Source organism: Cibotium barometz, chromosome 46 (genome assembly GCF_041138505.1).
Source record: "Cibotium barometz isolate CiBa-2024 chromosome 46, ASM4113850v1, whole genome shotgun sequence".
Lineage (NCBI taxonomy): Eukaryota > Viridiplantae > Streptophyta > Polypodiopsida > Cyatheales > Cibotiaceae > Cibotium > Cibotium barometz.
The window spans coordinates 33,011,599-33,155,777 of record NC_141091.1 but is presented as its reverse complement, the minus strand read 5'-3'; the positions used below and the strand labels follow the sequence as shown (position 1 = coordinate 33,155,777).

At 43.6% G+C, this 144,179-nt stretch overlaps 3 protein-coding genes across 4 annotated transcripts; 1 reads left to right on the top strand and 2 right to left on the bottom strand.

Moving 5' to 3' along the window:
• Positions 1–12,428: 12,428 nt before the first annotated feature.
• Positions 12,429–13,565, bottom strand: LOC147612141 (GDSL esterase/lipase At1g28570-like). The gene has a single exon (XM_086784176.1). It carries the CDS (start codon positions 13,563–13,565, stop codon positions 12,429–12,431), a length of 1,137 nt encoding a protein of 378 aa, XP_086640302.1.
• Positions 13,566–20,195: 6,630 nt separating this feature from the next.
• On the top strand, positions 20,196–21,367 carry LOC147612140 (GDSL esterase/lipase At1g28570-like). The gene has a single exon (XM_086784175.1). The coding sequence runs from the start codon at positions 20,196–20,198 to the stop codon at positions 21,330–21,332; it is 1,137 nt and encodes a 378-aa protein (XP_086640301.1). The 3' UTR covers positions 21,333–21,367.
• A 47,659-nt stretch (positions 21,368–69,026) lies between these two features.
• LOC147612139 (uncharacterized) lies at positions 69,027–135,435 on the bottom strand. Of its 2 annotated transcripts, none has more exons than XM_086784006.1 (13): positions 134,929–135,435; positions 86,225–86,344; positions 84,426–84,504; positions 83,683–83,786; positions 81,870–81,932; positions 81,456–81,588; positions 73,334–73,459; positions 72,864–73,012; positions 71,039–71,116; positions 70,878–70,934; positions 70,709–70,789; positions 69,571–69,722; positions 69,027–69,482 (listed from the first exon to the last, which is right to left on the bottom strand). In XM_086784006.1, exons 1-12 carry the CDS (start codon positions 135,370–135,372, stop codon positions 69,627–69,629), a joined length of 1,530 nt encoding a protein of 509 aa, XP_086640132.1. In that variant the 5' UTR covers positions 135,373–135,435; the 3' UTR covers positions 69,027–69,482; positions 69,571–69,626. The 2 variants fall into 2 exon arrangements, with proteins under 2 accessions (XP_086640132.1, XP_086640133.1); XM_086784007.1 differs by having other exon boundaries at positions 69,027–69,475.
• Positions 135,436–144,179: the final 8,744 nt, after the last annotated feature.

Genomic DNA, 144,179 nt, shown 5'->3' with positions numbered 1-144,179 from the left:
CCGCACATGTTGAATACTCCATGCTGTAAATTGATGTAGCAACCTTCTAACATCAGCCAAACATTCTTTTAATCTCGGATTCTTTGCTCGCCAACTACCCAAGACCTGCTTTACTACTAATAGAGAATCTCCCTTTATGATTAGCTTTTGAATTTTTTGTTTTAAAGCAGCCTGCAGCCCTTGAAACAATGCTGTGTATTCAGCCTCATTGTTACTTTCAGCTTCCAGATGTATCCCATTCTTTAGAATCAGCCCGCCTTCTGAATCCTGGATTATATAACCCCCGGTGGCCTGATGTATACTCCTCTTATACGAACCATCAAAGAATAAAATATGAGCTCCAGGAATGATAATTTGTTCCTCTTTTTCTATCTTTAAATCCACTTCCTTCACCAGTATCGGACCGTCCTTGTATGTTAGAAGATCTACCAGAGTTGCCTTGCAAGTATCTTCAATAAAAAATGAGAAATCATATTCTTGAAGCTCCACTAACCATCGCATCATACCTTTTGAGAGTGAAGTACCATTCACCAGCTGAGGGAGTAAGGTATACTTTGTTAGAACCACAAATGGTTTCATCAGAAGATATGACCTGAACTTTCTGCATGCATACACCAGACTTAACAAAACTAATTCAGCCTTGGTATATTTCCTCTCTGCTTCTGTCTTCACTCTACTTGCATAATACACAGGCTTCATATATCTGGATTCATCTCCTCTCTGCAGCATTAAGATTGCTCTAACTACATCCGGACCAAAAGATGGATTCACATAAAAGACCTGAGAGAAATCCGGAGCTTTTACACTGGAAATACCTCCCAATACCTCTTTTACTTTCTCAAACACTTCCTCGCATTCTTCATTCCATTGCAATGGTTCCTTCTTCATAGCCTACTGAAGAGGGTAAAGCAGTTGAGACATTAAAGGAACAAATCTTGCCATATATTTTACCTTTTGGACAAAAGACAGCTGCCTGGATGTTGATGGTGCAGATAATAAGACAAGAGCTTTTATCTTCTCTGGATGAGGTTCAATTCCATTCTGAGATATCATATGTCCCAACAGCTTCACCTTTGAATATCTTAAATGACACTTCTTTGGATTCAGTTGTCCACTTGCATCATCCATTTTAGAAAATACTTGCTCCAATTTATTACCATGCTCCTTTTGAGAACTATATACACATATATCATCCAAAAAAGCTCTCACAAAATGATCTGTAAGAGGTGCAAGTACTCTGTCAGTGTTTCTCTGATACCACGAGGGTGCATTTTTCAAACCAAATGGTACTACTACTTGGTAACAGAAGCAACCCCACGGTGTAATGATAGTGGTTTTAGCCTGGTCTTCCTCAGCAATTGAGATCTAAAAATACCCAGAGAAGCCATCACATACACTATATCTCTCATATCCAGCTACCCTGTCCAAAATATCATCAATGAATGGCAGAGGATAGTGATTGCTTTTTGTTGCGGCATTCAGAGGCTTGTAATCAATACAGACTCTCCACCCACCTGTATGCTTTGGAGTAAAGACCACTGGATTTGCCCAATCTGAGTGATCTACTAGATAAATTAACCCTGCTTTTAACAACTTACTCAACTCCTCTCTTAATACAGGCAATAGCTCTCTATTTATCCTTCTCAGTTTCTGAAACACTGGCTTCACACCCTCTTTCAATACTATAGGCATTGGTTCACATTTGAATCCTCGGATCTCTATATATGAAGTAATGAACAAATAAGGGAATTTATGTATTACCTTCATATACTCTTCTTTTTCCACTGGCTGCAATTTAGGATTCAGCATGCCCTATAACATCTTCTCTTTCTCTGTACTGGGTGATGGAGGCTGCATCAGACTGTCCATATCTTCAAGTCTGCTCTCTTCTTCCTTCTTTAACTCCTCTTCAGCTTGCATCACATACTCATTTTCTTCCTTCATTATAAATGATACCTGGCTCTCATCATCAGAAGTAGAACTCTCTTCTTCAGTTTCACTATCTGTATACTCATCAGCACTTGTTTCTTCAGGCTCACTCTTTATTTCCCGCTTACTACTCATATTGAACTTCCTGGCTCTTCCTCTCTTATTATGTACTGTTATAGTTCCCCTTCTCCAATTTTGGATGGCACCCACCTGTCTGAGCCAAGGTCTGCCCAAAATCAGTGGATAAGCTCCCAAACCAGCTGGCATAATATGGCAATTTATGTTGCAAACCACACCAAAAGCAGTCACACTGGCACTTCTGTACATATACCCAGACACTTCACTTTTGCATGATTTGCCAAACGGAGTCTAAAATCGGAACTAGCATTCAGCTTTAACCCCAATCTCTCGATACAGGACTGAGTCATTACACTGATTTGTGCACCGCCACCATCAACATATGCTTCTCCAACACTCACACTTCCACACCAAGCATCAACTGATGGACAAATATCAGGAAGGTCTTCCACAGACATCAGCTCCATTTCGCCTTGTGTGGGCTCCTGCTCATTTACTTTCCTCGGATTTGCCAACTTCTTCCAATCTCTCTTAAGCTTCGGACACAATCCAAGCAATTGGGCAAAAGTTATATTGGCTACCCTCCCCTTTAAATATCCCATCAATGTATACTCCTCCTGATCTTGACCAATATGCAAATCTGAAGTTTTATAATGTCTTCTTGGCTTCCTCTTCTTCTTCTCTGGTTGAGGGCTTATATCAAATTGGACATGTTTACCTTTCTTAGAAGATGGTTTAGGTTCTGCCATTGTACTTCTCGTCCTCTTTGCCGCCGCCGCAGGCATAATCTCTGGAATGGCCTCTACTCCTATCAGGCTGAGAGCCGGTCCCTTTCCTTTATCCTCTCATTTAACTCCACTGGTAGAGGGTTGATTTGGATCTTTTACTTCAACACTATGATCCCCCGATCTATCATTAGTCCTCGGCATTACAGGATACATTCCACCACCTGCTCTGGGCGGTTTGTCACATTGAGGGCTGATATGTCCCCGCTCCCCATAGTTCCAGTATTGGACATTGCTTAAATAATAGCCCCGTCCTCTCCCTGTTCCTCCCATATTCCCTTCACCTGTTGACATATTGTCTCTTTTATTATTTGGTGCACCTCGGCTTCTTCCCTTTCCACCTGCTTCCATCCAATTCAAACTTAGAGACTTCATGAGCTCCACTACATCATGTATGTCCCTCTTCAAAGTGTCCTCCTATTCAGGAACAACAGCAGCTTCCCTTTCAGGATGTATACTCTCAATCTCTGGCATCTTCACAAACTTCTTCGGCTCTTCCTGTATTCCCATCAGCCTCAGACGCTTCACCTTCCACTCCTTCTCTCGAGCTACTCTGACAGCCTCCTCAAAGCTATCCAGGTTCTTCAGCTCCACCTTCAGACGGAGGGTTGGCTCCAGACCAGCCACAAACCGGTCTCTCTTTATCATCTGCGGGGGTACTTCAGGAATCAAAGCTTCACACCATAGACTCCACAGTCTACCAAACTCTATCAGATACTGATCCACATCCTGACCGTCCTTCTGCTGAATGTTACACAACTCCTTCCACACTTCATTCGGACTCCTCACACGGGCAAACTGTGCCAAAAATGCAGCTCTGACTACACGGTACTCAAGATCCTGTTGATGAATATTCCTGTGTGTAGTCACAAACATCTGTAGCCATGTTTTTGCATCACCCTACAAGCAATAAGCCAAAATCTGAGAAAGGATCTCTGGGGTTGCCTTGTCTTTCATCAAAGCTGTAAACTCCATCTTCTTCAGAAACCTGACTACACTCTCCTGTGCAATCCCCAATACTCCGAAAAATCCTGAGCCATTTCCAAAATTTTCTTCACACAAACCCTTGTTTTCTTTCACAAACCAGAGAAGATTTTCTTCCTCTGTGTGGAGGCACCAAAAAGTGATGGCACAGAAGCAGTAAAGCTGTTTACGCCCTTATAGGGTGCCACACTTCCACACACACATATAAACACACCAGAAAACCAGGCCCAAGAGCATGAACAAGATTAATATTCCACATCTGGCTGTCACAAGTTGTACCCAAACAAACAAAGAAACAAAAAGAACTCTCTGGTATCACCAGACACCAGCCACAGCTAATCAAGAGAATTTACAACTCTGGCTTGAGTCTCCAGAAGAGGTAGAAATCACCAGAGAAACCACTCTCTCCTACACCACCAGCACACTGCCAGTTCTCAAAACAAAAACCCAAAGCAACCTCTTTGTCCTCACCAGCCACCAGCCGTGTCCAATACAAAGCAAGGCACTCTCTGTCGCCACCAGCACAACAGCCAGCCCAAAACACAACACCAAGGCAGCTCACCTTGCCACAGTAGCCATTTCCGGCGGCCAGAAACAAACCAAGGCCCCACTCCCAAACTCTCCCTCTTTTACCTTCATGCCCCCCACGCCAGGCACCATAGGCAACCTCCTTAGTTGACGCATCCAGTCACCAGCCGCCGCTAGCATGTCAACGTCCTAGGCGGCTCTCTGCAGGTCCCTCAGTTGCCGCCAACCTTCGAAGTAGCAAAAAATATGCAAAACCTCTCCTACGCTAGCCGCTCAGCCAGCTCTGCATGCTAACAAAGAAGTACCTACTGCTGCAAGGCAGCAACTCCCACATGTCGACACCTCTGCAGCCTCCCTTCTTGCTGTGGGTGCCCCCCCCACACTTCTTCAGCCCCCAAGCGGCCAGCAACAAAAACCAAAGCAACACTTTAAAAATCTCCGCATATCAAAGACGGCAACCTCTCCTCCCTCGTCACCAGCATACTGTCAGCTCCAAAAAAACAAAACTCAGCCACACCTCTGAACCTCCCTGCCTCTCTGAGACGGCAACCACAACACTAGAACCCAAACTCTCTGTCGTCGACCAGCCTCCCCAACAGCCCGCCTTGCTCTATTCAGTCAGTCGGTGCCCTCCACCTCGACGTTGCCTTCTGAGGTCTTCGACACCAGCATCCCCTAGCCAATCAGCTACAGCACCAAGCGGCTCCCCCACGGTCGCTAGTCGCCAGCTGCAGCCCCACACACTGTAGCCATCCTCTAAAATATCCGCTGCAATGAACTCAACTCCAGGTAATTGTCCCTTGCGCTCCAAGCCACTGCGCCTTGGAGGTCTTCTGGAAGAACCCGCCAATCTCTTCAAACACCGTCCACCACTGAGAGCAGCACCCTCCAGTCGCCAAAGTACCTCCTCCTCTCTCAGTCGCCACCAGCCACACACATTGTAGGCGACCCAGACAAAAAAAAGCAACCGGCCTCCTCCTGCGCACCCCCCAGAGGCTGCCATCTTTTCGAAAAAAATCTCCTCCTCGCCAGCAATTGCACTGGCCCCGTCTGTAGCAAGCTCAATGTGCTCTTTTTCCTTCCCTTCACTGCCAGGTCTTCTGCAGCAAGCAGCATGCTCTCTCTCTTCCTACGACCCTCCTCCCCTTTTTTTTTCTTTGCTCTCCATCGTTTCCCTTTGCCTAACCGCCGTCAGAATTGTGGGCGGCCAGGTGGATATGGTCTTCGCCAGCCACCTTAGTGTGTCGAAATCTCTGGAAGATGGCCACGATGCCAAGAGGGCCATTCCACAACTCCTAAAGGTCTGCTACATATTCTCAATCAGCTATATTATAATTACCAAACTCGTGAATTTCCATATGCTACCAACCTCCTTACTATTTACTCTCTATGGCCATATGCAGTGCTGCAAAAAAAAAACTTCAAGTTTCAAGCACCTGCATCCGTTAATACTGATGGTTATGCCTCCACTTCTTTTACTCAGTAGATTTTATCTCAAATAAAACTCAAGCTGTCCCAAACTAGTTACATATTTCGTGACACTCTCAGTACTATGTACAGTATGTACACATTATCAGCCTCTGTTTTTGTCCACACAGCGTGGAACCACATATCTTTGAGAATTGATGAGATTTTGTACCATAGTGCCAAGGGCTTGTGTTGTCTTGATTGAGATAATGAAGGTTGAATCCTTGAGGGTGTCAGTCTGATGATTGGGAATTTGTTTCTGAGTCAGTTTTTAGTAAGCATCAATTGAGTGAGTATAGTCGGTTTTCAGTTTGAGTTGTCAGCAGGAGTTAGAAGGACTAGTGATCTAGAGGTGTTTCTGTGGCATCTGTGAGTTAGCTTCTTTCAGCTTATGGTTGGTTATGATGAATCCTGGTTGGGTTTGTGTGTTTTGAGAGTATAGAGTTTTCAAAGGACACTAGTGGAAGAATTTTGAGCCTACTGAATTAGTTTACTCTATTTCTATCAGAAAGCTAGGTTTGGATCAGTCAAGTCTAGTGCATTGTGCTCCTGTTCTTCTTGTACCTTAGACTTCATCCTTGCACGTTGTTCTTACTTCCTCTCTGCATAATAATCCTTGATTGCATGGGCAGAAAACTTTATGCATGACTCGCAACCCTCTACACAAGTTGAACTTTGACATTTGCCTCTAAATGCTTGGGAATATATGATGGGTGAAAGGTTCATACGTATGTGTGTGTGTTAGTGAAACAACAGTAAGGGGCCTACAATAGGCAGAGAAAGAGAGAGAAAGAGAGAGAGAGAGAGAGAGAGAGAGAGAGAGAGATGTGGGAGAGGTGATGAAATGAGTGCACCACGAGCTACTTGTAACTATTTTTTATTTTCAGGCTTCTTAAACGTACAAAATGTGGGAAAAATGACTTTTTCAAATGTTTAAAAACCAGTTTTAAAGCCATGTTTAGGACATAGGTTTCGAGTCCACCTTACCATGCATCCATCTTTATGTTATTATTTAAGAGTTGCTTCTTCCATAACCTTTCATCCTTATGATATCTCAATTGGCAGTTCCTATCTTGGTATGCTTTCCTCTTTTGATGAGATTGGCATTTTCCTTTGGCTGGTGCCCACATGTATGTTTGGGTAGCCACACCCTTTGCATTCCATGTCCATGGGCAGCCTACACTGGCTATAAGTGGAAAACTTGCATTGGCTGTATATTGTCCACATGCTCTCTTCCACTGTGCTAGAGAATAGTTTTTGTGTGTTTTATCACCTGGTCTTTGACAAGTCTTGCTTGATTAACCAAGTTTGATTAATGCATGGAATGCCCTACGATTTCACATTTCGCTTTTTTGGCTGTTGTAGTGGTCATACCCTCTTCAGTAGTGTGTAGGATCTTTAATTTGAATATTGTCTAGTAGATAGTGTCAAAAGTCTCATAGGACTTTCAAAAATTAAGGGGGTATTCTGATTTCCTGACTTGGGCTCCAAAGAAATAGTGGAGTTGTACTTATTTCGCTTATGGGGTTGGAAACAGATGCCTAAAACAAGCTTGGGATGCCTAAAATGGGAAGTTTTGATCACCATGGATCTACCTATGTTTTTAGGCTATAGAAAGATGCCAACACGAGCAGTGTTTTCACTATTACATTACAGGGTATATTCAAAAGCTTGAAAAAGAAGTTTGCACTATAATCTTTAATTTAGCGACCATTCCATGTCATACATGAGACATATGGTAGAGAAGAAAATAGGGAGAGATCTGGTCTATGGAAATTGGAGAGAACTTTGAGATATTGGAAGATGGGGAGGAAAGAAAGGAGTGAAAAGAGAAGGTACTAAAGTCAAAAATATATTAAGAAACAATTTTTTTCATGTTTTGGGCTCATTTTCTACCTCATGATTTTCGCATCCCCCCCTTTAAAAAAAACAATTTATCTCATACCCATCATAATGGCCAATTTACGAGGTAGTGTCTCGTGGAGAAAAAACTGAGTGGGATCTTAGACCATGTCTGTTTTTGAATTCTGGTTTTCATAGAGTTGGTCATCACCAACAATCTTGAAATAGAATGAGATTGTTGGTTGTCACCACAATCTTGAAATAGAATGAGATCATTGTAGCAACCATAGTTTTTTGACTCTCTTCTGTCGTTTCAAAGTTTTTCCTTCAAGAGCTAGCTTTTTGATTTAAAATCTGAATTGGATCCTAACAATTTCTGGCAGGTAAAGCCAACACTTCTTGTAGGCACTTTTAGCTACACCATTGGTAATAGAGTTGGGTGCCTTATTGGACTGGCCCTGCTTGCGACATCTCTTGTAATCGAGCTGGCAACCATATGCTGTTTTGTTTGCTAAAGAGATATCGGTTACTCCATGGTAAGCAACAAAGTTCAGTATCCTCATAAGGATATATGTCCACTTTCTTTATTGAATGTGAAGATATAATGCTCTTTTCTTGGGATAGGATGGAGAAGTAAGGTTCCAACTTGTGCAAGAGCTTATATATAGATACTAGGTAGAGCTACAGGATAAGGCTAACATTACCTTCTTCTACACTGTTTGGAAGTCCAGGCTAGGAATTTCTCAAGGCCACTAAACAGGTTCTTGTATTCTGATCAATTTAGCGTCACTATGGTGTTAATTATGCCCTTATGATCTTAGCCCTAGCCCTCAAGTTATGTGTAACATAGAGAGTACATTTTGAAGGTGCTACATTATAATATTCATATATTCAGATGGATTTACAAAGAAGGGGAAGATATGGATTACTGGTAAGAGGACTCTGCATGAAATTTTTGATCAATAGAGCATGTACATGGTATTAACAGATCATGCATAGGGTATCAATAGAGCATGTACAGGGTATGAACAGATCATGCATAGGGTATGAACATGAAAGTGTGTGACAAGATGATTTAAAGTTGTGAAAGACAATCTCTAGCTCACATTTTCAGTACATTGATTTAATAACAGTTCAATGAATTTTAAAGTTCACAAAAGGTTTTTAATCTTCAACATCAAAATTCTCTCTGTTATTTTGTTTTATATGAAGAGATAAAGCACACCAATTTGCATGTGGAACTAGTTAGAGAGGAACATCAAAATTTTTAAAAATGTTTTCAATGGGGAAGATCTTCTATGGCTAAGGCATACCTAGGCAGCGTGCATTGGAAGCTTCTAGTGTATGCCCATAGCACTCGACATGCATTAGGAGATATTGGTACAGATTAGTAACTATCGGTATGCCTAGGTAGCTACTAGCCTGCATTGGAAGCTACCGCCAAAAGGTAGCACCCAACATGCATTGCTGTCACACACGTTCGCTCACATCACATACACAAGTTCTCTCTAAATCGAATGTCCTAGTGCTACTGGTATGCTTAGGTAGCTACCATCATGCATTGAAAGCTCTTAGGTAACACTCGGCATGCATTGGAAGCTCCTATTTCATTATTCCAGTAGCACCCGCCGACATACATTAGGAGCTACTAATGCATATCGATAGCTACCGACATGCCTAGGTAGCCATTGGCAAGCATTAAAAGCTCCTAGGTAGCACCACACCCAACATGCATTGGAAGCTCCTAGTGCATGTCGGTAGCACCTCCTATGTATTAGGAGCTACCGGTGTATAACGGTAGCTATTGGCATGCCTAGGTAGCACTCAGTACATGCATTGGAAGCTATAAACATGCCTAGGTAGCACCCGGCATGCATTGGAAGCTATCAGCATGCCTAGGTAGCTACCAACATGCATTGGAATCTCCTAGTGTATACCGATAGCACCCGCCCGACGTGCACCCAACATGCATCAAGTAGCTATTGGCATGCATTGGGTAGCACATGTGGGGCATGCATTAGGAGCTATCGATATGCATTGGAAGCTCCTAGTGTATGCCAGTAGCACTCAACATGCAATAGGAGCTACCAGTGCATATAAGTAACTTTCGGCATGCCTAGGTAATTACAACAATATGCCTTGGAAGCTACCTAGGCATGTAGGTAGCACCTGTGTAATGCATAAGCCTTATGCATGCGAGGTATATTGCGTATGGCTAATGCATAAGCCTCATGCATGAGGCTTTTACATAAGCCTTATATGTATAAAACTTATGCATAAGCTACATACATGAGGCTTATGCATATGGCTAATATGTATAGGCCTCATGCATGAGGCCCCATTTATATGAGGCTTATGCATTATCCTCATGCATGAGGCTTATGCTTGCATATGGCTAATGCATAAGCCTCATGCACGAGGTTATGTATATGGCTAATGCATTAACCTCATATAAATGTAAATGCATGAGGCATATGGCCATCTCTTGAGAAATGCATAGCTCTCTAAAGGCTATGCATAGAGGCTTTGGCAAATGCATAGAGGCTTATGGCTAATGCATAAGATTTATACATGAGGTTTATGCATGAGGCTTTGTGCACAAGTCTCATGCATGTGGCTTATTCATAAGCCTCATGCATAAACCTTATGTATAAGCCTCATGAGGCTTATATATATGGCCTTATATATATAGATAATGCATAAGTCTCATGCATGAGGCGTATACACTAGCTTCATGCATAAGCTTTATGCCCTACTCTCATGCATGAGGCTAAGGCATATGGCCAACTCTTGATAGAAGCATAGGTCTCAAAATACTATCCATAGAGGGAAGAAAAATTAACAAACCCTCATTTTAAAAGTCATAAAACTTACAAACTCTATAATATGTAAAAGCATAAGAAAGCCTAAACATAAAAAAAAGAGATCTCTTACTTTATGAGGCTTGTATGTGTCGATAACCTACAAAATCAAACCAAATAAAGAAAAAAAAAGTATTAGTAACGCCAATCCTAGCCCTAATAGAAAGCATATACAAACCCTAATCTTAATAGAAATCTTAATGAGAGCTTTTGCATAACATAGAAAACTTATTAAATCTTTTTTTCCCTTCTTATTGAAGCTTAACCCCAGCCCTAGATTCTACATAGAAACCCTAGTAAAGAGCTTTGATGGAGAGCTTTCCATCAAAGCTCTTTATTAGGGTTTCTATGTAGAATCTAGGGTTAGGGTTAAGCTTCAATGAGAAGGGAAAAAGAAGAAAAGAAAAACTTAAAGGAGAGGGAAGAGAAGGGAAATACTCACAAGAAAGCTTTCATAGAAAGCTTGTTTGCATAGGAGATGAAAGAAAAGAGAAAACATATCATGCTTGAGCTTGACGAGGATAGGGTAGGAGAGGTAGAGGTCATAAACCTGCAAATAACTAAAAGTATCAAGTTTAGGACATTCAAAAGTTAAAATCGGCTCGACGGCAAAAGAAATGATATTACTTTTTGTTGGCGAGGCTACTAAGCAACATTTTTCTAAAGTGTAGCAGTGTTTTTTTGCTGCTAGAAACGCTGTTGAGTAGCGTTTCTAGCAGCAAAAAAAACACTGCTACACTTTAGAAAAATGATATTAACTTTTTGTCGGCGAGGCTACTAAGCAACATTTTTCTAAAGTGTAGCAGTGTTTTTTTGCTGCTAGAAACGCTGTTGAGCAGCTGCTGAACAATGTTTTTTGGCTGCTAAAAAAGTTGCTTAGCAGCAAAAAAGCGCTGCTGAGGAGCATTAAAAGCCTTGACATTTTCCTTTCCAAAATGTTGTAGAAACGTTGCTAAAAAATGCTGCGGTGCCCCCAATGTGTTGTAGTGGAGATGGATGTTTTGCTATACATAATCATACCTTGCTTTGTATATGCAAAGCTTCTCTCTCTCTCTCTCTCTCTCTCTCTCTCTCTCTCTCTCTCTCTCTCTCTTACTTGCTCTCATAAACACCTTCTTTTTGTGCATAACTAGCGTAATCACTTGATTAAACTCAAGTTTATGTATGGTTTAATTATAGGCATTTTCTGACCTATGGAGTTTTCTTTGCATCTTTAGAGAGAAAATTTGCAATTGTTTAAATACGTTGGTCGTATTGTAGCTTAAAAATAGGTTCAAACCTTGGCATCCACGCGTGTGTGTGAGGCCAGCTCCCAAACTACCCTTCTCAAACGTTAGGAGCTAGGTTCAGACCTTGGCATCCGCACGTGTGTGTATGGCTACGAGGGAAGGACCCACACTTCAGATAAAGATCTATAAGGTTTCCAGGAACATTTGAAACCTTGTTTATACTAGGAGAGATTCATCAACTCAACAAAATTTATCAACCCACTACAAGTCTTTCACTTATCATGTACAAATGCTAATTTTGTCCAAATCGAGATGCATACAAAGATGCAACAATATACCACATTATTACTTCAATCTGTTGAGATGCTGTGCAGAACAAGCTCAATGCCAAGATAAACATACATCTTTGACTTCAAGTATGTATTGTACCTGTCTGTCATCCTGTGCGTAAGCGACGTGTGTGTGTGTGTGTGTGTGTGAGAGAGAGAGAGAGAGAGAGAGAGAGAGAGAGAGAGAGAGATTTCGCATGTATCAACACTGATTTCACTAGTAGTAAGGAGCATTCAATTTTACAACATCTAACATATAAGTAGCCCTTACAAGATTCGGGCAGCTCCGGGCTTTTACCCATAATCTCAGCTTTTGCTAAACCTCAAGTAGCCATCACGCAGCTTCCCCTAGTTTTACATATGATCTGAGCTACTGCTAGACCTCATATTTAAGTTTCATGAGCTACAAGCTAAAGCAGAGCTGGTGACGAAGTTGGGAGAGGGCGAGGCAAACTGTGCGTCGGTGAGGAAGAGGTTCATCATGGCGGCGTACATGGCTTCGGTGAGGTGGATGCCGTCCCAGCTCATGTAGTTTTCCGGATTGGAACAGGCAGCGTCGTTGGGATTATCGGTTGGAAGACCGAGAAGCAAGGCAAGCCCTCCTACGTAGCAGGGGTCTTGCACATTGGTGAAGTTGTAGGCGGCAGCGTTGTCGAGGATGTGGAGGTACGCCGCGGAGGTGTCGAAGAAGACGATGTCGGCATCAGGATGCTTCTTGGCCGCATCGGCGACGGCCTCCTTGAGCACCTGGTTATGTTGGTCGCTGAGCGCTGTCACCGCCGCCACGCACCCGTGCTCGTCATGTTGCGAATTGTTGAGCACCTTGAGGTAGAGTGCGATGCAGCCCATGGGGAACTGTCCTTGCACCACCACTTTTTTCACGCCTCTGTCCAGTATCTCCTCCAGAGAGGCTGCGACCTTCTCGATGACGGTCGGGACGAGAGAGACGACCTCTTCTGGACTCTTTCTGGCACCCAGGGCGTAATTGTAGTCGTTGCCGCCGATCTCACCTAAGTACAGTAGTGCATTGCTGAGATCAATGCCGGCTGTATCAGCCTGAAACCAGTCGATCTGCACTCCCAAGGAGTCGCTGGTGGTGGAAGTCACGTTGGCGAGCTGCTGAAGCGTCGCGACATCAAGAGCCGTCGCACCGGCGACGGCATAATTCTCGCTACCTCCGATGACGGTTGTGGGGTCGAGATGAGGGGGCAACAAGGGTAATTTCAAGGCCGTGACGAGATCATCCACCATGATCCTACCGTCGCTGAAACGGCCGGTAGGCATGTTGAAGAAGGTGTTACCGTAGGGAGGCTTGGTGGCCTCGGCATAGAGATTCGCAGTGGTGCTGCGTATGGCGTTGCCCGTGTCGGTGGTGGAATCTCCGAAGGCGAAGACAGGGTTGAAGGTGGGGCAACGAGGGGACGGCGCAGCTTCTCGCAGCTTTCGACCTGCCAGAGCTGCTGTTGGAAACATACCCCACATGATCAAAGCCAAAAGGAATAGCTTGAGAGATTGACGAAGTAGAGAAGCCATCACAACGCTTAAGTGCTTCAACTGACGATGCACGACTGTATTTATAAGCGGCGCAAAAGCAAAAGCAAACAAGGAAAAGCTTACGCGCTGCTTACATTTGTGTCTTGCTTTTTCTACTAAAGCTCTGCGACTTTTTACAGCGTAATTCGACTTTTTACGGCTTACGCTGTATGCTTTTCACCACTTCCCCTCCCTAAGCCCTAAATTATAAATGACCAATGTAAGAATATATTACGATATAAATATATATGAATGATGTAGTACCAAATACAAATAAAAAGGAAAAGTCTCTTGCGAGTTGGTCTAGTGGTAGCTCGCAATCGGAAGTTTGTGGGTTCAACTATGGCCTCTTCGGGAGGGACACCTATGCTTTGTGGTTGTCCTTTCGTCAAGAGTACTCCTCTGAAGTAACTCCGCACGCCCCGTGCAAGGTTACTGTCATGGCGGGTTTTTGCTCGAGTATCATAGGTGCCTAGATCTACATGACTCTTACTCGAATGGATCTAGTGCCTGCAAATTGGCCAATATTTGGAAGGTGTGATACTCCCTTGTGGTATTTCGGTGTGTTTGTAATGGTTGGAAGGACCCACACTCTCGAAAAAAAAGAAAAAAAACGCATTAACTTCTACTTCTAAGATCTCCCACCCCTTTACAACCCACAAAATTCAATGGCTCTATCACGAGCAAGACAAAACTTATTGTCCAATGTCTAGAAATCCATCAAAAACCCTCATTAGGGGAAATTCGGGCTCCAAATGGGCCCTTTTAGAGCCCATTAAAATAATATAAGGCCATCCAATGAGAGTGCTTGGATTCTAGATCTGTGTAACATGGATCTTTTTTGTCAGAGTGGTCTCCACAATTTCGAGCTCAAAAAAGAGGAATGAAATATATTGGCATAAAACTCAAAAATAGAAGAATGTCAGTCCCGAATACCACTTACCAAAACACATGTCAGAAGGAATATCAGGAAAAGAGGCCAAACTGATCGAAAGCTAGTTTGATTGAAGACTTTCTCCATAATTTGAACTTAGTTCTCTTCGTTTTCCGCCTCTCTTACATCGTCACTTATTTCCACCATATCTGCTTCATCTCTTCTTCTTCTTCTTCTTCTTCTTCTTCTTCTTCTTCTTTCAGCCTCTTTTTTATTTCATCTTAATAGTCTGGTAAACTTCGTTAAGCTATGCTTGCTAATCATGATTTCTTTGCGATTTTATTTTTTTTGTTACATTCGTTAATCTTCTTGACCATGTTGTCATTTGTGAAACCTTACAAGGTTATTTGTCAACTCAACTACAAGGAAAATGGAGTGCAAGGTTAACAACATTTCTTTGAATTTTATTTTCGTAATGATGTTCTGTTTTCCATTTGTAGATGAGCTCTAGGAGAAAACACATATATAGCATTGAAAGTGTGGAGTTTTTCAACAGGTAGGATGTTGATGGCAGCTGGACAATGGATTTACCAAGTAGTCAAGTGCTAATCGAGGATGATGTAGTTGAAGAAGAGGTGGCTATCGATCCAGTAGAGGCCAAAAAGAAAACATTTCCCACTAGTACATCCCTTGTCAGTGTCGATGCAACAACACCCATGAGTATAATCCCATTGGAAGCCAGTACACCTAATGAGAACGAACAGGGGGAATTGTCACTTCCTTCTTTGCCTAGCTTGACTATGGAAGACCAATGTGCTTATGTATTATTAGGAGACATTATGCATCATTTTAATATTCATGAAGACTATTGCTTGGTTGCTTTAGCAAATTATAGTGATGCAGACATAGGGTGGGTAGAGCAAGGAGTTGACAAACACCTACTAGTTGATTCTGTAGTCCAGGACTCCGAGTATCTGCCTGGCAAGGATATATTAAGAGACATGTTCAATGAAGCTAGGGTATATGACAGCCAATTGCCTTCCGAGGAGGAGGCTATAGTGATTGGAGACCGTCTTGGTTTGGCAGATATGGGCAAATATATAGCAGCTACCATACATGAAGATAGTAAGTCTATGATCCCTTTGTGGAGAAGCAAAATGCTTGAAGGTGATGAAAACCAATAGGTAACAGTACCAAAAATTTCTTAAGCTATTAGTATTCATTTTATGTGTATTTTGTCGATTAAACATATTACATTAAGAGAGCACGAGGCTCAAGATCATCCAATGCTAGCAGTTCAAAATCAACAGGTCATCGAAAGGATACTGGTCTCGCTGAATATATAAGACATTTGAATCATCAAAAGGTGCGTATATATTTTATGACACTTGCTTATAATTGATAGTACTAAGTTGACTTGAATCATGATGCTTACAATTTTGATGCGCAGATCATTATATTTCATAAAGAGTTCTCAAAAGACAATGCAAAATTTCCTTTATTTGCATTGAAAGTACTCTCCAGGTTTTGTGGTGGATATGATGTGCCATTGAATGTTGAGAAAGTGGTGTTGGTAGAGAAATAGTTTGCATTGCGGGTGTTTGGTCAGGGAGATGGATATTAAGCGCTAAAATACCCCTACTACCTGTCATACACAGCCCAAGCTCTTGCGGGGCAAGAATAAATGAACCAGACTCATTGCCTCTTTATGGTAAAAGATATCTGATGAGGACAAGAAAGAGCCAGTGTGTTCCTCCAGGTTGTCTCTAGAGGTGCAACTGCCAAGAATATATCTCCCAGCAGATGAAGTTCAAGAAGAAGATGAAGAAGAAGGAAGACCACCGAAGAAGATGAAGCCCACCTCCTCATCAAGCCCACTTCCTCCCAACGCACTGCATCAATTGTAAAGTATGCTGTATGATTATACAGTATATGCTGCAACAATCATAAACAGAACAAAACCAGATGTATGTATAAATTAAACTTGAAGAATTGAGATTCTTTTAAGTCTTCTTCTTCTTCTTGTTCTTTGTGCGTCATTTCTACTACTGTTATTGAGTATTTGAGTGTCTCCATGTGTCGATGTTGTATTAATTGGAATCCCCAATTTAGGATTAATTTTGTCATTTGTAAAGCAAGTGTCAAAGGACAGATGGGGGAATGCCATTGCACAAGGCTGTTTTACTGTGAAAGGTTCTTCTATGCACCTAAAGACGAGCAAACCTACGAGTTGTAGGATTACAAGTCGGCGGAGGCCCTTATATATAGCGATGCATCTTGTACAAGCAATGAAATTTCCAATGGACCCACACCTAGTTAACAAAAATCTATTTGTTCTATCCCCTAAGGTACATGATGCTATGTACAATAGTATGCCATTCAATTTTTAGCATACTTGTTAGATACAAAGCTGTATAAAATAGTACGCCATCCAATGGTGTGCATACTTGACATGTTTCTATCTGTGCTCATAAAATTTAGTGCTCGAGGACTATGTATTATGTAGCTTCGATGATTCAATTCTCGTGAATACTTTATTAGATACACGTAAACCTTGTCAGAATGAAGATTTTGATGATTTGAGGTAGTTATGTATAGAAGCTTTAATGATCCATCTACCAAAAAAGAATTTCACACCTGTGGGGGTTTGTTCAAAAAAATGTCCTTATACTGATCGTGCGTTGATTCCCTTTTCAACTCGCTATTCAAATGCAAAGAACACTTGCTTTGCAAATGACAAAATTAATCCTAAATTAGGGATTCCAATTAATACAACATTAACACATGGAGACACTCAAATACTCAATAACAGTAGTAGAAATGACGCACAAAGAACAAGAAGAAGAAGAAGACTTAAAAGAATCTCAATTCTTCAAGTTTAATTTATATATACATCTGGTTTTGTTCTGTTTATGACTGTTGCAGCATATACTGTATAATCATACAGCATACTTTACAATTGATGCAGTGCGTTGGGAGAGGAAGTGGGCTTGATAAGGAGGTGGGCTTCATCTTCTTCGATGGTCTTCCTTCTTCTTCGTCTTCTTCTTGAACTTCATCTGCTAGGAGATATATTCTTGGGAGTTGCACCTCTAGAGACAACAGTTCTGGAGGAACACACCGGCTCTTTCTTGTCCTCATTAGATATCTTTTACCATAAAGAGGCAATGAGTCTGGTTCATTTATTCTTGCCCCGCAAGAGCTTGGGTTGTGTATGACAGGTAGTAGGGGCATCTTAGCGCTTAACATCCATGCCCCTAACCAAACACCCGCAATGCAAACTATTTCTCCACCAGCACCACTTTCTCAACATTCAATGGCACATCATATCCACCACAAAACCTGGAGAGTACTTTTAATGCAAATAAATAAAGGAAATTTTGCAGTCTTTTGATGAAATATAATGATCTGCGCATCAAAATTGTAAGCATCATGATTCAAGTCAACTTAGTACTATCAATTATAAGCAAGTGTCATAAAATATATACGCACCTTTTGATGATTCAAATGTCTACATCCTTTCGATGACCTGTTGATTTTGAACTGCTAGCACCGGATGATCTTGAGCCTCATGCTCTCTTAAGGAAATCTTCATACAAAAACTTGCAAGTAATGTAATATGTTTAATCGACAAAATACACGTAAAATGAATACTAATAGCTTAAGAAATTCTCAGTACTGTTACCTATTGGTTTTCATCACCTTCAAGCATTTTGCTTCTCCACAAAGGGATCGTAGACTTACTATCTTCATGTATGGTAGCTGCTATATATTTGCCCATATCTGCCAAACCAAGACGGTCTCCAATTACTACAGCCTCCTCCTCGGAAGGCAATTGGCTTTCATATGCCCTAGCTTCATTGAACATGTCTCCTAATATATCCTTGCTAGGCAGATACTCGGAGTCCTGGACTGCAGAATCAACTAGTAGGTGTTTGTCAACTCCTTGCTCTACCCACCCCATGTCTGCTTCACTATCATTTGCTAAAGCAGCCAAGCAATAGTCTTCATGAATATTAAAATGATGCATAATGTCTCCTAATAATACATAAGCACATTGGTCTTCCATCATAGTCAAGCTGTAGTCAAGCTAGGCAAAGAAGGAAGTACAAGTCCCCCTGTTCGTTCTCATTAGGTGTACTGGCTTCCAATGGGATTATACTCATGGGTGTTGTTGCATCGACACTGACAAGGGATGTACTAGTGGGAAATGTTTCCTTTTTGGCCTCTACTGGATCGATAGCCACCTCTTCTTCAACTACATCATCCTCGATTGGCACTTGACTACTTGGTAAATCCATTGTCCAGCTGCCATCAACATCCTACCTGTTGAAAAACTCCACACTTTCAATGCTACATATGTGTTTTCTCCTAGAGCTCATCTACAAATGGAAAACAGAACATCATTACGAAAATAAAATTCAAAGAAATGTTGTTAACCTTGCACTCCATTTTCCTTGTAGTTGAGTTGACAAATAACCTTGTAAGGTTTCACAAATGACAACATGGTCAAGAAGATTAACGAATGTAACAAAAAAAATAAAATCGCAAAGAAATCATGATTAGCAAGCATAGCTTAACGAAGTTTACCAGACTATTAAGATGAAATAAAAAAGAGGCTGAAAGAAGAAGAAGAAGAAGAAGAAGAAGAAGAAGAAGAAGAGATGAAGCAGATATGGTGGAAATAAGTGACGATGTAAGAGAGGCGGAAAACGAAGAGAACTAAGTTCAAATTATGGAGAAAGTCTTCAATCAAACTAGCTTTCGATCAGTTTGGCCTCTTTTCCTGATATTCCTTCTGACATGTGTTTTGGTAAGTGGTATTCGGGACTGACATTCTTCTATTTTTGAGTTTTATGCCAATATATTTCATTCCTCTTTTTTGAGCTCGAAATTGTGGAGACCACTCTGACAAAAAAGATCCATGTTACACAGATCTAGAATCCAAGCACTCTCATTGGATGGCCTTATATTATTTTAATGGGCTCTAAAAGGGCCCATTTGGAGCCCGAATTTCCCCTAATGAGGGTTTTTGATGGATTTCTAGACATTGGACAATAAGTTTTGTCTTGCTCGTGATAGAGCCATTGAATTTTGTGGGTTGTAAAGGGGTGGGAGATCTTAGAAGTAGAAGTTAATGCGTTTTTTTTCTTTTTTTTCGAGAGTGTGGGTCCTTCCAACCATTACAAACACACCGAAATACCACAAGGGAGTATCACACCTTCCAAATATTGGCCAATTTGCAGGCACTAGATCCATTCGAGTAAGAGTCATGTAGATCTAGGCACCTATGATACTCGAGCAAAAACCCGCCATGACAGTAACCTTGCACGGGGCGTGCGGAGTTACTTCAGAGGAGTACTCTTGACGAAAGGACAACCACAAAGCATAGGTGTCCCTCCCGAAGAGGCCATAGTTGAACCCACAAACTTCCGATTGCGAGCTACCACTAGACCAACTCGCAAGAGACTTTTCCTTTTTATTTGTATTTGGTACTACATCATTCATATATATTTATATCGTAATATATTCTTACATTGGTCATTTATAATTTAGGGCTTAGGGAGGGGAAGTGGTGAAAAGCATACAGCGTAAGCCGTAAAAAGTCGAATTACGCTGTAAAAAGTCGCAGAGCTTTAGTAGAAAAAGCAAGACACAAATGTAAGCAGCGCGTAAGCTTTTCCTTGTTTGCTTTTGCTTTTGCGCCGCTTATAAATACAGTCGTGCATCGTCAGTTGAAGCACTTAAGCGTTGTGATGGCTTCTCTACTTCGTCAATCTCTCAAGCTATTCCTTTTGGCTTTGATCATGTGGGGTATGTTTCCAACAGCAGCTCTGGCAGGTCGAAAGCTGCGAGAAGCTGCGCCGTCCCCTCGTTGCCCCACCTTCAACCCTGTCTTCGCCTTCGGAGATTCCACCACCGACACGGGCAACGCCATACGCAGCACCACTGCGAATCTCTATGCCGAGGCCACCAAGCCTCCCTACGGTAACACCTTCTTCAACATGCCTACCGGCCGTTTCAGCGACGGTAGGATCATGGTGGATGATCTCGTCACGGCCTTGAAGCTACCCTTGTTGCCCCCTCATCTCGACCCCACAACCGTCATCGGAGGTAGCGAGAATTATGCCGTCGCCGGTGCGACGGCTCTTGATGTCGCGACGCTTCAGCAGCTCGCCAACGTGACTTCCACCACCAGCGACTCCTTGGGAGTGCAGATCGACTGGTTTCAGGCTGATACAGCCGGCATTGATCTCAGCAATGCACTAGTGTACTTAGGTGAGATCGGCGGCAACGACTACAATTACGCCCTGGGTGCCAGAAAGAGTCCAGAAGAGGTCGTCTCTCTCGTCCCGACCGTCATCGAGAAGGTCGCAGCCTCTCTGGAGGAGATACTGGACAGAGGCGTGAAAAAAGTGGTGGTGCAAGGACAGTTCCCCATGGGCTGCATCGCACTCTACCTCAAGGTGCTCAACAATTCGCAACATGACGAGCACGGGTGCGTGGCGGCGGTGACAGCGCTCAGCGACCAACATAACCAGGTGCTCAAGGAGGCCGTCGCCGATGCGGCCAAGAAGCATCCTGATGCCGACATCGTCTTCTTCGACACCTCCGCGGCGTACCTCCACATCCTCGACAACGCTGCCGCCTACAACTTCACCAATGTGCAAGACCCCTGCTACGTAGGAGGGCTTGCCTTGCTTCTCGGTCTTCCAACCGATAATCCCAACGACGCTGCCTGTTCCAATCCGGAAAACTACATGAGCTGGGACGGCATCCACCTCACCGAAGCCATGTACGCCGCCATGATGAACCTCTTCCTCACCGACGCACAGTTTGCCTCGCCCTCTCCCAACTTCGTCACCAGCTCTGCTTTAGCTTGTAGCTCATGAAACTTAAATATGAGGTCTAGCAGTAGCTCAGATCATATGTAAAACTAGGGGAAGCTGCGTGATGGCTACTTGAGGTTTAGCAAAAGCTGAGATTATAGGTAAAAGCCCGGAGCTGCCCGAATCTTGTAAGGGCTACTTATATGTTAGATGTTGTAAAATTGAATGCTCCTTACTACTAGTGAAATCAGTGTTGATACATGCGAAATCTCTCTCTCTCTCTCTCTCTTGAAATTCATACTTGGCAAATGTCATAATTCTATTACAATACTTGCCAATTGAAGTGAGAGACTTTATAAGTCGATTGAAGCATCTAAATTCTCGCTGCACTCCCGATGAGCGCTTCAGTTAATAACCAACTGCTCGATAGATTCATCCGAGGATTACGCCACGAGGACATATACAATGGCCTAGTCATTAGAGGTCTTACAACGTGGGAAGCAGTCACTGCCAATGCAATCCAGTTAGAAGACAACTTGATGATTGCAGGTAAAAAGGTGTCTTCGGAGATAAAATCCGTTAGTTTGCAAGTATCTGGGCACGAGCTAATGACGGTAAAACCTATTGCCAAGGAGCCCAAGATATCCGAAATGTCTGTGAGTGATCGACCTTACTAAGGCTCTCCAAGAATACTTTAGGGGTAATCGAGCTCCTCAAAATAGCCATATGTACCCAAGAAGAGAGCAACAATGGTGTTCGGTTTGCTTAGGACCACATAGCACGAGTGAATGTCCCACATTCAGAGTCAAATTCAATGGGAATTGCAATGCATGTGGTAAGTATGGCCATCAATCTAAAGATTGCCTAGTACTTAAGCGAATGTTGGCAAATCAGGCACCACTAGCCTGGTCAAACACACCTCAAGTACCCGCATTGATGCCTACACCACCTGTTGAGCAACCGTCACAGCACATAGTTCCAAGGAACCCGAATGTAGTCTAGTCTATGCCGTTACCACCGCCAGTGCTAGGACCACAACCTCCACATCCAAGGACTACCCCTATAAACCAGATGGGTTGTGAGTCACATAGTGCGTGTGGGGATTATGAAGAGGAGATAGACCCCACTGCTCCATATTGGGATTGATATGTTTGAAATGATTCCCCAGTACTACATGGAGGATCATTTCGGGCAAGTCAAGCCTGTATATCAAGCGGCTGCACTCGCCACAAGAGGGCAAAACCTTAATACCTTGGCAAGGAGACCACCTCTTCAATGCTACGATTGTGGTGGACCACATCGTGTAGCGGAGTGCCCTAATAGGCTACAGAAGATCGCTAACTCAGATGCAACCAAATCAAGGGAGCACATCGGGAATGCCGGTACTTACATGTAATCGTTGTGGCATAGATCATTTGATTGCTCAATGTCCACATAATCGTAATGCACCCAAGATTACACCATTGAATTTGGTTGAGGTCACCAACCAGGCACAAGGAACCACACCTGTTGTACCCGCGAATGTAGTTACACGGTCAATGCTTCAAAATCAAAACTACATTCTTGAAGAGAGGGATACTGCATCAATTTGCTCGAGTAAAGAAAAAGAAAACGCGGCGGAAGAGATCGCTTAATGCCACGAGCTCCAAGCCTAGTTCAAAGACTAACATAGGAACAGGAGACGACCCCGTGTATATGAATGATCCTGAAGATGATTCTGATTCAATAGAAACCATGGGGACCAAAGCCACTACCTTAAGGGAGGAACCCACTCGGGAGCTCAACGAAGGAGAATCAAGCGAACACATAAATCAGGGGAAATAGAAGGAAACTTCCTCGGCCCCACAACCAAGTCAGTTAATGCCCTCTCGACCACCCAAACTGACTGAGACTCCCGAAGACAAGCCACGTGGGACAAAGACATTTGCCAAGTATTGTAATTTTGCCAAGTATTGTAATAGAATTATGACATTTGCCAAGTATGAATTGCAATTGTCTTCTTTTTTTGTATTTGTAAAGTTTTACATTATATCTATTGATGACAATGAGTATGACTTAAACTTGATGTATTGAAGAAGTTTTACTGTATGTGTATCAAAAACAAAAAATCTAGGGCAAACTAGGGAGTCCTGTGAATGACTCCCAAGTATACCCCAGCATTTTTTTAACAAGTTACTAGATCGATGCTGAGCAACGAAATTTTGCTACTATTTTTCGATCGTGTTGCAGTGAAAATAGCAGTGTTTCTACCAACAACAGATTAGCTGGCATCTCTATGCCCTTATAGTTATAAAAGTGCTGTTATTTTCGTTGTTAGACTCTCATTCCGTTGTAGTGCTCAAATAGAAAGATTGATTGATTGGATTGGATTGGATTTTTAGGGGTTGTGTGTGTGTGCATTCGCATGCGTGCGTGTGTGTGTTGGGGTGGGGTTAAGTTTGGACAATAGGCATTCCACTAACCATTTTACAAATGCAGAGACACTTGCACTATAATCTGAAAGTTACTTGCAATTAGAATTCCCAAACCACGCACTTTGCTCTATGAAGAATAAACCCTTTGTGAACTGCATATACCTGAAATGTGCACTCTAAAAATAGCCAATAGTTGGCATGCTCTGTCCTCAAAACTGGAACTACTCTCCCCCCTTAGCCCTCCTTTTGTTTCATGATATTGTACATCATAATGCTAGTTGTCGTTGTCCTTATTTCAAACTCGTGCATTTATTATTCTTGCTTGTACATTATCTTAATGTAAAATTGTCAATTTTGCAAACAAAAGTATGTCCACATTTATTTAAAAAATTTTACTTTTTCAACAAGTCGTAACCCGCGAAGAGTGTTAAATTGTAAGTTGTGAGCTCAATAATCACTCGCACCATGTTCGACGTCATTTGTAATCATCTCCCATTGTGATTAGCCATATAATATCTTCCCCATTGAAAACATTAAAAAATTTCATGTTGCTCTAACTAGTTCCACATGCAGACTGGTGTGCTTTCTCTCTTCATATAAAACAAAATAATAGAGAAAATTTTGATGTTAAAGATTAACAACCTTTTGTGAATATCAAAGATACTGGACTGAAGAGGGGTATGTATGACCACTACAACAGCCAAAAAAGAGAAATGTGCAATCGTAGGGCATTCCATGCATTAATCAAAGGGTAATCAAACAAGACTTGTCAAAGACTAGGTGATAAATCACACAAAAACTATTCTCCAGCACAGTGGAAGAGAGCATGTGGACAATATACAGCCAGTGCAAGTTTTCCACTTAGAGCCAGTGTAGACATAGGACTCAAAGGGTGTGGCTGCCCAGCCATACATGTGGGCACCAACCAAAATCCCAATGAAGAGCTACTAATAAGAGCCTCAACAGTGACCTCTAAAGAGTCAATGTTGTCTAAAGAAAACCTTGCTCAAGAGTAGAATATCCTGATAATGTTGTGCAGCATAGTAAATGCGTGCGGTTACAAGGAGATAGTTTCAAGCCTTAGAGCAAGAAGGATGAGAAAATTATATATTTTTACAATAACAATGTGTTTTTCTTCTTGACATCAATGTCCACCATAAGAGTGGCTAGCTCATCTTTTTTAAAAGTGGTTGTTCTCTTGGTCCCTAGAAATGAAGATTAGTTGTCAAGTATGGACCAAATCAAAGGTGTGAAGGCCAACTCAATTACAAAGTATGAGTGCACCCTTCAATAGTGCCTTAACTTAAGCACAAACCAACCTTAATTCAATGAGGTCTTTGATTAAGCAGGGGGCAAGGCTTGCATAGTAAAATGAGCGCAGACAGCCTAGCTTCGTAAATGAAGCCAACCCTCTTAGAATATGTGAATATAAAGCGGAAGCAAATATAGATCACATAAACGAGAGTAAACAGCCAAGAGAGATCCAACACTTGAGCCAAGAACTAAAAAGTATTGAATGAATTATGAAGGTACAATAGCCATGCTTATATACATCTCATGGAGAGCAGTCGGCCCCAGTAGTAAAATGCACACGGCTATAGTAGAAGTGATAAATGCCTAAAAATAAGCTATAAAATAGTGGAAAATATGGAACAAATCCCTAATGACATGAGATAAATTTTTCAATAAAAAGGAGCATAAAATGGAGTAAAAGAGAGTTGGAGATGATATGTCCAACACCTCATCTTAGCTCCAGCATGGGGGTCTGACTCCCATACACAGCAAGGTAAGGAGTTTATCATAGTATCTTGAGGAAGAGGTTTGGTGAAGAGATCAGCAAGGTTGTCCTAAAAAGGAAAATACTCAAGGGTAATAATGTGATCGGTGATGACTAGCTCATGAACAAAAAGAAAGTGGACCTCAATATATTTGGTCCTTCTATGGAAGGATGAAGTTCTAGCCAATGCCAAGGCACTCTAGATATTTGTTAAGAATACGGATCGAAGAATTCGAGAACATATCAAGATTGCTCAACATCTAGAACAACCATAATAGCTCACAGTAGTAGGTATCCAGATAAGCACAATACTCAACCTCAGTAAAAGATAATGAAACTGTATTCTACTTCTTGGATCTCCATGAAATAAGACCAGAACCAAGAGTGAAACAATATCCAGAAGTGGATCATCAAGTGTCCTGATCACCTGCCCAATCAGCGCATCAGTGTATCCAACAAGCTCACTACCTCCTTTGAAAGAGAGACATAGTCGAAGGTACTGAATAAGTATCGAAGAACCCTCAGAGCAGCTTGCCAATGAGAATGTCGAGGAGAGAAGGAAAATTGACTAAGAACATTAACACTGTAAGAAATGTCGGCGGGAGCGGACCTGATGCAACTCACTTTAGAAGCAAAAGTTTTCTCATAATCCACACCCTCAATCACTACAACACGTCAGGGGCATAGCAGCATTTTCTAGTAGCGCTTTTTTTGTTTGGATGTCGAGGATTCCGTTTGCTGCTCCGCAGTAAAATTTCGTTGCTTCCATAACGTTTATAGCCGTGAAATTTTGCTATTGGGTAGCACCTTTCTCTATACTATGATTTTGTTTACTGAACAATGAAGATAGCAACGAAATTACGTTGCTATTTTCGCTGCATGAAATTCCAAAGAGTTGTTGAATGCTGAATTCTGAAAATACATGTCACATGCACACAAAAAATGATATATAGTTTTAAAAAATCATCCATTAAAACCCGTAGAGCCATGTTTTGAGCCAAAAAAAAAAAGATAGTTGAAAACTTTTGAGAAGCGAAACAATGTTAAGATCATGAATCTATCCCATCTTGTAATAAATCCATATGTGTTGCTTCATCAATGTCTATATCTAATGAAAGCTCGATGAAAACATGGGGTTCTATATCAATATAAATATCACTATCATGATCCAATGAAGCATTGTCATGATTGATAGGTGACTCATCATCTTCATGCTCTTCATTAGCCCCGTCCAAAATGTTTTCTTCATCGTCTTCTTCCAATGAGCCGATTTGAGGTAGTACTTGCACCTCATCCAGATATTTGGCCTCCACATCTTGATCTTGAAAGATATATTTTGAATGTAGGGAAACTTGTATAACATACCACCATTTTGGATCAATTCAATCGGCATGAAATACAACCTAATATCACAAAGCAAAGGAGTTACACTTTTATTATACTACATCAAGATTTAATTTGGGATTGGTTGGTTACTAACCTATTGATAGTGTTGAGGTAGTACGAAGGTATCTTTCTCATCATTCCAAAACTTGGTGGAATCAATTTGGAAGAACTCATTTGGATGTTTCTTCATAGTTACTTGAGCATCTCTATATATCACCTTGAACCATTTGACATCAAAGATGAATAGACTAAATGCTCTAAATCCAACCTCAAGAATATCTTGAATAGTTCCACAATACTCAAGATTGTTCTCTATGACATTGGTATCATGTCTTTTGGCTTAACTTTCTTGCTCAAAAGTTGCCACATCACACCACAATCAAATGTGTTTCTTTTAGAATCCACACGCTCCGTGAAAGTGCCTTCCCTTTGACCATATCACATTATATAGTTTGTACTAACATTAAACAAAAGCAGACATTTAGTATACATAGTGCATTAAACAAGGTATATATATAGCGGATTAACAAGGTATATACGTGAGATAGAGATGAAGAATATACTTACTTGAGGGACACATCCTCTTGTATACTCATACTCTTCTCTTGTGATCATCTCTCCATTTTCTCTCCTTTATTTTTGGTCTTTTTGAAGGCACCCTTCAATGAATGCATTACTCCCATTGGTGTACGAAAAGAGGCCATCACACTTTTTACCTTATTGTGCTCCCTCTTCGTTAAATACCCATGGTGCCTTTGGTAGGACTACTTTGCCACTCTCACTTTCAATTAGCCATGCACAATGTTTTGTAAGTCATCTCTTGCACCCTTTGTATCTCTTTTACCAATTAAATGGTCCCAAATATTTGTTGCCACATTCTTGAAGATATGCATGGGATCTAAGAGATGATTGATCTTCATGTCACACCAATATGGAAGTCGAAAAAGAAGATTGAGTATCTAAACATCCCATTTGGTGGTGGATTGGGAGTGCTTCTCCATGCCTCAAACCAATCTCTACCTCTCATCACAAGTGGTGAGACATCATGTGGCACATACTTGGGAGGAAGGAGGGAGAAATCGATGATGTTTATCATACACCACCTTCTTAAGTGTAGACGGTCTTTCCGAGGTCTACAAATCAGACATGCATGATGCCCGGAGGTTGCCAAACCTATTTTAATTGAGATGATTGAGATAGCGATATAAACTTAAAGTTTAAAGGCTAAACTCTTATGCATATAAGGTCCAAGTAGGTACCTCAGCACTCCGAGAACCTGGGATAGTCATGCATCATCCAAAGCAAAACTTGTTTCACCTCTGCCTCACACCTATTTATTGGCCTTGAAATGTCATGTACTTTGATATGTCACCATAGTGTCTCAAGCTCCTCAATCAAAGGCTCTAAGTACACATCCATGTTTGCCACCTTATACTTGCTTGGTACAAAGAGAGCAAGCATGATATGACCTTTCTTGATTGCCACCCATGGAGGGAGGTTGTAATTCACCAATACAATAGGTCAAGTAGACCATGATGTGGAATTGAAGCCAAATGGATTAACACCATCCATGCCCAAGCAAAGATGTAAGTGACGAGGCTCATCTTTAAACTCTGGCCATTGATGCTCCACATGTTGCCATGTCGGTGAATTAGCTACGATCCTCATGATGCCATCGGTCGAGAGATAAGTAGCATGCCATGTCATGAGTTCTATAATCCCCTTACATTTAAACATGTGTTGGATGTGAGGAATGATAGGGAAGTGTCTCAAAACCTTTCGGGGAACTTTATCACCTTGCAAATCATCCCTATAGTGACTCTTCCCACATTGTAGACATTGTGTTGCATCTTTACTAACTCCTCTAAATCATTAGGAATTTTTTGGACCCAAAAAGGACCTCCTAAGGATTCTTAATTTTAAGAGATTAGAGCTTAAAAAGTTGGGCTTAAGGGAGACAAAGGCCATGATGACCCCTATTTTTTGCCTTGCCACATTAGCCATACTCCCTAGTTTCACTTTTTAAAGGGAATATTCTCATACTCTCTCTCTCTTACTTTTTGACTTTTCTCATACTTTCTCTCTTACTTTTTGAATTTTTTATCTTCACTCTCTACAAAGGCTATGATGACCCTTATTTTTTGCCTTGCCACATTAGCCATACCCCCTAGTTTCACTTTTTAAAGGAAATATTCTCTTACTTTTTTAATTTTTTATCTTCACTCTCTACAAATTGAATCTTTCTTGTCAGTTTGAAATCTCCTTTCTCATCATTAACTCCCACCATATCTCCCTTCCACATCATCAAAACATTCTCGTATTAAGGTGGGCCCCAAAAAGTGAAAATTTTTTATTTTTTTGTATTTTACATTTTGAGGTGAAAAAAACACCACCCAACCAATATGTATGATGAAAATAATTTTTTTCCTCCAAAAAGCTTGTAATTCAAGGGTCACGTCAGAAGTCTGTCAGGAAAGCCAGTACATCCATAACTAACTGTCAGGTCCCCACAACCCCATAAACATAACTAACTGTCAAGAACCACTACATCCATGAGATCCCTAAATTGTGGAGACTCCAAAATATATATATATATATATATATATATATATATATATATATATATATATATTTCTCATAAATATAATTTATTGATGAAAAACTCCATGTTAGTATATTTGTATATCAAAAATATCATTTTCTACTTAGAAAAATAGATTTGTGTTAAACCTGCAGCAAAGTTTTAACAGTCTCTCTCACTCACTCTCTCTCTCTCTCTCTCTCTCTCTCTCTCTCTCTCTCTCTCCCCCAATGAGGATCTCTCTGCTTTAGCTTCTTCCTCTGCTTATAGCTATGGAGCCTTTGCAAGCTGTGTGTGTAGCCCCTTGTGAAGCTAGAAAACGGAAGGTTGATTTACACATTCATATTCCTTGCGCAAGAGGCATGCAAGGCTGCAAAAAGTCATGCTCGGCTTGAATGGTTTGCAGACCAATGCTCCCCCCATAGTAGGCATGGTGCTTGAATGAGGAGACAAGAGAGGGGTTGGGTTGTGCACGCACCAGCATAAATCTAGATGTAATAAGGCTAAGAAAATAATTTTAGTTAGGTTTTTTTCCCCCTTAAAAAAAACTATTAATAGTTCCTTCTCTCACTTCATTTTCATTTCACTTTTTTAGAGAGCTTGAGCTCAAGATCTATGTAGACACCCACGTAAGGACACCAGCACATCACCACGTTAGCATAGTTGTACATGGATATGGCGCACGCACCAAGAACACCGCACGTGTTACCATGCCTTCACAAAACACAGTGTGAGGCACCCAACGACCATATACTGGCGACACCACAGAAGAGAGTGACCCCTTGGATTCTAGGACACTCCCAATGGGATTACCAGAGTCCCAACCCTCCTCCCACACACAACAACACTAGTGCACACACATGCAGGCCCTTCTAGTGGGAGCAAGCGTGTGAAGAAGACCCCACAATGCAGCCACCCCCCAGAGATCAAGACAGAGAGACCGATGATGAGCAGTTCGACTGGGTTGGTGAAAACATTCCTACATTGCGCAGCACCATAGGTGGCAAGACCCTACTCTACCAGGACAGGGTCCCCTACCTACCTGGTGGGAGGAACTTGATACACAGCTACCACAGCAACAGGAGGAGGACGATTCAGACTATGAGAGAGACCAAGAGGAGGTTCCTGCAAGTGCGTGCAAGCGTAGAAAGGTCAAGCACTTCAAGCCAAGGAAGTCCCAACCTCACCAACGCACTAACACAACACAAAAGAGCTCTAAGGAGAAGGATGCGCCAAGGGCATAGGACTCTACAAGAAATCAAGTTTTATCAGAGGAACATTGAGTTGCTGATAAGAAGAGCTCCTTTCACTCGCACAGTGAAGGAGATTCTCCAACGATATAGAACAGAGTTTCGTGTGGTGCAGGGGATTGCACTTGAAGCATTGCAAGAAGCCTCCGAGGCTTACCTTGTTGAAGACACCAACCTCCTTGCAATATATGCAAAGAGGATTACCATATCTGCCAAGGACATGCAACTAGCTTGGTGCATTCAAGGGGCGAGTGAGACACGATCTAGAGATCTTAGATGTTAACCTTTTTTTTTAAGCAACTCTTTTGTTTCAAACCCCCCTTTGTAACAAGCCTATCTGGCTTTCATTTGTAACCTACTGACAATTAAAATTTTAAGTTTCTCTTACAATGTCTCGGTGTTATCATGTTTGTTTAACAAGGAGTGTCTATCATGTGCCAGTTTGTCACCCAAGGCATCATAAATGCTCCTGGAGGACTGAGGAAGCTGTGCCAAAATAGTGCGAATTTGGCCTCTGCAAAACGGCGATGTAGGCTCAAAATTTGCACTGTTCTGGCACTTCTCCCCTAACCACTCGGGATCATTTTTGATGCATTTATAATGAAGTTGAGTACACTAATTGTGAGAAACAGTAGTTTATAAGATAAAAATACCTTTAATCATGTGTAAAAATATAGTGTTTATCATCCAATGCATCAGAACTGCTCTTGTGGAGGACTGGGGAAGCTATGCCAGAACAGTGCGAATTTAGGCTCTACCAGTGGGGTGGCGGCGACGGTGGAAGCTCAAAATTTGCACTGTTCTGGCATTGCTCCCCCAGCCACTCAGGATCATTTTTGATGCATTTATAATGAAGTTGAGTACACTAATTGTGAGAAACAATAGTTTATAAGATAAAAACAGCTTTAATCATGTGTAAAATTACGTTGTTTGTCATCCAATGCATCAGAATTGCTCCTGGAGGACTAAGGAAGTTATGCCAGAATAGTACAAATTTAGGCTCTTTAGAGCGACGATGCAGGCTCAAAATTCGCACTATTCTAGCACTACTCCCCCAGCCACTCAGGATCATTTCTGATGCATTTAATGAAGTTGAGTACATTAATTATAAAAATAGTAATTTATAAAATAAATATACCTTTAAACATATGTATAAAAATACATTATTTATCATCCAATGCATCAGAATTGCTCCTGGAGGGCTGGGGAAGCTATGGCAGAACAGTGCGAATTTGGGCTCTACAGTAGTGGTGCAGGCTCAAAATTTGCACTATTCTGGCACTGCTCCCCCAGCCACTCAGAATCATTTTTGATGCATTTATAATCAAGTTGAGTACATTGATTATGAGAAACAGTAATTTATAAGATAAAAATACCTTTAATCATGTGTAAAAATACATTATTTGTCATCCAATGCATCAGAATTGCTCCTGAAGGGCTGGGGAAGCTGTGCCAAAACAATGCGAATTTGGGCTCTACAGCAGCGGTGCAGGCTTGCACTGCTCCCCCAGGCCCAAGGTCATTTCTAATGCATTCACAAAAACATTGATGGTACAAACTAGAAAAAACAATAATATACTTGATGAAAATAAGTTTGCAAAAATTGTATTATATTCATAAGAAGTGATACATCATCTTTACACAAAAGCTTTCTTACAATATTGAGCTTCCTTCTCTTGTTATTGGGCAGAGTGTGCTCAAGGAGTGATTGGGCTATTTCTTGAGGATCCTCTATGCCTATGATTTTGGCTATACCTATACGAGCAAGAAGCTTATCCCTAAATCCAGAACCAAAAACATTGAGAAGGCAAGGGATTTTTTAATCAGAACTATACATTTGGTGCTCTGTGCCATAGAGGCTACACAGAGCACCTTAGAGAGGGCTTTCAAAAAGAAGAGAGTGAAGGCAGATTAAGGGGTGTAGTCCCTGTGGATAATGGCGATGCCATCCATAAGAAGTCGACCAAGATAGTGCGCCAACACAGCATCATGTCCATGGACCTTGGCCTGGTCTCTCTGCTGTGCCGTCGCCTCTCCCAGCAAATGTGTCAATTTCAACCACCCTCTGCAATCAAAGGAAAATTTAAAATATTTTCCTATACATAATTACAAATGTTTCTAGGTTGTAAAAGGTCGATTATTACCTCTTGCTCAATGTCTTCTTTTGCCAAAGTGCTAGTGGGGGCGGAGAGGTCAATCGAGGACTTAGCCTCATCCTTTTTTGGTGCTTTGGTCTCCATCACTCCAGCAAGGGTATCCTTTTCAGCCTCTAGCTTGTCTTGTAAGGTTGTGAATTTCTCCTCTGGAACTAGGGGTTGCTCCGCGGTCTCAACCACAGTTTCCCTAACCAAAGCAACTGTCTCTGCGATGATAGATTCTCCAAGGGGTAATATAGCACTATCTAGGTGAGGACCAAGATTGGACGTATCAAGGTCCACCTCACATCGCGTGCATATAATGCCCAAGCATTCATCCATTCTCAAGCTAGCTGCCTTTTCAAGGTCATGAAGAAATAAGTATTTTTCACCTTCCACCACAATGGTGCTCAAGAGATTGATCTCAAGCTCTGGCAGCACCTTGCTCTCCTCGTGTGGGGAAGATGGCCCCGCATCTTCTACTATAGTGGGCTATTCAGCTGCTACAGATTGTGCACCCTCTGGAAAGTGCTCTGATGCAATCTGCTCTTCTACACCAGCACTCGTTCTTCCTACCGCCTTCACTTCCTTGTCATCCCTCAAATACCATGCCAACTGCAATGCATGCATCTCTACCTCCTCATCCGAACCTCAAATACCCTGCCAACTGCAATGCAAGCATCTCTACCTCCTCATCCGAATCCTCATCGTGCTGATGAGGAACGCAAAAGTGGCAAGCCACGACAAGAACCTAGTTCCTAAATTGCCCTTCCCCAACCTCTTCACCTCCTGCTTATTGAAGGTACAGTAAGCTCCTACGGGGATGCAGATGTTCGATGAAGCATTCAAGGCGCTGGATGTAGGGGCGGGCATATTGTTGAATGTACTTAAGCAGCTCAACAGGCACCCATCGATCATTGGGGCAATGGGGAAAGGAGATGGAGCGGGGAGAATCACTGTCATACATCTTTAACTTGGCCAAAACTGATTTAAGGTTCATACAAAACACACAACAACATCCTGCAAACAAATATTTACCCAGACTGCAGGGCAACGAGAATACACTGCCCAGCAAAAGCAAAATTTCTCTGCTCACCAGCGAAGCTAGTAGCAAAATTTTGTTGCTCAGCAAAGTGACCTGCAAAACTGTGACTCTCGCCTAAATCGCCGCACCGCAACGGGTGTCAATACCTACCTACTTCCCTATTGCTACACATGCACAGCTATGCCTATGCAGCTCAAGTTTTCCTCCCACCTCAACTCATGCCTCAAGGGTGTTGAATCAATCAAGTCTCACTCTCCAAGGTAAGCACTTCTTGCTTTCTTCCCTCTTTCTCATGGTTTCATGTCTTCTTCCAAGCTTTCATGGAAACCTTGGAAATAGTTATATGTGAGCTTCTCTCCCTTCTCCTCTCTTCTTTTCTCCCTTCCCCTCTCTTTCCTCTCCCTTTCCCTAACTCTAGCCTAATGCATAGAGCTCTAATAGAGAGCTTTGATGGAGAGCTCTCCATCAAATCTTTCTATAAGCATTCTATGCATTATGCTATGGTTTATGCTTAACATAAACTAGTTTTTCCATTCACTTATGCATTAAGAGTAGGGCTTAGGGCACTCACCTCTTTTTTCTCTTATTCTTCTTGCTTACTAATGTGTTAATGAGGACTAAATTTTTTATTTATTATGTTTCTTTTTTGTAGGATTATTCAAGTGAGCAAGGTTTTGGGCATAGCCTTATGCATAGGGTTTATGCATAGCCTTATGCATAGGGCTTATGCATGGGGCTATATAGGCATAGCGCTTATACATAGGACTTATGCATATCCCTCCTAGATTATGCATAGCCCTCTTATGCATAGCCTTATGCAATAGCCCTCTTTATGCAATAGCTTGCTTATGCAATAGCCCTCTTATGCAATAGCCCTCTTTATGCAATAGCTTGCTTATGCAATAGGGCTTATGCATAGACCTATGCATAGGGCTTATGCATAGCCTTATGCAATAGGGCTTATGCATAGGCCATATGAACTAAGCCCTATACATAGGCCGTATGAACTAATGAACTAATGTTTTGATTTATTATGAGATAATCTTTTGTAGGCCTATTCAAGCGAACGACCTCCAAGGGCATAGGCCACGCATATGATGGTTCATACGGATTCGGCTAGTAGAGGTAAGCCCTCTTTGTCCCACTTGCTCAGTCAGGGTAGATAACTCCTTTGATAGGCGCAGGGCCGAGTGGTGCAGGCCCATCACGATATGGTTATGATGAGCCTACACCACCTTCGTCTATTAGGCCCACCCCCGCTCCCTCAGTCCATCTTCACTATGATGACGACATAGTAGGGAGTCTGGGGAGGGTAATAGACATGCCAACGCGGGGGGGAGGGAGGTGCCGGTTGCTTTTGCTTTGGCAAAAGCAACACTAGGTCTCCCAATGCGTCTCCCCAACAGGGGGGCTCTTCATCTACACATTATGAGCCAGCCCCCAGGAGACCCATTCCACCGTTCGATCCACGCCTCCTACCATAAACCATGGATACGGATGGTGCCCTCGTAATGGATGCATGAGAAAAGCAAGTCATGAATCATATGCATGTACTTATGAACCTGGAGTTCATGAACTCCTTCAAAAAGTGGAAGGTACAAGATGAAATTTCTAAGAAATATGTTATCGATGTGCTTAAGTCATACCTCCATGTACCACATGTGGGTCTGTGCTTCTCCGAGGAGTGGATGAAGCAGCATATCAAGCTTTTGCTCTCTAATAGGAGAGAAAATATCAAAAGAGCAACTATAAATAATTTGGAGAAGCCTAGCGTGTGTACGATCGAGGAGTGGAGGCACGCACGCAATTTCGTGAAAGCAGCACCACCCAAGTGCCTTTCAAAACAACAAGCGGTAGCGAGTGCTTCCTAACTACGGAAGCGAGGGGCTTCGCACTTCGGCTCCGGCCTCCTTTCTTGCTCATTTCATAAGTATCATTTCTTCTCTCTTTTCATTTTGTTTTGTACTATATTATTTTCTTGAAATAATTATATATTTGATTAATTATTGTTTGTAGAGGAAGGTTTTTGGGTGTGACTCAACAAAGGAGGAATTTGACTATGGGTATAGAACCCCCCATCCACAATTGTGGGCGTGGATGCGTACATGAGGTGTATGCTTGGATGAGTTCGTTTTGGGGACTCAAGCTGATGAGGTAATGTGTTGCCTAAACCATTCTCTTTTCTATGTCTAATTGTATTTTAATGCTCTTGCTGACCTTACGCTTGATGGCATGTATTTTAATACTCTTGCTTACCTTATGCTTGATGGCATGTATGCAAGATGAAGGGGAAGAAGAAGAGGTGGATCCAGATTATCAGTGTGAAGCAAGTGAATAGGACGAGGAATCACATGATGAAGATCACTTGGAATCTGATGAGGATTCCAGTTAGACATCTCTTCATTGTAAAAACTTTATGTATATATAGCCAAAGGCCCAACAATTTCTGAAATATAATAACTTTTTGGGCTCAAAAGTTTGCATTCTCTACAATGTATGTGTTTCTTATATTTGTGTTTGTGTTACAAATCTGAAACTGTGACTCTGTTTTGCCTAGGTGAACTAACCCTAATTAAGTAGAATACTGAACGAGATGCTGACCCTACAATAATAATGGGAATTTTATGGGAGTTAACTAATCCACAAGACGTCTTCTTTTACCCTTTACATCCTCTTGTGTTAAACCTTTGTAGTTGGTGTCGGGTACTCCAAAATTTTAAAATTTTGGACAACAGTGTCAAAAAATTAGACCTGTTTGTTCCATATAACATTCCCAAGACACCGGCCAACTATGAGGTGGTAGCACATAGCTATCAGTGGATTATGAGTCAGTGTGGATTATAAGTCATGGGTGGCTCGAAGTATATAATCCTCACCAACATCTTAACTTATGTGAGTCTACTTTGTATCATCCTTTTGGAATTCTAAAGCTATACTCTAATATCTACAAACACTTAGAAGCCATGCTAACAAATGTATAGTACAATTTTGATGCTACCCACATTGAATATCCTACTATAAATCCCGAGGAAATCCCTGACTTACAAGAAGTTATAAAATCTCACAAGCCTAGCCACCCACCCCCTAGCATAGGTTAGGGTCAAGAAGAATCCTTGTCCTCATCTTCAAAGTCCACTTACCCCATCTATTCTAATGTCGCTATAGTAAGCTACTTAATCCCTATTCTAATAAACCATCTACTTAACCCCTATTCTAATGTCGCTATAGTAAGCTAATTAACCCCTATTCTAATAAACCATCTACTAACACATCTCAAGCCGACTGCATATTCTCTACATCATTCACTCCTTCGTAGATAGATTTTCCCACTAACCCTCTCGCCCCCGAGGAGATATTGGCACCCCACCCGTCTCCCCAACGGCACCCTCAAGAGGTACGCTATCCTATTCCCCAAGATAATATTGAAGCCTTCATTGACGACACAATTTTGGAATCATTGTCTAGTGCAGAGTATGAGGGCTTCATTCACGCTAGCAATCCTCTCTTAAAGCCAAAGTTGATGTTCAAGGTCCTCATGAAAGTCACTCCATTTGAGCCAACTTGACGGATTATGCCAAAAGCCTACTCCAAGGTCACACCAACAAAGTAGCACAATGTGCCAAACCCTCTATGAGTACCTTGACTTGATTTAGAAGAATTACTTCCCTTGGCTAGGCAAATGTGGCAAAGCACACAAAGTTGGCCAATCCCCAATTAGCTGCCTGACCTGCTGGAAATCAGGATCATCACCTTCATGATTAGCTCTATTGCTTCCGAAGAGAAAGGTAGTGGAAGGCGCACCCTGTGTACACACAAGAGGCGGCTATGCCACCATTGTCACAGATGAGGTACAACCCAAATTAGAGGATTTTGAAATACAACCAGACTGGCAAAAAAGAGTACTTAATAATTTTAGAGTACAGCCAGGTCTATATGTGTGCACCACCAACACAGCGGGTTGACCCATTATACATGCCAATTAAGAGAAGATGGACGTCACTGGAGTTTCAGAAAGCCAAACGGTGCGACTCTCATGTCTGATGCTACAACATTTAGATCTTCATGCCAGCAAAATTTCTAGACATACGGGAGTTAAGGAAACAAATGCCTACATGGATACAAGCATGGCAAAGAATTTTGGACCCAACAATCATGGTGGCAAGTGTTAGATTTTTGAAATTGCTACCCTATGATGGCTATGAAGTTGAGCAAATGAAGTTCGCCATGAATCAAGGGCCATCTGATAGGGGCATGATGCTCTACTACCATTGTCTAAGATGTCTTCTGGGTTCCATGCATGTCACGTTCGAAGACATGGTGGACACATGATTTTGGTGCTCCCACTCAGCGTTCAAATGCACACTCAGAAAGCTTCAATCAGGAAGAAATTTCTATCAACGTGAGTTTGGTGACCATGTCTTTAGACCTCATTAACAAGTTCTGAGGATAGAACCTACATTAGGAATGGGGGGATGTTAATCCTATCTTGGATTAACAAACATGCTCCTCCAATTGAGAACATTAATAAGTGTCATGAAACGGCACTATAAAAGTTGTACATTATGAGATATTGGCCACCCAAGGCCTAGTTAAGTAAGTTTTGGGTGCCCGTGTGAATAAGGGCCAAATGTATATAAGGTATTTTCTCATAATAATGAAAAGACACAATCCCCCTTTTGTGCCATAGAGAGCTCTTCCTTGTATCTTGAGAGAGATTGAGAGAGGGAGCATTCTAGCATTGTGCCTCTTCTATGCTTGTATGATTCATGATTGTGTGGGAGAGTGAGAGAGAGTGATTGCCTTATGCGAGGGTGTGCGAGCGACTCTACGACGGTGACAGCATGGAGGTTGAGCTTGGAGGTCTAGAGCTTAACAAGTGAGCTTGGAGGCCTCAAGGGACTCAAGCTCGAAGCATTGGTAAGTGCCCTATGATGGTTGTGATCTATTATTGCTCATCCTTTAGGTGAATGCATTGAGTTCCCTCTCTTGGAGGTGTGGTAGCCCATAACACTAGCATGCATAGGTTGCTACCGGCATCCACCCCCATAGGTTGCTACCAGCATAGGTTGCTACCAGCATCCACCCCCATAGGTTGTTACGCTGTTAGTGTTGGTTGCTCTGGCAGCAGTGCCAGTTGTAGGTGCTTCGCTGGTTCGGGCTTTGGGAGAGGCTTTTTTGCCACATGATTAAGAACTTGGGGAGTAGGTACGGGTTGCAAATCTTGGACTAGTGAGCCTTCAGATAGTTCGCCATCTCTCTATGAATATAGTAGGCCCAATCCTCCTCCTTCTCTTCATGCACCTTAGCGATTCTGTTCAAAGTCACCCTGTTGAATCTATCCACCTTCGTGATAGTGCCTCGTTTGGTGCCTTTGTCATAATTCTTTATGTATTCAATGTAGAGCTCTGTGTCGATGCTTCTTAAGAGTATTTGCATCATTCTTCCCAAGCCTACCTTTTCCAGCTTTGCCTTAACTTCTGCCTCTTCCAGAACTTGGAGGCACTCTGGCAAGTGGTAATGTAGTGCGACCTTTCCATGGGCCGTAAGGGCTTCTTTGCTGATGATGCCCCCATGGAAGGCTTGGGCATATGGGCCCAAAACATTCAGCTTAGGGACCCGCACTAGTTTCTTTTTCTGACTTGCTTGGCGGAGCCTGCAGAGCAGCTGGGGTCTCTACAGCTTTTGATTCCGAGACCGACATCAGTCTCCTGACTAGTGGGGTAGGTACCATTTCTTTCTTTTTTTTTCCTTCTTTTTTTTGGTTAATGGGTAACCGGTTAGTTGAAATGAGAAGTGTGTTAGTGTAGGAGTAATCACAAGGTGCATTAATGGATAGGTGAAAGTTGTGGCGTGAAGATGTAAGGTCTAAGTAGTTTCATGAACATACAGGTCGTGATAATTTGTCCCGTGAAAAGTGGTAACGTGAACTCAGGTTTCATGAAGTTAGGTTCTGTGCGTTTTTGCCGCACAGGTCGTAGCTGGGGACTTGCCGAACACCGTATGCGAGCCACGAATGGCTACAAGTATACAACCAGGAAAGCAAGCTCAACAGAATGCAAAGGTGTGTCACTCACCGCTCTAACCGCCGTCGCCGTGAAGGATTCCCGCGTCGCAGCAGCAATGAAGGAGGAGCCGCCGTCGCCACTCTACCGCCTCTCCGTCGCCGTGCCGCTACACACTGCTCGATCGCTCTCTCACTCTCTCTTTCTCTCTCTCACACACGTAGGAGAAGGAAACCAAGGAGATAAGGCAAGAGCACTCTTGTATTCAACACATGAGAATGAGGGTTTTAGGGTTACATTTGACTCTTATAGGTGACTTGGCCGTTCACACATGGGCGCCCATACATGGCCGGTCGATCCTAACCCTTATCCTATTGATATTCAAGGTGCACCTCTCATCGGCGATCACCCAATCCCTTTATCCTTTGCATATGGTGCCGACAAGCCCGGCCCATGACTCAGAATAGTTAAACTAATTACATGACGTAAAACATAGTACATCTCAATGTCTGTCATAGGTTAACATGCCCCCCTTCTTGATGTAGATTCCATCCTCGAAAGCTATGGTATGGTAAGCTCGATAGGGTTGTTGTGGTAGACCGTCTGCAAAACAGGGAAGGAGAGTGAAAGTATGCTGGAATTCAAAAGATATAAAGTGTATAAATTCAAGCATGTTAGACCACAATGGATGTTGCTATGAGAACTTATTTTAAGGGTCACACGAATGAGCTAGTGTAGTAAATTAATAGGAGTTTAAAATTACTGAAAGTAAATCAAGAGTTAGCAAGGTGTCAAAGGTTAATCAAGGTTTATAAAACTAGCCTAAGTCAAGGAAAATAACCAAGCTTAATAAATAAACAGATGACCACACTGTGTCTACTCTAAGAACAAGTTAATACCACGAGCCTAGGGACACAAGAAACATCAGAGTTACAGGAGCCTTTTGCCTTTATTTCTTTATGCACGTGACAATTTTTAAACACAATGGCAACCTTCCTAAGGCAAAACTAACATCGATCTTGGTACCATGTTTAACACAAGGCATTATCCAGGAATCTATTAGTTCACCTTAGGTAAGGCTACCCCCTACCAACCAAGGCATCGGTCTAGAGTAGAATACTCCTTGCCTACCAAGTATCAATAAGGCGATAGGCCAACATTAGAGCACATAATAGACTTGTATTGCCATTTATTGTAGGCTTTTTTTTTAATATATTTATTTCTTTTGATCTTCGCTCCTGAACTGTAATGTGTTCTTGTATTCTTTCGACAAGGGGTAAAAGCTATGTCCTAGAGGTCAACACACACATGGCCAGGTGTCAAACATTAAGATGGTTTGACCCTAGACCTAAGACAATCGTATTCCAAGGTTAACTAAAGACTGCATGCATTCTCAAGAATATATCCAATAAGGTTAAACTCATTAATGATTCACACTAGCACGTCAGGCAACTTCAAAACTAAGTAGTACATTGACAATTTCCATGTGGTCATGCATTATAGTTCATGCAATTAATTGAACAGTAAAAACGAAAGAGAGTGGGTATGGAAGAATTACACCTGTATTTTGGAGATCTCGTTGATTCGATGAGAAAAATGCCTGCAATTTGATGAGATATTTATGTATGAGCGTTGTGGCTATCTCAGGACTTGAAAGCGAACCCACCTCAAACTTTTCCACCTGTACAACCAACTAACAAGCACTATACCTCGAGAGGCACATCAGTGTGAAAAATCATTAGGAACTCAATGGAGTCTTCTTGGGCCCTTTTATTTGGCAGTTTAAGGGAGTCAAACCTTTTCTCTTAAGAAGAAACGTTTTCTAATTAGAAGCTTCAAAACGGCTACTTTATTCGAATTTGAATTTTGGGGGAAAAATGGAATTTAAAATCTAGCGGATAAAACCATATCATGTAACATATCTATGGAAAGCTCTTGATGCGTAGATCACGGATCTGTAATCTCCGCTCAAATCGGAGCTTGTATGTAGAAGTTATGGAGGTCCGAAAATTGTAAAATTGCCCCCTCCCCTTTTTGGGGAAAAAAGTGCACCCTTTGACCACTCTTACACCTCTCTTACAAACCATTGGTTTTTGCTTACATGGCGGGCTCCTATTTGTCAAAAAGTTAAACGTTTCCATAACCTCATGGCAAATTAAAGGGCCCAAAAAGACTCCATTGAGTTCCTAATGTAAAGACTCGTTTAAGGAATCCAAACTTGAAAACACTAACCTATCACCAGTCACCACAGTACTACTGAGGATACGGTAAGAGGATGTTGTAGAGTCCTGGTTCTAGCCCTAAGGCTAAGCCTCTATCCGCATCATCCAAATAAATAAAAACAACGTCAGTAGTGCCATGAGTTTCATCCGTCCATTCATCATTGTCAGATATTTCCTTTTCATTTTCCCATCCATATAAACTCATCAAGAATGTAACCATGCGAGGATAGTCATCTTGTGGAAAAGGAAAGCATTGGGCTATCGGGGATATGTCCTCTACTACGGAGTAGGGGTCAGTCATGGTCAATAGGCAAATAAGCCATTCTAATTCCTCAACATTTTTCTCTTTGGCTAGTACATCTATATGATCCCATTCAGTTTCAATTACAGGATAGCACATGTGAAATATCTGAGAAAGGTACAGATGATACCTCTCACCAAAGGTGGGAGTGGATGAAGTGTATGATAATCGTGCATCTGCCATATCTGCAAACACAGATATAGTATCAATAGGTTTATGACAGGTCAATGTAGTTCTTGATTGTATACGGATATTTCTTTTCTTTTTGTGCTCTTGCTCTTTTTACTATTTTTTGTTTTTCTTTTCTTTGTTTTTTTTTTATGTATGAAGCTATATATATACATCCCCTTGAATTTGGCAATTACATGGTCAGGGGAGAAGGTTAGGGAGGAAGCAATAGAATGTTGAGCGTGAGTACATGCTCCCCCTTTCCTTGGGTAGATCATATTTTCTGCAATGATGTTGCAGAAAATATGTTGAGCGTGAGTACATGGTCAGGGGAGAAGGTTAGGGAGGAAGCAATAGAATGTTGAGCGTGAGTACATGCTCCCCCTTTCCTTGGGTAGATCATATTTTCTGCAATGATGTTGCAGCCTCTTGGAACCAATTTGTCCAGCGGGTCATAGGTTGTGATGAGGGCAGATAGCTTTTTATGACCCTTGTGGCCACATCCAATTGCAGAGATGTTAGTGTATGCTCCCATTGACGAATGGAGAAAATGGTTTTCGACGATACTTTTACAAAGGGAGACGTAGACTCATTGGTCTCTTGTTGGGTGTTGACAAGAGTAGGTGTAGAGCATGAAGAAACTTCTATATCAACGTGTGTTTGGCATGAGGAGCTAGAAGCTTCATGTGGCTCCCCCCTTCCTGAGCTAGGTGGTATTGATCGATGTTGCTTGGGAATCCAAACTAACTCTGGAAGAAGTGGTGCGGAGCACTCTGTTACCTTTCCCTTACCACGGTCTTGAATTGTCGTTTTGGGGTGGCAACATTTGGTTTGCAAGGTTTTACAGGTGATGTAGGGGGATTCAGCTTATGTTTAGGGACCCAAATCTGGTCATTCCCCTTGTAGTACCCTTGGGCTACTAATAATTTTTTAGGGATCCATCGTGATGTTACTTTGCCCTTTCTCGGGTGGGTAGCTGCTTTTCTTCTACGAGGCTTCTTGTCTGAACGAGATTGAGTAGGGGAAGTAGCTGTTAACGAAGCTTTTGGGACCCATTTGTATATACTCTTTGGCATAGTAAGTGGAACCTTAGAGACCACCTTGCCTGTTTCCACTCTTGGCGGCGTTGAAGCGTTAGAGGGGTGGCAAACAATCAAGGATGGTTTTGCCACTGGACTTTGTGATTTTTCATTATCTAATATTTGAGTGGATGACTTAGGTGCGGGATTTTGAGCGGTCAGACCTAGTGTTAGTTCTTGCGTTGTGACTCGTCTGGTTGTGGTCCCCTTGTCATAGGCAACCGGAGTGTGCAGAATTCCTGAGACAGGGGGTTTCTTCTTGTTGATACCTTTAATTTGGATAGCACTCTTGGATAAAGGTGGTTTTCTAAGTTGACACCACACGCCATATGATAGCAAATTATGTTGAGCTCCTGTATCCAATAATGCATTATACAGCACCTCCCCGTAAGGACTCTGTAACTCAATTGGGTATCTTAGAGGTGGGTCAGATTCTAGTGAATCCTCCTCTGCCTCCTCAAAAAATACTTGCGTAATTCCCAAATTGGCTTCTCGTTGGCGCCTAGCACGCTATTGACGTTCTTTGGCTTCAACTCTCGCTTGTATCTTCTTAAGCTCCGCTTGTTCTTTAGCTGCCTTCTTTTGATGGATTGCATGTAACTCCTCTTGGCTCAGGGGGTCATAGTATCTTTTGAATTTACCCCCATTAAGGAATCCAATGGTTTCAACTCCATCGAGAGTCTCCACTCTGATGGTACCTTGCGGGGTAATTTCACATACTCTATACGGTCCCTTACCAGCATATTTAAGCTTCTTCTTTTCGTTTCACACTCCATACATCAAGACTTTATCCCCAACCTTGATGTCCTTGTCCTTTAGGTGGCGATCAAACCATTTTTTCCTTCTATCCTTCTCCACAAGGGCATTGTACACAGCCAATTGTCTTTCTTCGTTTAGTCGCTCAAGGATATACAGTCACTCTACTAAGGGATTACCATCCCAACCCTCTTGAGTAGCAACACGAAGACTAGGAATGACAAATTCCCATGGCATGACTGCTTCTTGGTGGCCATATACCATTTTGAATGGTGTGCAATTAATAGCCACTTTGTACGCAGTACGATAGGCCCATAAAGTTGTCGTAAGCTTTAGATCCCTGATGCATCTTGGAACATAGTGGGCCACCAATACCCTAATTGTAAGATCTTTTGCGCAGTTAAGTCTCCTGAGAAGTGACCACCGGCTACGCCCATATGCGCCTCTTACAAAATGTATAGATACTCATCCTCTCGGGCACAACGCCTAAGAACGTCATCCTTTCCTCTTTTATAAAGAGTCCCGGCTATCAAGCAATAGGGTTCGCATTCTTTGATCAGCTTTCGAGCTAGATCTTTACGAAGCTCCTTGGGTGGAAAGCCATTAACCAAAAAGTTAACAATCTTCTCACTCCATTCAGGCATTGTCTTCACCATGAACAGGGAAGTGTCAGGTAAGTCATCATCAACTCCTGTAGGAACCTCACCATTAGGTATGCGAGACAAAAAATCAGCCATAACATGTTTTTTGCCAGGTCTCACAACAACAGTGAAATCAAACTCAAGAAGAATCAATAGCCATCGTGTGATTCTTCCTGTGGAGCATGGTTTGTTTACCAGATACAACAATGCTTGATGATCCACATAGAAAACAAACTTAGTGGCAAGGAGGTAATAACGAAATTTGCTTACTGCATATATCATTGCCAACCCTTCTCGCTCCGTAGTGGTGTAGTTCATCTCAGCATCGTTCAACTGGCGCGACTGGCAAAGCTAATGGGGTAGTCTAATTTATGTTCTCTAGGTTGAGTTAACAGACACCCAATAGCAAAGTTTGATGCATCAATATGCACATGGAATATTAAATCCCAGTTAGGCATTCGCAAGATTGGAGCACTCGCTAAGGCCTTCTTTAATAGCTCATAGGCACGGTCACATTCTTCGGTCCAAATAAACTCGATGAGAAGCTTATACAATGGTCGAGCTATCTCGGCGAAGAATAGAATAAACCTTCAATAATAACCCACGTGGCCCATAAAGCGTTGGACTCCCTTATAGTTGGTGGGTGGGGGCAATTCCATAATGACCTTGATTTTACTCTCGTCAGTGGAAATCCCATTTTTGGACACTATATGCCCTAAGATAACTCCGTGTTTAACCCAGAATTGGCATTTGAAAGGATTCAATGAGATGCGATATAATCTACACCTTTCAAATATTTTTCGTAAACACATCAAAGTGCTCATCCCAAGAGGAATGAACACAAAGATTATCTAAGAAAGCTTCACAAAAGTCCCTTAGATATTCCTTAAAGGCTATGTTTATCAATCGTTGGAATGTTGCAGGTGCATTGGTCAAGCCAAAGGCCATGATGCGAAAGGCAAACACTCCAAACTCCGTGATAAATGCTGTTTTAGCTTGGTCCTCGACTGTAATTGTGATCTGATTGTAACCCGAGTACCCATCTAAAAAGTTATATGCCTCCTTGCCTGCCACTCTTTCAAGCACATGTTCAGAATACGGCAAGGGGTAATGATCCCTTCTGGTGGCTGCATTAACCTTTTTGAGATCAACACACACTCTGAGTTTCCCATTCTTCTTTGGTACGATGACTATCGGAGAAACCCATTCTGAGTACTCAATAGGGTATGTGAATCCACATTTTACAAGCTTTTCAATTTCCTCTTGTACAATCTTTGCGTACTTAGGATTCATTGGGTAGGGACATTGCTGGACTGGTTTAGCAGTGCTAATCATTGGAATCGTGTGTTGCACCACTGAGGGTGGAACACCCTTTATATCATGATATGTCCAAGAAAATATGTCCTTGAATTCTTTAAGAAGCTTCTTAAGTGCAGCTTCTTCCGTCTTGGTGAGGTCTTGAGCAATAAAAACTGGTTTAGACTCCTCACCCGGATCTGCTAAGTCTATCTCCTTAACTACCGCAGGGCCATCGTAGACACCGCTACTCCCATTGGTAGGCGTTCGTTGGGCTTTTGTGTAGACCACTTTACGTTCCCCTGTGGTAAAACGATTTGAAATGCTCGGGTGCGGGGTGTAAGTCTACTCGTTCTTGTTGTGCCAGGTTTTTTTCTTTTAATTCCACCTCCTTTTGTTGCTGAGCTAACTCTTGGTTTTGTCGCCTTCTCGCAGTACGACTTAGTTTCGGTTTCTCTTCGATTTCTAATTGGGCGACATCATGAGGTTGCGGAATACTCCACATGACACTTTGGAGGTATTGTCCCCAATTATCCGCTATCTTCCAATGAGCGTCAATGGCTCCTACATAACTAAGCCATTCTGCAGTGGATCTCTCTTTGTTTATTGCAGTTCGTACATTAGCTCGATAGCGTTGGCGCTTATGTCTTGTTTTCTTCTTACCAAGTTTTTGATTTTTGTTTCTATCAGATTCGAACTCACTTGGTTGATTTTCACTTGTGTCCCCCTCACTTTCGGATGAACTGCAGGAGGTCACCGTCCTAGGCCTTGAGCACTTTGCTTCCACATTTGGGTGAATATTTGATTCATCCCTCCCATCACGCTCAGAGTCAGTTTGTTCTTGAGATTCATACTCAGAGTTACATTGGTCAGAGTCTTCGCTACTGTCAGTTGAGTTTGCCACTTTCTTGCCATCAGGAGTCAAGTGCATAACACCTATCATGTTTATTGGCACTAACGGTGGCATATCTTGCCCCTCAGGTGTTACCCAACTTGTGCCTCTATTTTCCCATGTGTCTATGGTTGCCGGTAAGTGTACCCAATCCACATTATCCAACTCAGTCATACCTAGTAGGACATCCATATAAGGAGAATCTTTCCCATCATCCATATAAGGAGAATCTTTCCCATCATCCATATAAGGAGAATCTTTCCCATCATCAGTCTCTTTTTTGCATGTATAGCAATACCTTAATGGGGCGGAGTGAATAGTGGTATCCGATCGATTATCAATGATAACCTTGCTTCCTAAAGGATGTGCACGACCATTCTCAAGATCAACTCGAATGACAAAGTCTTGGAATTGTAGGTAGACATGGTTTTTCGACCAATCATGCACCATTTGTGCTTCCCTCATGAAAGGACGTCCTAAAATCATTTGATATGACATAGGATGCTTGGAGAAATCCATTACAATGAAGGTATGTTTTACCTTGTATCCCAGGGCTTTGATCTTAAGGTCCCTTAACATTCCAATAGATTTAGCGCAATAGTCTCGTTTGCCATCTTAACCACTATGTTTGTGACTTCGAGGTGAGGTCTTCCCATAGATTCCCAACAGTTTTTAGTCACAATGCTCACTCCAGCACCACCATCAAGGATTCCCTTTAGAGTTAATCCCTTGGTAGTAATGGGGAGGGTTGCATTAGATTCGTCTCCTTCAAAGTACTGTCCCAACTTGTTAACAGGTATTTCCACGATCGAGTTTTCATCTAGGTTGGGTTGTAGATCCCAATGTTCCTCCTCATCTTGAAGCGTGTCGGGTCTATCCATATTTGCAAATTATGGTAACCCCGCCTTTAGTTCTCCATTGAGAAATGCCCGAAGAGCTAAGTAGCCCCGCCTTTAGTTCTCCATTGAGAAATGCCCGAAGAGCTAAGAATAGCTCAGGATCTCTGTATAATTTGGATATGATCGTGGTTCTGATTTCAGAGGACATGAAATCCATTAGCTTAGACACATTCAACGGTACTTTTTGAGACATCACCCCTTGACTAGGGACTGTGGTGAAGATGGAATCACTTCCTCTTCGATGGGGTCAGGCATTCCCTCACTAAACATTCTTTCCAGCAAGAAGGGTGTTTGCCCACTTCTGGATGTCCTATCCTCACTTTCTTCCCGAATGATACTCAGTATAGCTAACGGTTTATGGTTCCTGGGAGGCTGAACTTGCGTAGGAAACACTGTGTCTGGAATTTTGATTCTTCTAGGGTCTACTGGCTCCAGTTCTCTTTGTGTTTCTTCCACCAAACCCCTTAAGTGTTGCACTTGTTCAATCTCCTCAACTGGGTTTGGGTAAGTTCGAATCTTTTTCTTGAGGGTCTTTGTCCCACGTGGCTTGTCTTCGGGAGTCTCAGTCAGTTTGGGTGGTCGAGAGGGCATTAACTGACTTGGTTGTGGGGCCGAGGAAGTTTCCTTCTATTTCCCCTGATTTATGTGTTCGCTTGATTCTCCTTCGTTGAGCTCCCGAGTGGGTTCCTCCCTTAAGGTAGTGGCTTTGGTCCCCATGGTTTCTATTGAATCAGAATCATCTTCAGGATCATTCATATACACGGGGTCGTCTCCTGTTCCTATGTTAGTCTTTGAACTAGGCTTGGAGCTCGTGGCATTAAGCGATCTCTTCCGCCGCGTTTTCTTTTTCTTTACTCGAGCAAATTGATGCAGTATCCCTCTCTTCAAGAATGTAGTTTTGATTTTGAAGCATTGACCGTGTAACTACATTCGCGGGTACAACAGGTGTGGTTCCTTATGCCTGGTTGGTGACCTCAACCAAATTCAATGGTGTAATCTTGGGTGCATTACGATTATGTGGACATTGAGCAATCAAATGATCTATGCCACAACGATTACATGTAAGTACCGGCATTCCCGATGTGCTCCCTTGATTTGGTTGCATCTGAGTTAGCGATCTTCTGTAGCCTATTAGGGCACTCCGCTACACGATGTGGTCCACCACAATCGTAGCATTGAAGAGGTGGTCTCCTTGCCAAGGTATTAAGGTTTTGCCCTCTTGTGGCGAGTGCAGCCGCTTGATATACAGGCTTGACTTGCCCGAAATGATCCTCCATGTAGTACTGGGGAATCATTTCAAACATATCAATCCCAATATGGAGCAGTGGGGTCTATCTCCTCTTCATAATCCCCACACGCACTATGTGACTCACAACCCATCTGGTTTATAGGGGTAGTCCTTGGATGTGGAGGTTGTGGTCCTAGCACTGGCGGTGGTAACGGCATAGACTAGACTACATTCGGGTTCCTTGGAACTATGTGCTGTGACGGTTGCTCAACAGGTGGTGTAGGCATCAATGCGGGTACTTGAGGTGTGTTTGACCAGGCTAGTGGTGCCTGATTTGCCAACATTCGCTTAAGTACTAGGCAATCTTTAGATTGATGGCCATACTTACCACATGCATTGCAATTCCCATTGAATTTGACTCTGAATGTGGGACATTCACTCGTGCTATGTGGTCCTAAGCAAACCGAACACCATTGTTGCTCTCTTCTTGGGTACATATGGCTATTTTGAGGAGCTCGATTACCCCTAAAGTATTCTTGGAGAGCCTTAGTAAGGTCGATCACTCACAGACATTTCGGATATCTTGGGCTCCTTGGCAATAGGTTTTACCGTCATTAGCTCGTGCCCAGATACTTGCAAACTAACGGATTTTATCTCCGAAGACACCTTTTTACCTGCAATCATCAAGTTGTCTTCTAACTGGATTGCATTGGCAGTGACTGCTTCCCACATTGTAAGACCTCTAATGACTAGGCCATTGTATATGTCCTCGTGGCGTAATCCTCGGATGAATCTATCGAGCAGTTGGTTATTAACTGAAGCGCTCATCGGGAGTGCAGCGAGAATTTAGATGCTTCAATCGACTTATAAAGTCTCTCACTGACTCCCCTTCCTCGCGTTCAGCTTTTTGGAGTTGAGATGCTACTCCCCAAAGCACACCCTCACGTATGTATTCTTTCAAGAACAATCTCTTGAGAGTGGGATAGTGAGTGCGCTCTTCAACCCTTAAGGTTCGATACCAATCTCCGGCCTTCCCACTCAAGGTTACGCCTAAGGCTTTGCATTTATGTAGCTCATTGTGCTCTTCCAAGCAATCACACACGTGTTCAAAAACTTCAATGTGCTTCCTGACATCTTCGTTACCACCACTGAAGTTTTGAGTGAGCTTGGCCACTTGTACAGCCTTGCTTCTAGGTTCTCTCTCAGGCGTGCCCCGCATGTTTTCCGCAATAGATCGTCCGATCGTCTGAGCAAACGCTGCGAGATCACCTAGGTGAGCAAGCATAGCTGGTGGAGGCACTTCTGGGATAGCCTGGCTGATAGGAGTTGGCGTTGGTCTGGGTATGTTGGCAAATGACATAGGATATGATATGTGACTAGGCCTAGCTCCTCTTGGAAAGGATTGTGATAAGGCGGTCGTGGAGCATACGCCATTGGCATACTAAGAGGCGTAGGAGCTACATGAGCATGAATAGCGATAGGTACATATGGTCGATAGGCACTGGCACGCACTGTTGTAGGTACTGTTCCACTAGGTAGCGGTGTCGTACTAACTACAGTGGTAACAGGTGCGCCTTCCATCATGCTCATCATTGGGGTAGGCATTGTGGATTCCCTAATGGAAAGTTGAGCCAAGGTTGGAAAGCTAAAGTTACTGCTCGTGGGCTCAACCTGCATTGAGACTCGAGGCGAAATGACATACGAAAGGTCTATGGGACTCACCGAGGCCAATTGTGATAGGGTTGGTTGTTTGGCCTTACCTGTATCCAAAAACCTCATAGGGCCAGTGGAAACTAGGTTCACTCTCCTATTTTGCCTCTCAATTTGGATAATTCTATGAATAACCTCACATATCATTTGTTGTTTTTGCTCCTCTAGATTAGTGGCGCTAGATGTAGATCGTATGACTTCTAACCAACCTACATGGTATGTGTAACCCGTGTATAGGTCAGTTAGAGTCTCCGTGTGTAGATCATATTCCCAATTTTTATTGAGAAATATCCCATCCAGACTTGGTGTGCCAAACAGTTCTCTTGAAGTGGACGCAATGTCACTTCTTATGGATTGGCTTCTAGGGACCTCTACTTTAGGAAACACGTCAGAAGGTGGTAGCTCAGTAGGGCCTTCATTAAACGAAGTGGGTAGAATATCCACATGGACACTCTTTGGGAGGGTAGGGTCTACAGGAGATGTGAATGGTTTCATGAACGAGTGAGGTTCCATGAAGTTACAGTTACGTGAAGTGAGGTTTCGTGAAGCGGTGAGGTTCCATGAAGTGAGGTTCCATGAAGTGAGGTTTCGTGAAGTGAGGTTCCATGAACCTATGAGGTTTCATGAAACTATAGTTTCACGAAACTGAGGCTCCATGAAGTGAGGTTCCATGAACCTATGAGGTTCCGTGAAGTGAGGTTTTGTGAAACTGAGGCTCCGTGAAGTTAGGTTTCGTAAAGTGAGGCTTCGTGAAACTTAGGTTCCTTGAAACTACAGTTTCATGAAACTGAGGTTCCGTGAAACTACAAGTGTGGTAGTCCCGTGAAACCTTATTGAAGGTGCAGATTGTTATTGTATTGGTTTTTCATTTTTTTTCCATTATTAAAGATTGTTCTTTATGCAAGTGATGATACCGTAAAGAAATTTTCAAAATGACTACGATTCGGGTGTTATTTATGTACAACAATTATCATCGAGAAGATATTGATCATAACATGAAGATCAAAAAATTAAAAAATTAAAAAGAAAAAAGAATACAAAAAGGGAATGGACCAAGCTCCCACCTAAATAGATGACAGTCGATTATAGCACAAAAATCCAGGATGGATGATACACAACCATCAGAAGTGGGAGCGCAAGCGAGAAAGTGATAGTCACATGTTGCTGCAAAATGATGAGAAAGGAAAGAAATTTAATTTCATAAAACGTAGCCGTCGGACAAGGCAGCTGCCTTAATGAAGAAAACCACGAGGTGTCTTTTGATTGGCTCGTGAGAAATGACCATTTTCACGGTGTGAACCTTTGTGAACTAGTTCACAACGTGAACTTTTTGGTTGACTGAGGACATGAACTTTTTTGAACCAGTTCACGATGTGCAAGGTTGATACCTTTTATTTTTTCTTCATGCTCAAGCATTCAAACATGCACATAATGAGTGAATGATACCCTTCTTACCTTGTACCTATTGTGCAACAATTGGATACCTTCATTTTTTATTACCACGAAAACCAAGGTGACACCTTGGCACTTTTGGGTATTTGTTGATGCAGCCGTTTTAGTTCTATGTGGGAATTTTTAATTCTTCCTTCCACCCAACTGAACAATGTTGTTATTGGGACTTGTGCTTGAGGGCTTTTATCCATGTCCTTTTGCTGAACTTCTTTGTTTTTACCTTCAGATTCCCTGTTCAGTTCTGTGATCGAAGTGGCTACTATCATTGCGTTGGCAATTCCCAACCCATTTTGTTGAGTTGTCTTTTTCCTCCACACCAAGCTTCGCAAGGTTCTCGCATGGGTTGGGAGTTGATGCTGTATGCTTTTGCTACTCTTTCCTTTGTTACTGGAAACTGCTTGTGGTGGTGGCAACTGAGTGGGGTTTGGGTACCCATATTGCCGTATTGCCTTGGTAGTATCCTTGTGCTTGTAGTAAGTCTTTTCGGACCCATTGCTGATGGAAACCTTGTGGACTATTGGTATGCCTGGAGTCCTGCCAATCTGTTTGTGTAAGCCAGGTCTGACTTTTGATTTCTTTATGGATTTTTCTTGTTGTCCCCATATTATTCATCTTCTCCTTCTTGTGGGTTGGTTTTTTGAGTTGAACCTTAGGCGCCCACTTCTGTGTACCCTGAGACTTTGGGTATTGTTTGTGTAAGTTTTGTGGGACTGATGCTTGTTCTGTTTTATGAGTTGATGTTACTATATTCGGTGTCATTTTTTTATCAATCATGATCTCTTTTCCTCGGTTTGTTAGGCTCCATAAGAGTATGGACATGACCTTGTCACCCTCGTTCAACAACACTGTCCTCTTTTCCCATTGGATATTGACTGGGGCAGATCCAAGATCATCCTGGAATCATTTCCTCTTCCATGGAACCTACAGGCATGACAAACACCTTCCCAACCAAGGAATTATTTCTGATGGAAATGTTCAAACTTAAAAATTCCTCAGCTCTCGTAGTTATCAAGTGCACACTGCGTACTTGTGAATCAATGGGTTAAAGGCATGGTCTGTCTAATGCATCGAGGTTTCATACGAGATCAAGTTATGACTTGATCCCGTATTATCTATTAGTGCAATGCTCGTTGCATGGCCTTTAGCTGTAGTAAGTCCCACCTTAAGTTCGTGCTGGCTCAATGTTCAGTTCCTCTTTGTCCGAGAGAGTCAAGAAAGCCATTTGACATGTAACAGTCTCTTCTGGAGTAATTGTTTAGCTTTGGCCTCCCTTGCCTTAGCCTCTTCTTGAGCTTGCTAGATTTTTTCCTTTGTGAGCTGTTTTTGTTGTTTTTAAGAGATGTTCTTGCAAGAGCATCTCTTGGGTCAGTGGTCCAAAATATTTTTTGAGTTTGCTTCCATTGACGTAACCCTCCATCTGTATGTCGCCAATCATCTCAATTTGAACTGACCCCCCTGAGGTGTGATCTCAAACACTCGGAATGGTCTTAGGCCTCTGTATTTGAGTTTCTTTTTCCTGGTGCTTCCTACACCATACATGAGGACAAGGTCCCTCATTTCAAGTTCTTTTTGTTTCAAAATGTTGTCTCCAATGTTTCTTACACGTATTTTCTCGACCATGACTCCATGCAATGCTATTAGCCTGGCCTCATCAAGCTTCTCTAAGTCAATTAGCCTTTCAGTTAATGCATTCTCCGTCAAACGTTCTTGCACACTGCAATCGTTAAGCTCGAAACTAGGTATTCCATAGGCATTACTACCTCAACACCATAAGCTAGATGGAAGGGAGTGTATCTCGTCGCTACCTTATATGATGTTCGATATGCCCATAGGGCTGCTATCAGCTTATGTTCCTAGTCTATTCGACTTGTTTCCAAGGTTTTTTTTATCAACATAGTACACAAAATTTTGTTTATACTCTCTACTTGACCATTAGCCTGTGGTGGTGATGATTTCTGATGGACCACTGCATTGGTGAGACCAAAGGGCATAACCTTGTATACAAATGTTCCCCCCACATTATGTTGAAAGTTATCTTATGCTGGCCTTCTGGTGCTATGGACACCTGATTGTAGCCGGCGAATCCATCCAAGAAGTTGTAAGCTTCTTCACCAACCACTCTCTCAGAAACATGTTCCAATAGGGTAGTGGATAATGGTCTTTCCTAGTAGCTGCGTTGACCTTTTCAAGATCAACACATACCCTAAGTTTTCCATTCTTTTTTGGCACTATTACGTGGTGAGACAACCAATCCGTATGTTCGATCTCATAGATGAAATCCATAGTAGCAACAATGAGCTTATCTATTTCCTCCTTTACAATTGTCGCATACTTAGGATTCATCTAGTTTTCACTGAAGTCCGGAGGAGAAAGTGATGCATACATTTCCATTTCCTCTTCTTCCTTGGAATTTTCCACGGAGGGTTGGCATATTTGTATAGATGTGGTCCGTTTCGTTGTGACCGAATCATTACCGAACAATTGTCCTTCCATGGGATGTGCTTTCCATGTTCTCATATCTATCTTTAAAATTTGCAAATCCCTATGCACATACACGTGATCTAATGCCTAATCATGCACCAATTTGGATTCCCTCATGAAGGGTCTCCCCAATATTATGTCATATGAGTCCGGTTAGCACAGGAAGTCCATTACCACAAATGTATGATGGTAGTGAAACGTAAAGAGCTTAAGTTTCACATTCTCTAGAAGTCCACCAATGGACCTTGAAGATGTTCCGTCAGCCACTTTAACGATTAGGTTTGCCTTTTTTAGATCGTGTTTTTCCCAGTTCTCCCAGCAATGTTTTGTGATGATGCTAACCCCCACCCCACCATCCAGGATAGCCAATGTTTTGTGATGATGCTAACCCCCACCCCACCAAGATAGCCAATGCCTGGTACCCACTATGATGAATCGAGATTGTAGCATTTGTGTCGTTGTTTCGTAATAACGCCCCAGTTGATTAACTAGTATCTTAACAACTCGTGTTTTCCTTGTGTGTCTTAAGGTTCTTTCTACCATAGGTGGTAGAACCTCCTCTATAGTATCGGTTGGCTTTAGTCCTCCCCACCTTCTACCCATTCTTTTATGTCCGTCCATAGGGTTGGTGAATTGTGTAATAGTTGCCCTAATGGCATTTGTATAAGCGTGGACAGTACAACCGCCGCCGTGAGACTTCCTATGTCTCTGGGTTCTTTGGAGATTAAGGGTTTCCCCAGGTGTGTTCTCGCATTCATCCATAGGGAAGGAATGGATGGACTCACCCAGCGCATTTTCGTCAAGCATTTTGGACATTGTGTTTGCTTGGGATCCCTCTTCTGTTTCTTCTGGAATTAGAGTAGGTATGTCTAATTCCCTTTCCATTGTTGGCTCGTTTTGTAGGATACATTGCATCCCTGACCCAATTAGTCCTTAGCTTGGCTTCATGAAGCCATTAGCATTCTTCGACTAAGGCCCTAGTGTCTTCGAGCTTTCTTATTTCCATATCGGCATTGGGGTACTCACCGACTCCTTTAGGAGTTGTTGGTTGCTCCCTTTGCTCCTCTAGGTTTGGCCCTTTGTGGTTAATCCTTTGATCCCCCTCTTCTCTCGATTTGGTGGATCCGGTGTCGATCGTATCTCCTTCGGATCCATCTTAGATTGTGACCCTTGTGTCACCCTTACCCACTTTTTTCACTCTTCTCTTGCAGCCAATTCTGGAAATAGTCACATCTAATCAGATCTTTCCCTTGTCTCCTAATTGAGCTTGGGTTCATGTCAGGACATTGAGTGGTGTGATATTTTCAAGCTACACACTAATGGTTTCAGATGGTGGCCTGATTAGCAATAGAAGTCGAACCACTTATGCGGTATGGACAATCAAATGATCAATACTATATTTAGTACAAGTGAGTACTCGCATGTCATTAGGCATAGCAATCACTTGTTGGGGTTAGTGTGCGTATGAACCATATTCTTATTTGGGCACTCAGCAATTCGATGCGGCCCTCTGCAGCCAAAACATTGTAGCGGTCCTCTCCTCATGTTTGAGTTCATGTCCTTGCCCTTCCACTGTACTGTGGTTTGAAACACATGTACTGATGTGTTATTCTGTATAGGGGATGTAGAAGTTAGGTGTGACCTCCATAGTTTCCTCATAGTACTCTGCTAAGTTCTACTTCACGTACTACCTCAACATCTTCTGATGGCTCTTCAATCAATACTTGGTTGATTTTAGCCTGCGAGACGATGGTTGTGGTGGTAGAAGTGGTGGTGGCAGAGGTGAAGCGTCTTGTACTCGGAACATCCCCCTAGGTCAATAGGAAGAGTTGGGTTGTTTTTTGGACGAGTTTGGAAATGATATGTGTCTTCATCTGGGAGGGTCGAGATTCTAGAACAGTGCCTAGTTCTCTGACCATTCCTCGACCCATCTCTGCTACAAAATTTAGCAGATCTATCCTTGTGGCTACATTGAGGTCAATGGTTGGAACCATCCTTGGTCTTTGAGGAATTGCTCCCCCCCTTCCTAGCCCTCATCCTCTTCTTGTGTTGGCTCTTCTAGGTACCTCCGGTCCATGGGATGGTCCTACCTTTGTACCTTGGAGTGGCTCATCATTAGCTGCCTCTATACGCTGTGAGGCGAAAAAAAGAAAGAAAGACCTGCCTCTATAGCCCTTCCACCTCGCAAACTTGGAAACACACACATGAAAACGGGGGCACCACCAGCCACCGACTGGAACTCTTCTCACACTTCACCACCCAACCCACGCCAACAAGACAACATAAAACAGGGGCACCATAGACCAAAGCAAACACCCAGCAATATATTCCAGTTACAACACTTCATACAAGCTTCTACCCGACAGAAGCCTTACTCACACCACTTACAAACACACACTCAGGCCAGTCTCTGCCGAGGATACACCACATCCCCAATCACCGCATGATCCACTCGCCTGCCTGCTGTACCAATCACATCAGAATGAACCCGGCCACTCACTCTTCAGAGGGCGCCCCACCAGCTAACCCTCAAGTCTCTGCAGCCCATCACTTCTGCATGTGTCGCCAGCAGTAGAGATACACATCATCTCTCTCTCACTCTCTCTGTCTCTGTGCTGATCCTCTGCCAGCCTCACAACAAACCCAAGCAGCTTATCTGCCCTGCTACCGGCCCACCACCAAGCAGCAACACCAACCTTTCTCTCCTCTTCACTCGGCACCCACTCTGTCCACTGTCGGCTTCACCTATGCGGCCCACACCAGCCCTCTGTCACCTGCAGCTTATCTGCTCCCCTTTTGTCCCTCGCTAGCAGCTCCCTTTGATGCCAGCACCCGCCGGTGCTTCCACAATCGGCTTCGTTTACAACTGCACCCAAGCGGTTCTATCCTCATATGTTGGTCAGCCACACGACCTCTGTCTCACCTCTGTGACGTCGCTACACCAGTCAGCGGACGGCCATCACTTCCTCAGTTCCTACCTGACGGCCTTCTTTGCTCTCGCCTGCAGCCTTCGATCGATCACTCCAGGGGCTGCCCCAGCCAACACTCTACGCTTCCTCACCAGGCCTCGAACCCAAGGCAGCCTTCTTTTTGTCCTTCGCAGCTGCAGCACTTCCCAGTAGCACCACTCCAGAGCCCTGTCGCCAGCCCAAACGGCTTCCACGTCGTTGCAGACCTGCAGCTACGCCCTCCTTGCGCTAGTCTGCTCATGCCCCAGAGTCCCTCTGGTCGACCCAAGCTGGCCACACCTTCTCCGCTGACCCTCCACGATCACTCTAGGACAACTCCTTGTGCCTATCTCTGCTGAATCACCAGTAACGAGCACTTCGTCATAGAGGGGAACCCCTTTTCAAGTGGAGAGATGTGGAAGTAGCTGCTGCTCTGCAGGCTTGGCTTCGCGCACCAGGCAGCCTCGCTTCTTTTTTTTCTTTTCTGCAGCTACGCCAGCTTACCCCAAGGCGGCTTACCAGTCCTTCATGGCTTCGCCCTACCTCCAGAACCCGGGGGCCACCCCCTCTAGGCGGCCTATTCTTCCTTTACCACCTCTCCTCGCACTTTCCATGCCTTCGCCACCTTTCCAGAAGATCTGCTGGCTACGAATAAGGCCTCCACATGGCTATCCTAATCATTGGCCACATAATATTATATTATTTTTTATTTTACCTAAGAGATGGCCACCAAATGCTTTTCACACTAAAGCTCAAGGCAACATTGGCCACATACACATTCAAATGCAACATTGCTTTGCCCTACCTCCAGAACCCGGCGGGGGCCACCCCCTCTAGGCGGCCTATTCTTCCTTTACCACCTCTCCTCGCACTTTCCATGCCTTCGCCACCTTTCCAGAAGATCTGCTCGCTGCGAATAAGGCCTCCACATGGCTATTCTAATCATTGGCCACATAATATTATATTATTTTTCATTTTACCTAAGAGATGGCCACCAAATGCTTTTCACACTAAAGCTCAAGGCAACATTGTCCAATCAACCTTAAATGCCCATGCTTCCATACACATTCAAATGCAACCCACGATGCCATTGTATTTCTAGGATGCCCACACACTTCAAGACGGCCGAACAGCTGATATCATCTACAGTTGATCACATTCCGGACAAGCCTGCAAGAGCCTCAAAATGAAATGCATCCACCCTGTACATTTGGCAACGCATTCCACGGCCAAGTTTTCATTCACACCATGCACACATATGTACACAAGCCAAAAGGACCACTCAGAAAAACGCCTGACATACTTTGCCAACCCCCCCATCTGCTAGAGCATTCATGCTCAGCAGCAAAAAACATCTACACTCATCGCAGAGTATGTACAACCTTATGTACAAAACTCCAAATCGCTGTCAAAAAACTCAGCCACCTGGATCAAAAGGAAACTGCTTCAATCCATCATCCACCTTCATAACATTCTTCCAAAAAAGTGGCATCAAAGCACACCACACGTCAACCACATGTGCTCCAAAATCACTTTCATCCATCTCTTCATAAGCGTCCATAGTCTCTCTCCATACATCCTCATCCATAGGTGCTTGCTCTCGAGACAGACCTTGATATAGCATTTCTCCTACAATATACATTTTAGTTCTCAACACTTGCGGCATCATAACAGCTAACATCCAATTCAACAACATTTGAGAGGCCCAAGTCTCAACCTTTACATTTTCACACACAAGCATATCATCATTCTCCACCACCGGAGCATCCAAAGGTGCCCCAGTACTCTCCAACACAGGCATCACAACATCATCCTCCAATTCAATCTTTTCAGCATCTTTTTCAACCATGGCCTTTGTCTTCAACATCTCAGCCACATGCATAGAAGCCTTTGATACACTCACAACCATGTCTGCATCCATACAGGGAATTCCAAGCTCGCAAGCTAATTGCTCCACAGTTTCATCAACCTTCAAACTCCTAGAACACCCACTCATTTGCTTAGCTTCTAATTCCCCCAAGCATACCAGGTCTTGGAGTACACCATCTAGGACAGCATCGAGCTTCGCATCATTATCGATCGAACTCTCATCTTCACGCTCTTCTAGCTAATAGCCTTCTACGGCATTGCCAACCCCCCAGGTGTCACTGCTGTCTAAAGACTCCTCTTCACATGAAGCATCCCATGACAGAACATCCACCTTTTCTATCACAGGTACTGGATCATCATCCAAATGCCCAAGAAAATCAATGATAACAAGGTCGCCCTCCCTGTTTTGAACATCCACATCACCAACATTCTCAATAACAATCTCACTAGCAATCTCTACCCCATCCTCCTCCCTGCTAGAGTTATCTTCAGGACTTTTTGTGTCCGGCTCATCTTCCCGCTCATCATCTGCAAATTCCAAAGTATCATCCAAGTCTTCACTTTCATGTACTTGCATACTATCACTCTCAACACTTGAAGGATCGTCAACCAAGCTTTCCACATTGCTACCTTTCGTAGCCATGACATCCATTACCAAAGGAGAGTCCCTTAACAACTCTTCACCTGCAAAAGACTCAGCCTGTGATCCTAAATCTTCATTTGGCTTCCCAACATGCATATCTTTCCTTTCAATAAACCTATCAACATGCGAAACCTGGACTACATCCACATCATGCCCCAAGCATACGTTCTCACTTGGCTTTTCAACTGGCTTCTCATCCACCTGCACATGCTTCAAAAAAGGCATCGCTCTCTCTAATTGGCATGGATCCAAGGAATATACACAAGTGAGGGTGAGCAGCACTGATGTAAGTGGCATCTTTGGTAGATATATCATTACAAAATGCATCGCTTTGTCTAATTAGCATGGCTCCAAACGGGAACCCATGAGTTGTCCTTAGCTCCAAATGGAAACCCATTTGACTTAGTACCCTTCCCATGAGAACATTATATGCCTAAAATCTCTATTTGTGGTTGTCTCTCTTGGAAGTCGTTCCCACAAAGGTTGATCTACCACTACACACATGCCCATTGGTGTTGCTACAAATTTCCCACCACTAATCAACTCACCATCCTTAGTGAGTATAAGAGGAAGAACCACATTAAACTACATAAGTTGAAAGAGCAAATGTGGATACTAAAATCTTAAATTGTAAATTATATGCTAAAACTTGTAAACAACTTAAATGTATATATAACAAGGTACGAGAAAAGCTCATGTGGAAGGGAGATGAGGGGTTGCCTCAAAGGATGTGACAATGGAGAGGCTAGTAGGAGAAACAGAGGTAGGAGAAAAAACCTAAGGGTGAGGGAGGGTAGAGTGGTGCACTCAGCATGAATGATAGTGTCTTTGGCAATGTAAAGGTTAGAGTGGCAAGAAGATAAAGCTCAAGGGTGAACAATGGGTGGAGTGGTATCTGGCATAGAAGGAGCAACAAATGGAAGAGGAACATCTACAAAGTGGATAACACCAAGTGGGGTGATAGGGGTGGAATGGAGAGAAGATGGGTGGGAACATCCCTTGAAGAAGGAAGGAAAACCTCTAAGATCTGTAAACCACCAAAAGCATAAGAAAGCACTAAAGTGAGGGAATGAAGAGGGTGCACAAGGACTAGGTCCAACAACCATAGTTGGTGAAGCCAAAGGGGGTAGGGAGAAACAAATGCACTTTGTGAAGGGAGAAACATGTGTAGTAAGTGAGGAGGATCACTAACCACACGTGCTCACTTTGGAAAATGAGGGGGAGAGGGAAGAAATGCCGAGCTTGCTAGAAAAGTCGGTGACGATGACATGCAAGTGCACCGGAGATTACCCTAAGGAGAAGACGCTAACAGTTGTTGAAGCAAGAGGTTCATAAAGCTACTAGAGTGACAAGTAAAAGAAGTGGATGTGTGGGCCTTTGATATTGCTATCAAAAGCATTTTCTTTTGTTGTGCAGAGAGGTGTAGATGAAGTTGTAGAATGGGTAGAGAAGGGTGTGGCACAAGCAATAGAATGCGCCTGAGGAAGACATAGATTGCAAAGGTAAAGGAAAATGTGGTGTTAGGAGTTAACTAAGGAGGAAGAAGTATGAAGAAGGTTGAAGATATGGCAATGACAGGTGAAGGAAGGGTGACCAAGATCAAGTAGGGAGGAGAGACATTCTTGGGCTAAGGATTCCTTACTAAGATCACAATATGTATGATTAGGATGGGTATAAGAAAGAAAAACAAAGCCTAAAGGAGAGGAAATGATGGTAGGCCTAAGAAATCCAAATCTAAGGAAGGGGAAATTTTGAAAAAAAATGGAAAATGAGATTATGGTTTAGGGGGGAATAAACACAAAGGTTGGTTAGATGGGAAAGGCCTAGGGTGTGCATTGTAGCTTACTATTGCCTTTGGAGGTGTAGGCACAATAAACGCTTATTCTCTCACTCCATGAAGCATCTCCAACACAAGCTCATAATGGCCATCAAGCACCTACAAATGGTTGGATTGCTCCACCATTTCAGCTCACCAAAAAAAAATCAAATGGCATGTCAACTTTGGGTATGCTACATCATTGTCAATACCACAAAGAAGAGTCAAGAAATATCCACCCACTTCTGCAAACTAGCAGCATAACTTTTTCCATCTTTATGTCCTAATCGTTCAAGATCATAGCCAAGCAATGTTAATGTTGTTTTTGCATTTGAAAGCATTTGCAAAAGCTTGATTTGGTGCATATCCACCTCCCCTTTAGGTTGCACCGATTGACTCAATTCTTCTTACATTGAATGCAATTGTTCTGTGAAGGCTTTTGCAGCTTTGCTCATTTTCTCGCACTTCTCTCCTCGATCTTTGCTCTCTTGTGACATCATGTAGATCACCTTGGGCTTTGTGTAACTTCCTCTCTATGTGATCCAAAAGTTTTTCCACTTCAAATGTGCTAGAAATTAGGAGATGTCTCCTTTTAGGGGGTTCAAAGTGCATAAATGTGGGAGCCCCTTCATTCTCTACAAAGGTAGGTGTCGTGTCAATTGGCCTTTTACAATAATCATGGCCCACCTTGTCTTTAGTATTTCTTTTGAAAAACTTAAAGTCTGAGTTATTTACCTTGGAGAAGTTTCGCTGCTCAGCTGTGTTTTTTCGTTGCTAAAAATGTTGCTCAGCAGTGTTTTTCTAGCAGTGAAAAAAATGCTACTACACTGTAAAAAAATGAAACGCTGCTCAGCAGTATACCCTGGAAAAAGTAATCCCACTTCTTTTGCCGTCGCGTCGATTTTATCATTTGAATGTCCTAACCTTGATACCTTGGATTTTTTTGTAGGTTTACGTCTAAATAACTTCTACCTCTTCTACCATAACCTCCTCAAGCTCAAGCAAGGTATGTCTTCTCTTTTCCTTCATCTGCTATGCAAAAACAAGCTTTCCATGAAAGCTTTCTTGTGAGTATTTCCCTTCTCTTTCCTCTCTTTTAAGTTTTTTTTTCTTTTTTTTTCCCTTCTCATTAAAGCTTAACCATAACCCTAGCTTCTATATAGAAACCCTACTATAAAGAGCTTTGATGGAGAGTTGTCCATCAAAGCTCTCTACTAGGGTTTCTATGTAGAAGCTAAGATTACGGTTAATCTTTAATGATGAGAAGGAAAAAAAAGATTCAATAAGTTCTCTATGTTATGCAAAATCTTTCATTATTATTTCTATTAAGATTAAGATTTTGTATACACTTTCTACTATTAGAGTTAAGATTCGGGTTACTAATACTTTTTTATTTATTTGGTGTGATTTTGTGGGTTATCCACACATACAAGCCTCATAAGGTAAGCTCTCTCTTTTATGTGTCCTCTTTTATGCTTTACATGTTATAGGGTTTATAAGTTTGAGGGTTTTTAAGATTAGGGTTTGTTTTATTTTCTGCCCTCTATGGATAGCCTTTTGAGAGCTAGGCTTCTCTCAAGAGGTGGCCATATGCCTTAGCCTCATGCATGAGGCTAGTGCATAAAGATTATGCATTACTACCCATATATGTATAAGCCTCATACATAAGGCTAGCACATAAACCTCATGCATGAGACTTATGCATTAGCCATATGCGTAAGCCTCATGCATGAGACTTATACATAAGGTTTATGCATTAGCCATATGCGTAAGCCTCATGCATGAGGCTTATTTATAAGATGAGACTTATGAATAAGCCACATGTATAAAGTTTATGCATTAGCGATAAACCTCTATGCATAGCCTTTAGAGAGCTCTCCATCTCTCAAGAGGTGGCCATATGCCTCATGCATTTACATTTACATGAGGCTAATGCCTAAAGCTTATGAGTGTATAAAGCTTATGAGTGTATAAAGCTTATGCATTAGTCATATGAATAAGCCTCATGCATGAGGCTAGTGCACACGCCTTATATGCATGAGGCCTATACATACTAAGCCTCATGTATATGGTTTATGCAGGAGGCTCATGCATAAGACTCATGCATGAGGCTTATGCATTAGCCATATGCATAAGCCTCATGTATAAAGCTTATTCATTAGCCATATGCATAAGCCGGGTACATATAAGATTTATGCATGAGGTTTTATGCATGTCACATACATGAGGCTTATGTATAAGCTAATGCATAAACCTTATGCATAAGCCACATACATGAGGCTTATGCATATGGCTAATACATAAGGCTCATGTGTGCGGAGGCTTATGTATAAGATTAATGCACGAGGCTTATGCACATGGCTTATACATAAGGCTCATGTGTGCAGTGACTTATGTATAAGGTTTATGCATAGTTTTATGCAGGCTAAGAATGCATAGTCTCGTGTAGGCTATGAATGCTATGCATAAGCTTCATGCATAGTATGTATAAGGCCTATGCATTAGCCTTATGGATAAGTCTTATGCATTAGCTGAGTGCTTATGTATTAGGCTTATGCATATGGCTAATATATAAGGCTCATGTATGTGGCAGCTTATGTATAAGGTTTATGCATGAGGCTTGTGTATAGTTTTATGTAGGCTAGGAGTGCATAGTCTCATGCATGCCGGGTGCTACCTAGGCATGCTAGTAGCTTCTAGTGCATATTAGGTGCTACATAGTCATGCCAGTAGTTTCTAATGCATGCTGGGTGCTCTACCTAGGCATGCTGGTGGCTACCAACGTGCACTGGGAGCTCCTAATACATGTCAGGTGCTACATAAGTATGTCGGTAGCTACCCGCATGCACTGGGAGCACCCAATGCATGCTAGGTGCTACCTAAGCATGCGAGTAGCTTCCAATGCATGCCTCTAACTACTGAGATGTCGATAGCTTCCAATGCATGCTGGTAATAAGTACTAAGATGCTCGTAGCTCCCAATGTATGTCAGGAGTGTCTATAGCAGCGAAATGAACTTGACATTTGCCAAGGCTTGTAGTTATAATAACGTTGCTATATTGTCATTCAATTGTAGTGATAATTAGTGCTAGAGCTAGCAAATGGCCTCTAAAATTAAAGCTCACTAGTACTCATAGTTGCCTTATAACTTTGACAAAAAACTACAACCTGTAACTTTGAGTGCTAATTAGCAGTTGCAGCTTACAAGCACTAGCAACTTCCATTGCTTACATATTGCACTCATTATTGCATTAACCCAACTGAAAATAGTACCAGCATATGTAATCCACACGCACACTAATTAATTGAATTGTATTTCTCTTTATCTCTCTCCTAAAGTTATGTTTGTCTACTCCATTTTTGTGTATCCTCTAAAGTTATTTCATTTATGCATGCATATATATGTGTGAGAGAGAGAAAGCAAATAGATTGGCACTAGTAGAGTGGGCCAATGACCCTCTTCTCTTTCTTGGGCAAGAAATCTCAGAACTTCGTCTGTCATTTGTTGGTGGAGAAATGATGCACTCCATTCAAGCTTTAAATTCTCTTCTTCCTTATATCTATACATGAGTTTCTCTTGTTGTCTATTTTAGGCTCCTTTTTAGCAAGGTTTTTCCTTAGTTTAGCTCTTGTCCGAGGTTGTGTCATGTGATCTCCCCTACCCTTCACTATGGTGGACCTTGTTCTCTTCTTTATGGTCCCTTATCGTTCGAATTTCAAGCACCTTTAAAAGAAGCTGGGCCTATTAAAAGGCTGAAGTGTTCACCCCAAACCGGTTTGAATTCAAGAAACAAGTAACAAATGCCGGCAATAAAGTACAAGAAAATAGTGTAAAAACCCTTAAAAGTAAGGTGTTTTTTCTTCTTCTTCTTAATTTCCATTTGGAGAGTACGCAAAAAGGAAAGGGTTATGTTTAAGATATTTACCCCCCACAATAGTTACCAATCATAATGGTTTGGTAAGCATAAGTTGGGTGGACCAAGCATGAATAGCCCAGGCCTGCATGGTAACATGCCATGTGGTGGAACTGGCTAGCCACTCCTATGTTAGGATACATCATTATTTCACCACCTCCTTGTAGATGGGCAAAGACTCCTCCTAGATGGCTTAGTGATGAAGTACCTTGTAAGGCAGCATGGAGAGCACAATTTTGTACCTTGAGACCCCTTTAATCTTTTTTTTTAATAATGCGAGAATGTTTCATTGTTTTGGGTATGTTCATTTGGGCACAAGGCTTGTGTGGTAGTGATTGTGATTTGGTTGTACGTGACGAAGACCACCTTTTTTTTGGGTAAAAGATACATCGTAATCTTTCGTTGTACATTTAGTGCACATATTTTCAGAGTACAAAAACTCGAGTGTAGTTTTTTTAATCATGAGCATGCATTCCTATGGATATAGAGAGGCCATACCAAATAACAATTGCATGATTTCATTTCGAAAACACTAAATATGTTAAGCCTTTACCTTAGAAAAGGAGCATATTCTCATTCGGTATGCTTCATGTAAAGTACTTGACTCATATAAATTGATTGACATGGAGCTAGATATGAGCTCTACATTTTTAATTTATGTGATTAGGACAAAAAGTTGGATACATATACATGTATGTCGATATTGCCATAGTGTAATGCTAGACAAAATAAACGCCCTTCCAATCTAGCATCTCTGCATCTAGATGGCATGTACAATATCAAGTAGCTCTACGTATAGGCCACCTTTGAACTTATGAGATATTGGTCCCCCCTTCATGCATGAGCACAACTTCATTGGAGTACATATTGGTATTCATGACTAATTCCAAAATGTTGGTATGATTGGGCAATGACAAGCTTGGAGCATGTACTCAATTGAGTGATCAAGCCGCTAGCAATATTAAGTTTCAAAAATAGCATTTGTACATGATGAGTTCGTTTATATGTGATCAATGAAAGACTTGTAGTGGGCTGATGGATTTGTTGAGTTGATGAATCTCTCCTAATATAATTAAGGTTTCGGATCTTCAAAATTTAAATAAGCAATAAACTATATTTTAAACCAAAAAAAAATCCATTTGCTATCTTCCAAACACAAACAAACACTGTTTCAATCAAAATAATTATTTTCCTTAAAGAAACACTCCCACAACCTACAAAAGAAATCTACATGTCACAATTGTCAATTTATTCTTTGAACTCTCTATTTTGCAATATAGATAATGTGCAAATTGAAGGAATGTTAAGCTTATGTAGATATCACGGAGACTGTTAAAAATATAATAATTTAGCCTTTAAGGCCTATCCTATTGAGAGATTATTTTATGAAAAGTAAATAGATAAAGAAAATAAAGAGAGAAAGTAGGCTTTAAAAAAGACCATTTTCCATCAAAAAGTGAATTTTCAATATTGGTTTTAAGAACAGAAAAAACTGGGCATAAAACACACTAAAGATCGAAAGTTCCAAGGTGAAAATTTACACAAAAAAGAAAAAAGAAAAACCAAACAAGTGATTGGTCAATCCAATATAACCATAATCAATCTATCTAGTTGAAATATTCCTTGGAAAAATATAAGACAGCTATTTTATTAATTTCAAAAACCCAATAGTAGCATGTATTTAATCAAGAAAATTTACTTATTTGCTCAAGCATGGCTGGTATTGTAGATTTCTAAACCATAAACAAACTTTGGGCTTATTATGCTAGTTATGCACAAAAAGATGAGAGAGAGAGAAATGAAATGATATATTAACGTGTCTAAGAGGCCATGATGGCCAATGAGACCAAAATTGAGAGTACATCTAAAGTTGGTGTCTCATCAAAGAGAACAACCAAATGAAACTAAAAAGTACAATAAACTGACTATCCTACACTGTAAGCAAGACTCCTAGATAATACTGAGTAGAAAATAGTGAAAAATGTATATCAAGTAGATCCATGTATGTTGATCAGTTGAAGTGATGTCCTCTCATCAAATCAAATACCTCCGCCATGGGGCTATCTAGAATGGAGAGAGAGAGAGAGAGAGAGAGAGAGAGGCTATGCACATGCAAAGCAAGGAGTGATTATGTATAGCAAAATAGCCAACTCAAATAGAAAGATTTATTGACTTGGAATGTTTTTTTTGGGGTGTGTGTATTGAGAGGGAGGAGGTGTTAAGTTTGGACAATACGCACTCCGCTAACCATTTGAAAAATGCGAGGACACTTACACTGTAATCTGAAAGTTACAATCAGAATGCCCAAATCAGGCACTTTGCTCTATGAAGAGGGAACTAGAAATAAACCCTTTGTGAAGTGCTCATCCATGAAAAGTGCACTCTAAAAATAGTAAATAGTTGGCATGCTGTCCTGAAAACTGGAACTACTCTCTCCCCTTGGCCCTCCTTTTTTGCTCATGATATTACATCATCATGCTGGCTGCCTTTGTCCTTATTTCAAACTCATCCATTTATTCTTCTTGCTTGTACATCATCTTAATGTCAAATTGTCAATTTCGAAAACAAAAGTATATTTGCTTTTATAAAATTTTCTGCTTTGTTGACAAGAAGTAACTTGGTTGGTAAGGTGAATGAGTGTTGTAAGTTGTGAGCTTGATCCCCGCTCGCACCGTGTTCAATGTCATTTGTAATCACCTCCCATTGTGATTAGCCATATAAGATCTAACCCATTCAAACATTTTTAAAAATTTTCATGTTGCTCCAACTAGTTCCACGCGCAGATTGGTGTGCTTTATCTCTTTATATAAAACAAAATAACAAAGAAAATTTTGATGTTGAAGATTAACAACCTTTTGTGAACTTTAAAATTCATTGAACTTTTATTAAATTTATGTACTGAAATGTGAGATAGAGATTCTCTTTCACAACTTTAGATTGGCTTGTCACACACTTCCGTGTTCATACCCTGTACGTGCCCTGTTGATCAAAAATTTCATGCAGAGTCCTCCCACTAGTAATCCCTCTCTTCCCCTTCTTTGCAAATCCATATGAATATGTGCATTGTGAATACTATAATGTGGCACCTTCCATATGTACTCTCTATGTTACATATAACTTGAGGGTTAGGGCATAACTGACACCGCAACGATGCTGAACTGAGCAGAATAAAAGAACCTGAATAGTGGCCTTGAGAAATTCCTAGCCTGGACTTCCAAATAGTGTAGAAGAAGGTAATGTTAACCTTATCCTGTAGCTCTACCTAGTATCTATAACCTCTTGCACAAGTTGGCAGCTTGTTTCTGTATCCTATTCCAAGAAAAGAGCATTATATCTTCACACTCAATAAAGAAACTGGGCATATATGCTTATGAGGATACTGAACTTTGTTGCTTACCATGGAGTAACCGATATCTCTTTAGCAAACAAAACTGCATACGGTAGCCGGCTCTATTACAAGAGATGTCGCAACAGGTGCAGTCCAATAAGGCACCCAACTCCGGTGCCAATGGTGTAGCCAAGAGTGCCTACAAGAAGTGCTGGCTTTACCTGCCAGAAATTGTCAGGCTCCAATTCAGATTTTAAATCAAAAAGCTAGCTGCTGAAACAAAAACTTTGAGAGGAGAGAAGAGGGTCAAAAAACTATGGTTGCTCTACAATGATCTCATTCTATTTCAAGATTGTTGGTGACAACCAACTCAATGAAAACCAGAATTCCAAAAACGGACGAGGTCCAAGATCCCAGTCAGTTTTTGCTCCACTAGAAGCTACCTCATAAATTGGCCATCATGATGTCCATAGATTTCATAAACCCCAAAGCTCTCCTTATTTTCCTCTCTACCATATGTCTCATGTATGACATGGAATGGTCACTAAATTAAAGATCAGTGCAGACTTCTTTTGCGAGCTTTTGAATATGTCCTGCAAAAATTAGTCATATAAGATCTTCCTTCGTAGTAGTTAAGTCACCCCCCATTTCCAACTCATTGGGACATTTTCTCCCCATGATCACCACAATTGATAGCAATGTAATGCAAAGGGAAAATCCTTGTGCAAGAGTATTTGAGTACTAAATTGTGTCTTTTCTCTTTTTTTGAAATCCTCTAAAGGGGAAGGGGAACATTGTGTCTTTTAATTAAATGTTGATTTAAAAAAGCTCTGCATCATAAGCGAAAGAAGTACAACTCCTCCATTTCTTTGGAGCCCAAGTCAGGAAATCAGAATACCTGCTAAATTTTTGAAAACCCTGCACAATGTGAGACTTTTGACACTATCTACTAGACAATATATATTCATGTCAAAGATACTGCACTGAAGAGGCTATGACCACTACAAGAGAGAAATATGCAATCATAGGGCATTCCATGCATTAATCAAAGGGTGATCAAACAACACTTGTCAAAGACCAGGTGATAAATCACACAAACTATTCTCCAGCACAGTGGAAGAGGGATGTAAACTAGCAATTGAAAAATTATTCTGATGGCGAGAGCAGAGAAAGATAGGCACCAAAATGCTTAATAGTTGCAGCTTACCAGACTTTTCCAACCACGACAACTCGCCATTGCTGCAGCCGTTCCTGGACCTCCTATGTTGGCATTGGAAGCAACTAAAACCTGTAATTGTAAATATAAACAAAGATTAGAGCAACTTTTTTTAACCGACAAAGGCAAAGTATACTGAGTGATCAAGCAAAATATCTACCACTCGCATTGGAATTTTAGACCAGCCTGCAAGTGATAAGATCACTCCCAAGTGGACCTGAAAGTATCATTTACAGAAACAATAACCAGGCAGCTTTTGAAGTGACTAACAAGCAAGGGAGCATGTGGACAATATACAGCCAATGCAAGTTTTCCACTTACAGATACAAGTACAAAAATGAAGCTGAGGAGGGGCCAGCCCCCAAAGAAAGCGTCTTGAAGTCCTGCTGATGCACCCACCTGAAATGTGAAGGAGACCACATAAGTGTAAGAGCGTGACTTCACATGATCACAGAAACTGCTACAAGCTGTGTGTGGGGGTGTGGAGGCGAAGCAAACCAAAGACAACACATGGCAACGAGAGAGAGAGTGAGAGAGATGAATCAGCAACACACTAATGAAGAAAGCCCACGCGAGGCAGGGCTGAAGTAAAATGTGTATGCAAGACGATATGAAAGCTACCAGGTATGGCTAGGGGGCATGCCTATAAATAGGCTAGGTGGCACGTTACTGTAGATAAGTGAGAATGGGTTCCCACCCTATGTGGAGGGGGCTGCCCATGAACATAGGACTCAAAGGGTGTGGCTGCCCAGCCATACATGTGGGCACCAGCCAAAGGAAAATGCCGATCATCAAAAGAAGAAAGCATGCCAAGATGGGAACTACCAATTGAGATATCATAAGGATGAAAGGTTATGGAAGAAGCACCTCTTAAAAAAGAACATGCAACATCTAGAATGAAGCCTTCGGCTTTACACTTGTCATTTTAGCTAACCGTTGTCATTGTTTGTCAATTAAAGTAGCCACTTGTGACTTAGACTTTCTCCTCCCATTCTATTCCATTCTAGAGAATTGAGGCCTCAAATCTATAGATTGGAGTACTTCCCCTTCATTTTTGAGTGCTTCTCATGGAATTCATTACTGCATACTAGAGTTTTCTCTTGTCAACAACCATCTATAGCGGCTATCCTGGCCAGATTGAACCGTTTTTGGTGAATCCAAGGTATACACCAAGAAGGTAGCTTGCTAGCCGGACTCTGCAGAAATTAAGCAAGATGGCAGTCCTCTCTAGCATACCTGGAAATCTGGATACACTTACCATTGTGAGTGCATGCCAGGACTGTGTTATAAGCCTCTCTATAAAGACTCCTAAAATCCAACGGCATCATGCTAATCCACTTTGTAAAATTCAAATGCCAATGGGATAGATGAATCTAGCCCATTAAATTATTTCCCCAAATGGTCATGTGTGCTATGGATGACCTTTTGCAAAACATCGTAGATGCACAGTCAACATGAATGCGCTGTTGTCAGTCATGGATGTGCTGTCAACATGAGACTGACCCTTAAGAACTAAATCATTGTACATATCCCTTGAACACTTCGTAAGTCAGCTTCATAGGTGCTGATAAAGGATAAAGAGGAACAATGGATTCTTGAAGATTGATGTTCTAAACCTTAGCTAAAAGTGGGCACGAAGCAAGATCCTTGATATTATGCACGTCTGTTCAAAATGTTGCCATTCGTAAATATATTAAACAATGTTGTCATGAAACGCACTTAACTTCATTATCCACATCTATTCAGCATATTGTCACTCCTAAAAATAGCCAACAATGTGGGTGCTCCTGGCTCTTTGCTTCACATGTTGAATGCAAATGCCACTACCTCAGTTTTCCCAGGACACAAGTTGCATGCTTTCTCTCGTGGTAGACTCTGGAAGACCCACAAGTTAGAGATTGTCGTGCTACGAATATTCTATGTCATTTCATAAATAAAAGTTAACAATACCGCAGGTTATGGCAGGCAGAAAGACATATACCTTCAAAAGTAAAAAACTTTTCATTCTGCTACACCACACTGGTACACTGCCTTAAAATACTACAAATGACTTATCACAGAAAGACATATACCTTCAAAAGTAAAAAACTTTTCATTCTGCTACACCACACTGGTACACTGCCTTAAAATACTACAAATGACTTACCACAGAAAAATAGAGGAGCATCAGACCAGCTCCAAGAACCTGAGAGCCTGCAAATACTTGAGAATCTGCAGCATGGACATGCTTGTGGACTTGTGCTGAAGCAACTGAGAGGCATGACGTAATCAATGCAGTGATGGCCAGACCACATCCTGAGAGAATGGTGCTGCAGTGTTATTAAATCATTTTAGCATTTCAGCAGTTGAAAAGCTCATGGAACAATGGTACTAAGATTGATGAATGATAAAAAAAGACGCCTATGTGTTCAGAATGTCTGGCTGAATACAAAGCTGTGCAGTCCTTTGGTAATGCACTCAACAGATATAAAATGTGCTCAGATCAATATCCCATTGTCTGAAAAAGCCTCTTATCTCACAGCATTTGGAAATGACATTTTCTCAATGTACATTCACAGAATACATATTACAATTTTCAGCATTGTAATGGAAGAAAGCTCTTTGGCACCAACAGACCTGCAAAAGAGGAGGGTAGCAGTCCTGCCACTGCTCTGCCTAGGGTACAAGCTATTGCTGCTGCTGCCAAAGAAGTAGAAATTGATTCAACAGTTGGTGGGGTGCTAGAATCAGACAAAATGCCATCTGGTGAAACAACAAACAGAAAAAAACCACAAACTCCACTTGATAAGTTGCCAGGTTTGTTAACATGTCTCTTCAAAAGCACAGTAGTCAAATGCATGCATGGACATAAATGAACATACTATAACTTTTGCCACCGTTTAGTTCTTGTGTTTAAACCTTCTATCAAATCTAAAAGAACAGACGTATTATCACAAACAAACTCGCGAGAAGATGTGGTTCCTCATTTTGAGACCTTTCAACTCAAAACCCTGAAACATTCCAAAATCATTTCGTGAAAACCTCTGAAACAGAGGGTTCGCCCAAGCCATTTTGGCAGTTTTCAATGCTCAATCCATGTTTTGAGACGCTCAATGCCATCCTTTGAAATTCAAGGCTTCTTTAAGTTTTGGGAGGAGGTAGGAAGCCTCGAGTTACGAGTCATGTGCTATGCGTGTACATTGTGCCCATAGTTACTAGGAAACGCGTTTCCTTCAGGGTAGGAAACTTGGAAACGTTTCCTTGTAGGAAACGCCTTTCTTTCATGCATTTTTTTTTACTTGTTTTTTTTGCCCCAAAACCAACGTCTGAAAATTGCGACTATTTTGTTAAAGACATTACTCTGTTTGTAAATTGTTACAACTTACATGTAGGCTTCAAATTGATGTTTGCATGTATTCTATGCATTCAGTGTTATTTTTACATATTTTATATAGTATATATTTGAAATTTTGTACATGCAAAAACCTGTAGGTAGGAAACTTTGGGCTGATTTTACGAAACCCATTTGAAACGCGTTTGAAACTTTTAGGAAACCAGTTTCAAACAACCTCCTAACTACTATGATTGTGCCCAGTGCCCATCATACATGGTATGTTGAAGAATCGTGATGTATGGTGTTCTCTTTCTTTACTTAACTATGATTAAAGTAGTTTCTCCACCCCTTGTACAATATTTAACATGTATCAAGATTATTAAAAATTTTAAACCTCTGGCTACAAGAAAAAACCGAAAACCTAAAGTGGTCTCAGTTTATCTAAAGGCTTATGGTGACATACAGAATCAAACTAAAAAACACATCATGGTCTCAATCTGACAAAAAAAATACTGTGCTTTGCCTGCACAGATCTTGGCAGCCCTGTGTGCAAGTTCATCTAGCCATGAGGCTGTGTATGACATCACGACAAATAAACAAAGACACTCGATGTCAAAAGTTTGGGTGCCCTCAAATGCTTATGTGCATCTATCTTCCCGAATTTGTCACACCCTTATCGACCTTGGTAAGAGTGTGAGAGAGATTATTTTTGCCAACAAGGAGAGAGTTTTCCAAGCCTGGGACATTTTTCCTCGATTATTAGGAGCATATACCTTTAAAATTCCACTTTGCAGATTGCCCTGCACAGAATAGCCTGCTTCTGCCTAGCAGGGGTACAATATTCATATGTGATATAACAAAGGGAAAGAGACCATCTGTGCATAGCCATTTGTACACAGGACCAAAATCATAGCCATAAAGACGCTGTTCTCACCAAATGCTGGCCAACATCCAATTTATATTTTGGCAACAATAAAATATCCATCTAACCATCCACTATTGAAGTGTGTAGCTGACGGTAAGCCAACATACCATCTTTGCTTAAACAGCCCATGAGACTATCCTCGTGATTGGCAGATTAATACCTCAGCTTTAGATTAATCCCTCAGCTTTAGAAGACATGTCCTTCTGTGCATGAACCAAACAGAGAAAATTCATCACGAAGAGAGAGTGAGCATGGTAATTGGCTCATTCCTAATGTGAAAAAAAATGTTTTCTCTAGAAAAAAGAACCTTGGCTATCTCTTGGGTCCTTGTTGTCATCCCTGGCCACTCGCCAACATTGAGAAATCCTAAGGGCTCAAACATAAGGGTGTAGCTATTGGAGTGGCACAATGGTGTTTCTTGTGCATACCTCCTGCTCTTAAGGTAATCCCTACTATATGTCGCTATTGTCGAAAGACTTGAGATTGATCCAGTCTCCCAAAACTCTCCATGCTTTTCTGAACAAAAAATTGTGTGGAGCACAATGAGATAAAAAGAATCTTTTGATGAAGCAAAGTGACTCCAGAGACTCCGAAAAAAGAGATTGTAATTATTGCAGTTGCTGAAGAGAACCGGCAATGGCAGACAGAGAGCACCACAGCTTCACCAACAGCTGCCCTGTGACCCAGGAACCTCAGGGCATGAGTATGCACTGGTCTACCACCAGCAATTTTCATAACCAGAAAAAAAAGACCTCCAAAATCCCAATGAAGAGCTACTAACAAGCACCTCAGCAGTGACCTCTGAAGAGTCAATACTGTCTAAAGAAAACCCTGCTCAAGAATAGAATATCCTGATAGTCGTGTTTTTAGAAGTGGTTGTTCTCTTGGTCCCTAGAGATGAAGATTGGTCGTCAAGTATGAACCAATCAAAGGTGTGAAGGCCAACTCAATTACAATGTACGAGTGCACCCTTCGACCAGTGCCTTAACTTAAGTACTGGCCAGCCTTAATTCAATGAGGCCTTTGATTAAGCAAGGACAAGGCTTGCATAGTAAAACGAATGCAGATAGCCTAGCTTCATAAATAAAGCCAACCCTGTGAGAATATGTGAATATGAAGCGGAAGCAAATAGAGATCACATAAGAGAGTAGACAGCCAAGAGAGATCCTCATGGAGGGCAGTTGGCCAGTAGCAAAAGGCACATGACTGTAGAAAAAGTGATCATTGCCTGAAAATAAGCTATAAAATACTGGAAAAGTATGGGAAAATCCCTAATAACATCTAGTAAATATCTGGATAAAAGGGGCATAAAATGGAGTAAAAGAGAGCTGGAGATGACATGTCCAACACCTTCTCTTAGCTCCAGCACAGGGGTCTGACTTCCATACAAGTAAGGTGCTCATCAATAGTATCTCGAGGAAGAGCTTTGGTGAAGAGATCATCAAGGTTGTCCTGAGAAGGACAATACTCCAGTGTAATGATGCCGTCGGCAACCAACTCACGAATAAAGTGAAAGTGGACCTCAACATGCTTGGTCCTGCCATGGAAGGATGAAGTTTGAGCCAATGCCAAGGCACTCTGGCTATCCATAAGAATACGGATCCGAGAATCCAAGAACATATCAAGATTGCTCAACATCTGGAATAACAACTCATAGCACGTATCCAGATAAGCACAGACTACAGTACTCAGCCTCAATGGAAGATAATGAAACTGTATTCTCCTTCTTGGATCTTCAGGAAATAAGACCGAAACCAAGAGTGAAGTAATAACAGAAGTAGATCGTTGAGTATCTTGATCACCTGCCCAATCAGCATCAGAGTAATTCATAATCCAACAAGCTCAGTGCCTCCTCTAAAAGAGAGACCATAGTCCAAGGTACTCGATAAGTATCAGAGAGCCCTCAAAGCAGCCTGCCAATGAGAATGTTGAGCGGAAGAAAACTGATTGAGAACACTGACACTGTAAGAAATGTTGGGCTTGGTGTAACTCACTGTAGAAGCAAAAGTTTCCTCATAATCCACACCGTCAATCTGAGAGTACCCCTTCACAACCAATCTGGCTTTGTGTTTGTCCAGAGATCCATCAGCATGAAGCTTGGTCTTAAAGACCCAGCTGACCCCAATAACCTGTCGATGCAGAGGCCGGTCCACAAACTCCCATGTACGATTCCTCTCAATGGAATCAATCTCGGCCTCCATGGTTGCCCTCCACTCAGGAGGAGCAAGAGCCTCTTTATCTATAGTAGGCTCCTACAGCTGTATCACTATACTCATCAGGGCGAGGTTACACGAATGACGAAGCTGCTGTAATCTCCGTGCCTGTGTCAAAGATTGTGCTAATGAAGTTCCATATCAGAGAGATGAGACTCACAAACAGCGGTTTCCAGCCATCATGGAATCTTGGGAGCAATTCTCTATTGCACAAGAGCAAAAGGAGGAGGAGAAGCTAGGGTAGGAGGAAGTGGGGGCGGAGAGAAAGGGGGTAAAGAAGTTGATGGTGGACAAGCTGGTGGTGGAGTTGGGGTGGCCAAGGAAGTAGAAGGGACCTCAATGGTAAGCGAGAATCATCAGATGAGGGTTCAACAAAGTGAACATCACGAGAAATCACCTGGAATCTTGGGAGCAATTCTCTATTGCACAAGAGCAAAAGGAGGAGGAGAAGCCAGGGTAGGAGGAAGTGGGGGCGGAGAGGAAAGGGGTAAAGAAGTTGATGGTGGAGAAGCTAGTGGTGGAGTTGGGGTGGCCAAGGAAGTAGAAGGGACCTCAATGGTAAGCGAGAATCATCAGATGAGGGTTCAACAAAGTGAACATCACGAGAAATCACCTGGAATCTTGGGAGCAATTCTCTATTACACAAGAGCAAAAGGAGGAGGAGAAGCCAGGGTAGGAGGAAGTGGGGGCGGAGAGGAAAGGGGTAAAGAAGTTGATGGTGGAGAAGCTGGTGGTGGAGTTGGGGTGGCCAAGGAAGTAGAAGGGACCTCAATGGTAAGCGAGAATCATCAGATGAGGGTTCAACAAAGTGAACATCATGAGAAATCACCAAGGATCACAACTCTGGATCCCATAATCTGTAAGCTTTGGAATGAGAGCTATATCCAAGGAATTTTCACTTCTTGGACTTTGAATCAAATTTAGATCTATCAGAATCAAGGATATGAACATAGCATCATAACCAAAAACCCTAAAATGAGAGACTGAAGGTTTCTATCCAATAAAAGCCTCCTCTGGAGTCATATGAGAAACCCCCTTTATAAGAGAACGTTTGATGATGTAAACAACAGTGCTCACAACTTCTTCCCAAAAAGAGGGAGGAAGATTAAAAGAAGAAAGCATGGTACGGACCATCTCTTGAACAATCATGTTCTTGCCTTCAACCACACCATTCTACTGAGAAGTATGAGGTGTGGAAAATTGATGGCTTATACCTTTATGTGAGCAAAAATTATGGAAGGCTTTGGAGATGAATTCTCCTCCATTGTCGGAGTGGACCCGTCGAATATTTTGTGTGGTCATAGTCTCGACCAAAGTTACCTACTCTTGGAAGCGGGAGAAAGCTTGAGATTTTTTTGCCAAGAGATAAACCCAAACTTTGCGTGAGTAATCATCAATAATAAGCATAAAGTACCTGGGTCTCCTTCGGAAGTAGTTTGCATGGGGCCCACAGGTCCATATGAATGAGCTCTAGAATATGAGAAGCCCAAAGAATAACCTCATGAGGAAAAGCATCTCGGTGTTGCTTGCCATGAAGACAAGCCACACAAGTGGAGTGGGAGGGTTTCAGTGGTGGAAGATCCTCGACCATCTGCTGAGAAGATGGCAGCTACAGAGAAGTAAAATTCAGATGCCCGAAGCAAGCATGCCACAAATCCGTATCCACATGAGCTACCAAGGCATGATAGCTGTGAAGAAGTTGTAGCAAATGAGATTTTGGGACTCAATCCAAGAGCCACCAAAGTCCTTCAACTGATAAAGATCACCTTCCTGGATACCTGTGGCAACAATTTGCAAGGTGTTGGTGTCAATGATCTCAAGGACGGAACTGTCGAAGAAGACACCATATCCTTTCTAAGCAATCTGAAAAACTCAGAGGAGATTCCCGGAAAGCTTGGGAACATGAAGCACATCCCGAAAGGTAGAAGGTTAGCCGGCAAGAGTTAAGTTGCACATTACCAACCGAAGAGGCCTCCAAGTTGGAAGCATCACCAATGGACACCATCGAAGAGCTGGGACAAATGTCACGAAGAATGGTCTTGTCAGGAGTATGTGAGTAGTACCTCCACTATCAACCATCCAATCCGTAAGACGTGAGGTGGAAGAAATATGAGAGTCTGAGAGAAGCTCCTCAATACTGATGAAGACAGTCTCCTTGGTGAAAGAGGATTTTTGAGTTTTGTTGGTGGATGAAGAGGATTGATTGGGGGGGGTTTCTTAGCAGAACCACCTTCTTTCTTCTTCTTGCGACAATCAAGCTAAATGTGACTTTTCAGACCACAATAATGACGAGTAAGCTCCTTAGAGTGGGATTGTTGGCAAGTTTGTGGTCATCTTTGTTGCTCGTGGAAACCTTAGACTACCATTTGCTTTTGCTCTTAGCCTGAAGAAGGGTCTCGGAAGCACCCTAACTGGTCTTCCTTTTCATGGCCCTATCCTGAAGCATGCCAACAATGGTATGCAAATCAGGAGTAGAAGGAAGAAGTGATATAGTATCACAAAAAGTAGAGAAAGTCTCGAGCAATTTGGCGAGGAGCCGATGGCCCGATTGACAAAGTCCTTGTCGGTAGCTTTGCTCTCCAAAGAGACCAACTGCTTCTGAATGGTTATGAACTCCGTAACAAAATCCATGATGTTAGCAGTATCGGCAATCTTCAGGTTGGAGAGCTAATTCTCCAAGGCTATCTTTTGAGCAAAGTTCTCACGGTGATACCTCCTCTGGATGGTACCCCACAATTCTTTTGTGGTTTCCTCATCGTTGTCATCAAATTGACGAGCAATAGAGGATTTTATGTTGAAGAAGATAAAGGCATGAGCCCTTGCATCTTTATTAGCCCGAGCATCAATCGCAGCCTGAGGAGAAGTAGCATGGAGAGAGGCATCAGTACCAAAAACAATACCCTATAGCTGATGATACCGAAGGAGAGTCTTCATCTGTAGTGCCCAATCAAGATAATTGGTTCCATCTAAGATGGATTCCTTGGGAAGTTGAGGAATGGATGAAGAGATGACAGCCAGTGTAGAAGCCATGGAATCCTCCTCTTGAATTTACAACGGAAAGGTTGCAAGTAGGTACCCGGGGGTTGCCCACTTCTTCCTAGACACTAGGCGAGGTGAAAGAAAGATGTAGCACTGTACTCCTACTGGAGATCAAGGCACATAGGTGAAGACGGGAGCCGACCATTGCACAATGAAGTAAGGTAGGGAGAGGCTAATGGAGCAAGTGCACGGTGCTAGCACCACTAGTCCGGGGAAGGGACAAACACAAAATTAGGAGAGGGAACGAAGGAGGGCTGGGGAAAAAAACACAACAAGGTACTGTTGTAGGAAAAACATAGCACAGAAGTGTTGTCCAGGAGGGCAAAAACAGCCCCAAATCAGTGCCAGAAAAACGATGATTTGTGCTCAAAGTAAATCTCCAAAACGCAGCCACCAAGGGAGCAAAGGAGAAAAAACGCAAGCTAAAAACTCTTCTTGCTGATTTGTGGAAACACAAGATCTCTGATATCATGTGAGAATATGTGAATATGAAGCGGAAGCAATTAGAGATCACACAAGAGAGAGTAGATAGCCAAGAGAGATCCAACACTTGAGCCAAGAACTGAAAAGTATTGAATGAATTATGAAGGCACAATGGCCATGCTTATATACATTTCATGGAGAGCAGTCAGCCAGTAGCAAAAGGCACACGACTGTAGCAAAAGTGATAAATGCCTTTAAAAAAGCTATAAAATAGTGGAAAAATAAGGGAAAAATCGCTAATGACATCAGATAAATATCTGAATAAAAAGGGGCATAAAATGGAGTAAAAGAGAGCTGGAAACGACATGTCCAACAAATCCCAGTGGGTAGTAGCCAGCAGCCTTCCAACACTTACATGGCAGACTAGCTGCATTTTAGCGTTTTGAGACTATACTGAGCAGCAGCCATCAGCAAACCAGCCAAGCAAATGCCTAATTACTGCCTTACCCACTCACATGCACAAACACCGAACGACAAGCATGCAGATTTACAGGGATCACAGGAAGCCAGCCCTAATAAAAAATGTCGTTCCCCTATATGGACACAGCAGAAATCCAATTTTTAAAGAGAAACATTGAGCATACATGCCCAATGCACAAAAAATAAAGATAGGTATACTTGTACCAAGATAAATTTATAGAGACACTAAGTTAATAGATGATTGAACATGCATGAAAGTAATCTCCATTAAACTTCATCTCTTTATTGGGAAAACTCATACACATCTTGCTTTCAAAAACCCTGTGAAGATACAAGCATAATCACCTTTTGTCCCCAAAGTGGACTTGTCTGAAGTATCAACAGGAATTGACATAATCACCGCAAAGTAAGCAGCCATGGCTAGGTTGTCTGCTGCCATGCCTGCTGCCAATGTGCTGGATGAAGTCAAACTCAAAGCCTGATGCAAAACATGCTAAAACAATGAGCTGTAAAACCTTTAAAACGGATACACAAGAACACTCCTGACTGTGCAGCCAAAACTGTCTCAATGTGATACACTGAGAACATGAACTGTGCAACCACAACTATGCACTATTTCTACTACAATTTCCATGGGCTATTGTCCATCAAAAAGTTCAAAAGAAGACAATCAATGAATCTGCATGATACTGGCAGAAAAATCCGTGTTTATACAAAAAATCTCCATAGCATACACCCTCAAGTACTTTAATAGCATACCTGTGCCGTTGCAACATAGTTGATTGTGCCTCCTATGTAGCTTGCACAAAGTGACGAAGCAATCTGATGAAACAAGAGTATACTGAATAAGCAGAAATCACAAATATACTGAATCAGCACAAGCGACTAAAGAACGACAACCATCCATTTGGTTTTAGGAAGCCCGCCTGTGTGTACATAAATACATATCTCTAAGAGCATAGATCCACCTGGCTTGAACATCTACTGCTTATTATAAAATTTTGGTGCACAGATTCTTCTGATACTTTTTTGGACCACACGAGTGCTTCCTGACCTAAAAAATTCAGCTGAACTTCTGTGCTAGCCAATCCTTAAGCACACAAGCAGCTTTGAACAAGTGCAAGGAGTAAGGAGAAGATATTATCAATTGAAACATTCAGCAGCAAGTGATATTTGCATAATAACATGTTTTTGAAGCTCTCACATACTTCAGATGTCCTTAGAAACTTTAAAACATTGTGTATCACACCTTTGCTCTGATGCAAGTTTCACTTCTTTTTTGACTGACGTTTTTCTTGAAATTTTCTGCATAGGCTGACAAAAGAAAAGAATAACTCCTCTCCTCTTTTGTTCAAAAAACCTAAGATCCTTTCTGTAAAATTTTGCAAACCAAAGTTTGCTTCTTCTGTCTTTCAAGCACTGGCACTTGGGTGATCACTGAACAAGATACAACCTCACATTTACTAGAGACCGTACAAAGTCATGTCTTGGCTGACACCTTGAGCAACCTAACAAACACATCTTTCATAATGTTGGCCCACAATCAAATGTGAGACCAAAATAAATCAAAACATCCAGCCCTTCACATATCAAGATAATAACCTCAAAGAACTAGAACGATCTGTTTTAGGCCCCCATACCCATCAGGCTTTTGCCTAACCATCTGAGATAAGCCAACACCTGCCATGCATGGGAGCTGATTGGCAGTTTCATGATGTGAGGCCACACCCGCTATGACCACATTTTTTAGCACCACCTTCACTCATCTCTCCACACACACACACACTCTCTCTCTCCAATTGTGAGCAACTTGCCATATGGGCCATTACAGGTACTGCATAGAAAGTTACGATAACTTTTATGTAACGTATATAGGCAGTACATAACCCAATACACTGATTGTGAGTAACTTGCCAAACTCAGCCACTATGGGTGCTGCAATAAAATCTCAAGACAAACTTTACAAAAGCCTACACAGGTGTCAAGCCATACATACCCATCAGGCTTTTGCATTACCGTCTGAGTTAAGCTAACACCTGCCATACATGGAAGTTGATTTGCAGCTTCATGATGTGAGGCTACACACGCTATGACCACACTCTTTTAACACCTTCTTCACTCCTATCTTCATTCAGGCAACCAGCTTAGACACCAGGCATGATCATCAGAGACAAACGAAGACTTGCCAAAACTGGGAGCTGATTGACAGCTTGACAAAGTTGAGCTATTCTCTTCAATTAAACTATTAGTGTGTGATATTGGCCCCTTTAATGAAGTGACCAAAAACCCTTCTAACATAGTCTCGTAGAATGATCGTGGATTTTAGCGACTCTTTGGGGTTGCCTGTAGGATTCAGCAGGGATTCAGAGTGCATTTCATCAGAGTAGCCTAGTGGAAAAGCAACCAGCAACCAGGGGGTCTTCTCCCTCATATTGTGCATAATTTGACTACAATTTTGCAGTGTAGTTTGTGACCTGGGCTTTTTCTAACCAATTGCCAAACAGAAAACAAAACACAACTTTTACAGTTTGTATCTTGTCATCATAAATAGATGGCACAAGAAATTGACGACCTTCCAGCCATCCGATCCCAAAGCTGGGCCAACAACCTTGAAGGAAACCACGGTCCCAATTATTGTTCCAAGTGCCCCATACCAAAAAGCCCTCAACGTTGGACCTGTTGTTTACAGATCAGCAGCATTGAATAAGAGTTGTAAACATCCACTGCAAAATTCATTGAGCATGTCAATAATATTTATTGCAAGATCAGAGATTAGTATTAAATGTTTTGACATTCCATGGTTGATGTGCCAAGCGAGAAACAAATTTCAGCATTTAAGTTGGGCTCCATGACACGTAGTAGACAAGGGCGCAGTTAAACCATAGAAAGCAATGGCCTGCAGTAAAATGATATCATTGTTGGCAAGCTCTGTCAAATTCATCTGCACTACAGCCTACAGTTATCAAAAAAAACAAATGGACAAACAAGAAAGAGCTGCCTCCTCCATAAGTTTCATCTGCTCTACAGTCTACCAATCAAAAAATACTTGTCTCTACAGTCCACAGATCAGAAAAAGAACACGTGAATAGGTTGCCTCTTCACATCACTGTCCTTCCTGCACATCCTGTCTGCTGCATCTTGAATTACAGGGTAATATCCGAGAGGAACACCCTATCAAATGCAAGCAGCAAGACCCTCATCTTGGTTCTCTAAGGAGTAAAGCAAATAAAAGACCTACTTTTTTGAGGTCAAACACCCTGATGAGCAAAGCTGAAACAAATCTCAAAGAAATTTGCAAAAGCAATTCTTGCTCACCAGCATCAGTGAAAATACTTTGCACATCTGTTTCCAGTAGACATAAAGCCACAGCCATAGGCATAATTGATGAGCAAACCTGCTTTGCACGATGTTCAAAAAATAAATCTCATCACATTAGATATTAAAAAACGTGGACATAAACACATACAGTAAAAGAATTCACCACCTTTGTTTCAACCAAAAAACTGCTGCTGAGACATTTGAAAAACAGGAACCAAAAGCATTCTATTGCCTGTTCTTGAAAAATATGCTCTAAAAGCATAAGAAAGATGGTGCTGATGTGTGTGTGCGTGTGTGAGCGTGCATGCACAGGCACACAGTGAGAGGGGGTGGAGTGGAAGAAATCATTGAAGGAAATGTGTGCAGGGAGAGGCCGCATGGAGGGTGTCCCAAGCCCTCCCGCCTATCCACCCAAAGGCACCCCAGCTCCAACAAAAGATGCTGGGACGATTGAGGGCCTGGATGAGAACCACGTATGAAGCCCAATCATGGAGGAGCCGACAACATATATGGGATAAACCTTTTGGAGCAGCCTGCCACGTGAGGGGGTTCCGACTCCCAAGCCCTACCGCCTAGCCGCCCTAAGGCCCCCAAGCCCCCACAAAAGGCACCAGGATGATGTAGGGCCTGGATGAGAAGCATGTATGATGCCCAATCATGGAGGAGCCAACCATGTATATGGGATAAATCATAGACCCTTTTGAGCAGCCTGCCACGTGGCAGTGGGAGGAGCTAAGTGCTCCCAACAATCATGCAGGCTACTAGCACACGAATTCCTACAAAGATATAAGACAACATAGCACAAAAATTGAGAGGAAGGAGCATACCTAGCATATCATAAATTATGTGAAATGTATTCCATATAAAATATTATTTTCTTACAGACAATGGCACAATGTCTACAATATACAACTTCTAGCACACACAAGATAATAGTCAATTGAGAAGGGCACGTGCAAGACAATAGTCAATCGAGAAGGACACAGAAAAGGAATAAGCGATGAAAGGGCCTGCAAATGAGCATTCACAATGAAGGTGTGCCGCCACAGGAAGATAGCCACTGGTTGTGAATGCTCTGCATGCACTGGGAACAAGCATTGGCATGCAAGTGTGAGCCTGTGTGCCAACACAGGCGATAGACTTAAGTAATCGTTTGTAAATGCTTTGCAACTATGGGCATGCATGTCCTTGCCACATATAAATGCTCAAAGCATTTCTTAGGCTGCTTGACCATGTTAATGTCCAAAAAGCACCTGGCTATGTGAACTTTGAACTCATCAAGGTAAGGAACTAAGATATCAAATTTCGGTTATGGAAACTCAAACTAAGCTAAGGAGCTTTTTGCAGCCAATAGGGAGCGAGCAGCCCACAAAACAGGCCAGACACACATGTAGCAAGTTAACCATCAGAGACAATGAGCATTGCACACACTCATCCATTGGTTTGACAATTATATGACATCAACTTGTGGTTATAAAAACAATTTTGGACTCTTCCAAAACTCTACAAATAATGTTTGTTTTGCTGTCCATTTTATTGAACATGAAAAAACTGTGGCAATGAGTTCAGACATCCTCTTTAAGTGTATAAGCGAAAGTTAAAAGCTGCATACTTTGCAATGAGCATGGTTACGCTTGCACAGGTAAATGTACAAAGAAAAACAATAATTTAAGTACAGTCAAAAGAAATCGAGCTAGATCCCTGGAGGCATGTAAAATTAAGCCCCTCAGCCATGGATTAGACAACCTTTATTTCACAGGATTATATGTAATGTTCACAGGCACGCTGCCACTTACAAAATCATATGATGCTGATGTGCTTGGGACAACTCCAGCTCCAGCAAGAATCATTCCAAACAATAAAGCAACCAATGGGGCTGAAAGTTTGCCCCCCCAATCGGTTTTAGTTTCCATAACCTGCAAGCAATCGACACTGAAAACGATTATAAAAGATTCTGGCAGGAGGAAAAACTTTATCAAATCAAGCAATATAATGAATTTACGACAGAAATCGGTTCCTCAACTGAAGCACCTTTCAAACTTTCTAAGTTTGAGACAGAATGATTATTTACGTCCTCAAAACAGCATACAAACAATACAGGAAAATTTGTGATATCGTCTTCTTTCTTCCTCTCTAATCTTTTGTAATGGCTATAAAAATAAATCGCAAAAACAAAGAGAGCTAACGGTTATTTCCTAGTGGTGATGTCATGTTAGGGCGTCCTGCCTCCGATAAACCTTAAACGCACACATTAACCAAGAATAGGGTTGTGCAAGTCCATTCAATCTAGTTCACCTCACAGCCAGATAGGCAATCCTGCCTCACCCCCAAGCCATGTCCATTGGTGAGGGCTGCCAAAATCGTGAGCGAAAGCAAACATGATAACGAGAGAGACAAAGAGAGCTAGAGAGACAGAGATAGAGACACAAAGAGAGAGAAAGAAAGAAAGAAAGAAAGTTGTATTAACGTCTACTAGAGGCCGAACTCGACCTATGAGACAAATCAATGTACAACTGTCAATGTCTTCTGGATGTCCAGAAAAAAAAAAGGACAAATGAACATGAAGTAAAGTATGAAAGTACTGAGCTAGTGGGCGGGTGTGATGGATGGAGCACTACTGCTAGAGGCTCAGTATGCAACCTATATGCGTAGGGTATACAAGAATGCAATGCAGATCTGTCTAGCTCCAACCAGTACCATAATGGGGGTGTAATATGTGATACATAGGCGATGGCGAGGCAAAAATACCTCGGAGCATGATCTCCGGGTGTGAGTGTAAGTGAGCTAGCCGCTCCTAGATATGGTGCTGATGTCGAGCCCGTATCTCTGTGATCTCCCTCTGATGTAGTCTGTAGTCTGGGAGTCTAGTAGCCTGGTAGCCTGGTGCTCTCAGTCTCCAAAAGAGAGAGAGAGAGAGAAATGAAATGTTATATTAACGTCTTCAAAAGGCCAAAGTGACCTATGAGACCAAAGTTACAACCATATGACATTTGATACACTATCTGGAAAAGAAAAGAAAGGACTGAAGGTAAGTATCTAGCCCTACAATACATCAGTAGGGAGCATCCGGAAGCAGCAACTAGGGAGAGTGGGAAGCTAATGCTACTACTCAAAATGGGGTACATGAGTACATGGATACATGAATACATGAATATGGGGGAGTACAAAAGTGACAGTGAGTACAACAGTATATGGCTGGAGTGGTAATCATCCTAGGAGCTCTAGCATGGGTCTCTGCCGGATGGCCTGGATATCTGCCATAGTGAGATGCCTGGTTGGACGAGCCCGATGCCTCGCAATGATGCTCTGAATCCTCCGATGTAGGCACCGTCTCTGATGTAAGGATCCGCGAAACCTCGGGCGTCTGGATCTGCCCAACTGGATAGCTCTCTCAACTAGAGTCCCACAAGGTGCTCACTGTTGGGCTGTCGACTGTGTCCCCTCCCGGGTAGTCCCTCTAAAGAAGTCAGTAATCTGTCTCTGTGTGGACTCCTTGCCAGTCGGGCGTCTGCTCCTCATAATGGACTCTCTGAGCCTGCGGATCTCCAGGAGATAAAAACCCAAGCATCGCTGATCACAATAGTCCATGACTCTAGCCAGTGGTCCAAATCCCTCTTTGAAAAGGCAATGGTAGCGCCCTCGAATCTCATAATATGCTGTGCAGCAACAGATGTAGTGCTCCTCCGTCTCTGGCTCTATCCAACAAATCTGACATATCCTGTCCCCTGGAGGTATGCCTCTAAATCTGCCTGTCTCTATCTCTAACTGATGTGAAGAGGTGCGGATCTGCCCAATGGCGCACCTCAATCCATGAGACAAATGGGTATCCATGTAGCTCGGTCTAAGTATAAAGCCATCCTTAGTGGTGCGGAGAAGATGGTCTCTATAGAAAGCCATCTTCGTCCCTAACTCCTGTGAGGGCTCTAGCCATGTCCTCCTAGTGTCCAACTGAATGAGGTCCTGTCTGATGACTCTACTAATCTCAAAATGTGTCAAGGTGAGAGAGGGTGCCTCTAGAGAGTACTGGAAGGGTGGAAGTCTGTCTAAACTGAACCCGTGGAGCTCAAAGCAGGATGCTATCTGCGCATACCAACATGAAGTGTCTCCCTCCATGGCTAGCTAATGAGACGACTCTAAAGCAAGTCGTGCATACCGGTGTCGGGGAAGCTCCGAGGTGCTATGAATGAAGAACACTGATCTGGCAAGAGCCTCGACTACGAGATCGGTGGTGCTCCCATCTCGGCTCGGATAATCTCATGGGGTACCGAGACCTTAGCCCGAATCATCCTGGAGATCATGGACACAAGTGGTCTCTCCATCGATCTGCATCCATCGTATGTGCGTCCTGATCGACTGTGACGATCTAGGCTAGGCCCCCAGATCTGTACTCCATATAGCATAGCCGATGTGACCGGCGTGTCAAAAAGCCACAGCTTAGTGCGTGGCTCCTGAAACTGTACCTGTGAGCACATCCTCTCTAGAACTCCTAGTGCTGCATATCCTCTAGTCAATCTGGCCTCTGCTGCCCCCCTCATGGAAAATGTGGGCCCAGTGAACACCACTCCAAGATGTGTATGAGTCAACATACTCCACTGTCTCCTGCCCATATGTGAAAATAGGCGCTGATCTCCAGACCCACTGAGCTGTAGTGTTAAACACCATAACCTTGGTCTTACCAAGGTTAACTGAGAGCCCACTGTCCTGTGCATAAGCATGTAAAGTATCCAAGTGCCTCTCCATACCCTCTGGTGAGTCTGCTATAAGCACAATATCATCAGCATATAAGAGCAGAGGTATCCAAGTGCCAGCCAACTGGGCTCCTCTGTCCCCTCGTGTCCCAATATAATCAGAGATCTCATCAATGTATAGTCCAAATAGAGTCGGAGAGAGCGGGCAGCCCTGTTTCACCCCTATAGTGGAGTGCTGGCTGGGAGAGACCCTCTGAAGTCCGCACCTGCCCAACTACTGTCTCATAAAGTGCCATAATACCCCAAATGAGCTCACATGGAACCCCCAAGTCTTGCACCCTGCGCATCAGTCTAGCTCTGGGCACTGTGTCAAAGGCCTTGCGGAAATCCACAAAGCCACAATAGATCCTCCTCCCATGTGCTCTACCCTCCTCAATGATAGCCCTGAGGGTAAAGATATGATCCAAAGTAGAGAATCTCCTCCTGAAACCGGTCTATCCCTGAGCTCGGACCCCTTGTCTCTCTTCCCATCTGCTCAACTCATGCTCAAGAGTAGAGGCATATAGCTTGGCCAGCAAGTGACCAATCATAATGGTGCGGTAGTTAGTCGGCAGGCTCGGATCTCCAGACTTGAGTACCGGCACAATCGTGGAAGTACTCCAAGTCCCAGGAAACCCCTCACACATGGCTCTATTAAACATGAGAGCTAGCAAGTCTGCAATCATATCTCTAGCATGTATGAAATGCTCGGCTACAATGCCCTCATGATCCTGTGCCCTCCCTGTATGCAATCTGAGGGAGGCTGCATACCCGCCCCATGTATCTGGAGAGGTAATGGCCGGAGGCGGGGGGTGCACTCTAAGCAATCTCCAAGCCTCCCCAGAATCCTGACTCAAAAACAACTGATAGAGCGGTGTATACTCCATCAGTCTCTCTACAGAAGGTATATCTCGGGTGATAGGAGGACTGCCCAACCTGGCGGGTACTGTAGTGGAAATCCACCGTGAAGGAGAGAAGTGCATGATCCACCGTAACTCCGATGGGCCTGGGGCCAATCGCAAAATCCTGGATACTCGGGATGAAGGTTGGCAAGGCTAAAACATAATCCACTGTGCTGGCCCCATGCCTGTGTGGAAAGCAAGTAAAGCCACTGGCAAGTGGATACCTCTCTAGGCCATTTAAAATGGCCAGCCCATGTGCAGTCCCCATCTCCAAGAGGTATCTCCCATACTCAGTACACTCCACCTCATCCTGTGATCTCCGGGTCAAACACATCACCTCCACATCTATCTCTGTCAACATCTCCTCCGAAGTGTCAAAGAAGGAGGTCTGGTACTGAGCCGTTCGAGCATTAAAGTCCCCAAGTATGATAACATCTCCCTCCCTGGAGAACTCCCATATGTCCTCATCTAGAATCATATATGGAGATTGCCCCTTGGGCGCTGCATAATGAGATGTGCTGGGTGGGGTCTACCCTCATCTGCCCTCACTCTGACCCACATGTACCTCGCGCTCTCATCACGGCGCATAACATGGATGAGTGGCTGAAGCTCCTCTCTAAAAAGAACTGCAACTCCTCCGGATCCGCGACCACCATGCTTCGAACGAGCCTCCTGTCTACAAGTCATCTCCCATCTATATCCCCCCACTCTCGGTAATGTGCTGCCTGGGGCCTGATGTGTCTCCGAGTAGAAGATGATGTCCCTATCTCTAAAGCTGTCCTCAAAGGCCCCCACATCCAGTCTCAATGCTCCGTTGCAGTTCCATACTGCAAGTCTCAGACTGGTCCCATAGGTCTCGCACCGTCAGGTGGTGCGTCTCTCTAGTATCACCACTCTGCCTCCTCTGTAAAATGCTAGCTTCCCTTTTTCTCTAGCTTATGTTGAGCACGTGCTTCTTCTATCTCTATCTTGAGATTTGCGATCTCCGCATCTTGGGCTGCTATCCGCGCTTCAAGCTTCTTGACTTTGTCAAGAAGGCTCCGGTTGACCATATTAATTGCATTGTCCGTCTCTTTCTTGTGTTGTTGGATGGCTGCCTTGATCAGGTCTTCAATGTCGATCCTCTCCATCTTGTCTTGGGCTGAAAAAGGCTCGTTTCGGGTTAAAAATTAATTAACCCTTGGCCATAGGAAGAGCTCTGTGCGTGTCTGCAGCGCTTCCCACAGAGAGAGGCCAGAGGGGGCTGTTGCGAAGAGAGAGAAAGATAGGCAGCAGGCGAGGGAGAGAGAGAGAGAGAGAGAGAGAGAGAGAGAGAGAGAGAGAGAGAGAGAGAGTTATGTTGCTGCCTTGGGGACCTGAGCTAGGGTGGGTGGGAAAGGGGGGCAAAACAGGTTCGAAATGGGAAGGAGGCGGGAAAGGGGGGCGACACACACACACAGAGAGAGAGAGAGAGAGAGAGAGAGAGAGAGAGAGGGCGGAGAGTGAAGCGACGGGCACAGGGAAGAGGCGGCGGACGGACAGTGAGAGAGAGGGCGGAGAGTGAAGCGACGGGCAAGAGGCAAAACAGGTTCGAAATGGACAGGAGGCGGGAAAGGGGGGCGAGAGAGAGAGAGAAAGAGAGGGCGGAGAGTGAAGCGATGGGCAGAGCGAAGAGGCGGGCGAACAGTGAGAGAGAGGGCGGAGAGTGAAGCGACGGGCAAGAGGCAAAACAGGTTCGAAATGGGCAGGAGGCGGGAAAGGGGGGCGAGAGAGAGAGAGAGAGAGAGAGAGAGAGAGAGAGTTATATTAACGTCTACAAAAGGCCAAAATAACCTATGAGACGATAAGAGTACATCAACATCACCATATGTGTACATCATCCATGATCCAAGAGACAAGGACATGAACAATCTCCAATTAGCAATGAGGTACAATCGCTTGGGAGATAGCCCGCAAGAGTAAACAAATGAGGGCAAGGGACTGCCTATATGAGGCATAGAACGCGACCTCCTAGTGTAGCTTGGTTAAACACAATGCTAATCAATACACTTAAATACACTAAGATTTGATGGACACTTGCTCAAATACAAGAAGTAAATTGCTGAAACTACAAGAGACACACAATGAGCCGGAACAGCCGACCCCTCCCTCAAATAAAGTATATTGATCTTGGGAGAATTAAGTACATAGTGTCATGGGCATTTCTGACCAGATTTCCATACCAATGCATATGAATATAGTATTGCAAACAAGTGGTAGTCGATGTAGACTTGCAATCCACACTACCCTCTCAAGTGCCCATGTTCCCTACCATCTGCTCTGTATTGTTCCATCAACACATGGTAGCAACAATCTGCACGAGAGCACGTAGGACAAGAGAACACTACACAGGGTATGTGATCTTGTAATCCAGTTCCTCCCTCCTGCTACTTGCTTCCATATTTAAGCATTAAAGCACCAATTGCAAGTAGAGTCGTTGACAGCGGAAGCCTTCGCGCGATGGAAGTCCTTAGAATGAAGAGATCTTCAATTTGTCGCATTTCTTCATGACAAAATTCTTCAAGAGGATGAAGGGAACCTTGGGAAAGCTTCCCCTTTGGTTCAACTTGAGAAAGGAGGGCTGAAATTAGGGTTTTCAGCAAAAATACCAGAAATTACAACAATAAAGAGAGCTGTTTTGCTGAATTTCAGTCATTGGGAGTGTGTAGGAGAGTGATTAGCATCCGGAAACACTCTTGGAAGCTTGAAAATCACCTTAGCAAGCTTGGAAATGGAGTTGGGAAGGAGAATGTGCAGAAAATGCAACCCAACAGCCCTCATGAAGGAGGCACCCATCTCTAGAGAGAGGAGTGAGGTGGTGAGTTGTCCAGTGTAGGTGGCAGGCAATTGCTTTGTGGAGCAAGCTAGAGTGGACACATGGCTAGTTACTCCCTTTGTACAAAGGGGATAAGGTTTGGGCGGTAGACATTAGGTTATGTCCACCTCGGGACATCAATGTGTGTGAACATCGGGCTGGTCATAATTTATAAGTGAGTTTTGGTCGCCCAAAACTTAATGAAGTGTGTACACACTCACTTATAAATTAGTGCTAGCTCCTAAGGCTAGGTTTATGACCAATACTTACCACCTGTCACATGCCACATAACCATGTCAACAGACAGTTTCACATGCACCGTTCACGGGCGGGCGTCCCCTTACCCAGAACTACACATTGGTCAAGCAAGCATGAAAGCAGCATGCAATTTCAATTGCAAGCACATAAAGATGCTATGCAATGCAGCATTGGTATGGACAATCCCCGTTCATGAGACTATACCAAAATAGATGTGCTCCAGGCAAGTACACGAGGTACCAAACCCAATGGAACACCAATCCACCAAGCATTTCCGGGCATGTACACGGAAGCACGAGTCCCAACGGAAAGCCAAGTCCACAGTATCACATGAGTGGCATCAATCCCCGGCATATACAACTGCCATGGACACCAATCCAATGTACATACATGATAAGAAAGCACGGGTGGACCAATTGGGTGGCCAAATGGTGACATCCCCCGCCCCGGCTTCTAAATAGTTGTCTGCAATTGAGAAGTATCCAAATATGTGTGAAGCACATGCGGGCAATCTCTAGGAACTCTTCATCTACCCATTTAGCATCAATGGGAAGATAGTGTTAGAAGTCATCTCCTGTCTAGATTTATACACCAGGGCCGTTGTTGTGGGTGTGCCCGCCCTTATGAGGTGTTTTCCCATTTTTCCCCACTCTCCGCATTTTTCCCCTATTTTTTCCCATTTTTCTGAGGCTTGGGAGGGCTGCCAGATGATGCCAGGAGCACCCCAGTGCTGGCCGACTGGATGTTCATCAGTCGTGGGCTTCAGGGCTGCTGGCCGACTGGTTTTCATCAATCGTGGGCATCTGTATGCTGGCCGACTGCATTTATGCAGTCGTGGGACGTTTTCATCAGTCGTGGGCATTCTTTCTGCTGGCCGACTGCCCTCTAGGGAGGTATATATAGGACCCAAGCCCCCATACCTTATTTGTATCATTTCTCGGGATCTTCTTGTGTATATAGAGCAGAGTTACACGCCTACATCTCTCTCTCTCTCGTGCTGTTTTTCTGCCTGCGTTTTTGCTCGTGTTCCCAGATTTGGTCATCATCTCCGCTGCATATTCTGACATGGTATCAGAGCCCTAGGCTCTAGATAGGTCTTGGGATTTGTGTGAGCAAGAGGGGGACTGTTTTGTGGCTGATTGGTGGACTGTTCTGGACTGTTCGGGAAGAGGAGAAGCAAGAGGAAGGCGGGCTGATTTGCTGGACAGCCACTTGCAGGTTTTAGTTCTTCTTTGTTCCCACCCACCCACCCTTTTCAGAGTACATCCCCGCTATGGCAGATCTGTATGAGATGGCCGAGAGACATGTGAAGATCCCAACACTCCCCACGTTCCCGGTGGACCGTCAGTTGGACGGGAGCAACTACGGCATATGGAAGGTGATGATGGAATCTGTTCTGGAGTCGTACGACCTCGCCAATTTCGTCGTTGTTGGTGTTCCACGGCCGGAAGTAGAGGAAGGGGAGTTACCGTCGATCCGGAAGGACCGGGAGGCCCAGACACAGATGTGGGATCGTGTCAACGCCAGGGTCCGTTCGTTTATTTTCCTCAACTGCACACCACAAGTAATCAATCATGTAAAGCACATGACGCTGGCCAGAGGTATATGGCAACATTTGGCCTCACTTTACAACAGGGTATCACCCATGAAGAGGATTTCCTTGGAAGTACAGATGCAGGTTATGAGCCCTGCAAAGTCGTCGACGATGCGGGAGCATATTAACAAGCTGCAGGCTCTTCAGCAGGAAGTTCTTCAGGCTGGGAAGGAGATATCGTCAGAGGACATGGCCATCACGTTGCTGTCACATTTGCCCTCTTCGTACTCAGCATTTTACTCCTCTTTGATTACCAGTGGCAGGCTCAGCACCATAACGTGGGAGGAGCTTGTGCCCATGGTCCTGGACCAGGAGGAACGATTCACGAACCCTCCTCAGGGTGGAGGTTCGGAGACCTTAACTGGCCAACGGTCAAAAGGCCGTAACTCAGGCAAAGGGAAGGCTTCATCGAAGAAGTCTTCTGAGAAGAAGTCCGACGCTGACCGCGAGAAACTGAAGGCAGAGAAGACCTGTAATGATTGTGGCGAGAAAGGCCACTATTGGAGACAGTGTCCTAAGCGGAAGACCGAGAAGGGTGAAGATTCCTCAGTAGCAATCATGAAGACTCCGGCTTTTGTGCACCTGGAGGTGATGGACACCGATGCTTCATTTTCTTCAGGCAGGGAGGAGATTGGAGGACTCTCCGCAACGGATACTCGGGAGTGGATTCTCGATAGTGGTGCTTCCAGGCACATGACTCCTTCCCGTTCCGGTTTACAGGATCTCTGCAGGCTTTCTGGTCATATTCTTACTGGGGATACGTCCACTATCCCAGTTCACAGTGAGGGCAGGATGGAGATAGTTCCCGATGGCAGAGGGGGGAAGCATTCCTCCCAGGTGTTGTATGTTCCGGCACTTGGTTTTCATCTGTTGTCAGTGTATCAGGTTTGCAAGACTGGCGTACGGGTGGAGTTTGATGAGCATTTTGTTGCTCTCCGGGACAAAGCAACAGGCCAAGTGGTTTGGGAAGGTGGAGTGGAGAATGGAGTTTACAGGCTTTCAGCACTCTCTCTCCCAGGTCCTCAGGTTTGTGATGAGTGGCAGTCTGGTAATGGCTACTCAAGTGTGGATACGCTGCAGGTACAGGCTTTCCGGGACCAGATGGTGGATAGCTTGCCAGTAGATGGCAGCAGTTGGCAGGAACTTTCCAGTATTGATGTTGGAAGTTCTTGTGTTCGTCAGTCAGAGGAAGCTGAACAGGTCACTTATGCTCTGATGTCTCGTAGTGTTTGGGACATAGAACTTCCAGTTGTTGAGGATGTTCTTTCCACGGGGACCTTTCGGAAAGCCAAGCAGGTGACAGGTGCTTACTTGCAGAAGGAGGTGGTTTCTCCAGGCTTTGTGGTTCCGGATTCAGAGGGGGTGGTTGACAGGTTTCATCAGGTTTCCAGGACTTGTTTGTGCACCATAATAGGTGTTGATCCTTGTGAGCAGTGTGATGCCTTTTTTACTCAGAAGCTGTATGGTTCATTGATCTGGTTGATGGACACCAGATTGGACGGGAGCTTCCTGATGAGGCAGTTGAGCTCATGGTTGTAGATGTCTCTTTGGGAGGCAGGATTGCGTTTCCTGTGGTTTCTGCGGCATGCGAAGGATCATGGACTCTTGTACACAGGAGGGGGATTGTTGGATGGAGTCCGACTCCACGGTTGGAGTGACTCGGTTTGGGGAGGAGATCCGGACACGAGGAGATCTACTTATGGCCCAGGAGCAATTTTACGGAGCAGGAGGAGGTTACATTGCAGGTTTGGGCTTCCACTGGAGGAACCCATGGTCATCCAGAGGCACTTTGTTCGTGAACAGATCGTTGCTGATGACATCTTGCTGGAGTTCTGTTCGACGGAGGACAGTACGGTGGACCTCTTCACGAAGTCGCTCTCTCAGGACTTGCTCAGGCGGCACCCCAGCTCCCAGTGGTTGGTTACACAGCCAGGAGCTGAGAGGGGGTGTTAGAAGCCATCTCCTGTCTAGATTTATACACCAGGGCCTTTGTTGTGGGTGTGCCCGCCCTTATGAGGTGTTTTCCCATTTTTCCCCACTCTCCGCATTTTTCCCCTATTTTTTTCCATTTTTCTGAGGCTTGGGAGGGCTGCCAGATGATGCCAGGAGCACCCCAGTGCTGGCCGACTGGATGTTCATCAGTCGTGGGCTTCAGGGCTGCTGGCTGACTGGTTTTCATCAGTCGTGGGCATCTGTATGCTGGCCGACTGCATTTATGCAGTCGTGGGCATTCTTTTTGCTGGCCGACTGCCCTCTAGGGAGGTATATATAGGACCCCAGCCCCCATACCTTATTTGTATCATTTCTCGGGATCTTCTTGTGTATATAGAGCAGAGTTACACGCCTACATCTCTCTCTCTCTTGTGCTGTTTTTCTGCCTGCGTTTTTGCTCGTGTTCCAAGATTTGGTCATCATCTCCGCTGCATATTCTGACAGATAGTTCTTAAACTTCACAAGGTAACACCTGACAACTTTGCCTGTAGCAAGCTTGCGTTCCTTGTGATACACAATCTGCTCTGGCTGCAAGATCTCCTCAAGCTCATCCACTTGTGGTGGATCCTCAATGACCGTCTCACTAGGCTCCGGCCCTACATACTTGCGAAGGAGACTCACATGAAAAGCATGGTGTATGTGCCAATGACTAGGTAATGCCAATCTGAAAGCCACTTCATTGATCTTCTCGATCACTCAAAAAGTCCCATAGTACCTGGTTGCAAGCTTAGGATATGCACCCTCTTTGCCAGGCCTCTTTGCAAGTCTTGCTTTCTCAAATTTCAGCAATACCCAATCATTCTCTTTAACATCCAATTGCCTTCTATGCTTGTCGGCAACCTTTTTATGCTTGTCTTGTGACCTTGCAATGGCTGTCCGCACCTGAGCAAAAGTAATATCCAAGTCTCTTACATACTCATCAGCTGCAAATATATCATCCTTTGTGCGAAGGATGGGTGGCAAAACCACCTTACCATAAACAATCTCAAACGAGGCTTTTTCCGTAGATGCATGCACCGTGTTGTTGTATGCAAATTCCACAAGCCGTAAGTACTTCTCCCAAGAAGACTTCTGATCCGTCACATAACATTTCAAGAGATCCAACACGGCTGAATTTGCAGCCTCACTTTGCCCATCTATTTGAGGGTGATAAACTGATGAGAAGTCCAATTTGGTGCCCATATTATCAAATAAGGCCCGCCAAAAGAGACTTGTAGTCCTGAGATCTCTATCCCCCACAATGGACTTCGGCATTCCATGATGCTTGGAAACTTGTGTGCAAGATATACTTTAACCATATGCTCAGCTTTGATGGTCTTTTTGACCGGCAAGAAATGAGCTTGCTTGCTAAACCTGTCCACAATTGTCCAAATTGCATCATTACCCTGTTGGGTGCGTGGCAAGTCCATAATGAAATCCATTGTAATACTTTCCCATGGCTGCGTGGGAATAGGCAATGGCTGAAGCAAACCTGGAGCCTTTTGCCTATCAAATTTCACCTTTTGATCGGTGATACATGCACGTACATGTGCCTCTATGTCCTTCCGCATACCTGGCCAAAAGAAATACCGCTCAATCATGTGCGTAGTAGGCATTATGCCTCTATGACCAGCATATGGAGGAACATGGCACTCATCCAAAACCTTTTGCCTCATGTCAGACACCACACATAGGCAATTATCTTTCATCAGATAACCCTCTTTGATCAAATATGAGGCATGTGCATGACCAGCCATCAAATCAGCCTAAATAGTGGCAAAATCAGCATCCGTATGATACAAATCACGCATGGTAAACAAGTCCCCATGAGAGAATACAGTTACCAAAACAAGAGACTCGAAGTAGATGTTCGAAGGAGAGCAGTCCACTTGAGTAGTCTAGTCTCTACGGTCCTGTGCCTTCATTGGAATCCGCATAGAGCGCCCCACTGGTGTTCCAGGACCACGCACAAACAGGCGCTCCCGTACTAACGCCTGGCTCTCCCGATCTCGGCACCCATGGACCGTGGTTCTCCAGAAGCTTGGACTACCCGGCACCGAACGGGTGTTAGCAGCAGAGAGTAACCCTTATCAGATTTACATCAAAGTCCTTTACTTAAATCTCAATCCACTTACCTGTAGCTCGCTAGTGTAAAGACAAATACCCGAGGCGTCTAAGTGCAGCCTCTAGAGATAGACACCAGGATGCAGCAACCTACTGGCAAGAGGGAAGAGTACGCAGCCGCCTGGAGATCTGAGCGCAGCCGCCTATGGAATGGAGAGAAGGCCTGGGCGCAGCCACCTGTGGAGGTCTGGAGGCGGAGCCGCCTGTGGAAGAGGGCGCAGCCGCCTGTGCAGGAGGATGCAGCCGCCTGTAGGGGGAAGCGCAGCCGCCTCAGGAGGAGGGCGCAGCCGCCTGTAGCCGCCTGTGGAAGGGAAGCGCAGCCCCACACAACCGCCTGTGGAGGGGAGTGCAGCCGCCTATGGAAGGGGGTGCAGCCGCTTTGTAGAGGAAGCGCAGCCGCCTGGTATGGAGAGGAGTCTGATGGGTTGGTCGCCTGCACCGTCATATCCCCAAGCTGATGAGGTGGTCATGCATATATAGGTGTTGGAGAGGGCACACGTCCACAGCTGGCCGGCCCCCCCTAGCTTGCATGGAGGCAGCCAGTTCCAAGGTGGGGGGTGGGTAGGTGGCCATGCACCCACCCCCACACATAAGGGGTTCCCTTTACCCTTCATGACTCAAACGTGGGTGCCCACCCTACCAAGGACACCAAGTAAGATTTGGGGAGGGTGTCCACTCATTAATGAGTGTGAACCTGCAACCTTATAAAAACAAAGGTTAAAAAGAATGCTATAAAATAAACAAGTGCAATACACTTACCAACTGTTCACACGCAACAAAACTCGTCAGAAGACAGAGCAAACTTCACGACTCACTAGCAGGCGTCCCCGCTCGGTAAGTGGCACGTCAAACAAGCAAACACAAAAATACAAGTCATGCGAAAACAGTTCCAAACATGCAAAACATGAATGCATGTGCAAACAGTATCATGGACATATCTCCCGTTCATGGAACAAGTACTAAACATCTGTCGGGCACAATGATGGCACGACAGAAAAACATAAATCCCGGTCTTCCTATGGAGTGACAGTCCCATAGGTAAGACAGATCCAGGCACGAGCCTCGCTATGGAGTGACAATCCCATAGGCAAGACACGACACAAATACTGGCTCTTCCATGGCGTGACAATCCCATGGATAGAACACAATCCACGTCATACACGGGTGGCACAAGTCTGGCTCCCATCCATACGACACCATCCTGCTAACACACGGGTGGCACTAATCTGGCTCCTGTCCATGTTATGCAAAAATACTGGCCCCTTCACCTGAGACACTGGTCTGGCCTCAAGTGAACGAGACACAAATCTAGAGATGGACCAAATGGTCGGCCAATTGGTGACATCCCCCTGGGCTTCTAAAGAGTTGTCCTCATCTGAAAAGCCTCAAGATATTCGTGCAACAACTAGGGGTAGTCAACAAAATAATCCTCCTTAATCCACTTTGCATCAATGGGCAAATAATTCTTGAACTTCACAAGGTATCTCCCGGAAAGCTTTCCTGCAGGTAGCTTTCGCTCCTTGTGAAAGACAATCTGTTCTGGCCGGAGGATCTCCTCAAGCTCATCAATCTCTGGCGGATCTTCTGTGAGTGACAGGCTCGTCAATATTTCCGGAAAAGACTCACATGAAATGCATTGTGAATCTTCCAATGACTAGGTAAAGCAAGCCTGTATGACACTTCATTGATCTTTTGAATCACCTTGAAGGGTCCATAATAGCGAGGAGAAAGCTTAGGATATGATCCTTCTCATCCGGGCCTCTTCCGAAGCCTAGCCTTCTCAAATTTCAACAAAACCCAATCACCTTCTTTGACTTGCATGTCCCTTCTATGCTCGTCAGCAGCCATTTTATGCTTATCTTGTGACCTTGCAATGGCTGTCCGTACCTAAGCAAAGGCTACATCCAAGTCACGAACATACTCATCAGCTGCAAAAATCTCATCCTTTGTACGAAGGATGGGTGGCAATACCACTCTGCCATAAATAATCTCAAACGGGGCCTTTCCCGTGGAGGCATGAATCGTATTGTTGTAGGCAAACTCAACAAGTGGAAGATACTTCTCCCATGCAGTCTTTTGATCTGCCACATAACACTTCAACAAATCCAACACAGCTGAATTTGCAACTTCACTTTGGCCATCCGTTTGTGGATGATAAGCTGATGAAAACTCAAGTTATCAAATAAAGCCCTCCAAAAGAGGCTCGTAGTCCTGGGATCTCTATCCCCAACAATGGATTTAGGCATACCATGATGTTTGAAAATATTAGCAAGAAAAAGCTTTACCATATGATCAACTTTAATGATTTTCTTGACGGGCAAGAAATGAGCTTGCTTGCTAAACCTGTCCCCACAATGGTCCAAATAGCATCATTCCCATGCTGGGATCGAGGCAAGTCCATAATAAAATCCATAGTAATACTTTCCCAAGGTTGCAAGGGAATAGACAATGGCTGAAGCAAACCTGGAGGTTTTTGCCTGTCAAATTTTACCTTTTGGCAAGTAATACATGCACGTACATATGCCTCAATGTCTTTACGCATGCTTGGCCAAAAGAAATCTCTCTCAATCATGTGTGTAGTGGGCATGATACCTCTATGACCAGCATAAGGTGGAGCGTGACATTTCTCCATAACCTTTGGACGCAAATCCTTCACCACATAGGCAGTTATCCTTCATAAGATAACCCTCGTTGATAACATAAGAGGCATGTAAGTGACCAGCCATCAAATCAGTCCATATGGCAAAAATCAGCATCCAAATGATACAAATCTCGCATAGCAGATAAGTCCCCATGAGAGGCCACTGAAACTGCAGCCACATAAGGCCTCCTGGATAATGCATCTGCCACCACATTTTTCTTTCCAGGAGTATGCACAATCTGAAAATGAAACATGGAAATTTGACAGGCAAAAATGTTTCCATATCTTTAAGGCATGAATTACAGCCAAGAGCTCTTTCTCATAGATATCCATATGAAGCTCAACATCATGCAAACGACGGCTCTCATATGCAACTGCATGCCCTTCTTGATTTAGGACAGCCCCTATACAATCGCCACAAGCATCACATTCCACTACAAATGACCTTTGTAAGTCGGGAAGAATCAATACGGGTCCACATATGATAGCATGCTTGAGCTGCAAGAAGGCATCCTGTTCTTTTGGAGTCCATTTGAAAGTGGTTTTCTTCTTTGTGAGATCATGTAGAGGGGTGGCTATCATAGCAAAATGCCTTATGAAACGCCTATAATATGAACATAATCCCAGAAAACTACGTACTTGATGTACGTTTTGCAATTCTGGCCAATTCCGTATGGTTTTTATCTTTGCAGGATCCATTGTTACTCCATCCTTGGATACAATGTGACCCAAATAATGTATCTCTGTAAGAAAGAACTCACTTTTCTTGGCATTAATGAAAAGTTTATGCTTCCGCAATTCTTCGAACACTGTGACCAAATGAGTTCTATGTTCCTGCTCATTCTTGGAGAAAACCAAGATGTCATCAAAGAAAAAACCTGTGAATTTGCGATGGGGTCGGAATATCCTATCCATCATACGATTAAATGTGGCAGGAGCATTGGTGAGACCAAAAGGCATCACCAAAAATTCATATAATCCAAAAGTTGTCCTAAATGCAGTTTTATGGACATCTTGTGACACCACTCGTATTTGGTGATAACCACTCTTCAAATCAAGACGGTTGAAACAAGCCGAACCATCAAGTTTATCCAAAATGTCATCAATACACGGAATTGGGAATCTATTCTTGATGGTAAGCTTATTGAAAGCTCTATAGTCCACACACATGTGGAATGACCCATCTTTCTTTTGAACAAGAAGCACGGGCGTGCCAGAACCAGCTTGGGTCGGTGTATTAATAACACGGATGACATTGGTGTGCTCCTGCCAGTAGGGGTTGCATGGCTTCGGCATATTGGATCCTGGAAGCTGTGTGACACAAAGAAAGAGAGAGAGAGAGCTTAGAGCATACTCCAAAGGAAGAAAGACAGAGAGAGAGAGAGAGGGAGAGCTTAGAGCATACTCCAAAGGAGAAAAGAGAGAGAGAGAGAGAGGGAGAGGGACTCGGGAGGGAGCGAGAGAGAGAGACGAGATTAATCATGTAGTACATTGGCCGCTTGCGGTTGAGAGAGAGAGAGAGAGAGAGAGAGAGAGAGAGAGAGAGAGAGAGAGTACAGTACAAGACAGAGATGCATCACGAGGGACCAAGGCCATGAGCGAGAGAGAGTGTGAGAATTACCTGGTTGCAATGTGCACAGTGTGCAGAGACAGAGCGAAACAGAGCACTGCAAGCGAAATTCCGAAATAAGCCCAAATTCGTACGTTGAAGGTCAAAAAGGGGGTTTTTTTTAAAAATAAACGTACGGATCGATCCGTACACGTACGGTACGGATCGATCCGTACGTACGTACGGCTGCAACCTTGAGATTCAGATTTACATCAAAGTCCTTTACTTAAATCTCAATCCACTTACTTGTAGCTCGCTAGTGAAAGACAAATACCCGAGGCGTCTAAGTGTAGCTGCTAGAGATGGACACCAGGACGCAGCAACCTACTGGCAAGAGGAAAGAGAACGCAACCGCCTGGAGATCTGAGCGCAGCAACCTACGGAAGAGGGCGCAGCCGCCTGTAGAGGAGGACGCAGCCGCATGACGAGGAGGGCATAGCCGCCTGCAAGGGGAGGAGCGCAGCCGCCTATGGAAGAGGGCGCAGCCGCCTGTAGAGGAGGACGCAGCCGCCTGTAGAGGAGGGCACAGCCGCCTACAAGGGGAGGAGCGCAGCCGCCTGTGGAAGGGAAGCGCAGCCCCACGTAGCCGCCTGTGGAGGGGAGCGCAACCGCCTATGGTAGGGGGCGCAGCCGCCTGGTATGGAGAGGAGTCTGATGGGTTGGTCGCCTGCACCGTCATATCCCCAAGCTGATGAGGTGGTCATGCATATGTAGGTGTTGGAGAGGGCACACGTCCACAGCTGGCCGGCCCCCCCTAGCTTGCATGGAGGCGGCCAATTCCAAGGTAGGGAGTGGGTAGGTGGCCATGCACCCACCCCCACACATAAGGGGTTCCCTTTACCCTTCATGACTCAAACGTGGGTGCCCACCCTACCAAGGACACCAAGTAAGATTTGGGGAGGGTGTCCACTCATTAATGAGTGTGAACCTGCAACCTTATAAAAACAAAGGTTAAAAAGAATGCTATAAAATAAACAAGTGCAATACACTTACCACCTGTTCACACGCAACAAAACTCGTCAGAAGACAGAGCAAACTTCACGACTCACTGGCAGGCGTCCCCGCTCAGTAAGTGGCACGTCAAACAGGCAAACACAAAAATACAAGTCATGCGAAAACAATTCCAAACATGCAAAACATGAATGCATGTGCAAACAGTATCATGGACATATCTCCCGTTCATGGAACAAGTACTACACATCTATCGGGCACAATGATGGCACGACAGAAAAACATAAATCCCGGTCTTCCTATGGAGTGATAGTCACATAGGTAAGACACAGATCCAGGCACGAACCTCCCTATGGAGTGACAGTCCCATAGGCAAGACACGACACAAGTACTGGCTCTTCCATGGCGTGACAATCCCATGGATAGAACACAGTCCAGGTCATACACGGGTGGCACCAGTCTGGCTCCCGTCCATACGACACCATCCTGCTAACACACGGGTGGCACTAATCTGGCTCCCGTCCATGTTATGCAAAAATACTGGCCCCTTCACCTGAGACACCGGCCTGGCCTCAAGTGAATGAGACAAAAATTTGGAGATGGACCAAATGGTCGGCCAATTGGTGACATCTCCCCTGCTTGCTACCCCAGATCTGCAGAAAACGCAGCCAGGGTGTCTCCCCTGCTTGTTGCCCCATATCTGCAGAAAACGCAGCCATGCTGGCTGCCCTTCACCTGCTCACAAGGGCAGAAAACGCAGCCATGAGAGTACCTATTCTGGAGAAAAAACGCTCCCTCCTCCTCTGCAACCAGCAGCATCAAAAAAACGCAGAAACCCTTCTCTCTAAAAAACGCCCGAACACCTTCTCTAGAAGAGCCTCAACCCGGTGCTCTGATACCATGTCAAAAGTGCGCAGCGGAAAGCGTGAGACATAGGCACAGAGAGAGAGAAAACAAATTTGCATAATGATGAAGAAGCCATGATACAATCAACCCTGTGCAAGGGGTGGTCCCCGTATGTGTGGGCATGATGAACTACTCCCCTGAGGGAGGACCCGGGCCTGGAAGCCCGGGTCAAGGTGAGTACAAATGAGAAGGAGGCAAGCCTTATATAGCCCCAAGATAAGCTGGCCGTTGCTCCATAAAAAACTCACGACTGGACAAAAATAAACATGTGATAATGGGTGGCCAACCCTACAACCAAGGTTTGTAGAGACTTTTTCGAAGGAGATGTCGGCTTCTTCTTCAGCTTCGAAGTCTTTAGGAGCCACTAAGTTGGCATGGTGCTTGATCTGCTCCTTTTCAAGTTTTTGTAGCACTGAGCAGCTTTGTGTCCCGTGCAGCCGCAGTATCTACTTTTAATGCGGTTGTTGTTTCTCCAATTCTGACCCATGGATGAAGACTCGTGCTCCCAACAAAAGCTTTGTCCTCAATGATAGTGCTACTGGAAGCGGCTTCCTTGTTTCAAGCATCCTTCTCTATTAGCAATGCAACCATATCATCGAATTGGTAGAAGATACCTGGCATTCCATCGACCTGCAGCCAAGATCATGGTTAGTCGGGATGGTTATCGTGGCCGAGTAGGGGCTACAGAGAGTGTACAAATGTACAAGATGGTTTGGGCTCAAGTATCTTTCTCAAATCTTAGGTCACAATGTATTCTTTTATTGATACCAAAAGTACAAAGGAGCCCTTTTATGCGCTGAGATTTCAACCTCTTCTCTGACTTATATTTAATGAGATAATATATAGGATATTATAGATATTATCTAAGCTAGATATTGTTGGATCTAAACCCTAACCCTAAGGCAGGTGATATGCTACAGCCATGGCATAGAAAGAGAGTGAGTGAGAGAGAGAGTGAGAGTGAGTATAAGACATGCAAAAGATTAAGCATAAATTCTAGATTCAACTAATTTTAAAACAAGTACAATAATGATCTTTTTATGGGCTGACAGTACAGCCTCCTCTTTGACATTATTTCATGAGGTAATTGTTAGTAGTCATCTCCTGTCTCTACACTATACCAGGGCCTCTGTTGTGGGTGTGCCCGCCCGTTTTGAGTGTTTCCCCATTTTTCCTCACTCTCCATGTATTTTCCCATTTTTTCCCGAGGAGTGGAGGGCTGTCGGCTGTCCTCAGATGCTGGCCGACTGCTGTTCTGGTACCCGACCTGGTTAGGTAACCTGGCCGACTGGCTTATTTGCTGGTCGTGGGCAGTCCACGGCTGGTCATGCTGCTGTCGGCCTGTTTTAGGCTGGCCGACCAGCAGCCTGGGGCCACATAAAATGGCCCCTTGCCCCCACACTTCTCACTTGTGTAGTTCCGGGATTTTCTTATGTGTATATAGCAAAGTTACACAGCTTCTCTCTCTCTCTTTCATCTGCGTTTTGCTTTCTACAGCAGTTGTCTTCATTTACGTTGTGCATTCTGACATGGTATCTGTCACCAATTGGCCGACCATTTGGTCCATTCCTAGTTTTTGCGTCTCGTTCACTTGAGGCCAGGCCGGTGTCTCGTGTGAAGAGGCCAGTATTTTGCTGACATGGACGGGAGCCAGACTGGTGCCACCCGTGTGTTAGCAGGATGGTGTCGTATGGACGGGAGCCAGACCAGTGCCACCCGTGTATGACCTGGACTGTGACTGTCACGCCATGGAAGAGCCAGTATTCGTGCCGTGTTTTACCTATGGGACTGTCACACCATAGGGAAACTCGTGCCTGGAACTGTGTCTTACCTATGGGACTGTCACTCCATAGGAAGACCAGGTTTTTATGTTTTTATGTCGTGCCAGTTTTGTGCCGACAGATATTTTGTACATGTTCCATGAACGGGAGATATGTCCATGTTATTATTTGCACATGCACACATGATTTGTATGCTTGAAACTGTTTTCGCATGACATGTATTTGTGTGTTTGCCTGCTTGACGTGTTACTTACTGAGCGGGGACGCCTGCCAGTGAGTCGTGAAGTCTGCCCTGTATTTTGACAAGTTTCAGTGCATGTGAACAGGTGGTAAGTATATGGTACATGTTGTTTTATTATTTTATTTCTAACCCCTTTGTTTTATAAGGTGAAGTGTTCACATTCATTTAAATGTGGGCACCACTTTGGGCACCCACTTTGGGGCCAAGGTGGGGAGCCCCACTTAAGTGAGTGTGGGGGTGGGCATGGGCACCTACCCAAACTCCCCACCCACATGCAAACATGGATATCATCTAGTTAACTCCACATTAATTTATTAAAAGAAGAAACCCCACGACCACATGGGCACGCATGATTTTTGTGTGCTTTTTCATCGCTTGTTGCTGACGGCTGCGCTACTCCTCCAAACGTCGACCATCTCAGGCTGCGCATGTGCTACTACACGCGGCTGTTTACTCCACGCTGCTCTCTCCCCCTGGCGGCTGACTGTTTACTCCACGCTGCTCACTCTCCCCAGGTGGCTGGCTGCAGCTGCAGGCGGCTGCCATCTTCCCCTATACTGCTGCGCCTGTTTTCCTACAGGCTGTTTTGCCTACTCAAAGGCGGCTGCTACCACCTGAAGACTCTACTACAGCCGGCTGCTCCTCCAGGCGTATCCACTCTTCAGGCTACAGCCAGGCGACAGTACCTGCAAGCTGGCCATCTTCTACTGGTTGCACCTCCTCATGCTCCCTTGCAGGCGACTGGCTACCATTCATGCTTCTCTACTGTTCATGCAAACTCTTGGCTGCACATGAATTTCTGCAAGTGACTGTGCACTCCATCTCCAATCAAGCAAGAGGTTGTGCACTCCATCACCAATCAGCAGCCAGGTCTCTCCCTCCTCTCTTGCAAGTGGAAGTTTCTCTCTCACAGCAGGCGGCTGTGCCCTTTGTGGTGGAACTTGTCTCGGTGATTCTTCACGAGGCAACTCTTTCTTCAACAAGGGTGGTTTCATCTTCATCATATCACAAGTATTGGTTTTCTATCAACCATCTTCAAGTAAGTGACTTTTCAGATTTGAGTGAAGTATTTTATGTTTAAATCTGATAAGGGATTCATCCCTCTACGGCCACACCCGTTCGGTGCCGGGTTGTCCAAGCTGTATTGGCGAACCTCGGTCCAAAGGTGCTGAGATCGGGAGAGCCAGGCGTTAGTACGAGAGTGCCTGTTTGTGCGTGGTCTCGGAACACCAGTGAGGCGCTCTCCGCGGAGTCCAGTGAAAGCACAGGACCGTAGAGATTGGACCACACTAGTGGTCGTTCTGCTTCGAGTTTTCTTCATCGAAATCCGAGCCTATTTGTTTGGTACTGTTTTCATATGTACATGGACATCATCTGGTTCTCAGAACCCATGGAGCATTGTATTCTTTAAATACTCCCAATAAATATATCATATATTGAGGGGGGGGTCGGCCCGTTCCGGCCCCAGTGCTGGTGTCCATCTTTCCATTTCTGTTCATTTAAATTTCAAGTTGTTTTAAGTTGTCCATTTCAAATTTGTGGTTTTAAAGTTGTGCTATTAAGCGTGTGGATGTCCAACGGAGTCTTTCCCACTTGACGGGATCGGTTTCATTGGTATCAGAGCACCGTTGTTTCCCTCTTCCTAGTGGGGAAACGAACCTGTGTACTGGACATCCCGCTTTTAGCAAACTTTGAACACAATGGACAGCCAAGGCAACCCTTTGGAAGTGCCAAATTCGAGGGGTCCCTCTAGTGCTTCTCGTGGGTCTGATGCCCTGCGTGGTAGACACAAGCCCCTTGAAAGGGTTCTTGATAGTGAATCCAAAGGTCAACTGTCTCCAGGAAAGACAGTTATGCTTGAACAAGAGCCTGATGCTATGAGGGCTGAAATGGAACATATGAGAAAACTTTTGCAGGCTCAAGAGCAAGAATTAAAGTTTTTGCATGAAGATCCACATCTGCAAAGTGCTATTGAAGCCAGGAAGGCTGATGCTATGGTTGATGTAACCTTTGAATCAATGGCTCGTGAAGTGGGTAAGAAACCAAGGGAGTTGGCACTTGCCTATCTCCTTCGCAAAGGTGATATCAAAGAGGGGGATGACGGAGAGCTAAAATTCAGAAATCCACCTCGTTTGAAGCATGGAGATCCCGCATCCCAGAGGCTGAAATCTTTTATGCAAAAGGAAGAGGTGACTGTCACCTCTCGTCATGCATCCTCTCCCCAAGGCACTAAGCCTGACAGATTTATGTATGCCAGTGCTCATGGAGGGCACGAAAGTCACATGCATGCAAGATATGTATCTCTTGATGACAGGTCTGCTTCCAGAAAAATTTTGCCTTCTGAGTTGTCTCATGGAGAGACTATGCCATATGCAGGTAAGTCACATGCATCTGAGCTTCGAGTTCGTGGAGCACATGCCACCGTGCCCCATGAAGCTTCTATGACGGCCCATGGAGCCCATGCAGACAGGGCTACCCCGTTGGATAAGGGGAAAAGAAAAAGAGAGGACCATGAGCCTCATGCCAGGAAGCTCAAGGAGTTCAAAGCAGGTGATAAATCTGTCAAATTTGATGTCTTTCATGGTGAACATGATGCCTCTAAGGTGTTAGCGTTTGTGGCACAGTTCGACATTGCTTTTAGCGATGAGGACTTTACAGAAAAGTCGAAGGTGCGCCATGCTAGCATGTTTCTGAAAGGCACTGCTGCCCATTGGTGGATCACCGAAAAGATCACCAAGGATCCCATCTCTACTTGGAAGGAATTCAAAGATAGATTTTATGCTCAGTTCTTGCCACCCAATGCAGAGCAAACTCTCACTCAAAAGTGGGACAGGCTGGAACAAAAAGATAATGAGAGTGTGCAACAGTATGTTAACAAATTTTGGAAAGTGTTGCTGGAAGTGACTCCCTTCATGCTAATCACAGAGGATGAAAGAAAGAGGAAGTTTCGTTCTGGATTGCAACCAGCATATAGATCGGGTATTGAATTGCACCCAAAACATACGTTGCAACAACTCACAGCTTCTGCTCTTGCTACGGAGCAATTGGTGCTCAAGATCAAGCAGGATCAAGGAGGTTCCAAGGCGAAGGACAAGGCTGTCCCAAATCAGCAAAAGGGTGGACAGCCACCTAAAAAGAACTTCCGGGAGCCTTACAAGGGTGGTAAAGCTGAAAATAACACATCTAAAGAACAGGGCCCAAGAAAGAACAAATTCGGCTTAACCCCGGAGCAAAGAGAGCAATATGCTAAGGATGGAAAATGCTTTTCTTGTGGTAGCAAAGACCACATGTTCCGACAATGCCCAGATCGCAAACCAAAGCACGAGGACAAGCACACCAAAGCAAATGTTCATGCAGTTCCTGATGTGCAAGGTAATACAGGTCATGATGCTAAAGAGAGAATGGTTTGCAAGGCTTGGGGGCAAATCAAGGATCAGCCCGCACTCTTCATGTTTGATGACTGTGCAACTGACAATTTCATCTCTATGCAAATGGCAGCTGCATTGGGTATTGAGGTTGAAAACATGGGACCTCAGATTGAAGCCGAAGCTGCATTTATTGGTAAAGAGGTGCAGGTTACCCCTTTGATTGGGAAGTTGCGTATTCATATACAGGGCTACCTTGACAATGAGCATTTCCTAGTTGCTCCACTGAATGGATGTGATGTATTGTTGGGCAAGCCGTGGCATCATAGGCTTGAGCCCCGCAAAGACTACAAGTCTAATATGATTTCTTTTATGCATAAAGGCCGCATGCACTTTATTGATGCTGGCAAAGAAGGGGATTCCATCCCAGTTGTATCACACATCCAAATTAATAAAGCAATGAAAAAGAGTCTTTCAGCGTACTTGGTTTTTGTGCGTGATAGTCTTGTGCCAAATCATCAAAATGTGGATGCTATGTCTAATGATAGGCTGAATTTTCTTAATACATTCAAAGACTGTTTTGCTGACTCATTGCCAAGTGAATTACCTCCCCAAAGGCCCGAAGATCACCGCATAGATCTTGTGCCAGGTAGTTCTCCACCTAACAAACCCGCATACCGAGTGAGTGCTGCACAACAAGAAGAAATTATGAAGCAGGTAAACGAGCTTTTAGAGAAAGGTTTGGTTCAGCCCAGTTCCTCACCTTACTGCTCTCCTGTGCTTCTTGTTCAAAAGAAGGACGGATCTTTCCGTATGTGTGTAGACTATAGAGCTTTGAACAAGCTTACCATCAAGAACAGATTTCCAATTCCACGTATTGATGATATCTTGGATAAGCTTGATGGCTCAGCTTGCTTTAGCAGACTTGATTTGAAGTGTGGTTATCACCAGATACGCGTGGTGCCACAAGATGTCCATAAGACTGCATTCAGGACAGCCTTCGGATTATATGAATTCTTGGTAATGCCTTTTGGTCTCACCAATGCTCCTGCTACCTTTAATCGTATGATGGATAGGATATTCCGAACCCATCGCAAGTTTACAGGAGTCTTCTTTGATGATATCTTGGTTTTCTCCAAGAATGAGCAGGAACACAGAACTCATTTGGTCACAGTGTTCGAAGAGTTGCAGAAGCATAAACTTTTCGTCAATGCCAAGAAAAGTGAGTTTTTCCTTTCAGAGATTCATTATCTGGGACATATTGTATCCAAGGATGGAGTTACAATGGATCCTGCAAAGATAGAGACTATTCGGAATTGGCCCGAATTGCAAAACGTACATCAAGTACGTAGTTTTCTGGGATTATGTTCATACTACAGGCGTTTCATAAGGCATTTTGCTATGATTGCCACTCCTCTACATGATCTCACAAAGAAGAAAACTGCTTTCAAATGGACTTCAAAGGAACAGGATGCTTTCTTGCAGCTCAAGCATGCGATCATATGTGGTCCAGTATTGATTGTTCCTGACTTGCACAAGTCATTCGTGGTTGAATGTGATGCTTGTGGCGATTGCATAGGAGCTGTCCTAAATCAAGAAGGGCATGCAGTTGCAAACGAGAGCCGTCGTTTGCATGATGCTGAGCTTCATATGGATATCTATGAGAAAGAGCTCTTGGCTGTAATTCACGCCTTAAAGATTTGGAAACACTATCTTCTTGAAGTCTTCTGAGAAGAAGTCCGACGCTGACCACGAGAAACTTAAGGCAGAGAGGACCTGTAATGATTGTGACGAGAAAGGCCACTATTGGAGGCACTGTCCCAAGCGGAAGACTGAGAAGGGTGAAGATTCCTCAGTAGCAATGATGAAGACTCCGGCTTTTGTGCACTTGGAGGTGATGGACACCGATGTTTCATTTTCTCTAGGCAGGGAGGAGGTTGGAGGACTCTCCGCTACGGATACTCAGGAGTGGATTCTAGACAGTGGTGCTTCCAGGCACATGACTCCTTCCCGCTCAGATTTGCAGGATCTCTGCAGGTATTCTCGTCACATTCTTACTGGGGATGCATCCACTATCCGAGTTCACAGTGAGGGTAGGTTGGAGATAGTTCCCGATGGCAGAGGGGGGAAGCATTCCTCCCACGAGTTGTATGTTCCGTCACTTGGTTTTCATCTGTTGTCAGTGCATCAGGTTTGCAAGACTGGCATACGGGTGGAGTTTGATGAGCATTTTGTTGCTCTCCGGGACAAAGCAACAGGCCAGGTGGTTTGGGAAGGCGGAGTGGAGAATGGAGTTTACAAGCTTTTAGCACTCTCTCTCTCCCAGGTCCTCAGGTTTGTGATGAGTGGCAATCTGGTAGTGGCAATCTCGTAATGGCCACTTAAGTGTGGATACGTTGCAGGTGCAGGCTTTCCGGGACCAGATGGTGGATAGCTTGCCAGTTGATGGCAGCAGTTGGCAGGAACTTTCCAGTACTGATGTTGGTGGTTCTTGTGTTTGTCAGTAAGAGGAAACTGAACAGGTAACTTATGCTCTGATGTCTTGTACTATTCGGGACAAAGAAATTCCTATAGATGAGGATGTTCTTTCCACGGAAACCTCTCGAAAAGCCAAGAAAGTGGCAGATGATTACTTGCAGAAGGAGGTGGATTCTCCAGGCTTTGTGGTTGACAGGTTTCAGAAGGCCTTGCGTGGTCTTCAGCAGGTTTCCAAGACTTGGCTTTCCACCATAACAGGTGTAGATCCTTGTGAGCAGTGTGATGCCACTTTGACTCAGAAGCAGAATTGTTCATTGATTTGGTTGATGGACACCAGATTGGACGTGAGCTTCCTGATGAGGCAGTTGAGCTCATGGATGCAGATGACTCTTTGGGAGGCAGGATTGCGTATCTTGTGGTTTCTGCGGCATGCGAAGAATCATGGACTCTTTTACACAGAAGGGGGATTGATGGATGGAGTCCGACTCCACAGTTGGAGTGACTCAGATTGGGGAGGAGATCGAGACACAAGGAGATCTACTTCAGGCCCAGGAGCTGTTTTATGGAGCAGTAAGAGGCAATCATCTATTGCCTTGTCATCAATAGAGGCAGAGTACCGGGCTGCTTGTGATGCTATTTGTAAGGTGGTAAGGTTGCAGAGGTTGCATGGCAGGATTGGGCTTCCACTGGAGGAAGCGAGGGTCATCCAGAGGCACTTTGTTCGTGAACAGTTCGTTGCTGATGACATCTTGCTAGAGTTCTGTTCGATGGAGGACAGTACGGTGGACCTTTTCACGAAGTCGCTATCTCAGGATTTGCTCAGGCGGAACCCCAGCTCCCTGTGGTTGGTTTCACAGCCAGGAGCTCAGTCCTGTCTTTCTGTAGACACCAGGGCCTTTGCTGTGGGTGTGCCCGCCCTTCTAGTTGTTGTTCTCATTTTTCCTCACTCCCCGTATTTTCCCCCCATTTTTTTCATTTTTTCTGTGGCTTGGGAGGCAGCCCTGAGGTGGCAGGATGTCCTTGTTTGTAGCCGACTGCATCAGTCCTCTTAGTGGGTGCTGGCCGACTGCATGTGGACAAGTCGTGGACCTTCTTGGTGCTGGCCGACACCCCTATGAGCTGGCCGACTGGTGTATACAGTCGTGGGCACTTCTGGAGTCCTGTCAGCTGCCTATAGCAGGCCGACTGCTGTTTGGGGGCCATATAAAATGGCCCCACAGCCCCTTGCCATTTGTGTATCGTATTCGGGATCTTCTTTGTGTATATAGAGCAGAGTTACACGCCTCTATCTTTCTCTCTCTCTTGTGCTGTTTTTGTGCATTGCGTTTGCTCTTGTGTTCCCAGATTTGGTCATCATCCCCGCTGCGTATTCTGACAACATCTCCCGTGTTGTGGTAATAGAATCCCAAGAAAACCTAGGTAGAGTAGAGTGACTAAGTACACATTTCGGGGGGAAACCCGGGCAAAAGACCCTTATTGGCTCAAACGCACACATAAAAACATAAATGAAGGGGAAAAATAAAGATCCTCAGGACTGGAAGACCCCTAGCACTTCGACTTTGCCATACTATAATACTAGAAACAAGATCCATGCCAAATCCAATGTAAGACTCACATGCTTGTAAGTGATCTTGAAGTATGTATATTTCTACTATACCTCTTTTGACATTTACTATCCGTTCCATATCCAATCCCTTAAACCATATCTGAAAGCAACACTGTGCAAGCCACGTACTTGCACCAAAAAAGATATTGACTGGCTTATGTGAATTGTCACCCATGAGGTGAACAACAGCAAATCAAATCCTCTAAGCCTCTCTGCATTCCAATAGACAATGAAAGGCAGTCTTCGAGTAGAACGATCATCTAGGGCATGTAGCACTCACATTAAGGAACACCTCCACCGACAAGTGGGAAGGCTGCAATTCAAGGCCAATTCATTAGAAATGACACTTAAATCCTCCTACAAAAATGCTCGAATCTCCATTAAATGAGCAAAGTGATGTTGTAGACTCCCAATAAAGGAATGGGCCGAATGTCAGCTCAGTTGGTAGAGAGAGTGCCACCCAGTGGGGAGGACTTGACAATGGGTTTGTGTGTGTGTGTGTGGTTGTGGGGGAAGGAGCCATGCTTCAGACCAAAAAAAGGGAAGGTATTATTGAAGGCTTGAGGGTGGTTGATAAACGCATTGGTAAGGATGGCATGTGCAAGTCTCAAGAAAAGGGTTTGAGTCCTTTGTGCAAGCAAGGACAATTACATGCACGTGTGAATAAACTTGGCAAAAATGTCGTTGGTTAGTCTTGTGCAAGCAAGGAGAATGTCATGGCCCTGTGAAAATGGAGCAGGACAAGTGTGGGCATGGTGGTTGCAGAGTCAGAATATTTCATGGTTCACATGGGGGGTGCCCGGACAGTGTTTAAAGATGTGTGGACAACCCTAGGTGTGAAGGGGGAACATTAAAACATTAACTTTTAATGTTTATAAAAGTTGCCCCTAGGCCTTAGTGGCCCTAGGGAACTTATTAAGTTGGGGCCCTAGGGATTAACTTGGGAAGGAGGTTTTCTCTCTCTTCACTCTCTCTCCTCCCTTTTTGGGGAGTCGTGTAGCAAAAGTGGAGCCTCTCTCATGCGCTTGTGATTCCTAGCGTGGAAAAGCTGAAGGAGGAGGAGGCGACTGCTGTACAACAGTTTGGCTGCTGTTTTTCAGAGTGGATCCAGCCGTACAGCACTGTACGGCCAGAGCAGGACACTCTCTCTCTCTCTCTCTCTCTCCTCTGTTGCTGGCGGCGCACAGAGCTGCTGCTGGTGGCTGCGCAGAAGCTCTGTTCAGGCTGTGTACTGTGTTTTCCAGCAAGTACACACTGTACGGCTGCCGTACAGTGTACGGGCAGCCAGGTACAGAAGGTACAGTTGCTGCAGAAGAGTTCACAGGTGCTGGACAGACTTGTGCAGGCTGATTCAGGCTGGTACAGAAGTGGACAGCAGGCTGTTTTTGCAAGTACAACGCCTGGCACGCATCCCGAGGCGGTACAATCAAGTACAGTGCTGATTTTCAGATCTGTATTTTCAAGGACAGCATAAGAGTGAGCATCAGGAGGAAGATACAGGCAAGTGCAAGCACACGTGTGAAGCAGGATTGTGGGTTCAAGTGCCTGCAGGCACAGATTGGTGCTGTTGCTTCCTCCAGAGTTGTTTCACGAGCTGAACTTGGTAAGCCTTGACTCTGTTCATCCATCTCTCTTTCTATTGCTTGATGTCTGCTACAGGTATGTGTTATCTGGCTCCTTGTGAGAGGAGGAGTATAGCAGATTGACAAGAGATTAAGACAGGGATTGAACAGCATATGTATGTTGAGCTAAGAATATGTATCATGCTTATGAGTTATGCCAGATGTATGCCCATGGCTGGCCTGCTTTGTGAACTTGGCTGATCAGAGGGAGGCACAGTGTGTTGTTTGAAGACACAGATCTGTGTGCATAGATCCTCTGTGCTGAGAAGGATTTGTGGGCAGTCAGATTGGACTACAGGTGTAAACTCTTGGCTGGTTTTTGTATTGTACTCAGCCATACATATTATTTTAATGGAATAAAGAAATACCGCAAGGGGCGCCAAGCTTTGGGGCCAACAGGTGTCGTTGTGTATTCAGATTTGGGCGCTCTAGCTCCAATCTGTGTTTGGTTTTTCATCTAGACTACAAGTGGACGGGTGATTGCTCCTACCGCACTCTGGTTTTCTATCAGAGGCCGGTTTCAAGGTTCCGTTGCCGGGACCAATCATCAACTTTCTGAAGGGGGTGAGCTCGTGGTTGTTTTGGAGAAAGCCATCGCTGAAAATTCAGCAATCATGTCTGATACAGAGGAAGAGTACTTCTATCATGAAGAAGAAGAGCAAGAGACTTCTCCTGAAAGAGATGTATCTGAGGATATTTTTGCAGGAGAACAGGCTGCAGATGTTGAGCCTTATGAGGATGTAACACAGCCAGAAGATGTGCATGGTAAAGAGGATGATGATGCTCGGTTCAAAGATCGCTTGGCTGGTGTTATGGATACTTTTATGCAGCTCACACAAAGCGAGAGATTTGCTGAATTTATGAGATCTCGCACAGAGCCCCGCACAGAGCCCCAGAAAAAGAAGAAGAAGGTTCGATCAAAGAATCTTTCTCATGGTCATAGTGGTACCACTCCACAGGATCCATCTCCTGCCCAGTTTCCGAACATGCAGCATGCTTTTGGTGCTAACCCACAGAGTTCCTTTTATGGACAGCCACCTATTCCTCAGCAGAACATGCATCCAGGGTATTTTGGTGGTGGCTCAGTGTTTCAATCCATGACTGGGGGTTATCCTCAGGGAGGCATGGGTATGTATGGGCCTTTTGGAGCCAATTTTCAGCCTGGCATGCAAGGGAATATGTATGGTGGTATGCAGTCCGGTATGCAAGGAAATGTGTTTGGAAGCATGCAACCTGGGATGCAAGGCAATATGTTTGGTGGCATGCAGCCAGGTATGCAGCATGGAATGTATGGAAACATGGCTGGGATGTATGGTATGCCTGGTGTTGGAATGGGAAATGTTGACCCAATGATGGGTATGAATGTTGGGGGCAGCAATCTCACGAAACCACTTCCATATGATAATCTAACGCCTATGGGCAAGGCGAAGGATTACAAGGAAGGGGGAGCTGCAGTGAAGTTTGACACTTTCAGTGGGGCCAAGGATAAATTGAAGGCACTTACCTTTTTACAGCAGTTTGATGCTGCTTTTTCTGGTGGGAATTACACAGGGTCCTCGAAGGTGAGGAAAGCTGCCACTTTTCTCAAGGGCAATGCTTTGCAGTGGTGGTCTACTCTTCTTTTGCAGGGCATAGCACCCACTACATGGGTTCAATTCAAACAGGTTTTCTCTTCCGTTTGGCTCACATCTACATTTGAGGTGGATGTTATGACCGCATGGCACAAGCTGGATGCTTCAAAGTGTGATAGTTTGGAGGATTATAACAAGAAGTTTTGGGAAGCTCTACTCCCAGTGACTTCTTATCGTGCCGTGCCATTATCTGAGCAGGTTGAAAAGTATTGTTGTGGGCTGCCCAAGGAGGTACGAGATTACTGTATAAAGACAAGAGTAACGAACATGTCACAGATGATTGAAAATGCTATGACAGCTAATGCGTTACTCACAGGTGGTTCATCTGGGTTTAAAGGCAGTAAGAAGTTGGGCAAGAAAGCTGAAAAATTTGGGCATGCTTCTCGTGATACTAAAGGGTCTTCAGAGACAAAGTATAAGAAGTTGCCAATGCCCAAAAGGACTTCTGAGGAAAGACAGGCTTTGAGAGATGCTCAAAAGTGTTTTTACTGTACTGAAGAGGGGCATATGTCATTCAATTGTCCCAAAAGAACGTCCAAGAAGGATCCTGACAATAAAGGAGAGCCCAAGCCAAAGAAACCAAAGCCTTCTGCAGGTTTAGTTCCTGATCTTGTGGGTGAGCAGCTAAGTGGTGAAGCTACAGAGTTGTGCAGGGCATGGGGCAAAGTGAGAGATCAGAATGCTTTGATCTTCTTTGACACAGGTGCTAGAGCCAACTTCATTTCACCAGATTTGGCTGGCCGATTGGGGATTCGCGCAGAGGAGATGGGGCCGTTACATGAGGCAAATATGGCTTGTCCAGGGTATGCAGAACCCGTTACTCCTATCATTGGGAAGCTTCGGCTTCATTTGCAGGGTTATGTGGACAGCGAGGAGTTCTTCATCATGCCTTTGGATGGCTGTGATGTTTTGTTGGGGATGCCATGGTGCCACAGGGTACATGCGGTGGTGGATACTTACAATAGGAAAATTACTCTGACTCATAGAGGGAAAGAGCATGTATTGGATGTAAAACTCAAAGGGGAATCTGTTCCTATTGTATCCGCTTCGGCGATTTCATCAGTAATGAAAAAGCATCTTTCCGCGTACTTGATTTATGTAAAGGATGCACAGGATGATGAGTCTAAGTCTAATTTGTCAATGTTAGATAAGGACAGGGCTGATTTCTTAAGTGGGTTTCAAGATTGTTTTTCCGAGTCATTGCCAGGAGAATTACCTCCTGAGAGGCCAGAAGATCATGCTATAGATCTGATTCCTGGTAGTACTCCACCGAATAGACCGCCGTATCGTGTTAGTGCAGCCCAACAAGAAGAGATTATGAGTCAGGTGCAGGAGCTTCTAAATAAGGGGTTGATTCAGCCTAGCTCATCACCCTTTTGCTCACCTGTGCTCTTAGTGCAGAAGAAGGATGGTTCTTGGCGCATGTGTATTGATTACAGGGCGCTGAACAAGAATACCATCAAGAATCGATTCCCCATACCGAGGATCGATGACATCTTGGACCGCTTACAGGGCTCCACAGTTTTTAGTCGTATTGACTTGAAAAGCGGGTATCATCAGATACGCATTAGACCCGAGGATGTGCATAAGACAGCATTCCGAACCACATTTGGGTTGTATGAGTTCTTGGTTATGCCCTTTGGTTTGACGAATGCGCCTGCCACATTTAACAGAATGATGGACAGGATTTTCAGGCCTCATAGAGAGTTTGTGGGCACATTTTTTGATGATATGATTGTGCATTCACAAACTGAGGAAGAGCATAGAAGGCATTTGGCCATTGTGTTTGCAGAACTCAGAAACCATAGATTGGTGGTTAATGGCAAGAAGAGTGAGTTTTTCTTGCAGGACATACATTTCTTGGGGCATATTGTGTCTGGTCATGGAGTCCGTATGGATCCAGCAAAGGTGGAAGCAATACTTAATTGGCCAGCTTTGAGGACCGTGCATGATGTACGCAGCTTTCTAGGATTGTGTTCCTATTACAGGCGTTACATACGGCACTTTGCTGAAATTGCTTCGCCTCTTCATGCTTTGACGAAGAAAGCAACTCCGTTTAGATGGGCTGATCGGGAAATTACAGCATTCAAAAAGCTCAAAGAAAAGCTTACTTCGGAACCAGTATTGGTGTTACCGGACCTCCGAAAGGCTTTTGTTGTCCAGTGTGATGCATGTGGAAGTAGCATTGGTGCAGTTCTCATGCAAGAGGGACATGTGATAGCCTATGAGAGTAGAGTTTTGCAAGATGCCGAGAAGCATTTACAGGTGTATGAGAAAGAGATGTTGGCTGTAATTCACGCTCTTTCTACTTGGAAACACTACTTGCTTGGGGCTGATTTCACTGTGCAGACAGATCATCAGACCTTGCGATATTTCCTCACGCAGACTAAGCTTTCAGAGAAGCATATGCGTTGGGCAAACTTTTTGTCAATGTTTCACTTCCAGATTGTGCATGTGGAAGGCAAAAAGAATGTAGTGGCAGATGCTTTGTCACGCAAGCCACAGGTCTCTGCAGTTTCACTTGCTTATCATCATGAGCTTGATGAAATGAAAGAGCAGTATGCCCATGATGAGGACTTTGAAAGGTTGTATGATCAGATGTCTGAGGGTCAGCGGCATGAGCATTACACTCTCAGAGATGGGTTTTTATTGATGCATGGCAGACTGTGTGTTACCAGGCCATTGCGACTCAAGGTTATGATTGAAAGTCATGCTCCACCGTATGCAGGTCATAGAGGTATTGACGCCACGGTCAAAGCAGTGGAGACTTTCTTTTATTGGCCAACCTTGAGAAGAGATGTTGATGCCTTGGTGAGGCAATGCATCGTATGTCAGAAGGTAAAGTTTGACCGTCAGAAGACACCAGGGTTATTACAGCCTTTACCTATTCCGGATAGACCTTGGGAGAGCATTGCCATGGATTTTGTATTTGATCTTCCACGGACACAAACGGGAAATGATGGCATCTGGACTATCATATGCAGGTTCAGTAAGCAGGCTCATTTCATTCCCGTGAGGAAGACAATTAAAGTGGATCATATGGTGAAGTTGTTCATGGCGAACATCTTCAAGTATCATGGCTTGCCTACGTCTATCATTAGTGACCGTGATCCACGGATGACGAGTTTGTTTTGGAGAGGGTTGTTTGACAACATGGGTACAACTCTCAAGTTTTCATCATCATTTCATCCACAGACAGATGGTCAGTCAGAAGAGGCTAACTCTACAGTGTTGGATCTTCTTAAGTGTTATGTGTCAGAGCACAAGCAACAATGGGAAAAGTATCTTCCTTTGGTGGAGTTTGCATATAACAACACCGTACATAGCTCGACAGGCAAGGCGCCTTTTGAGATTGTAGAAGGAGGGAAGAAGGTTCCACCCATTTTGCATACAAAGGATAAGATTTTTGAGGCTGATCAGTATGTGGAGAGCTTGGATGAAGCTTATCGGAGAGTTAAGTTGGCCCTCCAGAAAACTCAGCAGAAGCAAAAGAAAGCCGCAGACCGTCACAGACGTGATTTACAGTTTGCATTGGGAGATTGGGTTCTTTTGCGTTTTGAAAAGGCTAGACTCAAGAAGATGAAGGGTAAAGAGCGCTTATTCCCTAAATTGAGCATGCGTTATTATGGGCCTTTTCAGGTTTTGGAAAAGATTGGTGAGGTAACCTATCGCTTGAAGTTACCAGATCACTGGAGGATTCACAATGCTTTTCACGTGAGTCTTCTTAGACCTTTCCGTGGGGATGTGCCTGATGATGTATCAGATGAGGCTCCGCCGGAAGTTGAGGAACTTGATGAGGTTCTGATTCCAGAGCAGATACTGGCACATAAAGAAAGGAAGGTACGAGGTAAAGTTTCCCGTCGCTATCTTGTGAAGTTCAAGAACTATTCACCGATGGATGCGAAGTGGATGGAGGAAGGTGACTTAACAGATTCACCTCAGGTTTTGCAGCTTTATCTCGATGCCTTTGAGTTAGAGCCGACTCTTATTGTGGCTCATTCAGGTTCAGCAGAGCATGGGTCTGGAGCATTACCTGATGCTCAAGAGGGGGGTAGCACCTCCACTCCCTTGATTCAGACAGGCTCAGATGACATCTAGAGGTCGCTTGGTGCAGATTTTATCTCATCCGAAGGTACTGGGGCTGACAGTACATCTGTTTATGGGACTTCTATGATATATGTGTACTAGTCACATGGAGATCTTTGTGGATATGTATGGTTCACAGTGGTATACAACTTGGACTATTACTATGCCATTGGTTTGCAGTGAATGTTGATACATGTGTATGGCTCAGAGAGATTGGGACGCTGATCTTGCCATATTGTATATTCCACTTTGGATATTTTGATGCATCACCAGAATGCAATCGAGGACGCTTGCCATCTTTCAAGAGGGGGGTATGTCATGGCCCTGTGAAAATGGAGCAGGACAAGTGTGGGCATGGTGGTTGCAGAGTCAGAATATTTCATGGTTCACATGGGGGGTGCCCGGACAGTGTTTAAAGATGTGTGGACAACCCTAGGTGTGAAGGGGGAACATTAAAACATTAACTTTTAATGTTTATAAAAGTTGCCCCTAGGCCTTAGTGGCCCTAGGGAACTTATTAAGTTGGGGCCCTAGGGATTAACTTGGGAAGGAGGTTTTCTCTCTCTTCACTCTCTCTCCTCCCTTTTTGGGGAGTCGTGTAGCAAAAGTGGAGCCTCTCTCATGCGCTTGTGATTCCTAGCGTGGAAAAGCTGAAGGAGGAGGAGGCGACTGCTGTACAACAGTTTGGCTGCTGTTTTTCAGAGTGGATCCAGCCGTACAGCACTGTACGGCCAGAGCAGGACACTCTCTCTCTCTCTCTCTCTCTCCTCTGTTGCTGGCGGCGCACAGAGCTGCTGCTGGTGGCTGCGCAGAAGCTCTGTTCAGGCTGTGTACTGTGTTTTCCAGCAAGTACACACTGTACGGCTGCCGTACAGTGTACGGGCAGCCAGGTACAGAAGGTACAGTTGCTGCAGAAGAGTTCACAGGTGCTGGACAGACTTGTGCAGGCTGATTCAGGCTGGTACAGAAGTGGACAGCAGGCTGTTTTTGCAAGTACAACGCCTGGCACGCATCCCGAGGCGGTACAATCAAGTACAGTGCTGATTTTCAGATCTGTATTTTCAAGGACAGCATAAGAGTGAGCATCAGGAGGAAGATACAGGCAAGTGCAAGCACACGTGTGAAGCAGGATTGTGGGTTCAAGTGCCTGCAGGCACAGATTGGTGCTGTTGCTTCCTCCAGAGTTGTTTCACGAGCTGAACTTGGTAAGCCTTGACTCTGTTCATCCATCTCTCTTTCTATTGCTTGATGTCTGCTACAGGTATGTGTTATCTGGCTCCTTGTGAGAGGAGGAGTATAGCAGATTGACAAGAGATTAAGACAGGGATTGAACAGCATATGTATGTTGAGCTGAGAATATGTATCATGCTTATGAGTTATGCCAGATGTATGCCCATGGCTGGCCTGCTTTGTGAACTTGGCTGATCAGAGGGAGGCACAGTGTGTTGTTTGAAGACACAGATCTGTGTGCATAGATCCTCTGTGCTGAGAAGGATTTGTGGGCAGTCAGATTGGACTACAGGTGTAAACTCTTGGCTGGTTTTTGTATTGTACTCAGCCATACATATTATTTTAATGGAATAAAGAAATACCGCAAGGGGCGCCAAGCTTTGGGGCCAACAGGTGTCGTTGTGTATTCAGATTTGGGCGCTCTAGCTCCAATCTGTGTTTGGTTTTTCATCTAGACTACAAGTGGACGGGTGATTGCTCCTACCGCACTCTGGTTTTCTATCAGAGGCCGGTTTCAGAGAATGTCCTTGGTTAGTCATGAAAGAGAGTTTAACAATAAACGAGAGCTTTTTTTAGCCCTTGGTCTGTTGCACTCCAAAGTATTGGTTTCCTTGTCCCGGTGTCAAGGCTTTAAAGCTCTATGCACTTTTGTGGGGTGTGTGAAAACGGTATTTTTCCCAACCCTAAAAAGGGGATTTTTTTTGGGTATTTTTGGATTTATTTGGGGTTTTTTTGTCTTGGCTGCTGGCCTACAGCCTTTAGGCTGACCGACCAGCACCCCCCTCGGTATATATGCCGTGTCTTGCCTATGGGACTGTCACTCCATAGGGAGGCTCGTGCCTGGAACTGTCTTACCTATGGGACTGTCACTCCATAGGAAGACCAGGTTTTTATGTTTTACGTCGTGCCATTTTTGTGCCAACAGATATTTTGTACTTGTTCCATGAACGGGAGATATGTCCATGATACTATTTGCACATGCACTCATATTTTGCATGTTTTGGAACTATTTTCGTATGACTTGTATTTTTGTGTTTGCCTACTTGACGTGTTACTCACTAAGCGGGGACGCCTGCCAGTGAGTCGTGAAGTCTGCTCTGTCTTCTGACGAGTTGTGGTGCATGTGAACAGGTGGTAAGTATATTGCACATGTTGGTTTAATATTTAATATTTCTAACCTTTTGTTTTATAAGGTCATTCGTTCACACTCACTTAAAAGTGGGCACCCACTTAGGGGCCAAGGTGGGGAGCCCCACTTAAGTGTGTGTGTGGGGGTGGGTGCATGGTCACCTACCCACACCCCCATAGAACTGGCCGCCCACATGCAATCGGGGAAGTGGGCAAGAAGCCAAGGAAGTTGGCACTTGCCTACCTCCTCCGCAAAGGTGACATCAAAGAGGGAGACGATGTTCACTGTGTTTATTATCCCTCCTTGTGAGGTGAGCTTTGTAGCCTTATGGCGTTTTCTCATCAACTAATAGAAGGATCGTTTTTCCAAAAAAAACAAAAAAAACAAAGAGGGAGACGACGGAGAGCTGAAATTCAGAAATCCACCTCCCTTGAAGCATGGAGATCCCGCATCTCAAAGGCTGAGGTCTTTTATGCAAAAGGAAGAGGTGACAGTCACCTCTCGACATGCATCTTCTCCACAAGGCACAAAGCCTGACAGATATATGTATGCTAGTGCTCATGGAGGGCATGAAGGTCATATGCATTCAAGACATGTATCCCATGGTAGGGATGATAGGTCTGCTGCTAGAAAAACTTTGCCTTCTGAGTTGTCTCATGGAGAGACATTGCCATATGCAAAAAAGTCACATGCATCTGAGTTTCAAGTTCGAGGAGCACATGCCACCGTGCCTCATGAAACTTCTATGACGGCCCATGGAGCCCATGCAGATAGGGCTGCCCCGTTGGATAAGGGGAAAAGAAAAAGAGAAGACCATGAGCCTCATGCCAGAAAGCTCAAGGAATTTAAAGCAGGTGTGACAAATCTGTTAAGTTTGATGTCTTTCATGGAGAACATGATGCTTCTAAAGTGTTAGCATTTGTGGCACAATTCGACATTGCTTTTAGTGATGAGGACTTCACTGAGAAGTCAAAAGTACGCCATGCTAGCATGTTTTTGAAAGGGACCGCTGCTCATTGGTGGATCACTGAAAAGATCACCAAGGATCCCATTTGCACTTGGAAGGAATTTAAAGATAGATTCTATGCTCAGTTTTTGCCACCAAATGCGGAGCAAACTCTCACTCAAAAGTGGGACAGGTTGGAGCAAAGACATAATGAAAGCGTGCAACAGTATGTTAACAAGTTCTGGAAAGTGTTGCTGGAAGTAACTCCCTTTATGCAAATCACTGAGGATGAAAGAAAGAGAAAGTTTCGCTCCGGACTGCAACCAGCATATCGTTCGGGCATTGAATTGCACCCGAAACATACTTTGCAACAGCTCACAGCTTCTGCTCTTGCTACGGAGCAATTGGTGCTCAAGATTAAACAAGATCAAGGAGGTTCAAAGGGGAAAGACAAGGCTGTCCCAAATCTGCAAAAGGGTGGACAGCCACCTAAAAAGAACTTCCGGGAGACCTACAAGGGTGGTAAAGCTGAAAATAACACATCTAAAGATCAGGGCCCAAGGAAGAACAAATTCGGCTTAACCCCGGAGCAAAGAGAGCAATATGCCAAGGATGGAAAATGCTTTTCTTGTGGTAGCAAAGACCACATGTTTCAACAATGCCCTGACCGCAAACCTAAGCACGAGGACAAGCAGACCAAGGCTAATGTACATGCAGTTCCTGATGTGCAAGGAAATACAAGTCATGATGCAAAAGAGCGAATGGTTTGCAAGGCTTGGGGGCAAATCAAGGATCAGCCCGCCTTATTCATGTTTGATGACTGTGCAACCGATAACTTCATCTCTATGCAAACGGCAGCTGCATTGGGTATTGAGGTTGAGAATATGGGACCTCAGATTGAAGCCGAAGCTGCATTTATTGGTAAAGAGGTACAAGTTACCCCATTGATAGAGAAGTTGCGCATCCATATCCAGGGCTACCTTGATAATGAACATTTCCTAGTTGCTCCACTAAATGGATGTGATGTATTGTTGGGCAAGCCGTGGCACCATAGGCTTGAGTCCCGCAAAGACTACAAGTCCAATATGATTTCTTTTATGCATAAAGGCCGCATGCATTTTATTGATGCTGGCAAAGAAGGGGATTCCATCCCACTTGTATCACACATCCAAATTAATAAAGCAATCAAAAAGAGTCTTTCTGCGTACTTGGTTTTTGTTCGTGATAGCCTTGTGCCAAATCATCAAAATGTGGATGCTATGTCTAATGATAGGCTGAATTTTCTTCATGCATTCAACGATTGTTTTGCTGATTCATTGCTAGGTGAATTGCCTCCCCGAAGGCCCGAAGATCATCGCATAGATCTTGTGCCAGCTAGTTCTCCACCCAACAAACCCGCATACCGAGTGAGTGCTGCACAACAAGCAGAGATCATGAAGCAGGTAAACAAGCTTTTAGAGAAAGGTTTGGTTCAGCCCAGTTCCTCACCTTACTGCTCTCCTGTGCTTCTTGTTCAAAAGAAGGACGGATCATTCCGCATGTGTGTGGACTATAGAGCTTTAAACAAGCTTATCATCAAGAACAGATTCCCAATTCCGCGTATTGATGATATTTTGGATAAGCTTGATGGCTCGGCTTGTTTCAGCCGACTTGACCTGAAGAGTGGTTATCACCAGATACGAGTGGTGCCACAAGATGTCCATAAAACTGCATTCAGGACAGCCTTCGGATTATATGAATTTTTGGTAATGCCTTTTGGTCTCACCAATGCTCCTGCTACGTTTAATCGTATGATGGATAGGATATTCCGACCCCATCGCAAATTCACAGGAGTATTCTTTGATGATATCTTGGTTTTCTCCAAGAATGAGCAGGAACACAGAACTCATTTGGTCACAGTGTTTGAAGAATTGCGGAAGTATAAACTTTTCATTAATGCTAAGAAAAGTGAGTTCTTCCTTTCAAAGATTCATTATTTGGGTCATATTGTATCCAAAGATGGAGTTACAATGAATCCTGCAAAGATAGAGACCATTCGGAATTGGCCCGAATTGCAAAACGTACATCAAGTACCAATTGGATGCTGATTTTTGCCATATATGGACTGATTTGATGGCTGGTCATTCACATGCCTCTTATGTTATCAACGAGGGTTATCTTATGAAGGATAATTGCCTATGTGTGGTGAAGGATTTGCGTCCAAAGGTTATGGACGAATGTCACGCTCCACCTTATGCTGGTCATAGAGGTATCATGCCTACTACACGCATGATTCATAGATATTTCTTTTGGCCAACCATGCATAAAGACATTGAGGCTTATGTGCGTGCATGTATTACTTGCCAAAAGGTGAAATTTGATAGGCAAAAACCTCCAGGTTTGCTTCAGCCATTTCCTATTCCCTCGCAACCTTGGGAAAGTATTACTATGGATTTTATTATGGACTTGCCTAGATCCCAGCATGGGAATGATGCTATTTGGACCATTGTGGACAGGTTTAGCAAGCAAGCTCATTTCTTGCCAGTCAAGAAAACCATTAAAGCTGATCATATGGTAAAGCTTTTTCTTGCTAATATTTTCAAGCATCATGGTATGCCTAAATCCATTGTTGGGGATAGAGATCCCAGGACTACAAGCCTCTTTTGGAGGGCTTTATTTGATAATATGGGTACTAAACTTGAGTTTTCATCAGCTTATCATCCCCAAACGGATGGCCAAAGTAAAGCTGCAAATTCAGCCGTGTTGGATTTATTGAAATGTTATGTGGCAGATCAAAAGACTGCATGGGAGAAGTATCTTCCACTTGTTGAGTTTGCCTACAACAATACGATCCATGCCTCCACGGGAAAGGCTCCATTTGAGATTATTTATGGCAGAGTGGTATTGCCACCCATCCTTCGTACAAAGGATGAGATTTTTGCAGCTGATGAATATGTTCGTGATTTGGATGTAGCCTTTGGTCAGGTGCGGACAGCCATGGCAAGATCTCAAGATAAGCATAAAATGGCTGCTGACAAGCATAGAAGGGACATGCAAGTCAAAGAAGGTGATTGGGTTTTGCTGAAATTTGAGAAGGCTAGGCTTCGGAAGAGGCCAGGACGAGAAGGATCATATCCTAAGCTTTCTCCTCGATATTATGGACCCTTCAAGGTGATTCAAAAGATCAATGAAGTGTCATACAGGCTTGCTTTACCTAGTCATTGGAAGATTCACAATGCTTTTCATGTGAGTCTATTTCCGAAATATGTGGGGCCAGATCCTGATGAGCCTGTCACAGAAGATCCGCCAGAGATTGATGAGCTTGAGGAGATCCTCCAGCCAAAACACATTGTTTTTCACAAGGAGCGAAAACTACCTGTAGGGAAGCTTTCCAGAAGATACCTTGTGAAGTTTAAAAATTATTTGCCTATTAATGCAAAATGGCTAAATGAGGACTATTTTGTTAATTACCCACAGTTGTTGCAGGCATATCTTGAGGCTTTTCAGTTGAGGACAACTCTTTAGAAGCCCGGGGGGATGTCACCAATTGGCCGACCATTTGGTCCATCTCCAGTTTTTGTGTCTCGTTCACTTGAGGCCAAGCCAGTGTCTCATGTGAAGAGGCCAGTTTTTGCTGACATGGACGGGAGCCAGACTGGTGCCACCCGTGTATGACCTGGACTGTGTTCTATCCATGGGATTGTCACGCCATGGAAGAGCCAGTATTCGTGCCGTGTCTTGCCTATGGGACTGTCACTCCATAGGGAAGCTCGTGCCTGGAACTATGTCTTACCTATGGGACTGTCACTCCATAGGAAGACCAGGTTTTTATGTTTTACGTCGTGCCATTTTTGTGCCGACAGATATTTTGTACTTGTTCCATGAACGGGAGATATGTCCATGATACTATTTGCACATGCACTCATATTTTGCATGTTTTGAAACTGTTTTCGCATGACTTGTATTTTTGTGTTTGCCTGCTTGACGTGTTGGACGCCTGCCAGTGAGTCGTGAAGTCTGCTCTGTCTTCTGACGAGTTGTGGTGCATGTGAACAGGTGGTAAGTATATTGCACATGTTGGTTTAATATTTAATATTTCTAACCTTTTGTTTTATAAGGTCATTCGTTCACACTCACTTAAAAGTGGGCACCCACTTAGGGGCCAAGGTGGGGAGCCCCCCACTTAAGTGTGTGTGGGGGTGGGTGCATGGTCACCTACCCACACCCCCATAGAACTGGCCGCCCACATGCAATCGTGGGGGGGCCAGCCAAATCACTATAGTTTTACTCCCCCTCCAATACTCATAAAAAGAGAAGCGACCACCCTTCGTAAGAAAGAAGACAGCCGGCGATTATCTTGTGCGCATCTTCTCCAACAGGCGGCTGCCTACGCTGCACAACGGCTGCCACCACTTGAAGGCTACGCTTCTACTCCTACAGCCAACCGGCTCTTTGCAGCCAGGCGATTCTTACCTCCAGGGCGGCTGCTTCTGCTCTTATATGGTTGGCTGTTTTTCCACGCCATCCTCTCTACGTTCAGCCGCCAGACGGCTGTGGTTGTGCGCCTGTTTTCCAGAAAGCCAGTGCTCTGCCCTGCCCTCAGGCGCCTATACTACAGTTTGCTGTACAGTCTATCACAGCAACCGGCTGTAGATTCATCACCACAGGTGTGCGTGTGCTCATCTACAGTAGACAGCTGCGCTTACATCACCTCCTCTCCTGCAGGCACCTGTCCACAGTAATCTACTTCTCCCCTAGGCGATGGCTGTACCTTGTTTACAAACAGCTCCTGTTTCTTCTCCCTCAGGCGACTGAATTTTCCATGCATAGCTGCTGTACCTCCTGTGGGTAGATGTGCTTCTGCAGCCAGGAGGCCATACTTTTCTTCAGGCAGCTACTCCTCTCGACATGCTACTGCATCATGGTGTTTTTCTCAAGTAACTGCGTATTGACACCATGAATTTTGGTCTACCAACTACAATCCACAAGTAAGTGAATTTCAGATTTAAGTAAAGTATTTTGTGATAAATTTGATAAAGGGACTCTCTCCACGGCAACACGAGTTCGGTGCCGGGTAGTCCAAGCTCTATTGGAGAACCTTGGTCCAAAGGTGCTACGATCGGGAGAGCCAAGCGTTACTACGGGAGCGCCTGTTTGTGCGTGGTCCTGGAACACCAGTTGGGCGCTCTCCGCAGAGTCCAGTGAAAGCATAGGACCGTAGAGATTGGATCACGCTAGTGGTCGTTCTGCTTCGAGCATCTACTTCGAATTTATTTGTTTGGTACTGTATTCATCTTGTACATGGACATCATCTGGTTCTTGGAACCCATGGAGCATTGTATTTATTAAATACTCCCAATGAATATATCATATATTGAGGGGGGGGTCGGCCCGTTCCGACCCCAGTGCTGGTGTCCATCTATTCATTTCATTTCATTCAATTTTAAGTTGTATTAAGTTGTCCATTTCAAATTGTGGTTTTAAAGTTGTGCTATTACGCGTGTGGGTGTCCAACGGAGTCTATTCCCACTTGACGGGATCGGTTTCAGCATACATCAGCGTTTCATCAACGTTTTACATCAGCATACTTCAGCGCTTACATCAGAACATCATCAGTGTTCACATCAGCGCTTACATCAGCATATCATCTACCTTTTCTCCACAGCTCATGGGACAGCAGCCCCCTCTGCTATACATAGAGCACTTCAGCATTTTTGCCTTAGCTCTCGCCATCGGGACAGCAGCCCACTCTCTACTACATCATACCATTGGGACGGCAGCCCACTCTGCTTAGCGTCACCATCGACATCACATGAGGTACGCGTCACCACAGCTTGCACCACTCGGGCCGGCAGCCCCATTTGCTCCTTTCCACATCAGGTACGCACCACCCGTGTCACCAGAGCTTCCACCACTCAGGACGGCAGCCCCCTCTATTCCTTACCACTTCAGGTACATAGCACCCATGTCACCAGAGCTTGCACCACTGGGGACGGCAGCCCTCTCTGCTCACCACCACCCTTCAGGTACGCAGCAACCTTGTCACTAGAGCTTGCACCATTCAAGTACGCAACACCCTTGTCCCCAGAGCCTGCATCCTTCAGCACCCTTGTCACCAGAGCTTGCACCACCACCACCACTCGGGACGGCAGCCCTCTCTGCTCTTCATCTACCACCCCAGGTATAGCAGCACCCTTGTGACAAGAGCCTGCATCACCTCATCTTCCGCTACCACTACCACCTCGGAGTGCCTCTCCATCCACCCACGCAAGCCTTTGACACCGACCACCTCTCGAAGTGCTTTGCCTCACATCAACACGAGCCGTCGTCACCGACCGTGCTTCAGCTTCGACATCATCTCTGCTTCTGCTTTGGTCTTTCTACTCAGAGTCACCTCATATCAGAGGGCTCTTGTACATATGTTCACTCTCCATTGTATATAGACTCACTCACATATTTCACACTGTGTTGTTTTGCTCTGATCTCTCGTACATTTGGTCCTTTCGTCCTTTTGCCCTCACATGGTATCAAAGTAATCGTGAGCAAAGGGATTGAAGACCTCGAGAGCACACGGCAAGAATTGTCTACCCGCACTCTTGGAGGACCAATTTCTCTCACCAAAAGTTGTTTCTCCAAACTTTGATCTGACCCTCTCTGCTACATCCTTACATCAGCGTTTTACTTCAGCATTCTTCAACGTTTTACATCAGGCTCACTTCAGGCTTCCATCAACGCTTACATCAGGATTACAACAACGTTTACTCAGCACACCATCAGTGCTTACATCAACGTTTTTCATCAGCATACATCAGCACTTCATCTGCATTATACATCAGCATACATCAGCACTTCATCTGCGTTTTACATCAGCATACATCAGCGCTTCATCAACGTTTTACATCAGCATACTTCAGCGCTTACATCAGCACATCATCAGCGCTTACATCATATCATCTGCATTTTCTCCACAGCTCATAGGACAGCAGCCCCCTCTGCTATACATAGAGCACTTAAGCGTTTTTGCCTCAGCTCTCACCATCGGGACAGCAGCCCCCTCTCTGCTTAGCTTCACCATCGACATCACATCAAGTACACAACACCTGTGTCACCAGAGCTTGCACCACTCGGAACAGCGGCCCTATTCATCAGGTACGCAGCACCCATGATCCAAAGCTTCCACCACTCAGGACGGCAACCCTCTCTGCTCCTTACCACTTCAGGTACGCAGCACCCGTGTCACCAGAGCTTGCACCACTCGGGACAACAGCCCTCTCTGCTCCTCACCACCCTTCAGGTACGCAGCACCCTTGTCACCAAAGCTTGCACCATTCAAGTACGCAACACCCTTGTCACTAGAGCTTGCATCCTTTAGGTATGCAGCACCCTTGTCACCAGAGCTTGCACCACCACCACCACTCGGGACAGCAGCCCTCTCTGCTCTTCATCTACCACCTCAGGTACAGTAGCACCCTTGTCACCAGAGCCTGCATCACCTCATCTTCCGCTACCACTACCACTTCGGAGTGCCTCTGCATCCACCCACACAAGCCTTTGACACCGACCACCTCTCGGAGTGCTTTGCCCCACATCGACGCGAGCCTTCCTGACCGACCGTGCTTCATCTTCGACATCTTCTCTGCTTCTGCACTGGTCTTTCTACTCAGAGTCACCTCATATCAAAGGGCTCTTGTATATATGTTCACTCTCCATTGTATATAGACTCACTCACATATTTCATGCTGTGTTGTTTTGCTCTGATCTCTCGTACATTTGGTCCTTTCGTCCTTTTGCCCTCACATGGTATCAAAGCAATCGTGAGCAAAGGGATTGAAGACCTCGAGAGCACACGGCAAGGATTGTCTACCCGCACTCTTGGAGGACCAATTTCTCTCACCAAAAGTTGTTTCTCCAAACGCTGATTTGACCCGCATAGGGAATGGGACTTCTTCCTCAATGGAGAGTCCCGTTCAAGATCTTACTTTGGGAGACGATCAACCCATGTACATCCACTCATCTGAAGGGGATAGCACAAATTCTAACATCATCTACACCACCTTTGCCATCACGATCGCCCTCTCTGACTTTATCAGATTTTGTTTCCAAAGGGGGATACATTTCTTCTGCCATTGTGTCAGTGCGGGACCCTGGCATCCATCATCTTCTCTCATGGTCCCCTTTTTGGCTTGAGAGGAGGTGTGTGAAAACAAAGGGGATTTTTTTGGGTATTTCTGGATTTATTTGGGGTTTTTTTGTCTTCACTGCTGGCCTACAGCCTTTAGGCTGACCGACCAGCACCCCCCCCCTCAGTATATATAGCCTTGCCTCATCATTCACTACGATGTACCACTTCATTGCACATATCCGGTACCATATGTTGTTGTTGCTGCTACTTCTGCCGAGCTCTACACAACACAGCTTCATCCTCCTCGCCTGACATTCAGCACATCAGCGTTTCTGGTCTGGCCACACATTGGGACAACAGCCCATCCTCTGCTACAAGCCACACCGTGGGACAGCAACCCTCTCTGCTACATCCTTTACATCAGCGTTTTACTTCAGCATTCTTCAACGTTTTACATCAGGCTCACTTCAAGCTTACATCAGCGCTTATATCAGGATTACATCAGCGTTTACTCAACACACCATCAGTGTTTACATCAGCGTTTTTCATCAGCATCTAGCGCTTACATCAACACTTCATCTGCATTGTACATCAGCATACATCAGCACTTCATCTGCCTTTTACATCAGCACTTCATCAACGTTTTACATCAGCATACTTCAGTGCTTACATCATCACATCATCAGTGTTCACATCAGCGCTTACATCATATCATCTGCGTTTTCTCCACAGCTCATGGGCCAGCAGCCCCCTCTGCTATACATAGAGCACTTCAGCGTTTTTGCCTCAACTCTCACCATCCGGACAGCAACCCACACTCTGCTTAGCTTCACCATCGACATCACATGAGGTACGCAGCACCTGTGTCATCAGAGCTTGCACCACTCGGAATGGCAGCCCTCTCTGCTCCTTTCCACATCAGGTACGCAGCACCCATGTCACCAAAGCTTGCACCACTCAGGACGGCAGCCCTCTCTGCTCCTTACCACTTCAGGTACGCAGCACCTGTGTCACCAGAGCTTGCACCACTCAGGACGGCAACCCTCTCTGCTCCTCACCACCCTTCAGGTACGCAACACCCTTGTCACCAAAGCTTGCACCATTCAAGTACGCAGCACCCTTGTCACCAGAGCATGCATCCTTCAGGTATGCAGCACCCTTGTCACCAGAGCTTGCACCACCACTACCACTCGGGACAGCAGCCCTCTCTGCTCTTCATCTACCACCCCAGGTGCAGCAGCGCCCTTGTCACCAGAGCCTGCATCACCTCATCTTCCGCTGCCACTACCACCTCAGAGTGCCTCTGCATCCACCGACACAAGCCTTCGACACCGACCACCTCTCGGAGTGCTTTGCCTCACATCGACGTGAGCCTTCCTCACCGACCATGCTTCAGCTTCGACATCTTCTCTGCTTCTACACTGGTCTTTCTACTCAGAGTCACCTCATATCAGAGGGCTCTTGTACATATGTTCACTCTCCATTGTATATAGACTCACTCACATATTTCATGCTATGTTGTTTTGCTCTGATCTCTCATATGTTGTTTTGCTCTGAGCTCTGATCTCTCGTACATTTGGTCCTTTCGTCTTTTTGCCCTCAAGTGAGGTGGATTGTTCTAGAGACTAGAATCTACTAGAGCAATGCTTTTTGATTACAACTTGATCTTTATTGCTCGACTTCTGTTATGGGAATAGCGGCAAAAAACAAAAAAGAGCACCATTCTAACGGAATATAGCGAAATGAATCACTTTTCTTTGGGACAAACCTGGCCAAATGCTGCACATGTTGCCATGAGGCAGAAGAGAGCGTTGCTAGAGTCCGGGCTAATGAGTGCCATGTTGGGCTGTGGTGCTCTTTGGTGACGCAATGAGGGCAGCCGTAAACCGAAGGAATTGCGCCGACGATAGTGGGCGCCGCGAAGGGTAGAGAGAGGTCCATCCAAACGAATGAGCAGGCTTGCAGGTGTTGCCAATGGAGTAGAGGACAGAGAAGGAGGAGGAGGGCGAGCAGCAAGCAGTGGAGAGGGCTGTCGTGCTCTTCGGTGACGCAAGACGGGTAGCTGTAAACCGAAGGAGAGAAAGGTATTGTGCCGACGATAGTGTGCGCGGCGAAGCAGGCTTGCAGGTGTTGCCGATGGAGGAGGAGGAGGAGGAGGAGGAGGAGGGCGAGCAACAAGCAGTAGAGAGGGCAGCACACATACTGTTGCCATCCCCTTGCAATGTGAACCCACTCACTCACCACCTAGCATCTCTAACCATGTAGGGAGCACTTAGTGTTTTTGTGCATGTCTTTGGGGAAAATCATAACTGTATGCCATTTTTCATAATTGCAATGACAAGTGAAATCGAAAATGTTTTAGGTGCATTGCACATTTTTTGACTAGTAGGGACTCCAAAATTGCTACTCGTTATTAGAGCTCATAATTGTCTCCAAAGTGATAGAGCCGCAATGGGAAGATTTGTCCTCTCACGCATATGGTTGTTGGTTAAAGCTCCCAAGGGCATAATTCTTCCAACATCGTGAAGCACCTACTATTTTTGCTGCAAATTTTGCATTCTCGTAGTGCTAGAAGCCATTGACATTGGCTTATTTCTTGTAGTACTTGAAGGTAAGCCAAGCCATTAATTAAGCTATTTGGTGATTTTTTTTAACATAATTATGGCTCAACAAGGGCTTAAAATCCCAACAATGATTTTCTCTTTAACGTTTTATCGAGCGAGGACAAATAAGACGATACCATTTATTCCCTCTAATTGTTTTGTTGTTCTCTAAGAATGAAGGTGATAACTTGATGAAGCATGTAACCAAAGTTTAGGACTACTTAACATTGATGAAATAATTTTATATAAAGAAATGAACAAGAAGGCCCTATGCTCTCTACCACCTTCTTATTTTACCTTCAAAACTTCTCTTTCTTGTTCTATGAGAAGCAATCAAGATCCTATTCTTGTAGAGCTTATCTCTCTTCTTCTTGAACAAGAACAACAAAGGGGAAACCCATTGGTCATTGGTTCTAACATTGATGAGTCCTCGGTTGTCACTAGCAAGGGCATATATCCAAAGGACACAGGTCATGATGCACATAAGGGTACACTTACATATGCAAAGGGCCTTCAAATAAGCTAAAGAAGATGGGTAAGTATCACTATTGTCACAAATAGGGACCCTTCATTAACCAATGTAGGAAAAGATTAGATAAGGAGAAGAAGGATGGTAAGAAAAAGGAAGGAATTGGATATATCCCTCCTCCTCTGCTACATCTCTTGATGTTCATGCAACTTCTCTTGTTGAGCATAATGTATGGTCTTTTCTCATTCGTTCTTACGATGATGAAAAAGATATATTTTATAGTGATGTTGCTCAAGCCCTATGGTACTTTGATAGTGGCACTTCATGCCACATCACTTCTTACAAATAATTATTTGTATCTTGTGTTGATGCTCACATTGGCAAGAAAGTCACATGCACCAACAATGCTTCTAATGCAGTCAAAGGCATGGGTGAGTTCATGATTTCATGTGTGAATGGCTCTCCTCTTAGGGTAGGTGATGTAATTTATGTGCTCAGTATCAAAAAGATTATATTGTTAGTCTCTTCATTTCTCAATGGTGATTTGAACAAGGAGATTTATGTAACTCACCCTTAGGGATTTAAGGTGCTAGGTAAAAAGCATCAGGTATGCTACCCTAAAAAGGTATTATATGGTCTCAAAGAAGCACCACATGCTTGGTATGAGAAGATGCATGCTTGGCTAATAACTCAAGGCTTTGTGCAATCAAAGACAGAGATCACACTTTACAAACATTGCGCAGAGGATGCTACCCTTATCATCTCTTTATTTGGATGATTTTTCAGTGATTAGGGAGAATCCAGACTCTATCAATGAGTTTAAAGACATGTTGAGGGCTGATTTTGACATGTTTGGCATGGGACTTTCGCACACGTGTTTGGGCATTCAATTCGAGCAGACTAAACATGGTATCTTTATGCATCAAGGATCTTATGCACATGTGATTCTATAGCGGTTTGGCATGGAGAAATGTAAGCTAGGATCACAAATACTTTTGGAGCATGCTAGGCAGGAGCTTCCAAGTGTTGGATGTCTAATTGAAGACCATAATAGACATGCTCTCTAATACTTGGTTTCTCACATAGACTAGATCTTGGGAAGCTTCTAGGATGGATGCACTTGGGCATGCTAGCTTAGACAAGTTTTGCTAGAGGAGGTTTGTGGGGGGGAGGTCCAAGATGTAGGCAATGGGCCACTTGTGGTGGTGAGATGAAATTAGCCACATTGTTGGTAGTTCTTTTGGTTGTGTGGCCCAAATATTTTTTTGAGGGAGAGGATGAAACTCTTAGTTTTTAGTGTGGATTGTAGATTTGTGAAGACACAATCTTTTCATCCATGAAAGGAACTTCAATAGAAGTTGCTCCAACATTTCCCAAGAAAACCTTTGTATTCCTGCAACATTAATAGAAATGATTTATTTACTATTTTACATTTACTTTTATTTGATTTTGATATCTTATAAACCTCACATATATTAGCCGTCCAGTAGTCAGATGAGTTAGTGGTCTGATGAGTGATCCATAGTCAGTTGTGTGTTAGCTGTGTCAGTTCAGTGTCCATAGTGATGGATTCTAGTTTAGTGTCCATAGTGATGGATTCTAAGTGAGGTTTCAATGTCTTGAGGGTCTAGGAGTGTCGCTTGAGTTAGAACTAAGTCAGTTAGCATATCAAATGAGAGAGTACAGAGTGAGTTCAAGTCAGTTAGAACTGAGTCAGTTAGCATATCAGATGAGAGAGTACAGAGTGAGTTCAAGTCATCTTAGCATAAGATGAAGTCAGCTAAAGGCTTAAAAGACTCGGGTTGGCTTGTCTAGGTTTGAGGGAACTGTTCTTGTATCAGGTTTATTTTAGCAGTTAGAAATTAGCAGTCAGCATGCAATCATATGAGTTAGTGGTTTGATGAGTGATCTAGAGTCAGTTGTGTCAGTTCAGTGTCCATAGTGATGGATTCTAGTGAGTTTTGAATGTCTTGAGGGTCTATGAGTGTCAGTTGAGTCAGAAATGAGTCAGTCAACATCAAATGAGAGAGTAAATAGTTAGTTCAGGTCAACTGAGCATTAGATGAAGTCAGTTTAAGGCTTAAAAGGCTTGGATTGGCTTGTCTGGGTTTGAGGGAAGTGTTTTTTGTATCAAGTTTGTCAGTAGTCAACAGTCAAATGAGTTAGTGGTCTGATGGGTGATCCAGAGTCAGCTGTGTCAGTTGAATGTCCATAGTGATGGTTCTAGTGAGGTTTGAATGTCTTAAGGGTCTAGGAGCGTCAGCTGAGTCAGAACTACGTCAGTCAGATAAGTTTACATTTTTGCCCAATGTCCAAGATTGGTTCCATGGCTTACCTAGCCATAGTGATGGATTCTAGTGAGGTTTGTAGGTCTTGAGGGTCTAGGAGTGTTAGCTGAGTCAGAATTGAGTCAGTCAACATCAAATGAGAGCATCAAATGAGAGAGTACATAGTCAGTTCAGGTCAGCTGAACTGAGTCAATCAGTCAAATGAGAGAGTACATAGTCAATTCAGGTCAGCTGAGCATCAGATGAAGTCAGCTAAAGGTGTAAAAGGCTTGGATTGGCTTCTTGCCTTTTTTAATTATGACTAAGAAGCTTCTTTTACTGTTACAACTTCAAACATTATGGCATTATCTCAGTTTTGCTATTGTGGACATTTGCTACAATTTAAGTAGATTTAGGATCTTAAACATTGCTTATTTGTGAAGATATTATCATTTAAATTTATGTTATGCCATACATTTCACATTGATGAGCAAAAAGTGGTACATGGTTTGTGAATTAATTTGTTGAATTCACTATTAACTTTGGAATGTTGCTTAATACTTCTATTGGCATTGTCTCTTCTAGGCACTTAATGAAAGAGTGTAATCAATCACAAAACTCAAATATGCTTGCTCAATCATGTCAGATTTGACTCCCAGCAGCTTTGAACTTCAATCCTAACACCTCAACTGGCCTTCTCTAATCTTCTACTGACCATATCTAACTCCAACTAACACAACTGCCTGTATTATCTAATTTCGCTAACTGTAGCTGACTTCTGTCAGATTTCAGTCCTCCAAACTTTCAAATTTTCCTCCAAAGCTTACCATCCTCATAATCTTTCTTGTCATTTCAACACTCTTCTGTTGACTACTTGTCTATCTGACTCAGTTAACTACTGTGCTGACTCACCTGATTCAGCTAACTCAGACCTGAATACTTATGTGTCTTCTAACACTCACAAACACTCAAATACCTTAAACTTCACAATAATTTAGCCTCACAATCCCTAATCTGATATCAACTGACCTTCAACTCATGAAAACTGTTTGAGTCAAACTGAACTCTATTTGTTAGATCTGACTCAAACTAGTTCTCTCTCATCCTAGCAAGATTATATCTACTTTTCTACACCTTTAGCTGGCCTCCTCTGACACATAGTTGACTCTAATGTCCCCTCAGTACACAGAAACTATCTGATTGAGTCAAAATGACCTCTGACTGCTGTCAGATCTAATAGACTGATCCAAAATAGCTTCCGTTCAACTCAAAAAGATTATATCTACTTTCTTATAGCTTCAGCTGACTTCTTCTGACAGTCAACTAGACCAATCTGACATACCTAAATTTATCTGACATCAATTGATTCAGTGCTAATTGAGCAGAGTTCAGTTCTTCACACATAATTGATTTTCCTCAACAATTTCATTCAAAACAACACCATCATAACTGAGCATCACATCGCAAACTCTAACATCCACTCATAACATAATCAGACCAAAACACTCTGTTTTCTTTAGATCTACAATACAAATCCACTCCCAACAACCCAAATTGAAAGAAGAAACAACATAGAATAGAGGAAACCTTGATGAGCAAAAAGTTGTACATGGTTTGTGAATTAATTTGTTGAATTCACTATTAACTTTGGAATGTTGCTTAATACTTCTATTGGCATTGTCTCTTCTAGGCACTTCATGAAAGAGTGTAATCAATCACAAAACTCAAATATGCTCACTCACAGACCCAAACCATAAAAAAAAGGAAATCTGGTCGCTTAATTGTGCTCGCTTTTTGCCCATCCCCATAGACTTCTGTTGGGCACTTCATGAAAGAGTGTAATCAATCACAAAACTCAAATATGCTCACTCACAGACCCAAACCATAAAAAAAGGAAATCTGGTCGCTTAATTATGCTCGCTTAATTGTGCTCACTTTTTGCCCATCCCCATAGACTCATCATAAAAGAAGTCAAACGAATACATGCAATGGCATAAACACATTTATTTTCACTTGGCGACTTGCCACATTTGGTTGCTACATCTTTACACATCTTGATATATCTTTAACCTGTAGTACTCACTTGTTTCTACAATTGGTATCGACCATTTTGGACTATCGAATGAAGGAAGAGGTGATGCTTTTAGAGAGCCATAATATGTAACACTGAGGTGCCATATAAAACATGTCATATAAAAAAGCTCCTCTCTCTGCCAAACACCTACTTGATCTTTCTTTGTATTGGTGCTCACCAACAATAGAAGCATGAAACGCATCAACGATTCCCACTATACTATTTATTTATTGGTTGCCAATCTACCAGGTTTGAAGGATATACATATGTACATATAAATACAAGACAATTGGTAATACATAAAAGAAACTCATTACATAGACATAATGTAAAATCATTTTGAAAAACACCCACTTATAGTTTTGTCTCTAGAGTGGGATGCCATTAGGTAAACGCTCTAAACACAATTCTAAGTGCATGTAAGGATGTTGCATAAGGACTTCTTTGATGCTTCTATTTGTGTCTGAGAACTTGAAACCTTTAACTCTACCTTTGTATGTGTCGATGACCTCATTTGTTATCCTTTTTCTCTTCCTCGTCTGCTGCGACATAACCCAACTGCCAATATAGAGATGGTGGTAGGAATCCACCTTTGATTATCCATATCAAAACTGTTATATATTGTAATAGCTCTAATAGAGGAGCTCAGATGCCTAGGTCATGTGGCTGCCATGGAAAAAGAGAAGGGATAAGCGAATGTATGAGGAGAGCTAATCTGATATGAAAAAAGGAGAGGGAAGAAGATAACCTCCAAAACATGTGAAAGTAAATGAGCTGACAATAACCATAGCTTTCATACAAATTAAGAAACTGAATATATACAGTTTGGTTTAAGTATTTTATTAGGTAATTCACATTTCTTATTAATAATAAAGTATAAACCATAGCTTTTATACAAATTAAGAAACTGAATATATACAGTTTGGTTTAAGTATTTTATTAGGTAATTCACATTTCTTTATTAATAATAAATCCTTAGAAAGAATATATGAAATATATTTTAATAGTAAAAGTTTCATTACAGTGGCTAGGAAGGAGAGTGGGTGTGAGTAAAAATGAAAAGAGAAAGAGGTAAAGCTCATTGTATTTTGTCATGTGGCATCATGCATAGAAAATTCAAAATATAGTCTCCTTTACATGTGTACATAGATAGAGGGTCTCAGTTGAGGGGCCAGAAATGGTGTAAGTTGGGACCTCCACTAAAGCTATCAGAACTCTTAATTTCTATAAATTCAAGTGGAAGTGGTTCTTCTCCAAATCTCTTACTTATTATTAACAAGAAAGTAGATTTTCTAGTAGTTTTTGTACTACATTATGGTGCTTTAGGCCAGCAATAGAAGATGATAGAATAGAAATATCAAGCACCAAGGTACGGGGGCTGTCTGAAGTAGTGTGTCTGGGTGGCTTTGTTAGAGTCCTCCACATGAGAACCTCAAAATCTTATGCTACTTGGATGTAAAGTTTTATAATGTTGGAGGACTAGCAAGAAGGGTGATAAATTGCAACAATGGAAGGGGTGGGTAGAGCTAGACAACAAAGCTAAGGCACGTATATGAGGCAAAGGGATGGAAGGTGGGTTAGAAGGGTGCAGAAAAGAACATGCAGAATGGATTCAAGCAAAGGAAAAAAATTATTGAAAGTCACCTCTTTAGGTTCTCCGTTTTGCAAAGAAATACAATGCATTGGAGCATTCTTAGTGCATGTTTTATAATTACTAATGTCAAGATTGTGTGGAAGCTCACATGTTTTTTTGGTTATGTGTGTGGGAGAGAGAGAGAGAGAGAGAGAGAGAGAGAGAGAGAGAGAGAGAGAGAGAGAGAGAGAGAGTCATGTAGCGGAGATATGCAGTACAAGGCTCTAGGCACAATGGAAGGGTTAAAAGCCATAATACAAGTGAGATAGGTCACCAACATCACAGTTATTATCCTGTGTAGTCTAGTCAGTGGGATGAGACTCGTGACTAACCCAATGCAATCCCTATGGCATGTGACATGCATACATCTATGTGACCCTCTCTCTATATAAATACATCCTCTATGAATCTTAGGAATAGTATTGCTTTTTGGACGAGAGTCTATGAAGCAAGTCTCCTATATATACATCGTTAAATTATTACAGTGAATCATAGTTTTGGTACTCCTAAAGATAATCTAATGAAAGGGGTTTAGGACTATATTGTAGTGGTGGAAGGTGGTCTATTTGAAGGCATGTAGTGTAAAACAAGTGCATACTATGCCATACCATAAATAATGACCCTCCAGTGCTAGTTGCCAAGAGAACTAGAAGGCAAATCTAGGGAATCTCCAAGATTTTATGGCAAAAATCCCTTTGAAAGTATGTCATTCTACAAGATCATTCTACGAGTTAAAGGGGCCACTATCACATACTAATAGTATAATTGAAGAGAATAGTTCAACTTTGTCAAGTTATCAAGCTGTTAATCAGCTCCCAGTTTTGGTAGGTCTTCATTTGTCTCTGATGATCATGCTTGCTTGAAGGACATATAAGAAGCAAACTTTGGTTTGCAAAATTTTATAGAAAGGATCTTAGGTTTTTTGGACAAAAGAGGAGAAGAGTTATTCTTTTCTTTTGTTAGCCTATGCAGAAAATTTCAAGAAAAACGTCAGTCTCAAAAAAGAAGTGAAACTTGCATCACAGCAAAGGTGTGATACACCAAATGTTTTAAAGTTTCTAAGGACATTTAAAGTATGTGAGAGCTTCAAAAACATGTTATTATGCAAATATCACTTGCTGCTGAATGTTTTAATATTGATAATGTCTTCTCCTTACTCCTTGCACTTGTTCAAAGGTGCTTGTGTGCTTAAGGATTGGCTAGCACAGGTGTTTAGCTAATTTTTTAAGGTCAGGAAGCACTATTGTGGTCCAAAAAAGTATCATAAGAATCTGTGCATCAAAATTTTATAATAAACAATAGATGTTATAGCCAGGTGGATCTATGCTCTTGGAGATATATATTTATGTACACACAGGCAGGCTTCCTCCACAAGGGTAGGTAGGCCGAGATTTAAAACCAAATGTAGGGTTGTTGTTCTTTAGTCGCTTGTGCTGATTTAGTATATTTGTGATTTTTGCTTATTCAGTATACTTTTGTTTCATCAAATGGTTTTTTCACTTTGTGCAAGCTACATAGGAGGGACAATCAACTATGTTGAACCAGCACAAGTATGCTATTACAGTACTTGAGGGTGTATGCTATGAAGATTTTTTGTATAAACATAGATTTTTTTGCGAGTGTCATGCAGATTCATTTATTGTCTTCTTTTGAACTTTTTGATTGGACAATATTCCATAGAAATTATAGTAGAAGTAGTGCATAGTCGTGGTTGCACAGTTCTTGTTCTTAGTGTATCACATTAAGACACTCAGGAGTATTCTTTGTTAAAATATTTGTTTGAAAGGTTTTTAGCTCAGCTCATTGCTTGGACATGTTTTGCATCAAGCTTGGAGTTTGACTTCATCCAGCACATTGGAAGTGGAATGGCAACATACAACCTAACCATGGCTGCTTACTTTGTGGTGATTGTGTCAATTCCTGCTAATACTTCAAACAAGTCCACTTTGCAAACAAAAGGTGATTACGCTTGT

Bases quoted from the DNA above. Each gene is read 5' to 3' on its own strand.
- LOC147612140 (XM_086784175.1), top strand. From the start codon at position 20,196: ATGGCTTCTCTACTTCGTCAATCTCTCAAGCTATTCCTTTTGGCTTTG.
- LOC147612139 (XM_086784006.1), bottom strand. From the start codon at position 135,372: ATGGCAACAGTATGTGTGCTGCCCTCTCTACTGCTTGTTGCTCGCCCT. The intron at 81,589-81,869 runs GTATGCTATTAA...GTTTTGCATCAG, and splicing joins ACTATGTTGCAACGGCACAG to GCTTTGAGTTTGACTTCATC. The intron at 73,460-81,455 runs GTGATTATGCTT...TTGTTTCACCAG, and splicing joins GTCCACTTTGGGGACAAAAG to ATGGCATTTTGTCTGATTCT.
- LOC147612141 (XM_086784176.1), bottom strand. From the start codon at position 13,565: ATGGCTTCTCTACTTCGTCAATCTCTCAAGCTATTCCTTTTGGCTTTG.